The sequence below is a fragment of the Gallinula chloropus genome (genome assembly GCF_964237585.1).
Source record: "Gallinula chloropus genome assembly, chromosome: 17".
Classification (NCBI taxonomy): domain Eukaryota; kingdom Metazoa; phylum Chordata; class Aves; order Gruiformes; family Rallidae; genus Gallinula; species Gallinula chloropus.
The window spans coordinates 1,124,557-1,251,148 of NC_140102.1; the positions used below are offsets into that span (position 1 = coordinate 1,124,557).

General features: G+C 53.2%; 4 protein-coding genes across 5 annotated transcripts in view; all 4 read right to left on the minus strand.

Annotated features, from left to right (window-relative positions):
* LOC311198294 (G protein-coupled receptor kinase 3-like) overlaps positions 1 to 13,550 on the minus strand; it is a 17,989-nt gene extending 4,439 nt beyond the window's left edge. The window contains exon 1 of the mRNA XM_084272210.1: positions 13,313 to 13,550. Coding sequence (XP_084128336.1) covers positions 13,313 to 13,425 — 113 coding nt within the window. The 5' untranslated portion in view covers positions 13,426 to 13,550. The remainder of the gene's footprint in view (positions 1 to 13,312) is intronic.
* A 17,841-nt stretch (positions 13,551 to 31,391) lies between these two features.
* CRYBB2 (crystallin beta B2) lies at positions 31,392 to 34,388 on the minus strand (the record flags this gene model as incomplete). The annotated part of the gene is made up of 5 exons (XM_084272299.1): positions 31,392 to 31,643; positions 32,034 to 32,176; positions 32,593 to 32,725; positions 33,523 to 33,641; positions 34,332 to 34,388. The coding sequence occupies 5 exons, from the start codon at positions 34,386 to 34,388 to the stop codon at positions 31,475 to 31,477; spliced, it is 621 nt and encodes a 206-aa protein (XP_084128425.1). The 3' UTR covers positions 31,392 to 31,474.
* A 3,046-nt stretch (positions 34,389 to 37,434) lies between these two features.
* Positions 37,435 to 41,032, minus strand: CRYBB3 (crystallin beta B3). 2 transcript variants are annotated; one of them, XM_084272239.1, is made up of 6 exons: positions 40,753 to 41,032; positions 39,896 to 39,975; positions 38,619 to 38,737; positions 38,354 to 38,486; positions 38,097 to 38,239; positions 37,435 to 37,704 (listed from the first exon to the last, which is right to left on the minus strand). In XM_084272239.1, exons 2-6 carry the CDS (start codon positions 39,968 to 39,970, stop codon positions 37,539 to 37,541), a joined length of 636 nt encoding a protein of 211 aa, XP_084128365.1. In that variant the 5' UTR covers positions 39,971 to 39,975; positions 40,753 to 41,032; the 3' UTR covers positions 37,435 to 37,538. The 2 variants fall into 2 exon arrangements, with proteins under 2 accessions (XP_084128365.1, XP_084128364.1); XM_084272238.1 differs by having other exon boundaries at positions 38,097 to 38,486.
* A 1,352-nt stretch (positions 41,033 to 42,384) lies between these two features.
* KIAA1671 lies at positions 42,385 to 101,728 on the minus strand (the record flags this gene model as incomplete). The annotated part of the gene is made up of 11 exons (XM_084271806.1): positions 42,385 to 45,040; positions 45,612 to 45,694; positions 45,843 to 45,982; positions 46,771 to 46,898; positions 47,625 to 47,799; positions 48,918 to 49,173; positions 54,140 to 54,258; positions 93,494 to 93,616; positions 94,264 to 97,485; positions 98,905 to 98,998; positions 100,128 to 101,728. 10 exons carry the CDS (start codon positions 101,726 to 101,728, stop codon positions 45,616 to 45,618), a joined length of 5,937 nt encoding a protein of 1,978 aa, XP_084127932.1. The 3' UTR covers positions 42,385 to 45,040; positions 45,612 to 45,615.
* Positions 101,729 to 126,592: the final 24,864 nt, after the last annotated feature.

The following is a 126,592-nucleotide window of genomic DNA, read 5'->3' on the forward strand; positions in this document are numbered from 1 at the left end:
AACAGCACAGGTCGCTCTAACCTGGTTAGCCCCTCCACCTCCCCAGAACAGGGTTTGTTACAGGCCTGAGCTGCAGAATCGGCTAAAAAGGAGCTTTAAAACCACCAAACCACAGACTGGTTTGAGGTTGGAGGGACGTCTAAGCCCCCTCTGAGTGCCACCTCCCCAGCCCAGGGTGCCCCAAGCCCCATGCAACGTGGCCTTGAACCCTGTCCAGGGCCAGCCCCAGCTTCTCTGGGCACTGTATGCCAGGGCCTCCCCCCTCCCCGGGAAGGATTTCTGCTTCCCAGCCCCTCTCCATCACCCTCCTGCAGCTGAAGGCCATTCCTCTGGGCCTGGCCCTCCCTGCCCTGGGCACTAACCCCTCTCCAGCTCTCCTGGAGCCCCCAGCAATGGGAAGGGGCTTCGAGCTCTCCCAGAAGCAGCCTTCTCTTCTCCAGGCCACATCTTACATCTCTAGCCAGCACCCTGCACTCTCAGATGGGATCAAAGAAATCCACCACCAAACAGCCTTCGAGGTTAAATGCATTTGGGAACTGAGATGGCCTCGCTGCTACGAGCATGCACGGCGGGCGGCCTGACAGCAGGCAGACCACAGGCAGCTGCCGCACCGAGGGCGGGAAGCGTCTGCTTGAAACACATCTGAAAAGCTAAGAAGGAAACACAGCATTGTCCTTCTTAGGGCAGAAAAGGCGATGTGCATGGCAAGAGCATCACTCCCCCCACCATCCTCCTCCCTCCTCAGCAAACCCGGAGCTGCCCCCGAGCCAGGATCTGTCCTCAGTTGCAGCCAGAACCACACTCCAGCGCCGACCTGCCGTTCCCCCCCAACAGACCAGTGACGTTCTCCAAGGAAAAGCTTTACCTATCAGTAGAGATTCAGCTTCTGCTGGGTACATGACTATCAGCATCCACAGAGCCCTCAGGATGGCCACCGAAGCCCGAGGAACAGTCCTTCAGGCAGCCCTGGCCAGCACAGGCAGCCGGGAGCGTGGCTGCCTGCAGAAACAAGAAGTTATGGAGGAGAATAACACAAGCACCGTTTATTCTGACACTTCCGAAAAGTTCAGGTATTAATTTTGAAGACGCACAGGTTTTGGTATCCTAAATCCTTCAGGAGTTCTTTTGAAAGCACCTAGGAAACATGAAGGGGAAAGAAAGAAGCAATGGTTCGTATACGTATACATACTCTTACTACTGGAACGAGACCAAGAAGATACTTACTCCTGGCCTCCTTAATACTGTACCTTAAAAGAGCTTTTAATTATTTATCACAAAAGCACATTGTTTTTTCTTATAAATCAATAAGAGTTCAGATTTGTGGGGTAGTATCAGTTGGACACATGCACACCAGAGCTTTAAAAAAACAAACGTCTGGCCTTATCGCAAGCATTAAGGAATCATCCTACATTAAGAATGTGCAGTTACACTGGGTAATAAATTCACCTGTAAGCTGAAACAGAAAAAAGGACTGGAAAACAAAACAAGAATGAAATGGCAGCTTTCAGAGAGCAGCCCGAGGAGAGCAGAGTTCAGTATTTAACTGCACCAACATTTCCCATGTCAGCTCAGGGAAGTCATAAACATTATCTGCCTCAGGTCCCCAGCCTGTCAAATAAAGCTGCGTTTCTTCTTCCCCTGCCCTGGTCGTCAGGGTGGTACCATCCTTCTGTCACGCCAGGGACCATCTTCTGCCACACCTGCATCCACACCCAGCACACACAAACCTCCTCTTGCTCCTGGCACATCCATGAACTACTCAAATGCTCAGAATTACTTCAAGAAAACACTAGATATTCAGCAACTGAATCACCACTGCCTTTGACTGCCAGCCTCAGCACTGTCCCTCACCACCCTCTGAGCGTCCTGCTTCCACCCCAGTCCCCTTCCATTTATCCAGGTCTGCTTTCTCAGCCTGCTTGGTACCTCATCCCGTTCTCACCTTGCTTTCCACACTGTATTATCACATCCCCTCACCACATCCAGCTTTCAGCTCTACTTGCCTCTTTGCCACCGCATTCAGTGCAACAGACACAGACACAGGGAGGTCCCACAAAGCCGACAGAGCCCTGAGCTTGCCTGCAGACAGAAAATAACTAAGCCCACTCAGACCCAATCTCAAACGAGAAGAAAATCCAAAAGCCTGAATTCCAATCCTGCTATTGTGTCGTGAGCCAAGTGGCTTCTCCTTGGAAGTATTTTTCCTGAGGTTCTGAGGAGTAGGAAGGAAAACAAGTCACATAAGGGAAGACAACGGGGGGGGAAAGGAGAGAAACATCTCAACAGAAAGGGTAAATCTGTGTGTCAGCCTACTAACCACACCATCATTCCCCTGTAACATGCTCAGCACTGGCATGAATTACCTGCCCAGCCGAACAGACCTGCCCTTGACACAGACAGCAAACTGCGACCAGTCGCTGGATCTGGGGGGCATCAGGAGGAGTGTGGGCAGCAGGTCACAGGAGGGGATCCTCCCACTCTTGCTCTGCCCTGCTCAGGCCCCACCTGGAGTGTTGTGTCCAGTGCTGGGCTCCCTGGGATCAACCAGCCAGGGATCTCCTGGAGAGAGTCCAGAGGAGGGACAGAGATGCTGAAGGAGCTGGAACATCTCCCCTGTGAGGAAAGGCTGAGTGAGCTGGGACTGTTCAGCCTGGAGAGAAGAAGACTAACGGGGAACCTTATTAATGTTTATCAGTATCTTAAGTATTGGATGCAGGGGGAAACGGGCAGCCCCTTTTCAGTGTCTGTGGGGACAGGACAAGGGGCAATGGCTGCAAGTTAGAGCATAAGAAGAACTTTTACACAGTGAGGGTGAGGGAGCCGTGGGACAGGCTGCCCAGGGGGTGTGGAGTATCCTCTGGAGATATTCCAGCCCCCTCTGGACACCGACCTGTGCAATATGAGCTGGGGAGCTGCTTTGGCAGGGGGTTGGACACGATGAGCTTTCAAGGTCCCTTCCAACCCCTGTGATCGCAGCCCCCAGCTCAGCTTAAGGCTCCACTTTGGGGGTGAAAGCGAAGGACAGGCGCTGAATGCAACCCGAAAAGAAGAATTAGCTTCCCTCCTGCATGAGAGGTGGAAAATAGCCAACATAGCACAAACCAGCCGCTCCATCTCATCGTGCTTCCTCTCAGGCTTGAACCCAGCGCAGAGTTCAGCAGAAGTTAACACTTCTGCAAACCATTTCGTTCTGGGACGCTGGGAAAGGTTATTTTACACACTGCGACTGGTGCTGGAGCAATTAACAGGGCAAAGTCAATTCCCAGTGTGCAAAGCCAGAAAGGGCCACCACACCATCTCACCCCAGGTATTTATTGCTGGGAAAATTCCCTATTGGGAGAGAAAACAAATCGTTAGGGGACTGAAATCAGGGGGTTGGACAACAGTGGAATAACACAGGGAAAATATGTTCCTCTCCTCCCTCTGCTTAGGAGCATCCTGTAATGTTCCAGAACGCCCTGACAGCAATGCAGCATCCAACTGGCATCATGATAGAGAAACAGGAGCACGATGGGTGCTCTGTTAATCAGGGCACACGCTTGTCCTACTCTTTGTCTCAGGAGCCGAGGACAAAAGTCACAGGGAGCAGAAGGAAACCTCCCTGAGAGCAGCACCTCTGCTGCTGTTACTCTGCACAGCACCCAGGACAAGGACAGGGTTTGTCCATGCCAAGTTCATCCATTTACACCCCGTTTTCTGCCTTCCACACCCTCTGCATCGTGTGCCAACTGCCTGCCAAGGCACTGCAGGGAACGGATGCTCTTCTAATTGCCAGGGGTGATTAACAGCATGTTCCACCCAAGGCCCCTGTTTGGGATGGAAAGGATTAAAGCCCCTCACCACCTTCCCACAGCCCCTCTCCAGGGTGTGTGTCTCATCCCAGAGACCGAAGGGCTGCACTTATGCAAATTATATTAACAGAGAAAGTTTACAAGGAGGGAGCCAAAAGCACAGTAGCTCTTCAGCTGCGATTTCAAAACAGGCACTATCCTCATGTTCCTTGAGGATCATCTGCATTACCACTGCTGAAATCTGAAACTAATATAAAAGCTTCTAAGTACATGAATTTTTCAGGAATAATTACAGTGAATTGTAGTGTCAAGGACTTGCCCTTCCACCAGCACGCTGCTACTGAGAAATCACAAGAAAGAAATGAGCACAAAAATCACATCTCCTTGCTGCTGCTGCAGCAATTAAGTCATTTGTCAATCCAAGGCTGAGGGTTTTTAAAACAAATATAAAATCACTGCAGGCCTGCCAATTCTTTTTAATCTCTCCAGATCTATAAAATGTTTAGAACTTTCTTTAAAAGCAGCACCCAAGTATAAACACTAACTGAGCTACCAAGAACGACGGCCAACATTGACTGGAGCACACACACTGTGATTTATTTATTCATTTATAGTCTGGAGATGCAGTTTTACAGAGGCTTTAGTGTTTATTTGCACTATCCAAATCCATCGTAAAGTTGCTAAAAGTGGACCAAGGATCCTGGCCCAAAGGCCTTTGAACTGAAAGCACGACAGGGTCAACAAGTACAATTCAGAGCAAGAGCTGAATGGCACACGGCCACCACGGCCCCAGGCTGGGGCTTTCCGCCTTTATAAAGAGCAGACTTACAAGCTTTAGTGGTGCAAAACTCATCAAAAGTGAGAGCTATCAAGAAATATTTGGTCCAAGAACCAGATCTTCTCAGAACTCCTTTAAATAACAAGGTAAAGCTGACAGAAATGTTCCTGTGTCCTTTTTCCCCCCCTCTCTGAAGAGGCAAGCATCCCTCCAGAGCCTCGCGTCCCGAGCACTGCAGCACCGATTCTCCTCAAGCAAAGCAAAAGGAACCAAACCACAAGTGTAAAATTGATTTATTGACTTTTTTCCTCCTCGTTGAGTGTTTTAACCTGGCAGTTAGTTGAAGTCCCAGAAGTAAGGGAGATGGAAACAAAGCGATCGCTCGGACAATTTGGAAAGAAGACTGGGAAAATCTGGGGTGAAAAAGTGAAGTCAGATAAAATTTCAAAAACCAGAGGGGCTGAAGCACTGAGACAGAGGAACCCTTAACATGAAAACGACCAGGATGCAATGGGGAAGCCAGGATGGAGATGCAGAAGAACAGCAAACGATGAGGAGGCTTGGAAAGGGCAGTCCCCTCAGAGGCACCACCTCCCCATCCCTTACTGCCCACCACAGGCTCGGAACCCAAGCCCTAAAGCAGAGCCAGCAAACCCACACCCACCTGACCCAAACTCCTTCTGGAGTGGTTCTGTTCATGGCAGAGCCAGCCTTGTCTCACCATCATTTAACCAAGACCTGCACCTCGCAGAGCTCACTCTCCCCTCCGGAATGAAGGCAGAAATCACAGAATTGCAGGGGCTGGAAGGGACCTCCAGAGATCATCAGGTCCAACCCCCAAAGGTACCAAAAAGAACAGCAGCCAAGCAGCACCCAGAGCGCCGCATTCTGCGTGCAGACCCTGGGGAGAGCGGCATCTTCCTCTCAGGTCTGCAGCACTGAGCCTTTTATCGGGTTCCCCGGTGCTTTTTCATTTTCTGGGAGGATGCAGAAGCTGCTGGGAGCTCTTCCCTCCTCTGCGCCTCCGGCAGCAGCAGCAGCAGCGAGCGCTGGCGGGTGCCGAGCATCCCTCCGCTCCCGGCTCCGTGCTGCAAGGCGCGTCCCCCAAGGCTGCAGCCAAGTGCAGCTGGTGCTTGTCCGGTGCGGCGGATCGCAGACACGCTGCATCAGCTGCACTGGGTTTCTGTCAGCATTTAACACAGGCTCTGCCAGGCCCTGGGAAACCTGCCCTTTCCCCATCCCCTTCTCAACACGACACAGCACATGCCGACAGGACAAACTCCCGGTGCACTGGGAGGGGGCTGGGGGGAGGTTGTTTCTATGGGGACGCAGTTTCCCCTAACCCTCTCAGAAATGTGTATTTCCTTACAGGAGGCCTGTTTGTAGAGGTGTTTATTCTGTATTGGAACAATTTTCTTGGAGAAACTCCTAAGCACAGGGTGCAGCTCTCTCTGCAGCAAACAGCTAGAATTTCTAAAGCTAGAAACCACTGCTTTTACATCCACTTAGTCCAATTAAGGTCTGTTATTTGGTTTACAGACCTAGACCTGATGGCTCTGATAGGCTTTTTTCTAATTTTATTAATTAAAAAAAAAAGCGATTACCGATAAGAAGATTAAACCAGGGCATTCCACATGATTTCACCAGCACAGAAACCAAGAGCTCATACGCTCGTGTCCTGAGGTTACAGCTCCAGCACTGTGCTGGAAACATTCCTAGTGGGAAGGTCCGGGCACTGAAAAGCCATCCCACCTACAAAAGTCTGTGCTCCTCACACCTGCAGTGCAACAGCACCTTAGGGAAGCTCTCCCCAAAAACATCCCTCTGGTGTCAGCACCATAAGGGAAGGCTGCGTGCTGATCTCTTCCCAGATCACCCTCATTTACCTTTTTTCTTAATTAAGGTAATGACACCCAAGGGAAGGTCTGTGTTTTGAAACATAAGCTTCAGCCTCAGCGCATCCCCAGGGAACTAAGCTGAACACCTCCCCGACGGCTGGATCTGCCTCTCCTGAGCCCAGAGACACTCCAAGTAACCTCTGCTCCGGAGCAGAGACAGCCCTGGGGCTCCACTGCTGCTCTGTGGCTCAGAAAACCTCATTTTAACTCCAAAACATCCAAAGGCACATCACCAATTCCTCATCAGCTTGGCTCCAGATCTCTGCAGGTCGGGCTACAACAGCACCTTTCCTCCAAAGCCTCAGGTCTAGTCCAGTAAAGCCAAGAGAGCTTTGCAACAGGAGCCTGGTCTTCCCATGCACTTCCACACAGGCAGCAAGATAACAACATGAAGTCCCAAGTGAGACAACACCCAACCAGTGCAGCCAGCGGCAGCCCTCCCATACGGGCTCCTGTGCTGGCTCTCCATCCCCATCCTGGACGTCCCACAGCACAAAGCTAACCTGAGATGAGAAGCACACACATGATGTCAGCAGCCCTCACTGTCCCTTTGCTGACCTCTCTGGAGACAGCCATCCTTTCACTGCCTTCTCAGCCAACGCTTCCACCGACAGCACCGTGAGCCGGCTGAATTTCTAACCACCACCGAGGGTTTAAGTGCTCTGGCACGGTGCTCACGCTGAGCAGGGCTAAGCTACTCCCCAAGAAACGTTCAGTCTCTCTTGTAATGCTAGCTCAGCAAAGCCCAAGGGGCTTTTCCCCTCCTCGGCTGCTCTGTGAGTATCCAAGCACACCTTTCAACCCAAGAGACACGGTAAGACAGACAAGCTTCTGTCTACTCACTTCATCCTTCCTGAAGAAGGAAGCTGACCTTCAAAACATACCCATTTCTATGAACTGCACTAACCTAAACGAACCAGGGCTTTCTTCATCATCAGCAAGAGCAGTGTAATACCTGAAGTGAGGAAATAAAAGCCAGGGGGATACCCTAGGACACAAGAGAGGGATGAGTGGGCAGCACGGTGGGCTCCTGCTGCCCCTCATCCCCAGCTGAGCAGCAGAACAGCTCTGTCACTCAGGGGGCACGGGCTCAGGTGCCTCAGAAGGCACTTTGTTGCTTGAAAACTGGGCAGAGGATCTGCCCAGAAAAGAGGAGACATCCACCACCTCGGAAGCAGGAGTTGCACTAATGAGATGGCAAGGCTTTGGGAAGAGCAGCAACGTGGAGTGTGTCTGCACACGCAGCTTACAGCCTCTTTGAGAAGGCGCCTGGTGAACCATGAGATGCTCTGTTGAACGGGGACACGTTGACCCTGCACAGCACCTGCTGTGGGTTCACTGCCAGCACTTTGCCCAGTGCTCACAAGACCTGCCTGGCACACAGCACCCTTCAGCCAGCTTGAGCTCCCACCGAGCTTCAGCCCAGCCTTTACTCCTTGCTTAAACCTTCATCAAGATACATACAGTACAGCTGCAAAATAATAAATCAGTCTGCAAAAACATCTCATTTGGAAACCTTTTTCCTTCTGCAGCGCCACAGATTACAGGTCAATTAAGCCACTTTGGACAGTTCAAGCGTCCTGCACTCTGGGTTTCATTTCTTACTTCAAAATTTCCAAGTCAATATTTAGTAAGTACTGGAAATGGTACAAAAATGCCAAGGAATGGTCTTGCTTGACACTGAAAAAAACCCACATCAAACGAAACCCCTGACCTGTTCTGGAACTGCAGACAGGCAGGCGTAAGAAGTTCTGCTGAGATCCCTCTCCGCCGTCACTGCTGCGAGCTGATGGACAGGTAAAGCACCAGCACTTCACAGAGCTACAGATACCGTGACACAGATTCATCTGAGGGAACCACTAGATCCCTAATCCTCCCTATCATCTCCTATCTAACTCTGCGCTCAGCAGCACCGCTTCCGGGCAGCGCCCAGTGAACACATAAGCCTTTGCAAAGGCTGGGGCTACTTTCCCCCCAAAAAATAACAGCACAGCAGCACTTTAGAAGATTCCTACCCCTTTCAGGTAGTGAGGAAGAAGCATAATGCAGCACAAGGCTTCTTGTTTGCAGGCTGAACAAACCACACGGAGAGCAGGGTACAGCACCAGCACCCCCGAGCCCTGTGCCACGGGGTCTGAAACAAAACAAAAAGGCGTTGGGAATAAAAGAGCATTTCGGTGAGGGATTCAGGGAGGAGCTTTGTGGACAACACATGGGCCAAAGCGGGTACTGTCAGGAGCTGGGAGCAGCCACAGCAGTTCTCAATACCGTGACGCCGAGCAAGGGATGCTCAGCGAGTTGAGGTGCCACCTGCAGAAGCCCCGGACCCAACAGTACGCTGGAAGCAACAAAGCAGCACCTGGAAAGATGCAAAGGGATGATGGGAACATAACAGCAACGAATACCATTGCACAAACCCTCATCAGGAGGGGGTTTGTAGCAGCAGCACTCGAAAGCAATAGCCTATTTTTTACAGAAAGCTGGAGAAAATGCCACCAAAGTAACCGAGACTGACAGGGGTTTAGCCTGTACCTCAGAGATGCTACAGGAGATTCAAGAGGTACAAGAACACACTGAAGGTCACATCAAAGAAACAAATGAAATTCAGAGAAGGAAATGCCAGTAAAACCAGGAGAGCAACGCTGAGAAAGCAGAAGCAATGCAGGGTAACGACGCTCAGCCCCTAGCAGATGTCACCCAGGTTTCACCAATACTCGGCCCTGCCATGGGAAGAAAGCAAGTCACAGACAGCTCGGGATGGGACTGGAAGGAAAAGCAGCCTCTCTGCATTCAGCAGAGCTCACTCAGAGGTTTAGTAAGCACGTTGGTCTGAACACGGGGCTGGAAAGCACAGAGCACATCGCAGCCTGGAGCAGCTGGGTACCAGAGTGCTAGTCTTCAGCTCTGGAGGTGAAGAGGGGATGGGGTGAAAGGAAAACCAGCATGTTAAAACCGTGTGGTTTTTAAGAAAGAAGTGACTGCAGCGTGCCTTTTCTGCCCCAGGAGGGGCAGGATTCAGACGGAATCTGTTGGGAGAATAGTAAGAATTAGCTTGAGAGAATTACTGAAATAACCAGGTGAGAAAAGGCCAGATGAGATGAGCAACACCCTACAGCTGCAGCAAGAGGAGCCGGAGGGCAGCCTGACAGACACACACCACGCTTCCTTACCGTGCCCTTGGTATCTGTACACCAAAGACACACAGAGCTTTCAGGTGATGTTTACAGTGAGGGAGCTTTCACGTTACCTTTCCTGGGGATGCTGGGCACAGCCAGTGTGGGGACAAGCCCAGGGCACCTCCTGCACCCTCTTCCCATCCCTGTTAACCTGGTCTCCTGGACTAGTTTTTATTTTCCCCTCGACTTCACGTTACATAAACCCCTGGCTCAAAGCAGAAGGTGCTGCTGGCAAATAAAGTTCTTCCACTTCCTTTCACCAAAAATAAGGGAAATCTAAAATTCACCCAGAAAAGGGAAAACCTTCAGAAGCCTGCTGAGTCGCCTCAGAAATTAAGTGAGGTTTATTTACTCCTTTCCCTCCACCCCAAGCTCAAAACACTCGACTGCAATCCTGTAGAAAAAGATTAAGGTTTGACATCTGCTCGTGTTTCAGGCTGTAAGTCGCCTTTTCCATTCCAGGCCCCACTTCTGGCAGTCGTGTGGGTTTTGACAGCCCTCCTGCCCCCCTCCTACCCCGTGTTCCCCCCCTCCGTGTGAACCTGCCTGCAAAGCGGGCTCCTGGAGAACAACGTCAAACTGAAAGGCATCATCACAGCTTCCACAGTGCTTGGGAAGGCCCTTCCGAACGGAAGGAGGAAACAGCAGAAGGGAAGGAAAAGCAGATGACAGAGGATGGAAAAGGGGTTGTTTTGTTTTGGTGGTTTAAAAAACAAACCCAAAACAAAACCACACTAAGGCTCCTCCTGCAGCACTCCTGTCTCATTAGCATCTCCTGTCCTCTTTCTTCCCAAGCTGGGATTTTTAACGATTTCAGTACAGAACACTCCGGGGAGGATGCTTCATGTGAAGTCAGCAATAATCAGCCCCACGGCCAATAAACTCTTCACCCTCCGAGTTTATTTGCTGCTAAGCCTTGGCCTGCAGCCTTGGAATTCATTCTGCCGGCACTACAGCTATTTCCTTGTAAACAGGAAGCCCCCTCAAATTTGCATTACAGTAAACTCCCTGACTTGGGTTAGTATCAGGCTTATCTAGCAGATAAAACCTGCCTACAGGTGTACCAGCCTCCAGCAAAGGACTGCAAGGGGGGAGGAGGGAGGTAAAAACCTCCGTGATGTTTCTTGGGGAGATAAGAGCAGCAGCACAGGATGCTGGGCAGTGGTGTGTGTCATGTCCCCCTCCCCAGGAGATAAAGCACCACCCAAGGCATTCCTGCGAGAAGAGCACTGCAATAAGGCCGAGGCGTTTCTTCCCAAGCGTGGATGTGATATTCCAGTGACCTTCCTGGGATCCATCCCAGCGACGGCGCGACGCACGAGGACGGCTGCCCGCAGCCCGGCGTGACAGCGCCGCGCTCGCGCTCCTCCCAGGAGCTGCTTCTCACACATGGAGGAATGATAAAACAAAATAATGTAAAGAGATTGGGGGACATTGTTTGATTCCAAGCTCATGCAAGAGAGGGCTTGGTGTGTTATGTATTTTTTTTCACTGTTACTATACCAACCCGCATCCAACCAGCCCATTTATATAACTCCCAATGAATCACGTTGACAGCGGCACGGAGTGGTTAAGTGTACCCCACACACCGTGGCTGTGTTAATGAGAGGGTTCAGAGGGAAAAAAAACAGCACAACAACCCAACCAGAAGCCAGCACGGAGACATCTGACACCAGAATAACGGTCACAGTTTCCTAGTGCAGGAGGAAATCCCTGGTTTCAGTTAGCTGCTGAGAAGTTCAGTCATTTCGAGTCTTCTAGAGCCGTTTGTGGTCCCGGGCTTAGGTAAGTCTCTCTTCTCGTTTATGTCCACGCTTCCTCTCATCTGTCTGCCTTACACGTCCTGTGGCACCACAACACCCCTTACAGCTGCAAACCTGTCCCTCCCTTGAGGCTCCTCACCTTCTTCAGAGCATGACAGTCCCCAGGGGAGGGACGATAAGCAATCTTTTCCCCTTAATACAGCAGGTACCCTCCCAACAGGCAGCTCTAGGAGCTCGGCCTCCCAGCACCTAACCCTCCTCCTCGCCTCCTGCTCTGCAAAACTTCCTCTGGCTGCTGGTTCCCACCCTGAACGTGGAGCCGAACGCAGGCAGACATCCCCCTGAGCTCAGGGGAAGTACCAAACCTTGGCAAAGCCCAAACCCCGGAGCAGGAGAGCAGCACGCTGCAGGTTCTCCAGGCCTCCTGCTGAGCTACCAGCCTGCGCCTTGCACGAGGCGATGGGACCAGGGGCAGCGGCTTCCGAGCCTCCCCACAAGCACCACGAGTGGTTATTTCTCACGGCACTGGGGGGACTCCTCCCCTGCTCACCCTCTGCCCACATCCCCACTCTCACCTCTCCGTGGGGTCGTGTCCCCATTGAAAGCTGGGCCCACACATTAACCAGCCGTGGCTGAACGCAGAGGTACCATGAAGCACCCCATACCCCAGGTTCGACGGGTATTATGTTTACAAGCATTTACACATACCAGGAGAAAAATAACCCCCCACACCTTCATCTGTCCAGCAAGCCATCCTCAACTGGACCTTAAGAACGACTGCCAAACTTCTTCACCCACAGCTTCACTGCCTCTGCAAGGGGGATGAGCACACGCCGGGCACCCGGAGCCCCTCTCCTTCCCCCCCTCCCCGCTGCAGCCCTCCTGCACTACCCAGAATCCAGGCGTAGGGGCAGAAGGAGGAGGGAAGCAGCGAGGAGATGGCTTCGGTCCCCGCTGGCTCACGGCAGCAGCTCAGCTAGGCCACCAGCCCTGGCTTGCCAGCTGCCTACACGTTTTGCAGCCGGTTTTGCTTCACGTTTTGGGGTTTTCTCTGCCGTGGCAGCGTTCTGTTTGCTGGTTAAGTCTTCATTTACAACAGGTTTACACAGAGCCGTGGAGGGAGAGGGGACAGCTCGCTCTTAACGCCAGCAATGGGTAGGTAAGCGAGGCGCAGGTGCTTTTATAACACACACACACGACAAGAGGGGACTCTCGCTCAGAAGCAGCAGCTGCTTTTACCACCTAAACCCCAAGGAAACGACCTCAGCCGTGTCACGGCGCCCGGCCCCTCTCTCCGCGACGCCGACACCTGCACCAGCCCAGCGCCGTACGGCTCCCCGAGCCGCCGCGCCAGGAGGGAGCATCCCTCCCTCGCCCCAGCCCGTCCTCCCTCCCCGCATCTCCCCGCTCGGCTGTCACACCTCACCGAGCATCATCGGGGGATGGGGGGGGGGGGGGATAGCGGATAGATAGATAAATAAATAGACGCATAGCTCCGCAGAATAACCCACGGCTCGCCTCGGCTTGGCCATCTTATTCAGCTCGCCGGCTCGAGCATTTCCCTCGCCCGCGGGGTGAAGAAGCGTCAAGTTTAGGACCGATTTAGAGCCCCGAGCCGCGGGGCTGGGGGTTGTTTCCCCTTCCCCGGGAGGAAGCGGCATCCCCACCGGCATCCCCCCGCATCCCCACCTGCCCGGCAACGCCTGCAGAAGTTGTTCCCAATAACCGCGCCCGCCCCGACCCTGCTGCCGACGACCCGCCCCGAGGCCGCGGGGGGCCCGGGCACGGCGGGAGGGCCGCCGCCGCCGCCAGACCGTTATGCTGGGCTCCGCGGTGCCGGCGCGGGGGGGACGGGGAGGCCGCCGGGCAGCGGCCGCGGCCGGGCGAGGGCCGGGACGGGCGGTACCTGGGCTCGGGCAGGGTGATCTTCTTGCTGGCCCTGGCCGCCGGGGTGCTCTTGCTCTTCTCCATCGCCATCAGGTAGCTGACATCGGCCAGCACCGCCTCCAGGTCCGCCATGTTCCCGCTCCCGCCGCCGGGCTGCAGATGGAGGCTCCGCCGGGGGCAGCCGCCCCCGAGGCGGCGTGAGGCGGGGAAGGGGGGGGGAGGTGTCGGCGGCGGCGGGCGGGCTGGCGAGGCGGACGGCGGCGGCTCCCCCTCCGCCGGTGCCGCCGAGCGCCTCCCGGCTGCGCGTGTGCGAGAGCGCGGGGCGGGGGGACAGGGAGGGGAGTTGGGGGGGGACGGGACGGCGGCCGCCTCCCCGCCCTCCGCGCCCGGGGCTCGCCGCCGGCCCTGCGCGCCCTCAGCCCGCGGCCGCCGCGGCGGGCGGGCGGGCGGGCGGGAAACCCCCCCTCCCCCGCCGCTCTCCGCGGCCGTGCGCCGCCCCCGCCGGGCCGGGCCGGGCCGCAGCGCCCCCCGCCCGCGCGGCTCCTCAGCGCTCGGCAGCCCCCGCCGGGCCCATGGCGGCGGCGCAGCCCGGCGAGGCCCCCGCGGCGCCGGGCGGGCAGGGCCGGGTGCAGCCGCGGGGCTCGGCGGCCATGGGCGGGAGGGCGGCGCGGCCGCAGGGGCTGCCCGGCGGCGGCTTTAGGGGCTGCGGCGCGGCGGCTCCCGCAAAAATCTGGACCTGGATTCCGCGCCGGCCGCCGGAGCGGGGGGAGCTGCCGGGGACCCCCGCGGGGATCCGGGGGAGGGGGCGGCCCCGCGGGGCTTCCGCGTCCCAGCCGCGGGGAGCCCGGGGCCGGCTCCCGCTGCCCGGGGGGAGGAGGGGGGGTAGACAGGGATTTAAAGCCCCCGGCGCCGCGAGCGTGGACCCCCTGGGCGGGGGGCAGGATGCAGTGGGAGCTCCCCGGGTCCCCCCCGGTGCGGCGGCTCGGATGCTCCCGGGGACACCCACACGCCCCTCGGCCCCGCAGGCAGCGGGGGAAGCCCGGAGCCGGAGCGGTGGCCTGGCAGCTCCTCAGCCCCCGCCTCTCCTGCGTGGTTTTCACACCAATCCCCTCGCCCTGTGCTGAGACACGGCGGGCACCAGAGAAGCAGGGTGCGGGGAGAGGCACCCAGGAGAAACAGCCTCCCCGGGCAGCCGGCGCTGAAGGCCGAGGGCTGCCCACGCCGGGCTCGGGGCTCCACTCCCCATCCTCCTCCTGAGAGATGTAGTAGTATCTGTGCTGCAGCCAGGCAGATATGCAGATTTCAACTTCTCCCTTCTCCTGCATTTCGTCAAATATGTCATAAATAATTGGCTCAATGAAAGGCTAAGTCAATGACAAGTCTGAAGTTTGAAACTCGGCTTGTTTTGAGCTCTTTTCAAGCGCCGCCACTCCCCCTTCCTACATCTTGATGGAAGTTAATGATCTGATTAAAGCTAGGTAGGGCACACAGCTGGGAGGATTACCAGCCGTCTGAGAACCCACTTTTTTTTTTTCCTGTGGAAAACGCTAATTTAAGCCAACTCTGTTCACCAAACAGATCTGCCAGGGAAGGTTTCTCCTCCACCAGTGAAACTCCTGCTCATCCTGCCAGAGCTGAGGCTGGGGAGCATCAGAGGAGAACCTGGGGCATGTCCCTCTTGGAAGCTCGGTGTGAGGATTCCCACCAGCCCCGTTTGAAGGGGTGTTTTTATTCCCACAACTCTGCGGTGCAGGCAGCAAACGCTGGGTCTGACACATGGGCTGGGCCATGCCCTGGTTCCCAGCCTCCTCCAGCTTGGTCCAGACCAAAGGCTCCTGCTCCATAGCCTGTGCCAGTGCCTCTGCATGGGCTGTCACGTTGCAGGGGCTGTGATGGGAGCCACGTCCCACGCAGGTGCCATGACTTTGGATGCTTCAGTGGTACCTGGAATATCAGGTGCAGTGCTGGACCCCTCAGTTCAACAAGTACCCCACTCCAGTGTCTGTGCAAAGCACACATCCCAGCTCCATCCTGCACACCGGCTCACACGTGCTGTGTTGGCTTGTGTCCAGTGCTCATAACCAGTGTCCACAGTCCCACAGGTGAGGGAATCCCCGACTCAATCGATGCTGGGGCTAGCAGAGGTCAGAGTATGCACACTTGGAATGCCTTGAGGGATCTCCTGACATTTCTCTGCACGCCGATTGATGCTGCTCCATCGATTGAAACACGTCTCCAGGCCTGTCTGGGCTCGAGCGTGGGGCTTGCGTGCCTCCGCTGCGGAGCCAAGCCGGCCTGCCGCCTCCTGCCTGCCTCCCCCCTCCCAGGAGCGGCTTTCTCCTGCCATCTGTGAGAGATTTCAGTGCTCCGCTCTGCTTCACAGGGCGACAGATGATGCTGCAGAGAGTAACGAGCCTGGAGGAGACGTCTTGGTGCACCCTGTGCTCAGCCCGTCCCCTCGGGATAGGGGTGCAGAGTGGTACCCCAGGTTGGAGGCTTGTTCGTCCCGCTGCCCACTTGTCACCTGTGCTGGTAACAAGTCAGATCTCTCTCTCCCTTGGGAAGGGAATGTTCACACAGCAGGTTGGGGTTTTCAGTATCACAGAATCCTAAAATGGTCTGGGTTGGGAGGGACCCCAAGGGTCACAGAGCTCCAACCCCCTGCCACAGGCAGGGACACCAACCTCCAGGCCTGGAGCTACACAAGGTTGCCCAGGGCCCCAGCCAACCTGGCACTGAACACCCCCAGGGATGGGGCACCCACCCCCTCTCTGGGCAGCCCCTTCCAGCCCCTCACCACTCTCTCTGCAAAGAACTTCCCCCTAATATCTCATCTCACCCTTCCCTCCTTCAGCTTCACTCCATCCCCCTTGTCCTGCCAGTCTCTGCCCTTTAACAAGCTGATTCCCCTCCTGTTCCTCTGCTCCCTTCAGGGACTGGAAGGCTGCAGTGAGGTCCCCCCACAGCCTTCTCTTCTCCAGGCTGACCCAGCCCAGCTCCCTCAGCCTGTCTCCATAGGGGAGCTGCTCCAGCCCTCTGAGCATCTCTGTGGCTCCTCTGACCCCTCTCCAACAGTCCCACATCTCTCTTGTGGGGCCCCAGCTCTGGCCACAGGACTCCAGCTGGCGCCTCCTGAGGGCAGAGCAGAGAGGGACAGTCCCCTCCCTGTAACCCATCTCCCATACCTTCCTGGAAACACACAGTTTTGAGATGAAGAGCATCATGGAGCAGCATTCACCACCCTTCTCTCCATGGGATGCTGCTGTCCACAGAGAGCGAGCTGAGGGCCAGAAATCCACCGTGTTCCCTGCTCCTCCTCAGCAGCGCTGGCAGCAGGGAACACACTAGCTGGTGCTGGATCCCAAGGGGCTCTGACTCTCCATGGCCTGCCTGTGTTACAGCAGAGAGGGCACGTTCCCTCAGCTGAGAGGGAGAGGGCAGAAATCCCTTCCCTGCACCACCTGCACCCAGCTCCTCTTGCTGAGCTGTTCCGCACTGACCGTGGGGTTACCTGGGGGTGAAGCACAGGAGCTTAATGAGGTTGTGTGAGGACTCGTTGGGAAGCAGCAGTACAGTGCCTGGAGGAGAATGAGAGCTAAATAAATCCAAACTATTCTTAGCAAAAAACCAGGCAGCGTAAGCCCAGTGTGCTGCCTTCTCCTGGTCCCACCCTGCAGCAGAGACAAGGTGGTGCAGAGAGTCACCCATCCCACACCCAGCCGTGCAGGATGGGGAAGGGAGGGATGTTTGTAGCCCAGCATCCCAAGGAAACAGCCTGATGCCTGCCAGGCTTCTCGGATTCGCTGGGCTCCAGGGTGGTTTGGGCTCCTCTCCCAACCACTCAGTGTGGAGCAGGACCAGAGGCACATCCAGGCATTCCTCTGCAGCAGCCTCACCGAGGCTGGAGTGGCATCCCATCTCCTTAATGCTAGGCTAATAAGCAGCGAGCAGCAATGTGGAAAACAGAGAGTAATTAATGGCCATTGCTGCTGCTGCCGTTACTCACTGACTGTTCCAGAAGGAGCAGTTTGACAGGAGACAGCCCCTGCCTTCATGCTGCCATTGCATTAGGCATCCCAGAGCTCAGGAGGGGAGCAGGCAGAGACACACACAGAATCACAGAGCTTTAGGGACTGGAAGGAACCTCCAATCTCATCTAGTCCAACCCCACTGCTAGAGCAGGGTCACCCAGACTAAATCACCCAGGAACACCCCCAGGCATCCAGCTCATCAAGTGAAGGAGACTCCCCAGCCTCTCTGGGCAGTCCCAGCGCTCCGTCACCCTCACAGGGAAAAAGTTCCTCCTCCTTCCCACCAAGCAGGCTGCTCCTGTGGCAAAGAGCTGGAGGTATTTGCACAAACACTTGACCTGTCCCAGTGCTCCACCACCCTCACAGGGAAACAGTTCCTCCTTAAATTCATGGAGCATGATGGCTCCTCTGCATCTCTCCAGGCTCATACAGCTTTTTCCCCTGAATGCTTTTAAAGATACTTTAGCCACCTCTGATGGGTAAAGCTCTTGGTGTAGTTTATCGTCAGCACATCCCTCTTTGTCTCCAGCTGATGTGAGGAGAAGGCTCAGCTTTCATTAGGGCAGTTCAATTCTCAAAAATATTAATCACCATCCAACATATGTCCTGGCAAGGCCAGGGTTGGACGTCACACAATGTCCCAAGTCTAAGAGGAGCAGAGGCACAGCGGTCAGGCTCAGGCCCCTGCAGCCCACAGGTGCATCCCATCCTTCAGACATCCCCCTCTCCACATTTTCTTAAGCCAATGTGCCACATCCAAGTGTCCCATTTGCTCCTGGTCCCTTACCTGATGCTGCCCGAGAGCCAGGCAGATGTGCCCAGCTGTGCTCAGGGTCTCCTGCCATCACCCCAGCCACGTTTTAAACCTCAAAGGGCCGGTTTGGAGAGCCTCACGGCCCATCGCGGGTGGGAGGTCAGGGAGGCTGCGCCAGGGGCAGCAGGAAATCTCATCCTCTGCTCTGTGCCCTGGCAGCGCCTGGCTGGACTCCTGGCCTGGCTTAATACTCCAGGAGGAAATATGTGCTCCTTGGAAATTGCCTGAAATGATTTTAGCAGTAGTTTTTATCAAAATAAATCGTGAAGAAATAACGAATCTAATTCAGATGCTGCCGACATCAGAGCGCATTCTTCTGGCCCCTTGCTAATTCGATTGCCCACAACACAGGACATTCTCCAGGACAGATCAGCTCATCAAGACCGGGGCCCAAATCCCAGCCAGATGTTGCTTTGTGTGGCTACAGCAGCTTCAGGGGCACCCCAGACATCTGGCCCCTGGTGAACCTCCTGCCACACTGCTCTGACCGGTGATCACCAGCTGGGGAGGCTCCTCATGTACCTGGAGCCTCACAGACCCTTTAACGTTCTGTGGGTGCCAGGCAAGGCTGTGAGGCAACCCAAAAACTGAGAGGCATCCCAGTTGGTTCCAGCCTGTCCCCAGTCTCTCCCAGTTTGATAGAAGCCAGCTGAGACCCTGCCCACGAGCCCCAAGTTACACACACAAGGAGTCTCTTCATTTTGAGGGATAAAACTCTTCCAACCCCAGTGCCAGGTAGTGGGAAGCGTGGGGCTGGTGAGAGGGCAGAGATGTGAGCTGGTTCCAGCTGCCTTTTCCAGCCTGTTTCAAAGGGATCCTTCAGGAGGGGATGCTCTGAGAAACAGCCACGCTTGCACAGCTCAAACTCAGACATTTGAAAGGAAAAAGGGCAGTGAGCAGCTCCAGTGAGACACAGAGCAAAGCCACAACAGCAGGGACACGCCACGGGAGGTGGGAGTGTGGGGGGAGCCCCAGCACGCTTTGGTTCTGTCCTACAGCTAAAGGGGAAGCACCAGGTGAGGGTCTCTGCTGCCCCTTCCCCAGGGCACAGTGCTGGGGGGGAGGCAGTTTGGTGTGAAGCTGCCAAGGAACAGGGTCACAGTGGGGCTGAGGACCCAAGGGGTCTGGGTCCTGGGGACTGGCCACAGGGCCACAACCACAGCAGTCCCTGCAGCAGACACTCCCCAGCAGGTCACACTCGCTGCTTATGTCGAGATCCAGAGGTGGTTTGAGTGGCTGAAAATCCAAACCCGATGGGCTGAGCCAGACCAGTTACTGGGAGGAATGGTTAGTGAGGACCATGCACTGCTTTGCTTATAGCTGAGCTGCAAGGGGAGGGCTAGGGGGGGCATTGGTGTGCCCCCTCCCCTGAGCCCACCCACCCAGGGCAAAGTAAAGCCCCTCTGAGTGCCTGACCAGCCATCACCAGCCCCACAGGCACGGCACAAAACCTTCACTTCCCCCTGGAAACACGAGTGCCCCGAGTGCTGACACTGAGCACAGTGTCCCTGCTCCACAGCCACCCCAGCACCCACCCGGGGCAGCCAGCTGGAGCCCAGGAGTGATGCTGGTGGTGGGGCTGCAGCCCCCACTGCTGCAGGGGAAGGGCAGAGCAGGCACCCCAGCTAACCCCCAGCCCTGTAAGCAGCATCACCCAGTGCTGCTTGCACCCAGCCTGTGTTCCTCTGCCACAGGGGCTGCCCTGCACAGGTTGTCACAGGGTAGGAGGGGGCCAAAGAGACATTCAAGCCCCTCTCACACCCAAAACAATTCAGCTTACAGCTCAGTCACAATGCAGACAGAGCATCTTGCTCAGGCCTTACTGGAGGGGCTCACTGCAGCCCCAAACAGCAGCTGAGCATCACTTGCTCCCTCCCAGAGGGGAGACAGGCAGAGCCTCCATGGGGTGGGATAGGGACAGTTACTGACAACAGCACCATGAGCATAGAACAACAACAGCCAACTACACACACACAGGGACAACACAGAGCAGCTTACCCACCTGATGACTACAGAGTGCTGCACAGTGCAAGGACAGACAGATGGACGGCTGGCCCCAACACCCCAACCACACTCAGACTGCTCTGGAGGCACCAAACCCTTACCCCTCCCCTCCCAGCCCCTTTTATGGGGGAGTGATGCCAGGTGCTGTGGGAACATCCCAGGGTAACTCAGCTCACCTGGCCTGGCCAGAACCAGGACAAGCCTCTCCATGGGGTTAGAGATGCCTGGAGAGAGCCAGGGCAGGTGGGGCAGTGACCCCCACATCCCCCCTGCCCTATCCTAGGGACACCCCTGAGGTTCCTCCACTCGTGCCCAGCTCAGAGCTGACTTTCCAGCCCAGAGGTTTAAAGCCCCCCGAGCGTGATGCTACAGTTTAAAGCAGAGGAAGCTGGTGAGGACTGTGACAGTGAATGTCTCAGAGCCCCAGAGGAGCCCCCCACCTCCCCCTGTCACCCCCTTATGTGAGGACCATTAAAGCAGCATTTTCCCTGCAGGGAGCGATCGGATGAGCAGATGTCAGGAGGGAACCACTGAGCACTCACTGCCCCATGGTCTGGCTCCTGGGGGACATGATAAAGGGGAAAAAAATTAAAAATCAATATTTGACTGATTTAGCTATAAATTTTGAGGGACAGAAGGATAAAACCCAACACCTGTCCCAGTACTGAACTGGCAGGAGTTAATTCAGATGCTGTCACGACGTCTTGCAGAAGGTAAATCACATCGTGCTGAGGATAAAAGCCCCCATCTCCAGGGTGGGTTTGCTGCCCGTGGCAGGAGCACGTCAGAAGGACACAGACACCTCTGGCAGGCAGGGCTGGGGGCTCGCTCAGGACGGTGGCAGCCCCAGGGCCATGCCCAGTGCCCCTGGTGCAGTGGGAGTGGGTTTCCCCACCAGCGAGGCTGCCCAGGAGGAGCCAGCCAAGCCAGCCAGCTCCAAAACCTGTGGGATCCGCTCCTTGGAAGCAGCCCCCGTTCTGTGGGGATGGCTCTCTAGTTATTTCTCCTCCCTGGCTTTTTGTCCACAGTCTGTTTGCTCACAGATGGACATTCGCTGCCCTGGCTGATCATTCACCCGAATCCAATATCCCCACCTCTGGTCTCTGAGCTGGCCTTGAGCTCCTGATGTCACAGCATCACAAGGCTGGAAAAGACCTTGGAAGATCATCAAGTCCAACCAATCCCATCCTGAGCTAAACCACAGCCCTGAGCACCTCATCTCCCCTTTTTTAAACACACCCAGGGAAGGTGACTCAGCCACATCCCTGGGCAGCCTGTGCCAGGCCCTGCCAACTCTTTCAGTGAAACAGGTGACAGCAGTGGTGGCTGGAAGCTGCACGGTGGCAGAAGCCAAAGCCATGGTCCCCTGTGACCGGTCCCCCCCCATCCCTGTGCCAGTGCATCCCCAGTGAGCACAGGACAGCTCTGCCACACCGGCACCAAGAGCATCAGCATCACACCCAGGACCAGGGGGAGGAACAAACCCCAGGGGAAAGCCAGGCTGCCTAGCCCCCTGCCCCTCACCACCCCTGTCCCAGCCCTCCTCTCCTCCTACCTGGGCGTTGTGGTTAAAACCCACACAGGAAAATTCCCCCCTCTGAGGCTGCTCAGGAGACAGAAGGGAAACCACGTCCTGCTGCCAGAGCCAGCCATCACACTGCTAATTTTTCTACTTGGCTGCATCACTCTGTATTTCAATGAGGGAAAAAAACATCCCTCCCTGCAAAACAGAACCAAGCTGGTGCTTTCCACAGCCCGTGGCAGCACGGTGGTGCCACAGGCAGCTCCTCCACCTCAGCTGCCCTGCTCCTGGCGCTGCAGACCGAGCCCTCCCGCAGCCAAACCCCTCCAGAAACACAGGGTGAAGCCTCAGGAATCCACTGCCAGCTTGGGAACCAAACGGCGTGGAGTTTATTTGCACTTCCATCACATCAAAGGGGCCCTTGTCTGGATTCTTCTCCCTGTAGCCCCGAGGAGAAGAAAGGGAAAGATTGGTTCCTATTAATAGCCTCACATCCCACAAGATCCCAGCGGTGGGAGAAGCCATGGGAGACTGGAGCATCTGATTCCCTGAGTAAATGAGGTAATTGGGGAAGAAATGTGTGCTCAGCAGTGTTAATTACTGCCTTCTCCTGTTGGGGAGGAGATGAGAGCGGTGACACCTCGGTGTGGGCAGTGCCCAGGTCCCAGGGGAGCTGCCATGGTGCCCAGAGAGCCACCAGCATGGGACAAGCCTGCTGCCCCCCCCAAACCCACCAGGCTTTGTGGCAAAGGTCCCCAGGACCCACACAGAGCCAGGGGAAGGAGCACGGCAGTGAGGTGGGGGTGCCTGGCTCACCTCACCCCAGGGGTGGTGAGCGAATGGTGCTGGTGGCGGGGCCAGGGGACGCTGGGGACATCATCCATACTGGGAAGGAGCCAGCACCCGAGTCCATGGCATCGGGAGTGACACACAGGAAGGGTCTGTGGGGATGAGGAGCTCAGGACGTGGGGGTGAAGCTGTGCTCCTGCTGCATGGTGCCTGACAACGAAGCAGAAGGATCCACAGGATCATAACCCGTCCTGTCTGCCGTCCCCAGGTGCCAAACAATTCACCTGTCCTCTCAGCACCCCAGCAAAGCAGAGGCTTCCTCCCCTGGGGAGCCTATGGCTGGGTGGGATCCATCCCACATCCCAGCAGAGAGATGCAGCATCCCAAAGACATCCTGCCCAGGGAAGAAGGGACAATTGGCAGAGCGATGTGCATGTTGGGAAAGCACAGCACGTAACCCACCAGTGACCTCAGGAGCATCTTTCTGCTGAGCTGCAGCCACGTGGGGTCAGCATCTTTGGCTCTGTGTGAGCTGTGGTGGGGTGAGAAGCACCTCAGGGTGCTGTGGTGTGTCCCCTGAGAGACCCAGCCCTTACCCAGCGCTGCTGAGAGCAGATCACACCCTGATGGGGTGAAGAGAAGATCCTGGCTTCAGTGAAACTGGCTTCAATTCCCCTTCAGGCAGGGCAGGGAAGGACTAAACACCCCTGGGCTGCATGCAGGGAAGCGCAGGCTATTGGCAGCCGTGGCTGCAGAGGCTGGTGATCCCTCAAGGTCCCTTCCAACCCCTACAGTTCTGTGACTCTGGGCCTCAGCAAGTGGCCCTTTCCATGGCAGCTGCTGGGAGAGCTGCAGGGTGGCAGGCACGGTGCACCCAAGGGTGTGCAAAGGGCCCCAGCCGAGCGCTGCCATCGTGCGTGCCCCGTTCCCCACCCAGCCAGGCTGTTAGGAGGCCATCAGGACTGGCTCAGGCCCAAAGGAGCAAGGGAAAGGCAGCCTGTGGACCTGTGCTGGTGTCCTTGCAGCAGCCACCATCCCCATGGCTGTGGCCCTTGTGTACAGGTCGGTGTGGGAAGGGGCATCAACAGTTAAAGCATCCTGCTTCCCCATTCAGCACGGCCTCTGCCTCTTCCTTTGGAGCTCCTCTCAGCAGATAATGGACTTTGCTCTCTGACTTAATCTTCTGTAAATCTCTCTCCCCTAATTGCTTATCTTCCTGAAACCTCAGAGTGAGCCAGGACCGAAGCTCCCCCCATGTGATACAGCCCTGCTCTCCTTCCCTGCAGCCACCCCGCTGCCAGTGTGTGCCCAGAGTGCCCAGAGCACCCTGCACACCCAGAGCAGCCTCATACCCAGAGCATCCACACAACCAGAGCACCCTGCACACCCAGAGCATCCTCACACCCAGAGCATCTGCACACCCAGAGCACCCTGCACACCCAGAGCATCCTCAAACCCACAGCATCCACACACCCAGAGCACCCCGCACACACCTGTGCCTCTCACCTCCACATGTGGCACATGGCAGCCCAAGCCTGGCTGGTGCAGGGGCTGTTTTCCAATCTGCTTCCAGGGACAAGACGATGCTTTTCATGAACAAGGTGCCAGGAGGGGTTTGCAGCTGCTCTTGCCCTCAGCAGGGACACCCTGACAGCTCAGCAGCTCTTAGGGGAACTGAGATTGCAGCTCTCCCCCTCAGTCCCCAACCTGAAAGGGCTCCATCCCCTCCCCACCATGCCCCAGCTCCTTTCCACCCCGGGAAGGGCAGAGGAAGCCCTGAGGAATGTGCTGGGGCACATCAACAGGCAGCAGGACCTGAACCACCCTCGTGGCACAGAGGCTGCCCGGGGTCCAACACAAGGCACAACCCCACAACCCGAATTAGACGTGATGGGAGCTGGTGTGTCCTTCAGTTAACTGCCCCCCCCCCCCCCCCGCCCCTCTTGTGGCAGCTGCCAGCAGCATCTTGCTCTCCTGGCTGAGGCAGGAGCAATCCTGCGCTGCGCAGGGAAGACGTCAGGCGACGGGAAGGTTGCTAAGCGAGCGGTTCCCTCCTCACGCCGCACGCCTTCATTACCGGCTCCCTAAATGGATGTTACATATCAATGACATTTGCCTTGGAGCGTGTGAGCATCCCAGAATAGCGGGCGCGTCCCTGTGCCGTTTGCAGGGCTTGCTGAGGAATGTCCCCACTGTCTGCAGGGCTCCCGCCGCTGGCGCCCGGGGACCACCCTGGGGGGATGGCTGTGGTGCTGGAGGGATGGGGAGCCCCGAATCAGCTGAGCTGGGCTCCCCCCAGCTGTGGGGGAGCCCTGTGCGCAGGATGGGGCGGGGGGACCGGGCGCTGTGAGCTGGGGGGGGTGCAGGACACATGGGATCCCCCTTCTCTCCCTGCCCTGAGCTTCCTAACGCGTTGCTCTGTGTTTTTCCAGAGGCCAAACGTCGAGCAGAGGATACAGCCAAGGGGAACAGCCTCTGGTGCTGCACCCCAGGGGTGTTTGGCCCCACTCCTGCAGCAGCTGGACCCCCGACTCTCACCCAAGGGACCTCATTCTGCTCACACAGCACCAGCCTGACCTGCCAGCCAGTGCAGAGGCGGCAGAGGGGACGGCCACCCCTTCCTACTCCTGGGCACCCAGGAAGAGCCAGCTCTGAGGGGTGCACCCCTGGCTGAGACACGGCTCCAGGAGGAACCAGCTGCCCACATGGCTGTTTGGTCCCAAATTGCTTAAACTCACCTCAGCACGAGCTGCCTCCTTGTGTGAGCTGAACCGTGCGGAGAGCAGGTGGGCACCAGCTCCAGCACAGTACCCAGGGTGCAAAGGGAGGAATTCTAGTACATAAAGCAAGGATACAGCCACCCCAATGAGAGAAATGTGATCTTTGGTTTCCCCCTGGTTCCCTAAGCGCATCCCCAGCAGCTGCTCTGTGCAGCACTAACATAACCCTGTGATACGTGTTAATCCCATTAGGTTGCCATGCGCTCGCCTGGGCCGTGCGGAGCCGCGGTGTCCGAGCAGGCTGCCCAGGAGCTGCCATCACTGGGACAGTTTCTGTGCCCTTCATGCTGATGCTGAGCCCACCACTGGCTTGTGTGGCCTCCAGTGATACCATGGTGTTGGCTGATCCTGTTCACAGAAAGTTCCACAGAATCACAAGGTTGGAAAATACCTTTAAGATCATCAGGTCCAACCAATCCCATCCTGAGCTAAACCACATCCCTGAGCCCCTCATCCCCCCCTTTTTTAAACACACCCAGGGGCGGTGACTCAGCCCCTCCCTGGGCAGCCTGTTCCAATGCCCCCCCTCCAGCCTCTGCTCCCCACATGAAGACCAGTGCCCAGCCAGGTTGGGGCACGTGGGCACAAGGGACAGGTCCATGCTGCTTTTGCTGCCAATCACTGGGGTTTAATTGCCGGCTGTGGAGAGGTGAGGAAGGGAGGAAGCCATGGGGGCTGCCCTGGCCACTCTCCCAGAGGGAAAGAGGGCGTTTCCTTTTTGTTTTCCAGATGTGTCTGGGTACAGCCACTCAATGCCAACGGCAGAGTCACGGCACGAAGGTGCCAGCAGCCCCTGCACTGGGCAGGGGGACGTGGGATGCTCCTCACCCCTGGCTGCAGCCCACCTGGTGTTTCCCGGTGTGCACCATCGGCTCTTCAGATTATTAAAGCATTTGGGGGTTGTCCTGAGTGTTTCATAATCCAGCACCAGGAAAAACACACCGAGGGAGGGAGGGCCCGTGGTGGAGCAGCCTCTCCGTGTCCTCCCCGCTGCTGTAATCCCCTGATGCATTTTAATCCCATTATGTCTCCATGTGGCTGTTTCCAATCCTGGCCTTTGAAGAAGGGATGCTTCTTAATTAGCATTTCCACTGGCCGGGGCTGTACTTGCTGACAGAAGCCCAGGAAGGGGCAGAGCTTGTCAGGCCGATGGCAGGAGCCAGAGCAAGCAGGAGGGATGGGAGAGGGGGGGATCCTGACATTCGGGACAAGAGCATCCGCCCGCTCCCAGCACAGTGCAGAGCTCTGGGTACCACGAGGTGATCAGGATGCGTCTGTCTCACGGGATGCTGGGCGGGACCTGGTGTCACCTATAAATACAGACCATCTCCTCTGCTGACCTGTGCAGCCCTGGTGAGACAGGAGGAGCCGTCCTGGGGTCCAGCAGTCCCAGCTTAGTTCCTTCCCACTTTGAATCCCATGTTGTGGCTGCAGTGTTCAGAGCCTGTGATGGGAAAATAATTACATGGCACCCCCACACACCCCCACAACCCCCACACACCCCCACAAACCCCTCGTACCCCCAGCCCCCCAGCCAGCAAGGTGCCAGGACCCACCATGAAGCAGGTCCCCTCGTTCACAGCAGCTGCTTTTCTCCCCAGACGTTTTCCCTAAGGAGAAGAGGAGGAAAACCAAGGCAGCAGCAGCCCTTGGGAGCAGCACCCAGCCCTGCTGCTCCCCATCACCCCGGGGCAGCATCCCATCACCTCGCCTCCCTCAGCCAGCCGGGGAGATGCTCCTCTCTCAGCTGGAAGAATCACAGTGGGTAATTCAGCTCCTGTCCCAGCTTTCACATTAATCAGAGGTGAGATGACTTTTCCACAGGCTGAGTGCTGATAAATCCCCAACCTGCCTGAGACCCGCAAGGCTTCATCACTGGGCTGATCTTCTCTTCCTCCTCCCAGTGTCCGTGCTGGGTCTGTGTGTGCACAAGCACGAGCTGAGGGGCTCAATCTAATTCAAATAAGCAAAAATAAAGCTCAGAATCTCCTGCAATCGTCTGGCTCCAGCAGCTGGAGAATCAAACGGAGCAATAGTGACAATTTTCAAAGGCCAAAGCCCCCTGAGCCCCCCCCAAGCCCCCAGCACTCGGCACGGCGCGTTCGGTGCCGACGCACCCCGGCTGCAGAGGGATGGAGCTCCTCCCCCCCTGACGCCGCAGCAGAGGCAGAGGCAGCAGCATTCCATCGTGTGTCAAGACTAACGGGTTTCAGCTGATGATTCCCCCAACCTTGGTGCTTCTCAGCACCCTGCACGTGATGGGGGGGATTCACCCAGCTGCCGGCGCTGGGTGGGCACACAGAGGTGGCAGAGGGACACGGGTGTGAGCACAGGGACACGTCTCCATCTCTTCCTCGTGTCTGCTTCCTCCCTGCCAGGCAGCAGGCACACACCAGGCACAGCCCCCCCCTCCACACATCCCATCCCACACCAGGCACAGCCCCCCCCTCCACACATCCCATCCCACACCAGGCACGGCCCCCCCCTCACACACATCCCATCCCACACCAGGCACGGCCCCCCCCTCACACACATCCCATCCCACACTGAGCACAGACCCCCCATCACACACATCCCATCACACACCAGGCACAGCCCCCCCATCACACACATCCCATCACACACATCCCATCCCACACCAGGCACGGCCCCCCCATCACACACATCCCATCCCACACCAGGCACAGCCCCCCCATCACCCACATCCCATCCCACACCAGGCACAGACCCCATCACACACATCCCATCCCACACCAGGCACAGACCCCCCCATCACACACATCCCAAGGACAGACAGCAGCTGATGCTCAACCTGGAACAGGAAAGAAAAGGCCCCTGGGTCTGGGATGTGATTTAGCCAGGGGGGGTGGGGGTGTTGCATTATTTGTGCTGTCTCTATTGGTGCATTAATTACCCCATGCAAATTGCTGCTGTGTTTTCCTCTGCAGGCAGCAGGTCCTGCACCTGGGGGGGATTAACCTGCAGAGGGTCCTGGGGATCCTCCCCTACCCCATTGAGCACCGAATGCACCACAAGCATGGGAGGAAAGGGCCATGGGAGGGGGCTGATGGTGGCAGTGGGCTTTGAGCCCTCCCCCCACACTCTCCCCAGTATTTCCTGGGTGGGAGAAACCCGCTTTGCCAGCCTGGAGAACAGCTTTAGCTCTGCTGCCTATTGGCATGACGGCAAAACCACCCACCCGCCGGCAGCGCCGTGGGGCCGCTGAAATATCACCAGCTCCCGCTGCTGACGGCACCCACCGCCCCCCCCTCCCCGCAGCCAGGCTGGTGGGCAGCACCGGGGCTGGGGTGGGGAGAGGGGCCAAGAGACAGAGCTCGGGGTGCCCGGGGGCCCCGCAGTGCTGTGGCCATGCCGGGGAAGGCGGGCGGCAGGAGAGCGCGGGGCCAGATGGCACCTCGGCAGCGTGGGGGGGTGGGGTGGGGTGAGCTTGTGCTTGGGGATAGAACGGCAAAAAGATACAAATCCTTCGGAGAAAATTCCAACTGACAAAAGCAAAACTCCCCCTGAGCCAGAGACTGCGCCTGCCTGGGGGTGCCGAGGGGCCTTTCGGGTGGCCACGGCCCCCGAAACACGCAGGGCGGTGGTGGCAGTGAACCCCCCCCCTCAAAGCCAGGGGTGCTTCTGTGGGGTTCGGGGGTCCTCACCCCCAAACCCCTGGCTCCCCAGCTCTGTCTGTTCAGCTTCAAGCGCCAGGCAGCAGCTCTCAGCATGGTGCCACTGCTGAGCTGGACAGGATCCCTGTCTCACTGTCCTGCCCCCGCCCCGGGTCCCACCGTGCCCACAGTTTACCCCACGGGAGTGGGGAGCTGGAAGGATGAAGCACCCCTGAGGAGCCCACGCTGCCTCCCCCAGCCCCACACACCCGGCTCCAAACGCCGGGGAAGATGCAGGGGGCTGGGATGTGGAGAACCAGGGCGGCTCCGTGCCGCTTGGGCATCGCTCCCCTGAGAGCTGAACCTGGCTTTCCCCACTCCCATGGGGCAGCCACCCCTCAGCCGGGGCAGGGACCATCAGGGGTCCCTCTCTGCCCCCCTCCACCAGCCCTGGGGCTGGGGACCACCGCAGAGAGTATGTGACCTTCCAAGTGCTGGGTAAGCTGGGTGGGAGTCAGACCCCCCACTGTGTCCTGACAGCCCCTGGCACAGGGTGACACTCCTCTGGAGACCCAGCGCTGCCCGGGGGTCTCAGGGACGGGCTGTCACCACGCCACGAGCCTCCTCTCTCCTTCCCCGGACCAGACCCAGCTTGTTGCCTCTCCGGGCCAAGACCACGCCTGGGGGAGGACTGGGAGATCTGCCCACCCTGCCGGGGCCGCCTGCACTGCCAGGCAGATGGTCCGGGCTTGTTATCTGCCTCCTGCATGGAAACGCAGCCAAGCTGGGGAAGCGGAGCCATCCCTGCCCTCAGCAGCCGGGACCAGCGGGGATGCTGGCAGCCCGACCAGGGCAAAATGCTGCTCCCACCTCAGAGGGCAGCTGGGACCTGCCAGCAGCACGGCCAAGCTCCTTCCCAGCCACCCACCCTGGTGCCCGGTGGCACTGGGAGAGGTGGAGCAGCCGCCAGCTGCCACCCCCCAGCTGGGGGTCCCTCCGTGGGCAGCCTGGTGCTCTGTCCTAGCACAGCCCCTCGGATGGCACCTGGCAGCATCCCTGGCAGGGCGGGATGCAGCTTCCTCCAGTGAGGGCAGGTTTTGGGGCTGGGGTTACTGGTGAATAACTGGTGAGAGCGGGAGCTGCTGCTGTGCATCACAGGCCCTTGCTTGATCAGGAAAACACATTTCCTCCTCCACAAACCCTGCAGAAACCACCTGCCCGACGTGCTACCATCACCCCAGGGTACAAGCAGGATCCAGCCCACCCACCAGAGCAAGGTGCCCAGCTGGGGGGTCAGGTCCTGCCCCTCTCTTCCCCCCCAATCCCCCCAAACTCGGGGCCAGCAGCGAGGAGCAGCATCCTGGGGACGTGATGCCCCCAGCCAGCACCCAAAGGGGAGGTGGGGGCATCACTGTGTCCCTTTGCTGCAGGAAGGGCAGAGTGGGTGGGAAAACCCACCCCAAAGCTGCACCAAGGTGACCGAGGGCACCCCCAGAGCCCCCCCAGTAGAGGAAATTCCCCCGACAAGTCCCAGCCCAGCCACCTCTGGGCTCACTCACATTTTCCTCTTCTGCTTTCGGTGCTTTCCCACCCACCCCCCCCCCCCAGGCTCCCCTCTGCTCACAGCCGGCTCTGTGGCTGCTGGGGGCTGCCCCGTGCCCAGCCACAGGCACCACAGGGCTCTGCTCCCCGACTCGGTGCTGCTTGGGATCTCTGCACCCGCTGAAGATGCTGATTCCCACTGACAGTTCACAGCCAAATGCCCCGGTGAGGCCGTGCCCACCCACCAGCAGCACGGGCTGAGGGTGGGGGTGTCACTACTTCCACGAAAACCCCAATTTCCATGAGAAATTCCCAGGTCTGGGACCATCCTGAGTGTGGCACAGAGTTTGTCACGCTGGGGCAGCGCTGCCAAAGCACCACTGGCCTTGGGCTCGGAATATCACCCTGCAGAGCCAGGCTGTGCCAAAGCTCTGAGTCCTGACCCACCCAGGAGCTGGGTGGCCAGGGGAGGGCTGAGCAGCCCCTCTCCCTGTGAGCCCCGGCTCTCTTTAGCATTATTGATGCTAAATCAAAGCAGCGTGGCTAATCAAAGCTCACAGTGCCTAATGATTAAAGGAATGACTTGGCTTAGAAGTGCCCAGGTCGAGAGGGCAAAGCCACCAGCACCATGGTGCTTTGGGGACACCTTTGCTGGCCACAGAGGAGCCGCTCGCCCTTGGCCAGGCACTCCAAGACAGGGCTGAGCCCCACAGGCCGGATCCCCCATCTCCCATCCCTCCTCCGAGCCCCCCAGCTCACCTCCCTCCAGGCAGCTGGGTCTATCAGCACCCACTGGTGAGCACAGCGATGCCACCGGCAGACCACTGAGGGCATTGGGGGTGCAGCATCAGACCCCCCCCATCCCTACCCAGGAGCGCAGGGTCAGGATGGGCATCCCACCAGGATGCCCCCCAGGAAGGAGGGAGCCCAGAGCCAGGACGTTGAAACTCCAAGCTTTATTCAGTTGCTGCGGCAGCAGCGTGAATCACACGGGGGGAGGCGGGAGGCGAGGCCGCGGGGGCACAGCGGCGGCCGGGGAGGAGCTGGCTCCCCTCCCCACACCCCGGCACGGGGGGCCGGGGGCTCTAGTTGGTGGGGTGGTAGGCGCCACGCTGGTGCCACTGCATGTCCCGGATGCGCCTGACCGACTGGATCTGGGGGTGCTGAGCGCCGAAATCTGAGCTGTCCTTGTAGTCCCCCTTCTCAAACAGGTACTGGTAGCCCCTGTAGCCGGGGTACTGGTATCCCACCCACCTGCCAAGGCAAACGGGGGGGGGGGGGTCACACACTGGCACCGCGGCCGAGGCTGCTCCCCCACACGAAGCCCTGGCAGGACAAGGGGGAACAGACTAAAGCTAAAGGAGGGAAGGGTTAGATGAGATATTAGGGGGAAGTATTTTACAGAAAGAGTGGTGAGGGGCTGGAAGGGGCTGCCCAGAGAGGGGGTGGATTCCCCGACCCTGGAGGTGTTCAAGGCCGGGTTGGCTGGGGCCCTGGGCAACCTTGTGTAGCTCCAGGCCTGGAGGTTGGTGTCCCTGCCTGTGGCGGGGTGTTGGAGCTCTGTGACCCTTGGGGTCCCTTCCAACCCAGCCCATTCTATGATTCTATGACCCCACGGGTCCCACCAGCCCCCAGGGTACTCACGTGCCGCTCTGGACCCGCACGGACGAGACCTTCTCCTGGTAGCCGTGCGCGTGGAAGCTGGGCACGTCGTCGTCGATGATTTCGATCTTCTTGCCGGTGAAGCTGGGGTTCTCGTACAGAACAATCTTGTGCTCCTGGCTGTCCTGCAGCGGGCAGAGCAGAAACGGGGCATCAGCACCCACCGGCGCCCAGGGGGTTGGGTAAGAGGGGGGGCAAAGCCCAGGGCTGTGGGGGGGAACCCAGCCGAGGGGGCAGCACCCTGTGCCGCCGCTCCCGGCGATGCCCAGGGGTGCTCCGCATCCCGCCGGCACTGCCAGGCTGAACCGGCGGGCAGCCACGGCTCAGGGTGGGTGGGGGGGGGTCTGCCGCTGCCCCCCGTTCCCCACGCTCCCTCCGACCCCCCCACCGGCTCCCCGGGCCCCCGGGGCTGGGGCGAGGGTGCGCAGGAGGGGGTGCCCCTCCGCCCGCGGGGCTGGGGAGGGCGGGGGAAGGCTGGGGAAGACTTCTGGCTGCAGACCTTGGTCTGGCGGGTGGGTAGTGGCTGTCTGGGTGCTCTCACCACTTTGATGGGTCTCAGGGAAGTGATGCTGTCGCTTCTCCGGCTGTTGGTCCAGGAGTCCCAGCGGGGGTACTCCCCCTTCTCAAACACAAACTGCTCCCCCTTGCAGCTTGCCTGCTCGTAGCCCACCCAGCTGGAAGAGAGCGGGGAAGGGGCTTCAGAGGGGGCCGAGCCCCCGGCTGTGCCCTGGGGCAGAGCACAGGTCCCTCTGCTCCCCTGGGAACACGGGAGGAGTGCGGGGTGCTGCTGAGGTGCTGGCAGCCCCGCTCCATCCCTCACCCGTGCCTGGCCCAGCCCGTCCCGGGGCTCTGCTGGCTCTCTGGAGCACCAGCGTGGCCGGATGGATGCTCAGACGTGGAGGCTGCCCAGCCCTGATCCCCGGGGACCCACAGGGTGGGTGCACCCGCACATCCCAGACAGGATTTGGTGCTGCAGGGGTGCTCTGCAGCAGCCCTGTGGCCATGGGGCACAGGCAGGGAACCTGCCTGGAGCTTCCCCAGGTGCTTTTCAGGGGCTCCCCATTGCCTGGAGCCCCACAGCCCCCTCTGCCAGCACACACAGGGGTCAGCAGCTGGACAGGGGGAGTGGGAGATGCTGCCAGCAGCACCGCACACCCCAGGGGGATGGTGCCATTCCCACCCATCCCTGTGCCTGAAAGGAAGGAAACCAAACCATGGGCACCACTGTCATCCATGCCATCCATGCACCCCCCAGCATCCCCCCGCTGAGCCACCTTGGGGGACACCAGCTGGCCCTGGGGACACTGGCACCCCCTGCTCACCCACTGGCACCGGGCACCCAATGGGATAAGGGGGAGAGGTGGGCAAACATCCCAGCAGCGCTGGCCAGACGAAACCCACAGCGTGGTACTGGTGCTGACACCCCCTCCACACCCCAGCACCCCCCCCCCCAGCCCTCCCCAGTACGTACGGTCCAGAGTGCACGAGGATGGAGCCCACTTTGTCCACACCAGCTTCCTTCAGGTTGGGACAGGCACCACTGAGCTCATGGCAGCGGCCCTGGAAGTTCTCCTGCTCGAAGATGGCAATCTGGAAGAGAGCAGGAGCCTCAGAGCAGGGGCCTGGTGCCATGGGAACACACACAGTGTGCCCAGCCACCACACTGCTGCAGCCTAAACCTCTCCCTGCCCCCCAGACCCTGCACTTCAGTGGGTTTTAACGAGCCTTCTAGCACGATCCAGTGTTTCCATCGCTCCTGGGTGTCTCCCTGTGCCTGTGGAGCCAGCCCAGCGCCTGGGTGCTGCTGGCAGAGGGATGCCTGAGCTCACCAAAGGGCTGAGCAGCCCAGGCTTCAGCTGGAGCCCCATGGCTGCCAGCAGGACACAGTGAGCGGGGCGCCCAGCACACATGGGGAAGGCAGCCAGGCAGCCCCAGGGCTGAGCACTGCCAGCTCAGCACACGTTTCACGGGTCAGCAGAGCTGCTGGGTCTGCAGAGATGGTGGGAGATTCGGGACTGATCTGATCCCACCCTCTCTGTCTGCACTGGGGCTGTGGGATGCCAGTGATATCCCACACAGCTCCCACCCCGTTCCCCATCCCTTCATCCCTCTGCAAGCAGCTCAGTGATGCTCAGCACCAGCCGGGAGCGTTGTGGGGCGCTGGCAAGGGGCTGCATGGTGCCAGCTCAGCTGATCCCAGCCTGGGGGGGGCCCCAAGACATCCCAGGGGGAAGATTTGGGTGCCCAACAAGGTTAAGGGTGCCCCAGCCCCACACTGACCTTGGAGCTGGCTGGCTGCTGCTTGGAGGCTGGCATCTGGTGCTCGGAAGCCATCATCAGCTGGGATGTCCACTGCCTTGGGAGGAAACCAGCAGGTTAAAAGCTGCCACCAAGGGTCTGCGCTCATGGCCCCGTGTCTGTGCCCCCCACCCGTACCCCACAGCCTGCCCAGCACTGGCTGCTCCCCAGTCACACGGAAAGGGGAAGGGGAGGCTGGGAGTAGGGCAGGCACAGGCTAGGTTCACTGGAACCAGTGACTCCAGACTTGGGGCTGCTCAGCACCACAAACCTCCCCAAGCTCATGGTCCCAGCACAGCATCACCCCTGATGGGAGCTGTGAAGGGTGTCCAGCGCAGAGCAGGGGCACCTGTGAGCTCAGGGCATTCCCAAGTGGTTCCCAGCCCTGGGTCCTGCTGTCCCTGCCCCACAAGTGACACCTGAGGAGTCCCCCTCCCCAAAGGGTGCCCAAACAGAGCGACGAGGAAACGCACCAGGGCTGCTGCCAGCCATACGTGTGTGTGTAGGTCACTGGTGCTGAGCCCCCTGCTCCACCTGGCACAGCTGCCCCTACAAAGGGCCCCCATCCCATCCCATCCCATCCCATCCCATCCCATCCCATCCCATCCCATCCCATCCCATCCCATCCCATCCCCAGCAGGACCCCCGAGCAGGCTCCAAACTGGCTGGAAACGGGTCATTCCCAATACAACAACCACCAATCCATGGCTGGGCAGCAAGGCTCCAGCTCCAGGCTGCAGGGACAGAACCACCCCTGTGGCTCAGCCCCAGCGTGCCCACATCCCACTGCCACCCCACTCCTCTGCCCGGCGCTGCGGGGTGAAGCTCCAGCTCCGGGGCCAGGAGGAGGAACGACAAATAGAAGGAGGACGATACACAGAACAGCCTTACCAGTTATACCAGTACCTGCTCGAGCCAGTGCAGGGCTGGGGCCGAGGGGCAGAATTTATACCGAGCCGCGGAAGAGCGGTGCCAAAGCCACGGAGGGACTGGCTGAGGGGTGACTCACAGCGAGAATGCCGGATTAAAGCCCAATGAAAACCCAGGTCAGCTGATGGGCCGCGGCCTTTGTCTCCCCAAACGCCAAGCCGGGGAGTTATTTCATGAGCTTTCACATCCCAGCCGCCCGCTTTGTTGGGTCTGTTGGCAAGGAGCTTTGGACTTTGCATGCATCAGCCCAACGCGTGCCAAGACCCCGGCGAACAAAGCGCCCGCCAGCCCTGCTTCAGGAGTTTTGGAGCCAGGGACTTGATCCCTCCAACAAACCACCGGGCCGCCCCGCCGCTGGGACCCCCGAAATCTGCTGAGGTGGGCTCTTCCCATGCGTGATGGAACGAGCCTTCAAATCCCTGCGGGGCGGCTGGCTCGGCCCCGCTGCCGCCGCCGCCGGGAGGGACCCCGCCGGCTCCTGAGCCTGGGGGCACCGAGGGAGCCCCTTCCCACCGCTGACTTCCCTGTCCGACCCAGGGCTTTGGGAAGGGGCAAGGCCTGGTCCCTGGGGAGTGATGCTGTGGGGCAGCACCCTCAGCACGAGCATGGGGACACCCTGGCTCCTTCACCGCTACCCCCTGCGCCCTTTTGGGGTCCCTGAGAGGGGTCCCAGGCCCACAGGGGCAGCAGCATGAGGAGCCCCTCTGCTGCAGCAGGACAAAGCTGAGGGCAGAGGCAGCTCCCAGCCTGGGCTGCGTGCCTGTAGCCAGGCTGTGCCTGGAGGGCTGGGGGCCATGGGCAGCAGCAAGGTCCTGGTGCTGCCAGCTGGCCTGGGGACACACAGGGCTGTGGGCTCGTGCTGGCCACGGCAAAGTGAGCTTCACATCGGGGAGACAACAGAGCTGTGGGACATGCTGGGTGCTGTGCAGCACCCCCAGTCCCTCTCACCCTCAGAGCAGCCGCATCCATCTCCCTGTCAGCCCAGCAAGTGGCACAGGGTGTTAACAAAGCTCAGACCAGTGATCTTCTGCCCCTGACCTACAGATGTGCCCCACACCCCCCACCCACAGCACCTCTGGCCGCTCCTTCAGCCCTGGGATGGCCACACAGGGTCATTACCAGCCCTGGCAGGGACACACAGAGGGGTCGGTTCCCATGGCCTGCCACTGCCGCCCTGGGGGCAACAGGGGCCACAGCTGTGCCCTGGACAGGTTTGGGGGTTCAGGTTTGTGAACAAGTGCTTACAACACTGCTGGCCCTGCCATCATCCTCCTCCATCCCCTGTACCTCCAGCCATGGCACAGCCCAGGGGCCCTGCCGCTGCCCCCCATCTTCCCAGCCTAATTCAGAGGGGTCCCAGCTCAGGACCCTCACAGTCCTGCCCCAGGCCCCAGCACAGGGCACACACACGTCCCCACAGCTGCCATCCGCACGTCCCGTCCCCCCCACGCCTCAGTGAGCAGCAGACACGGTGCTCAGGCTGGGACACCCTCCCTGTGCCAGGCCAGGGCGGTTTTCCCTCCTTCCATGGGCAGCAGTGATGCCAGAGGCACCTGCAGCCCCACAGACTGTCCCAGCAGCAGCATTTGCCACGCAGGGCCCCCCACTCACCTTCAACAGCTGCAGACCCCGGCCTAAAAGCAAAGCAGGGACCGGCTGGTGGGGGACGGGCACCAAGCGCTCAGGCAGCCTTGAGCCCCTTGCCCACCCCCGGCCTCCAGCCCCCACCTTCGCCACCCCAACAGCTGCCCCATGCCAGAGAGATCATCCCCAGGGAGCACAGCCCCCGGTGTGGCTGGGGTACACCAGCAGCCCCCACCAAGCCCCTGGGGCTGCCCACTGGGCTGCAGGATGTGGGGAAGGAATGGAGCCCCCCCAAACCCAGGGAGAGGCTTTGGGAAGGGGGAGAGTCGGGGGAAACCCCCCAGCAAGCACTCCGTGACCACCCCCAGGCTGGGGTGTCCCCAGCACTCAGCACCCCGACTGCACACCATGCCACAACACCCCAGGGGGGTTGGAAAGCCACCGCTGTCACGCAGCGCTGCGTAGACTTGCTCTGCACAGGAGCTACTGGGGGCACTGCCACAGCCCCCAGCACATCCCACCACCCCCACGTCACAGCCCCCCCCCCGGACAAGGCAGGGCCCTGGCAGCCTCCAGCTCAGAGCTTTATTGAGGTTTTTGCACAAAAAAACCACCACGGTCACGGCATCTGTGAGGGGCATCAGGTCAGCGGCCCCTGGCCCGGGCAGCAGCCCCTCAGCTGTTCTCGAAGCAGCCCCGCTGGTGCCACTGCTGGTCCCGCACGCGGCGCACGGACTGGATGAGGGGCTGGTTGGCGTCCCACTCGTTCCAGTGCCGGTACTCGCCCTTCTCAAAGACGTGCTGGCGGCCCCGGTACCCGGGGTACTCGTAGCCCACCCACCTGCGGGGATGGAGGCAGCGCTCAGCAGGGCTGGGGGCAGCCCCAGCTGCAGCCCCCCCCCCCCACCCAGCAGGCATCTATCTTCCCAGGGAGGGCAGCATCTCTGTACGGCAGCCCGAGAAGGGAATACCAGGGTGGCAGAGGGGTTGGACAGCCCAGGGCAGAGAGGAGGGCCAGGGCAAGGAGCCATCACGCAGCCCAAGTGCTGCTGCCTCTGTCCCCCTCACTCCCTGCGGGCCAGGAAAAGGGGGGGCAGCTGGGGGGGACGACCAAGGGACATGATGGGCAGGGGCATCGTGGTGCAGAGAGCATCCCTGCGCCCACCCTGGGGGATGTACCACAGTGCCACGGGATGGGACCTCATGGGGTGCCCCCGGTGCCCCCATCCTTACGTTCCGTTCAGGGCCCTGACGCTGGCCACACGGTCCTGGAAGCCGTGGGCCCAGAGGCTGGGCACGTCGTCGTCCACGATCTCCATCTTGCGGCCGGTGTAACCCGCGTTCTCAAAGAGGTGGATCTTGTGGTCAGGGCTGTCCTGGGGGAAAACCCGCATCAGGGGCTGCCCGCCCCGTGTGCCCCCAGCACGGGGGTCCCCTCGGTCTGGCCCGTCCCTGGGGGCGCAGAGCCCCCCGAAGCAGCTGCTACTCACTATCTGGAGGGGGCGGATGGACATGAGGCTGTCGCTGTTGTGGCTGTTGGACCAGGAGTCCCAGCGTGGGTAGTCACCCTTCTCCAGCACAAACTGCTCCCCGGCGAAGCCTTGCCGCTCGAAGCCCAGCCACCTGCGGGACCCGACCAGGGCGTTGGGGACCCCTGCGCCGGGGGAGCACCCCCAGACTCCAAGGGGACCAGGGGATGTTCTCCCAGCCCATCCCCACCCCGGGGCTCACGTGTGCTCTGCACCCCAGACTTACGGACCAGACTCCACCTGGATGGAGCCCACCTTCTCCAGCTCTTTCTCGGCGATGTTGGGGAGCTCCTCTGTCAGCTCACACTTCTTCCCCTGGAAATTCTCCAGCTCGTAGATTGTGATCTAGGGAAGGGGGGGGCAAAATGCCATCAGCTGCCACTGCAGCAGTGCTGGGAGGGGGCGAAGGATGTGCCACACACCAGTGCAGGACCCCCCTTGGCAAACACAAGGGCTGCAGAGCGAAGCGCTCCAGCTGTGCCCCCTCCATCCCAGCAGCCCCACACAGAGCTGGGGGCTGCCACGTGCCCCTGCCCCAACGGCTCCCAGGCTTTGCCCCACAGCTGGGCACTGGCCAAAGGCGTTTGCTGGGCAAAGCACAGGCTGACGTTTCACCTGTGATGGGCTCAAAACACGGCATTGAAAACAGGTGCCTGGCGTGGGGGCTGTGGTCCTCTGCCCCTAGCTCAGGCATGGCCTGTCCTTCCCTTCTCGCTGCTCCCTCCAGATCCATCCATTCCCCTGGCCTGGAACGAGCTCAGTTTTCAGTGTTTTCCCCTAAACGGTGCCAGGAGCAGGATGTTATCGCTTCCCCAGGCCCCCCGCTCCTGGCAGGGCTTCGAGGCTGAGCTGCAGGAGCTCAGGGGCCAGAGCAGGGTGGGGAGTGGAGCCCGGGATGCCTGACACGCTTCAGGGACCGGCAGGCTCCGCACAGCAGCCGGGCTGCACAGCCCCAGACACCGAGCGATGGGCGCAGCAAGGGCGGGAGGTGGTACCAGCCTGCGGGTCAGCAGCTCCCGGCCCCGCTTTGCCCCCCGCCGGACACGGCTCTGCCCGGCCCTCCCGAGCCGCGCCACACCCGCAGCCGAGCCACCCCGGTCCCCAGCGATGCGCATGAGAAATACCACCTAAAAACAACCCCCCAGCCCGCCCGGGAAGTTTCCCCGCTCGCACCTACAGCCCCGCTGTGACAGGGGATTGTATCTCCCGGCCCAGAGCGCTCGGCAGCTGCAGAGCGGAGCGGCAGGGTGGCCCCGGCAGCCTCAAACGCGGCGAGCAGCGTCTCCTCCTGCCAGGCAGCCGCAAATCCTCCCATCCCAGCAGCCGATTCATCCCAGCGGCGACACTACCGCGCTGCCGCACGAGGAGAGCCAGAGGCCACACGCTTCCCAGTACAACCAGCAGCGCTTTGACACGGGTACCAGCCCGCTGCACGCGCACTGCAGCGCAGAGTCACCCACAGCATCACCCGCGGCCCGCCCGTAACCAGTTGCCCCAGTATACCTTGTAATTGCCGCCTCGCTCGCCAGCGCCCTCCCCAGTCGCCATCTGCTCGGGAGGACTTTGCTGCTCGGTCATTGTGCCTGGAAAACCCAAATTGCAGGAGGTTAACGTGGCTCTTAGGGGAGGGTTCAGCCCTTAAATGACAGGGTGTGTAATGAACCCCCAAAGCCGAAGCTGGCAGGGGGACAGGTAGCAAATGTCCACGAAGCTGCCCCCGAGCTGTAAGTCCCCAGGGATGGCCAGGCATAGGGATGCACTCCGGTATCCAGCCTCCTCTCCCTGCTGCATCCTCACCCAGGCAGCACCGTGGGGCCAGGGTGCCCGTGCCCGAACCAATCCATCTTCCAAGTGACACCGGATCCCTCTCTGACCCGGGGCAGCCGGCCCAGCTGCTCATTACACTCAAGTCTAAAGCCTGTCCTTTGCATCCAGCAGGAATTCACCAGGTTCCAGCTTCCAGCTGCTGACATCTTTCCCCACTAACGTAAATCTGACAGCTCTCCCACAGCCCAGCATCCTGCAGGGCATCCGGCCCCAGCAGCTGGGGGGGGGGGGGGGGGGGTAGGACAGCAGCGAGACCCTTTCCTCGCTCTCCAGGAACATCACACAAAGCTCCTGCTCGAATAGGAAACCCCCAATATCTGAACACGCCTCCCCTGCCTGCTCTTGCCACGCTTGGCAGGAGGTTAAGAGGAGAGGAATAAAAGAACCAGAGTTTGGCTGGCATCCTTAACCAAAGCCCCGCAGCATCACTCCTTGCCAAGCCTTAGCACAACATCTGCTCTAGTGAGACCTCGACTCAGACACACCAACTCCTTTTTTAAAGCCCCTTCCAGTCCAAGCAATGCCACCACTACCTCTCCTGGCGTGGTCCCGCTCTGCCGGCCGGCGCAGGCGGCCCTGCTATTTATGGGTCGCTTCTGACCAGGACAGCACATTATTTGGATGCTGATACAGCAGCTGCGTCCACTGAATTCCATCCATGAGACCTCATCTCAATAGCGGGGGCTCGCGGGGCGCTGTGGGAGCGGCGTTCAGATTTCTCCCGGCTCTCCCTTGGAAATGTGCCGCTCGATGGGCAGAAGATTAACGGGGAAAATCCACATCAGCACGTTCCCCCCCCGCTTCTTGCCAGGTTCTCTGGAAAACTCTCCCATCAGCAGTTGGTGGGAGGGTTCAGCCCAGAAGCCCAGCACAGCGCAAAGCAAAAAGCCCAGGAACAATATTTACAGCTGGACTGGGCTTGGACGCAGGATGCGAGGATGGTGTTGGCACCCAGGGGCTCTGCTGGGACCTTGTTGGGGAGCAGGGCTGGTGCAGGTTGGGGTTCTGGCTTTGGGAATGTTACCTCCATTGAGCCCCATCTGTCTCCCTGCCTCAAGGAGAGTAATAAGTGCTTGGGAGCCAGGCACCCTGCACAGGGGCTGAGCCCCCTTTACGATCTAACGGTGGGCAGGGGCAGCCCCTCTGCACCAGATGTCAAGCTGAGTGTTTCACTCCCCCTGCTCCAGGGAACACAAAGCCACATTCAGTTGCACCCACCTCCAGCTACTAGTGCTCTGGCAGGGTCTTCTACCCACTCTTAGAGCATCTCATCTCAAAAACCAGAACTACATCGAAACATTTACCAAAATTGCCCAAAAGCTGCTCCCCAGGGACAGGTCAGAGTTTGGCTGGCCCGTCCATGGCAGCTCCCAGATGGAGCCATCTGCCACACTTGGCCGTATTGTACCCCACCAGAGCCACTCCTGAAGGGCTCCTCCTCCCCATCCCGTTCCAGCTCAGCCACAGCACCACAGGACGATGCACCAGCCAGGGAGGATGGTGGACCCATGGGCTCTGCTGCAGCACCAACAGACATTGTTGGTGACGTCAAATCCAACTATTGGACTTTAAAAGGTGGATCCACAAACAGAATAGAAAGGAAGAAACCCAGAGCAGGGGGTGTGAGAGCAGGAACAGAGGGGCTGTGCCAATCCCCGAAGGATGAGCTCGAAGGGGAGGAGGAATTAGGGTACCTACCACAGTGTGACCCAAAGGGATGGCTGAATTCCACAAGCTGTGTGCTCCCACTTCCAGACATCGTCATTCCGCTGGGGAGGGCTTCTCAGGAACAACAGGAGGTGAGTGAGCAGCTGCTGGGGGCAGGAGGGCACTGCTCTGCGGGGGGGCCAGGGTCTCCATCCACCATGGCTCCCGCTGCTCCAACACCCCAGGACAAAGTCGAAGCCCCAAGGCTGGCTCCAGGAAAAGCTTCCCTGAAGCCAAGAGCTCGCTTCCATCTCGTACCAACAGCAGAATAAAAGAGGCAATGGACATGGTAGAACTTCAATGAACATCACTTGGAATTCAAACAGAATTAGGTAACACCCATTACAGCCCTCTCCTTGCTGGAGGAGCAACGTCCCCCAGTAACCCAATGAGTAGTTATTTCATCCATGTACAACATAAAGAAGCAACAGAGCAGAAAAAACACTTTCCCATTCAACAACGTTCTAAAGATACTTTTTAATTAGACATTTAAGCATTAAACATCTCTCAGTAGTAGGTTAAACTACCAAATACAGTAAGTTTCAGTGCATTGTCCAAGCAGACGTGGAAATGCTTACACATTCAAAGGGCTTTGTGGAAACCCAGTGGTAATCCCCCCTCAGCTTCCTCGACCACAGAGCGAACACCACAGCGACACAACTCCTGGGATGCTGAAACCCAGTAAACCCTCCAACTCTGGGGAACACAACACTGTCAACCCGCTGGGTGTGAGCAGGGGGGAGCTACCCAGCTTGTAGCTCACACACTCAGAGCAAGCCCTGCTTCACCCGAGCAGCAGCAGGGAAAGCAACACCCGTTCTCCTCCTGCTGCGCAGGGCTGGTCCCACCAGCATCCAGCCGACAGCACCTGAGGGCTGCTGAGAAAAACCCATCCCAAAAGACACAGGAGCAAAGCTTATCTGAAAGGGTCGCCTTTTCCACCGGCATCTGAAGGAAAGGGAAGAAGAAATTATGTGCAACATCTTGAAATTAGCTAAGAGGAGCTCGTTAACAGTCCAGCAACAGCCTTCCAGAGGAAGTCTGTTGCCCAGGGGGGAAAAGCCACCAGAATGAACACCTGGAAGAGATCCAGAAAGGGGCTCTAAGATTGGGAAGCAGAAGGGGCTCTAAGATTGGGAACAGCTCTGATGTGAAACAGGGCAAAGCAGCAAGTACAGGGTTTTTTATAGATATATATATTATCTTTTTTTTTAAACAGAAGAGAAACGGATTCATCTCATCTCTGTAAAGTGCAGGGAACTGCTATCGGAACTGAATCCGGGAGAGAGAGAGAGATGTGCAGATGGGACCTGTCTCCTGACATGCTGCTGTTCTCTCCTACCAGCAGACTGAGACTAAGAATCACCTGGCTGGGACTCCTCTGCGAGAAATATTGGCACATGGTTTTGGCAGCTACAAGCTTGAGTGGCAGCGGGCCGGGCACTCTGCTGGAGTCTGCGGGTGCACCGCTGCGGGAACCCCACGTCCATCAAGCTTTCCCAAAGCTGATCATAAAAAAACATCAAGAAAAAGGAGAATGAGTTCAAGTGCTGGTGCTTTATCTTTAATATCTAGAGAAGCCGGTCAGCAGGACCTGGGAAGCACAACACGAGGAGTGGAATCCACTCCAGCCCCCTGCCATGCTGTCCAACCTGGGTGCTGGCGCTGCGGGAGGGCACCAGGCAGCACCCCGGGGGGGCACTGGGCAGTATCCCAGGGGGGCACCGGGGCAGCACCCCAGGGGGGCACCAGGCAGTATCCTGGGGGGGCACCGGTGCAGCACCCCAGGGGGGCACCGGGGCAGCACCCTGGTTTTCCACGTCGCTACTTTCTAGGCGAGTCGCAAGGAATACTGACCCAACAGAACATCCTCCCTCATCGGGCTACGTCCGTGAGGGTTCACTGGAAAGAGCACTTAATTGGGGAAGGACTGAAGGATGCCTTACATGGACGGACAGACAGACACCCTGCTCAAGCTTTCAGCCTGCACCCGAAGGTACAGATGTGCTGGAGGAGCCCGTGCTACTCACCACGCCCGTGCCGTGCGTGAGCAGGTGCCTCCGCAGCGCCATCCCGACACTGCCCTTCCCAACAGAAGCAAAGCAAACCATGGGAGACCCTGCAGAGGGTGTTATGTCACCCCACAACATCAGCATAAAAATAAAAACTCAAACCTGGTATTTACAGATCAAGGGATAAAAATCTGAAGTGGGACTATCCCAGCTGCTAGGAAAGTGACATTCAACGATTAACTGGAACCCTGATATGAGTGTAACGTCCTCCCTCTTCCCTTCCTTTTTTTTTGTTATAAAAACAGTATTTACATAGGTTTTATTTGTTTTTAAAGAGAACTGGTTGACATTATTGCTTGATCCTTTTTTAGGAAAGACATTCCAATGAAGCAATTATTCCACATGCTGACAAAACACAGAATATACCATTTCAAGAGTGACAAAAAGTTAACGTTTTGTTCATCTAAAAATTCTACCCATCTGCCAGGTCAGCAGATCAGGGGTAAATATAAGCCAATCAAAAATACATTTTACAAAAAAATAATCAAGTTTCCTTTTTTCAGTATGGCAGTAAACATCATTTGTTCTTCCACTCTCACCTTCCACAAAGGTCATTCTCAAGAGGAGCTCACTATTTCTTAACAACACCGACAACAACAAAAAAAAAAGAGATAAATCTGATTTAGATTGTTATTTTCATAACCAAACACAAAGGCTGGTCTTACACCCATCCAACACCCTTGGGAGCCACTGAGCACCCACACAGGGACGTGGTCTTTGTTCAATGGCAAGGGGACGTCCCTGGGGCACAGCATTCCGACTGGAATTCTTACAATCCACTGGGACTCTCTGAAACACCAACTGGGAACCAGCAGCTCTTCCTCGGGCAGGTCTGAAGCGACGGCCCTGCAGTGCCTGAGCAGGTTCAGCTTTGTATTTGAGTATGAAGACGAAGCAGCTTTCTCCACGGACAGGAAGGCACCATGCACAGAGCAGTTGAGGCAGGAAGCGAACAGCAGCAACATGACGTGTGAGTTTTAGGTTCGGATGAGTTAAGGCTTCTGTTAAAACTTCTTTATCTTCTCCTGGTTAGAATCGTTATCTGGACAGGAACAGAGAGAGGCAACTGGAGTTACCACACGGGCAAGCAGTGAGGCTCTTGGCAGGGTGTGCTGCAGGAGAACCCCCACACGTCTATTCCAGGTGTCAGGTTTAATGTGCTAAATGGTGAAGGGTACCCCAACGGCGTGACACCCCGACAGTGTTCCCAAACATGTGCTACCCTTGCAAGGCTCAGTGACATGGTGGCATGCTTGCCTATCCTGATGGAAGTGCTGTGAAATCACAGCACAAACAGGCACAGGGACATTAAGACACCCATGCCTGTGGAGAATTGGTAAAACCACCCCCTGGGGTGTCAGCCTCCCCAAAAGAGGCCCAGAGAACTGGAGGGGTTGGAAGGGACCTCTGGAGATCATTGGGTCCAACCCCCCTGCCAAAGCAGGGTCCCTAGGACAGGGTGCACAGGTACCACCAGTGTGACCCAGCATGGCTTTCTATTCCCAGTGAGCCTGGGTGGGTGTTTGTGCTGACAGAGTCATGCTGACACACAGAGGAAACCTTTCCCCTGTGTGTTTCTGCCACCTCCAAGCCCCTGCACGGTGGGAAGGTACCTTTTCAAACCTGATTCTCGTGATGGCTCTGTCTCTTCTTTGATTTCAGCTCCTTCAGCCACTGAGGAGATTTTTCTTCTGACCTAAGATATAAAAAGACCCACTCTCTTTATTCCCTAATTATGGAAACTCATTACAGAAACAAGCCCCAGAAATACACCCGCTCCCCTGCAGCCTCACGCCCGCTCCCAGTGGGTTTTCCCCCCAAAAAGGGATGCCGGCATCTCTCACCTGTCCTCCTTCTCCACGCTGGAGGGCAGCACTCGGCTACCAGGAGCTCCGAGCTGCAGCTGTGGCTTGGGGGGTCTGAACAGCTGAGCAGAACTCACTTCTCCGGGACTCTCGGCTTCCTGTCGTTTCCGCAGTTGGGCCTGAACACAAACCAAAGAGGAGAGCTGCTTTCAGAGGTGCTTCCTGGGACACAAACCAACTCGCTCAGAGTCATAAGAACAAGAACAGCCGTGTCTGAAGCGTGTGAAGGGAATGTGAAGGGATTCCTCCTGGGCCTCAGCAGCTTTGGAAGCACATTTGCTATTGCAAAGCTGATTCTTATTCCAGATCACTTAATTCCTAGCCAAGAGTTACAAGTCAGAATGACAGTGGAATCACAGCATCACCAGGCTGGGAAAGCCCTTTAAGATCACCGAGTCCAACTGTCCCTGTCCTGTGCTGCCCCAGATCCCTGAGCACCTCATCTCCCCTCTGTTAAACACCCCCAGGGGTGGGGACTCAGCCCCTCCCTGGGCAGCCTGTGCCACAGCCCCACAGCTCTGCCAGGGAAGAATTTTCCCTCCCAGCTGAGCTGACCCTGCCCTGGGGCAGCTTGAGCCCATTGCCCCTTGTCCCAGCTCCTGTCCCCTGGCTGCAGAGACCATCGCCCACCTCTCTGCACCCTCCTGGCAGGGCAGGGGAGGTGGGGAGAAGGTCTCCCCTCAGCCTCCTCTTCTCCAGGCTCAACACCCCCAGCTCCCTCAGCCGCTCCTCAGAGGATTTGCCCTCCAGCCCCTTCCCCAGCCCTTCAACAGCACAGTTTTTCCTACCCATCACACCCACCCTTCCCCAGACAATATGGGCATCTTCAGCAAAATCTCCTGGCTCTGTCCCTCAAGAGCCCAGAGCTACTAGTGGGCTCAGCACTGGCCTGCTGTGTCCTGCTCACCTTGAGAACAGAGGGGTCCATTCCTGGAAAGATGGGAAGTCTCTGGGCTGGTACAGAAGATGATCTCACAGGAGGCTGTATCTTTTCTTCCTCATCAGAATCTTCCTCTTGCATAGTTTTCTTCTCTTCTAAATGTTTAAATAAAGGGGGGGGGGGGCACCCCAGATTAGTCAGCAGGTATCTCTGCCTTGTTTAGATCTCTCCTTCCATTCAAATATGTATGCAGAGCAACATTAAAACACCACAGGGTGTAACCAGTGTGTGCATCACACCCCAGACACAGCTCTGTAACGAGCGTGTGCATCACACCCCTTCCCTGACTAAGGACTTCCAGCACCCAAAGCGTTTCCTTATTGCATCCTAAGAACAGGCCAGGCCAGGAAGGGCACATCTCTAGCAGCAAAGATTTGAAGGAGCTGATTGACCCTAACTAGGTCTCTCTAGTCCTGTAGCACTTACAGATGCTAGAAAGGATATTTATGAGTACCTATAGAATACGAGCAATTAAGAGTTACTCTGATCAACAGCACATGCTTAATACAAAGCAGGTGCCTGAGAACACATCCAGCAGCAGCAGTTACTAAATCCAGTATTTTCTCTTTGAACAAAATGCTCTCAACTCAGCAGCCAGAAATGAAAGGAAATTGCCTCAAAGCTCTCCTTTGCCCAGCTCTGCTGTAGGTCTGGTTGCTGCCCTCACTCCACAGAAGGAGGGGAGCACGTCACTTAGAGGATGACCCAGAGCTGGGAGAAGGAAGCTGCTGTTAAACCCTGACACAACTTCAAGGATGTTCTGAGTTCAGAAATCCCTGTCACAGGATGACAGCTAATTATTTCAGGCAGTGGAGGGGTACCTGTGGAATCTTTAAACATCCAGGTATTATCTGGTTCTTCTGTCAAGGAAAATCTGTTCTCAAACTCCAGCCCCCTGCTTCTCCTGAGGGAGTGGGAAGCAGGAGCCCGGCGGCGTCTCTTCTTGCTGAGCTGCACGCGGGTTTTCAGAGCACTGGAGTCCAGAGTCGCTGTTTGCTGTGAGAAGAAACAAAGCCTTTGCCTCAGCCAGCCTGGAAATAAAAGTCATCTCCATAACGACTTCCCAACCTGCTTTGATCACAGAATCACAGAGGTGGGAAGGGACCCCCAGAGCTCATCAGGTCCAACCCCCTGCCCAAGCAGGGTCCCTGGGACAGGGCACACAGGTTGGTGTCCAGACAGGGCTGGAATCTCTCCAGAGAAGGAGACTCCACACCCCCTGGGCAGCCTGTCCCAGGGCTCCCTCACCCTCACTGGGAAGAAGTTCTTCCCCACATTTGGGGGAACTCCCTGTGCTCCAACTTGAGCCCATCGCCCCTTGTCCTGTCCCCACAGACACTGAGCAGAGGCTGCCCATGTCCCCCTGTGTCCCACCCTTCAGACATTGATCCTCATTGATCAGATCCCCTCTCAGGCTTCTTCTCTGCAGGCTGAACAGCCCCAGCTCCCTCAGCCTTTCCTCACAGGGGAGATGCTCCAGGGCTTTAATCCCCTTTGTAGTCTCCACTGGGCTCTTTCCAGGAGATCCCTCTGTCTCCAGGAAATCCACATTAACCCATTCAGTTTAATCCAACTATCTCTATATATATACATATTTGCCTGATTATTATTCTTGTAGTTCCTTATGGCTATATTAAAGAGAATTTATGATGAGGATATGCCACACTGTGGCTAACTGGGTGCAATGCTGGTTCTTTGATCTCTCTTGGCTGTGGATCTCTCATCTGCATGAATTATTTTCACTAAAATAATAAAAAAATAACTGTGATTCCCAGAGTGTTCTAAGAATGCCAACCCTGCTAGCTAGAAGCAGCTGAAGGCCAATAAGATGACTGGGACCCAAAAAGAGCAACCACACATGATTCTCTTGCTGCTGGTGACATTATCTGAGGCCAAGAGCTTTTGGGAATCCCCTGAACCCAAAGAGTTACAGGTACCAGAACAACATCACAGCTTTGACCTTAAACTTTCCAGGTGGGAATGTTGAATGTGATGAAGAAAAGGCAGAGGAAGATTGAGCACAGCATCTGAAGATGCTGCTTTGCTGTGATTAGTGCAGGTAACAGCAGAGTTGTCACAGAGGAGACCTGCTGCTGCCCATGCCAGTAACTTACGTCGATGAATGAGAAATCAGTGGTCTGTCCATCAGGACAAGTGTCCCCTGGAGGAGGCAAATCAGTCCCATCAGTAGAGTCCATGTCAGTGCTGGAACGGTCCAGGCTTGTGCTCCTTTGGTCTTTTGAGAAGTCATGGTGGTCAGCCAGGGAGGCCGGCTCTGCCTGCGAGGACAGCGAGGACGGGCGGCTGCTTGCAGGCTGCTTTCTCGACGAGATGACGTCATTTTCTGAGGAGGGGGATTCGGGCACGAAGCTGCAAATGAAGATGCAATCCGTGAGACTCCAGGGTGAACACACCCAAGCATTGTTTGGGTCACACACTCAGCAGATAAACAGAGGTAGCACCAAAAGTACAGCTCCGAGTGACAGAGGCGTCTTCGGAGGCAGCAGGACCCGCAGGGAGGGTGTGAATCCCTCCATTGTCATGGGTTTATGGGGTACTGAACAATGCACTCTGCTGATAATTGCAATAATTTGATTGTAATATGCTTTTACTACCTGGGTTTTGTTTCTTTTACCCCAGCACGAAGCCCCTTCAGCTGCAGACACACAAACAAGACAAAGGGACATAACAGGCTGCCGAAAAGCTTCCCCATCTGACAGGGAACAGCAGCACACCCTGTGCTTTGCCACTTGAAAACACCATGAGGGGCAATACCTTGTTTGCAGTGCTCAGGCAGACAGAAGCTGCTCAAAGATTCTTCTCCTTGCTCACCCAAAACAAACCTACATACATATGAACTACGTGTAGTGTACAGACAAAGCAGCACACAGCCTTTACAAGCAGCAAATTCCCCTGCAGCCCTTTCAGGGGCAAAAATTACAAACACTTCTGTGGCTTATGCTCCCACCTTTTCCCTAGGAGGGCATGGGGGAGGCTTTTTTAGATATATATATTAAAATATATCTGTATAAATATACATAATGTATAGTTTGTGTGTATTTTTATATGATATATGCATATATCTATAGTATATATCATGTGTATGTACATTAATATACCAATTTAATTATTTCACACCCCCCATGAGCCATTTCCATTTCACACGACTCCAGGGATACTGAGGCACCTTCAGTGCTGCAGAGGATTTGAAACTTTTTGGGATGTGACAGAGATGGGATTAAACCCACCTGCACCCTTTGTGTCCTGAGGGAGGGAAGTGTCTCTGTCGGTGCTACTGGAGATCCCCCCTCCTCTGCTGGACCCGTATTAGATTTGATCCTCTCCCTGTCCTGGTCTGTGCCAGGGAGGGAACACAAACACCCCAGTGACTGATGGCTGAGATGTGAGAGGAGAGCAGCCTGGGTGGCTGGGATGCTGCTGGGAGCTGGGTGGCTCTGGAGCACACAGCCACACAGAGGTGCTGCGGGGCCAGGCAGAGCCGCTGGCTTCCCACACACCTTAATCCCTGCAAAGAGCAACTGGGCAGGGAAGGGAACTGGGAAGGGCCAAGAGAGGACTGGGAACCACCACAGAAAATTCCACTGGCTGGGCTGGTGCCCCTGGATTGGGGTGGGTGTAGGGATGAGCCATGGTCCCCCCACGCTCAAGCCAACCTTCCCATGCAGCTGTGGGATGGGATCTCAGAACCAACCCCTTCCTTGTGAGCTCTGAGTTTGGGGTGTGTTTCAGGGAGTGCTGCCCACCAGGTGCCATCCAGTGATGCTGGGAGGAACTGCAGGGAGAGGAGGGCAGCAGGTTGTACCCAAGCAGGGCTCTAGGAGCTCCTAGCTGCAGGAGTTTCTAGTTTAAAAAATAAATCATAGAATCATAGAATGGCATGGGTTGGAAGAGACCCCAAGGGTCACAGAGCTCCAACCCCCTGCCACAGGCAGGGACACCAACCTCCAGGCCTGGAGCTACACAAGGTTGCCCAGGGCCCCATCCAACCTGGCCCTGAACACCCCCAGGGATGGGGCACTCACCCCTTCTCTGGGCAGCCTGTTCCAGCCCCTCACCACTCTCTCTGTAAAGAGCTTCCCCCTAATATCTAATCTAAACCTTCCTTCCTTTAGTTTTAATCCATTTCCCCTTGTCCTGCCATTGTCTACCCTGTTAAAAGCATCTACAGTAATTCAAGTATCTAAAGTATTTGAGGAGTTTGAGGTTTTTTTTCTCTGCTTAACAAGGGTCTTTTTTTACCAAGCACCTTTTCCTGAGCAAATATCTAGGAAAACTGTTTAAAACAACAACAACAGAATAATCAAGGGTGTATGTTTGAACAAACACACATTTTTTTAAACAAAAAACCTCACTATTTGGCAGAGTCCACAGTGATAGCAGCCTTGGGAGGACAACACTCAGGGCTCTGCTGCTGAGTAACCACTTTCTATCAAGCAGCAGCACACGATATAATTTCCAGGCTGCAGAGGGAACACTGCAGTCAGGGTTCCCAGCACACAAGGATAGCAAATGCCTCTTCCCTCCTTCAGCAGCAGGCCCCAGGATAATTAAGAAATGGTACTAATGAGCTCCAGGGGGAAGGCTTTGTACCAGCAGAATGGTTATCACAAGTATCCCATAAACTGAGACCAACCTCCACTTTCAATTGCAATGGATTTGGATTGGTTTTAGCAGGACAGTGTGAAGAGGCCACAAAGAATGTCCTGCTCCATCACAGGAAATCAGAAGTCAAAAAGCAAAGGAACCCACGTTTTTACAGCATCACTGCTGAGGACTCTGAACCAAAGGCTGCTCTTGCTGCTTGCCTAGAGCTTCACACCCAAATACCATCCATTTAACAACACCCTTTTATATTCTGTAAGGGCAGAGTCCCGTCTTTTACAGGAGGGATTTCCTTTCCAAGACTTTGTTGCAGTCTAGCTTCAAGGTGGCAACAAACTGTGGAAGCCTAATGAGCTGCAGAGATCCAGCATTGGAACCCAGCCCCTCCTCGGTAGGAGAGAATCCTTTGTCTCTGTCAAAACTGTCCTGAACTAAAAGGAAGAATCTTCTATGATGCCAACTTGGAAAAGCTTCCTAAAGCACTCCAGAAAAATAAGTAATATCTTTTAAATAAGCTAAGAAACAGCTAATTAATGCCTCCAAATTAAAGCACCTCCTTCCATCCTAAGGAGCTACCACAACCTGCCAAGAGCATCCCTTACGCTTCTTCCAATGGTGATTAAGTTTGGATTGAAAATGATCCTTCCTCCTTTTGCTTATCCAGCCAAAGGGCCATGCTCATCCCATTCCCATGCAGTCATGGGGATGGATTCCCAAATTCCCCTCCTCTCTTAGAAAATATTAATTCCTTCACAGATGCAGGAACAGAACACAGCTAAAGGGGCTAAAATAATCCCCTCATGACTCAATACTGGGAAATGCCTGGCACTGGGAATTGCTGCCACACAGCAGCAGCAGATTGGTGATGCTGGTTCCCCGTTTGCTCCCTGGGCACCCCCATGTCATGGTTCTGGGTGCCTGGTGCTCTCAGAGCCGTGGGTCCAGCTTATGGCCAAACCCCAGCTGTGAGGGCACGTGGGGGACGTGAGGGATGCAACACCACAGGCCTACAGCTGGTGAGATAAGGACTGGAGGGGAAGCAGGCCAGGCAAAACAGGAAAGCTGAGTTATCCCAGTCTCCTGGAGGTTCCTGCCTCAGGCCGAGCAGTGGCAGCGGAGATGTGCCTGGGTCACCCCTGGCAAGAGGGGGAGAATGGCTGTGCTTGGCCTGGCTTTGAATTCAAAGAGAAAATAGCAGCCAAAATGCAGATTCAGTATGTTCCAGGAAGACTTCCATTCTAAACCCTGGCACTCAGAAGTAGATGCTCTCACTCCTCTCCAGGTGCCTGAATCGATACACCAGTAATTGCCCCGCGATGACCGTAAGTCAAGCTAAAGCAGAGCAAGAGGGTGACAAAGGGATGAACAGTCCCTGTAAGTCATCACACACAGTAACTAAAGCCATCATTTTCCTGTAAAGAAGGGAAAACCTGGACATTTTTACAGCGGAAACAAGACTCCATCCAGGCCACAGGGGCTGAGCTCAACGCTGGCTTAATAAACCAGAATTTTTAAGTGGAGCTTTTCTAACCAAGAAGAATCCTCCAGGTCTGCAATAGCCCTCAAAAGCTGCCTGTTTGGAGCAGAAAGAAGCACCTTTGTTAAGAAACCGGTTTCAGAAAATGCCCTTAAGGTGCTGAAATCAAAGTTGATTTTGCAGAAGCCCTGGGTGCCACCGTTGGCACGTTGTGTGGCTCACTGAACTCCGAGCTGAAAGCTTCCTGGGTTTCATAAGCAATAAAACATTTATAAGGCAGAGTTCTGGTGTGTAGAACACACCAGCATAATTGACACTAATGCCTGCTGCAGGATCTCTGCAAGCACAGCATTAACAACCAAGCAGCTAAAAGGCTCTTTGCCTAGGACAGGGAACAGCCACACCACCAGCACCCACAGCACAGAGCAGGCTCTGGTTTACACAGTGGGTGTGAATTACAGACCTCACACTGGAATGCTCCAGCTGTACTTCATTAACACTTTTAATAATGAAAAGCAGGGGGAAGAGGTGCAGCAGCACCCCTTGGAGCAGCATGCACCCCTGTGCAAGGGGTTTGCTATTCAGCCTGCCCACAGCACAGCTCTGGGGAGGGGAGGGAGCAAGCTCATGAGAAAATAAACTGATCCCAGGACTGTTAGGGACCCCTGAACAACCACAATCAGAGGCTTCCTTACCTACCTGAGAGGGAACACATCAGACAATCTTAGCAAAACCTTCCCAGAACCCCAGTTCTAGCTGGAGAACGTAGCACACAACCCCTCTTCTGAATGTGAAAACACACATCTCTAATTATAATTACAAACACAGAAAGGCAAAGCATAAAAAAGCCTGGTTTACTGCCTAAGTTAAATCTAGTCAAAGCCATTTGGTGTATTTATTGACCAAAACCATGCTTCTCCCATATCTTCCACCTGAAATACACCACCTAACTCGAGTCTCCCATAGCAGTGGACTTGCTGAATCCACTCCAGTCCAAGAAGGTTTTGTCATGGCTGTGGTTCTGCATTCTCTCTGGATGCTGGAGTTGAAATCCCATCCCTTCCTCTGATTCGTGCCCAATAAACACCTATTTCTTTACTCCTAAAGAAACTGAGCAGCACTGACACTGAGCACACACACCACACACCCCCTCCCCTGCCCCAAACCCACAGCCTCTCCTCTTTGCCAGGGTAAGGAAAGGCTCCCTGGCTGGCAGAGGAGACCTGCCCCCCTTACCTGTCCCCGCTGTGCCGCTGCTCGTTCCAGGTGCCGTACTGGCTGTCGGGCTCCTGCACCAGTGTGTCCGTGTCCTTCGCCTCCGGCGGCTGCCTGGAGAAGCACTGCTTCAGCTGGTCCTGCAACACAGCAATGCAAAGCCTTCCTTCAGCTCCAGGAGTGAGACTTCATTTGAAGGATCAGTTTGGAACCCACCAGTGAAACCTGGCCAACACAGAACTGGGAGCGAATGTGAAGATGGAAATGGGCTCTGAGCTCGATCAGCGATTCTCCATAAACCCAGCACTGCTTTCCCATGGGAATAACCAGCTCTAGAGGCCAGAATTGACTCCCTGCTTTTAGGAACTCTGTGTTGCTCCAAGATTATTCTGCTTTTGTGGCACTCAGTGCTCTCAGAAGCGCCGCAGGGGATTTCATCCCCCCGAGCGTACAGGACGAGCATCCTCCTTTGCTGCTCTTTTCCTGGGATTGATACAAGGACTTCATGGGGGTTTTCTGCCCCTCAGCTCTTTCTTTGGAAGAAATTTGGAATAGAACATGTGAATAAAGGAACAAGCAGAGACCCTAGAAAGCCTCTGACAAACCCATGTGCATTAATGGGAAGTTCTAGCACTAGGTGCAGTGTAGGACAGACTGTGGTGGTTCTTCTGTGTCCATTTCCCAAGTGTTTTTATTTCATCAACCTGCTCCTCCCCAAAGAGGGGAGCAGTGCCTCCAGGGACCATTCCAGGGACTTCCAGTGCCTCCAGGGACCCTTCCAGGGACTTCCAGTGCCTCCAGGGACCCTTCCCTCTGTGGGGAAGCGGGTCTGCACCCCACCTTTGGAGCAGACCAAGGACTGTGGCACTGCAGCACCGTCCATTCTGCAGCGGTACCCAGTTACACACTGAAGTTCCAGCCTTACTGACACAATACATTGTGTGTAGATAATTAATTGTTGGGCCCTTCCACATTCATTATCCTGAACAAACACAAGCACAGCTTTCTGTGCCACAGCAGCTTCACTTATGAAGATGTCATCTGCCAGCAGATGACATCGTTTCCCACTTGTTCTTAAGAGTTTTCTCTCTTTAAAAACAATTTTAAAAATCCCCCCCCAAACAAACAGCCCCAACCATCACCTGCACCCCTCCAAACCCAACCTAGGACCCGCCAATGGAAGCTCCCACCACCCATTTCACTTCAGGAAGGAAACGATCTTGGATTTCTTAGAAACCACGTGGCATTTCCTCCTACTCGACTCAGGAGAAACAGTTTGGGTTCCTCAAATTCCCTGCACAGCTTCAGCAGCTCAGAGCTGGCTTGCAGTGGGGCGATGCTGACACTCCTGGGCTCAGCCTCCTGCAGACACTCAGCCACATAACCCTTGCCAAGCAGAGTCACTGCTGGGAAAGGCACCAACTGAGGCAAATCCTGATTTGTGTTTTTGTTTTCACAGAATCCCAGACTCACCAGATTGGAAAAGCCCTTTAAGATCATCGAGTCCAACCGCTCCCATCCTGTGCTGACCCAGATCCCTGAGCACCTCATCTCCCCGGCTGTTAAACACACCCAGGGGTGGGGACTCAGCCCCCTCCCTGGGCAGCCTGTGCCACAGCCCCACAACTCTGCCAGGGAAGAATTTTCCCTCCCATCTGAGCTGACCCTGCCCTGGGGCAGCTTGAGCCTATTGCCCCTTGTCCCATCTCCTGTCCCCTGGCTGCAGAGACCATCGCCCACCTCTCTGCACCCTCCTGGCAGGGCAGGGGAGGTGGGGAGAAGGGCTCCCCTCAGAAGGTCTCCCCTCAGCCTCCTCTTCTCCAGGCTCAGCACCCCCAGCTCCCTCAGCTGGTCCTCAGAGGATTTGCCCTCCAGCCCCTTCCCCAGCCTGGTTGCCCTTCTCTGGATTCGCTCCAGGACCTCAGAGTCCTTCTGATGCTGAGGAGCCCACAACTGGACCCAGCACTCGAGGTGTGGCCTCACCAGTGCCCAGTACAGGGGCCACACTAGGTCAGTGCTATGAGGGTTTGTTTTCTAACTTGACACTCATTCTGAATTTGTTTCAATCCCAGTCTCACATTACAAACTATCATCAGACCTTGCCACTTTCCAGACAGCACAGTTGGCTCTGTGGGCACAGCATGGGGAGCAGCTGGCTCCACAGCCCTGCCCATACCCGGGGCCACATACCGCTCCTGCAGAAGACAACCCCACAGCCAGAACCACGTTACCCCTGAAGCACATCATCTCCAGGCAGAGCATGTACCACACTACTTGCAATCACTCACATTATTTCCAGCTAAAAACCCCTCTAAAAATCCTGGGAACGGGGCTGGGAGCAGCAGAGGAGCCGCTTTTCATCAACAACATCTTCTCAATGCAGTTAAAAAGCAGCGTTATCAGGACAGTGATGGCTGCAGGGAGAAAACATGCACAGCCCAGATAAGCCCAGCATGGCAGCGAGGGGAAAGACAAACAGACACACACAGTGCTCCAGACAGACAGCCTGGTAACTCCTCTTGACTGCTTCCACTGCCGCCAAGCCGACCAGCGGCCATTCCAGCGCTTCAGGCAGCACTTCACCGGATGTTAGATACGTAATTTGAACTTTGAGATGCTCTTTTATAACTGTAATGACACAATTAACACCCTGAGTGACTTTCTGTGCTAAAACCGAAACAGGCCTGAAAAAGAAAGAGTATTTCTAAGCCTGTAGACATTGTGAACTCACATTTGGCCTTCCTGTCCCTGAGGGGAGCAGAGGAACAGGAGGGGAATGGGCTTGTTAAAGGGCAGAGACTGGCAGGACAAGGGGGGTGGAGTGAAGCTGAAGGAGGGAAGGGTTAAATAATGGGGAAATTCTTTACAGAGAGAGTGATGAGGGGTTGGAACAGGCTGCCCAGAGAGGGGGTGGGTGCCCCATCCCTGGGGGTGTTCAAGGCCAGGTTGGATGGGGCCCTGGGCAACCTTGTGTAGCTCCAGGCCTGGAGGTTGGGCTGGAGCTCTGTGACCCTTGGGGTCCCTTCCAACCCAGACCAGTCTGCGACTCTATGAAAGCCCACTAAAACCTCCACTCATAAGCAACCAGAAGCTCCAGATTCTAGGAAACCACTTTCCCATAATGTTATCACATTTTCCTTCTGGAGGAAGCGGCTCATGTCGGAAGAGGCCTGTGGGGCTCTCCCCGATGACCTCTTGGACCTGTGCCTTCCAACAGGCCAAACGATTCACTGGGAAAAATAAACACGCTGTTGGGTCTACAAATTGCTCCTCAGCCCTGAGCTGTACAAAGACTCTGGCTGCAGAGAAGGAAACTAGGGGGTGATAAACTGGTCAGCAAGCAGAGAGGGAAAAGGATCCAAGTGCGATGGAAATAGGGAGCAGGCAGAGGTGGAGGAGATGCTCTCCCCAGCTTGAGGAAGAGGTGTCACCTGGGGGGACTGAGGGTGATGCTGAAGGAGGAAGTGACAGCAAACCAGAACAATTATTCTTTCCAGTATGGGGTTATTAGCAGGCATAGGGATGATGAGTTTTAGCTTTGTAAACCTCTTCAGGATCATCTTTGTGCACTTGAGAAAGACCTGAGGCAATGAGATAATGCCAGGCAGCAGGACCCTGGAGGGGCTGGGGAACAATCCATCCCTTCCCTTCCTTCTCAAAGCATTTACTCTGAGGAACTACAAACTTACTTCAAACAAACAGAACAGTAGAAAAGTCAGAAAAAAAAAAAGGGAGGGTTGGAAAGAGGGGGAGGAGGGGTGATTTTTTCCACTTCCATCCCCTTCCAGCCTCGGTGCTCTCTGGGTAGTGCTTGCTATGAACCCTGCTACAGAGCTGTTATTAAACTTTGGGGGGTTTCTAAACACCAGCGAGAATCACAGCCATTCTCTGAGAGCTCTGCACACACACGACTGTGCTTTATGGCTGAGATGCTTTTACACACGAGCATCCCAGAGGAGACCACGCAGACACATCTGCGTTACTCCGGCACTAACATGTTACTCAGAACCACTCAGCAAGTCGAGAGGAGAATGAAGATGGAGCTGGGAGTACAAACCCAAAGCTTTAACACACACACAGGCTGGGAAAGGGGCACTGGAGGCACTCAAGTGATGATTCCAGGACTGCTGCAAGCCCATTAGATCACACAGTGCCCCAACATCACCTCTGAAAGGCAGGAGACAGCACCCTTCCCATCGCCTGGCAGTGCTTGCGGCACGGTAAAGCACCCCAAAGCCAGGCTTTACTTGCACCCCGAGGCCAGACTTTATCCACTTGCTGGGAGGAGAAAGGCAGAAACACCTTCCCACAGATCCTGCTCCCAAACAGCCCTAACTTAAAGCTCACTTCTTCGGATGGATGGGAATTATATATTCAACATATGAGCTCCCCAGGACAGCAGATCCTGTGAGAGGAAGAACTGACAGGCCTGGCTTTGGCTCTCATTGCTCTTCAGGACAGAGATGCTCTGAATAGAAACCTCCTCTTCTGTAAGAGACAGCTCACCTTACCACCTACCCATCAACAACTCACCAGACCTGTGCTAGGATCTGTGATCCATCCCTCCCTCCCAAGAAGAAACCAGAGCTGCAAGGTGTACAACACGTGAACCCAGGCCAGATCCAGCCATTCCCTCAATAAACAGAATACTCATGATACATTAAGAGAGACATTTTGGAGGAAAAGTCAATAAAAAGGGGGGGGTCTGGTGTCTTCTTAGTGCTCAAGATAAATCCAAATTAGGAATTTTATCTATAATCACAGAAAAATCTCATCAATCAAATAAATACTAGTCAGGATCCAGTATTGAAACACTGCAGTTCTCCATGCTTTGATCTTTAACTTTGCAATTCTTACAACCGTAGCCAGGAAAAAAGAAAATCAACTTAATTTTTATATAGAATAAAGCAGCCAAGTTAGATCCTGATTTGCCTCCAGCTCTTCTGAAATGAGACATTATGATTATGCCTCTCAGTGCTCCCTTGGAATTAAGCTGGATCTGGCAATAATCCAGGGCTGATTACTCCTGCAATTTCCCGTTCCTGAAAGTGATGCACACACAGTATTGGTCCTACCAGTGCAAAAATTGACCGTAACTAAGAATGAGTGCACGCCTTGATGTGAAAAACCCTTTTGCACCGATGTGAGATACAGACCTGGCATCTGAGGAACACCAGGGGAAAGAGATCTCATGAGTCAGACTCTGCACAGACAGTCTCAAAAATATCTCTGTTTGCAAGAGACGGAGCCACCAGCCAGCCAGAATGACACTCCACAGCTTGAAGTGCAAAAATTCAAAGTTAAAATCTGCTGGCATGAAATGAGCCTGAAGAGGTAATTGCAGAGTGGAGCGAAGCTTTGAACCATCCACTTTGGTAATACAAAGCTCAGAGAGAAAAATACCTGCCAATTTCTTGAAGAACTTCTTTTTTTTTTTTTCCCCCTCCTTATTCTCTCTTTGTCCTCTCCTTATTTAAGGAAGAGGAGTCAGCACCCTGGTGACAATGCCCCTGTCACCAGAGAGAGGGGTTGGGCTGAGGGAGAGCTTACCCATCCAGAAATAATCCCTGCTGTCTGTACTGCATAGGAAGAGGGGATGAGGGCAATACACCTTGTCCCACTACAGTTTCATTCTGCTGTCTCACAGCTGGCTCTGCTCTGAGCAGGATGCTGGGCTAAGCTGACTCCAGAGGTTCCTTCGAACCTGAATGATTCTACAATTACCCTAATGAGCTGAGGGATTATTACTAAAAGGTAAACTTTACATTTTGGACCACGAGCAGAATTATCAAGGAGATAACACCACATGAAACCAACCAACCAACAAAACCCACCACGGGGACGGGACCTCAGGAACTCAAGATCTCACGGCCCACATACATTTCCCTTGGTGGCTCTCCAAACACCAAAGCAAGCACAAAGCCTACCTCAGTGGACTTAGCACCCCAGGATTGCCATAGGTACTTACTATACGGCGAATTAGTGCTGCCCACAACGAGTAAGTCATGGTTCAGAGCTCTAGTGAACTCCCAGCAGCCAGGCGAGAGGATTCACCAACTCAGTCCTTAATGAGCTGGTGAAAGGAGCGATGTGCCAGGGAGAAGGCAGCACCTCCTGCCTCCCCCCCACCGCTCCTCCGTGCTGCAGTGACAGATAAACAGTTCCAGGAATTGGACATTTTCTTTCTGACCTCACTGATGAGGAAAGTTAAGAGGCCTCCAGCATGGGCTCCACCCACGGGCATCGATACGGGCGGGTGCCTTGCCCAGTCCTGTCAAACACCCCGTGCAGCACGGTAAATCCTTCCATCCAAGGAAGAGCTCAGCAAACACTGGAGACCAAGTCTAAGAGCGGTGATGAAAGCAATGACCTCATACCCTCATGGTCGTTACATTATCACACAGGCCACCGCTGCCCATGGGTGAGGAACCTCTCAGGGTCTGCCCAGAGGAAGGTGCCACCGGCCCCAGCACCCTCCTGGATGGGGCTGGAGAGGACAGGGGGGGTTAATGCTGGGGGCTGCTGCAGGGCTGGACGAGCCCACGCGCAGAGAGACACCAGGGTGCCCTGACTGCCCCAGCCAGGGTCCATCAGAGCTCCAACGGCCTCGTGTGCCACATCACAGCACCATTACAGCCTCAGGACCTGCTCTGCTCTGCTCAGAGGGGCCTTTAGATCATCAACGCTTCACTTTCCATGAGCGGCAGAGTACGTACCGAGTCCCAGGGTATGAAATACCCTCGCAAACGGTACCAGACACCACATCCTCACTGTTGCTATGCAACCCAGGCCTGCCTCAGCCATATGTGTTTTCTCTGCCTCTTCCACCGGGATATGATAAGCAACAGCCAATTATATCCCCAACGTTAAGAGCTGAGAGCGTTTACCTTACGAAACACGGGCTGGTTTTAGAGGTCACTGATTTAACTCTCCACCTTTCCACAGCTTGATGCAGGGCCCAATTGCCAAGCCCTTCCCCTGGAAAGGCACAGCAACTGCAGAAAAGCAGAACTCCCTCTGCAGAAACAAGGGGAAGAGCCTGCAGAAATAAAGGGAAGGGTTATTGCCCCTTCCAGCTCCTAAGCTGAAGGAGCAAATGCTGAGAGTTAAGTTGGGGCCAGCTGGTGCCCGAGAGGAACTGGACAGAGAGGGCAGAGAACATCCCACACTGCTCTGACCTGTGGGCACTGTTAGCTCAGAGCTCTCCTCTAAAGCTCTATGATACACCCACAGCAGATCTGATAGCTGGTCTAGGCTGATAGGAAACCCAGCCTGAATTGTTGAAGGAAAACCCTGCTTCAGCACTGCATCTTAATTGCATTGAAGCAAAACAAAATCAGTTGTATTTAACACATATCCCACTGAAATGCACTCACACCCCATGCTACAGTAGAAATGCTTTCACCTTAATCCATCAGAAGGCCCAAAGCACCCAGACACTACAGATGAGAGGGGATGTGGAGCAGCGTGGAGCTGAGGGGCATCCTGCTGGCCACGCCAGCACAAAACCTCCCCTGTGAACAGCCAGAGCCAGAGGAAACCACTGCCAGCAAGTTCAATCATTTACTCGACTTCAAACAGCCTGTTCCCAGCAACACCTCTGCAGCCTAAACCTGAACTCCCAGGAGCCTGAATGCTATCGCAGCACCCAAACCTTGGCATTCTCCACACCTTTTGAGCATACACAATTACTTCCCCTGCTTGCCAGTCTCTATAGTTAATTGCTTCTCCACTGTTAATGGATCTCTCTCTCCTAACCCCAAGCTACGTGGTGCTCCCAGGAGCTGGGTCCAGCTGAGATGCTCATGATTTGAAAGGCAGCAGCACCAATTCAGACCCAAAGTCTGTTGAAACCAGAGTCAGCTCTGGACAGAGAACATGGCCCAATTAATCCAGCTTTAGCTCGTTTTGCCAGAGAGCTGGTTGGCATCATGCAATGAAATCGGTTTCAGCGCAGTTCAGCTCCTCGCTCCATTCAGGATCTCATAGGCACCGTGCAACCTGCCATAGTTTATACCCTGAAAATAGAGCTGCTCTGAATCGCTCTCACCTCTCACCACGCAGGCATCATGTGGTTTCAGCACAAGGCTCCAGATAGAGCAAGAGGTTGACTTGATGTGTAAAACAGCAGACAGGAACCACATTCTAAATATACCCCTTGCTGGGGCTGAGCGAGGCACAGCAGCGCTGCCTCGCAGGGTGGGAAAGCACAAACCCAAGTACAAGAGTTGGGAGCACCTTCAAATTCTCTCCTGTATCAACACATCACGTTTTCTTTTCAGCCTTAACGAAATTAATTGCCCAGACACCAACAGCAATGGGATGGGAGGCAGAGGCAGGTTGGGCTGCCGGCCCGAGGACTCTGAGCGGAACTCGCACTGCTCAGCAGCACTAATGTGAGTGGGCCCTGGGAGTCGAACAGGATCCCTCCTCGTCTTCAACACAAGCCACAACAAGCCAATTTTATCCCCTTGTGCTGGGAAGTGAATCTATTTGCTTTTTTTGAAGAGCTCCACGCTTGACATCAACACCTCCTACCAGAGACGCCGCATTTCACAGCTCTCCTGCGCAGTCAACGTTCTTCCACATGAGACAGAAGTGAAACTTTAAACAAACATTCCTGGGGGAAAAAAAGGGCTCTTTAGTTTAAAGTCTAGACTTCGAGATGGACAGGAAGTGCTAGGCTTGCGTGGTGACACGTGAATAACACACAGGCAGGCAGGGAGACTGCGCAGCGCCCGTGGAAACAAAACCCTCCGATGGCTTCGCTATTTTACGTAAGAGCTGCCAAAACACATCCCCCTCTTCCCCCCCAGTGCACCACCACAGCATTTCCTGGAACTGTCCGGACTGAAAATGTCAATAACAAAGGGACTGCCTGTGTGGAGCTGTGTTCAGCCAGGGGTTTGTTTAAGGTGAGTTATTCCCCTCTGAAGGCTCACCGCTATCGCTCTTAGAAAGAGAGGTGAGTGAGCACAAAATGACCAGCTCTAAACATGTATTTATGTTCTTTTCTTACACTCTAACAACATGGTTAAAAAAACCCAACTCCTTGCAGCCACAGCCGAAGTAAAATCAGAGAGTGAAGTTGTCCAAGTGATTACTCCTGTCAAAATAACAAGGGAGCAACAAAGGCAGCCTACTAAACACCCATCGCTACAGTTTTATGGCCCCGATTTATGCTGCCAGCGACGTTCATGGCCCGTTAAACCCCAGAAAAGTTATTAAGAATGAAAAAGCATGAACTCTTCCAGCATTGGCCCTTGGATCTCCATTAATTAAACTGAACAGCTTTACTCCTCCCGCCCCCCCTGCCCCGAAACAAGGACAAACAACTCCTTTTTGAAAGGCTGCTTTCTGCAAACACGCTTCACGCTACCGCGACAGCTCGCTGGAAATGTAAAGATAAAATCCCATTCACTGATGGCACAAAGGAAGGAAAGTTTCTGAGAGCAGTTCTTTGTGCTTTCGGTGAGTGTTAGGGCAAAACAGTTCAGCAACTATTTGCTGTGGGGTCTGTATCCAAAGAGCCAAGTGCAGAATCCAACCACCAGCTTGTTACTACCTTCTCGTTGCGAGCAAGTTGTTGCAGGATGTTCACCATAAAGGACAAACACTGGCAGACAGACCTGGGGTAAAATCAGAACAGACTGCACAGATCAACGCCCCAGGTGATGGGGAGGGGAAGGGCACGTGTGTAACTCAAGCCAGGGTCCACAAACACTCCTCGGTCCCTCGCCTCTGGAGAAGGATCCTGCTCCAAAGGACACCAGCCCTTCCAAAGCAGGGGCTGCCTGCACAAGCCTGTACTTAGACAGAAACTTGTGTGAAGATGTGAAAACACAAGGTGGAATTTCAGCCTCTCGCAGAGGACGGTAGCACAAGGGCTGTGGGATGCAATAAAACCCCTTGGAAGGACCAAGTACCCTCCCAGCACACCTGGGATGAGTTTCCTTCTTTACTCTGGATCTATAATCAAAGGGAATCCCAACTGAGATTGGTATTGAGAGCAAGCTTGAATGAGAAGACCTTTTTCCTCAAGTAACAGGCACAGCAGAAGACAAAACACAATGGAACGCAGGTCGGTGGGATTTCAGCACGTGTGAGGAGGACTGAGGCAAACCTCATGTTAACCCAGCACGAGTCATTTCCCTTCTATTCCCACAGGCTCCAAAACACCTCTGAGGTTTCCCACAGCCTGGCTGCCCATGGTCGTGGTCGGGAAGTAGTTAACATTTAGGAAGAAGCCAGCTGCCATGAGTTTTTAGCAGGGCAAGGGGATAGCTAAGGAGTGGAGGGTGTTAAACAACTACCCCAGTATTATTGTACAGCGACAACCTGACGGCGTGGGCAGTGAAACCAGACACCATAACAGAACATGACTGACACCACCATGACTACAACAGTCAACGCCAAGCGTAAGTATCCCCACTCCTCCTGCAACAAAGGCTCCGAGCTGATGACACGAGCTGGAAAACAGGGGGAAAAAAAAGCCTCAATAAAAAAGCCTGGGAGAAAAATCAACTTCTATTCAACGGGTTTCATTTAAAGTACAAACTGCTGCGAGCTCAGCTGCAGATTCCCAGATCTGATATTAACAAGCCTGAATATTGATGCAGCTAAAATCGGTCCCGTGCCATCGCGTGCGGACGGTGTTCAGCGCAGGGACCGGCAGCAGAAGGGCCCTGCTGGTCCTGGGTGCAGCAGCAGTGTTTCTTCAGTCCATGGTGACGCCTTTTTTCCCTGATTTAAAGTATGAGAACACTTTCTTTGTGGAAAACACAGTCTCAGGCCAATTAAATTCAGCTTCAGTTGAAACAAAAAGGACAGATGAGGAGTGGTGAGGACACGGGGACACGACTGGGCTGCCACACGGCAAGAGAGGAAGGAAAAGCTCGCTGGGAAACAACTACTGATGAGAAAACCAGTGCTCAGGGGCTTGTGCTGGGGATGTGGGCAGGCCAAGCGATGGGGTGTTGCACTTAATGAAGAAAGCTATATGAAAAAGAGTAATAATAATAAAAAAACCCCAAATCTTTTGTTCCCAACAGCCTGTTGTCAAATATACCCAAGAACAGATTTGAAATAGAAGTTGTTCCTGCACTCCTGTTAGTGATCTGCAGATCTGCATATATATAAATCCTGAGTGATCAGGGTTGGTTTGAGGGCAGAGAGATGAATTTTTTAGCTCATTTTATCCCTTGACTGCCCTAGCTGTTAAGGTTCTGAAAAAAATGGCTGTGCTTTCCCTGTGTTAGGTGTTTATGGAGCTAGGTTTAACATACAGACATGTGGATTAAAAAAACCCACAACAAAGTGGAGGTTAGAAGAGATTTTATATGGCACAAATTAAACTCACACAGTTCCGTGTCCAAAGCCTGGCTCCCTGGTAAAAGCTAGAGAGGTAGAGAGCACTGCCTTTTACACAGGGTGTATCCTCCGAGTAGAACCTCCTCTGGGCAGCTCCGGAGGCAGAGCTGGGGCAGACAGCCCCCCTGCCAGGGACAGGACAGGACTCCATAACCCCTGAGCGGGTAAGGAGAAGTGCCTGAAAAGAGGATGATTTCCTCTCCCTCACAGCCCGATTCCTACTTTTACGACCTCCCACAAGGAAATAACCAATTACGTCAAATCCTCTCGCTCCAACCCTCCAGCTCCTCTGCAGAGGATACAAATCTCTCCCGCAGCCCAGGAACCAACACAACATCGATGAGCCCTTTCCCTGCCCCACTGCTTGCAGCAGCTACCAGCCAGACCTGCTGCAGGGAGTTATGAAGGTGTTGACCTGCTGGTTGCCCCACATTTAGTGAGGTTGGGACCCCACCTATGTCAGAACAGGGGGAGAGGCCCTGGTTTTCCCCTTGGATCCAGCAGACAGCATCACCCCTTTGCTATCAGAGCAGCTGCACACATCAGAGGGCACCTGGAGTACAGAACTAAACAGAAAACAAGGTGATTTCTGAGCCCCAGCATTTTCTAAAAGTCACAGATACCCGAATAAATGGATGACTACTTTAAATATAATACTCCTGTTTCCCCTAGAAGACATCTGAAGCAGCGACAGGAGATCTGTACAGACTCTAACCTATTCTTCCCCTTGGCAATATAATCTGAAAGCCCAAAGTCACGAGAGGGGACAGACAGACAGCTGCATCCATGCAGCAGAACCCGCTCCCACATCTCCACTATTTTCAACCTCAGCAGAGAGTCGACTCACAGTATCTTGAACTGGGCTGTTTGACTGGTCCCTCGGCCTCACACCACGCCAAGTTCACAGCCAGCAGCCACCGACAGCAGAGACAGGAGCTGAACACCACCAGCACTGGTTCCCAAACCAGCGGGATCGGCCGCTCCCTGTCTGAAAACTGCCTCAGCATGGAGCCACTACTCTGTGGTACAGCCCCAGACCTACCAACAACTCAGCTCCTGAGGAATCATGTGCTTTAAACTAATTCCATAGGGATTTGGTAGGAAAGTGTTCATAGGTGCAAGGACTGAGTAAAGTCAGGACCCTGCTCTGGCCAGATAAAACAGTTCCTCATGGTCCCTGTTCACGAGCTGTTCTGGGGAAGATGCGACAGCACAAACAGACTTCCACAGGTGCCAAAGTGTTAAGCTGGAGCACAAGTTTACCCAAACTCATACACAAAGCCAAGCACATGAAAAATTAGTGCTGAAACAGAGGGGTAGTGTCTCCAGTGCCATCACCAGGGAATTAACTGGAAAGGCCACCCTGCATCCCACCCCACATCACACAGCCCCTGCTCTGTGAGCAGCGTGCTGCAAGGGAAGCGGTGCCGCTGCACTCTGTGGGTTCCACGTTTCCATTTTCCAGCCTTTACTTCTTTCAAACGAGTTTTTTAATTGGGATGACTCTAATAAATCTAAAGCATCAGCTCCAAGGAACCAGCGGACCTTCACCGCGCCAACATTGTAACAGTGGTTACCAAATATTTTCCTCTTCATTCTTTCACACTCACTTGTCAATATTTCCCTTTCCAAGCAGGAGGTGAATGGCAAGCCAGGGCAGAACCGCTCCAGCCGTACCTGATATCGTGGCAGGAACGCCACGCCTGCCCCAGGAATGCAACTTCCCCTCGACCCAGGAGCGAACCTCCGCCAGGCCACATCAGAACCTCATGTGTTTACACTTTACAATGAATAACTGCTTTGTTTTACAAGAAACAAACCAGCACAGAACCCAAACCCAAGGCTTTTTAGCCACGTCAGAACCAGCTGTTTGGGTGCATCCCCACCCCGGGACCCAGCAGTGGTCCCAATCCCACCCACACTGCTTCAAGCATCAGTCTTAAATTAACAGTTTCAGGTACAATGCAAATCACCAGTTTAGGCTCCTCTCCATGAAATAAACCAGAAGAAATTGGGTTAATCTACCTCTCAACACACTGTAAACATAAATCACTGCTGCTCTGCAGCGTTTGCTGGAACGGGACACTGGGGGTGTTGAATTTTGCCAGCACAGAGCACAGCAGAGCCCAGCCCAGCAACAAGAGCCTGCACCCCTTCCACCTGGCCAGGGCTTCCAGCTATGCCACCAGCACCTCTCCACCACTCTGTGTGCCACTGCATCCAGAGCATCCTGCCCAAAACCAGCAGAGGTACCGAACTGAAGCGGGATGGGGTCTGCGTGGCACCCGCTGAGGGAAGCTGGGGGCTCTTCCCCACCGCTCTGGTCCCATGGAATTACACCCACCCCACTGCAGCCCTCACACTGGTCCTGCGACTTCTGTTCCATGGGAAACACGATTACACTGAGGAAAAGCACCTCTTGTTCAGTAACAGAGGAGCAGCCACTTACCCTGGCTGCAGAGCAACAGCACTGAGGTCTCTTCAGACCTTGTACCAAAACCCACCCGCACTGACTGCCCCATGGTGCTCAAACTGACTGAGGCAGTTTCAGACTAACCTTCTGTTTCTAATTTCAGACAACTATTTGCCCTACCTTACTGTGTTTCTATTTAAAAATATATCTCAGCAACACTTTTTCCCCATTCCCCAAGCCCCACTAACTGTTCCCTGGCTAACGGAACCATCCGCCTGTGCTGCAGAAGGGAACCAGCCAGGAGCAGGCAGACACACACGGCTACCTGGAAGTGTTTGGGGGCTATTTTTAAACAGAAAAGCAGACATGATGTAGGTTTTGCTACTAGATAAAACCCTGCGACAAGGCAAAGCCTTTGGCACTGCATTATCTACCTCAGGGTCTCAAAAAGGTGCATAGCTTACAAGCTCAGGTGGCTCTGAACTGGTCTGCCTCTTCCTCAAAGAGGAAAACCTCTGCTGACTCCGCACGGAAAACCTTCGGAAGGACTCTCTGCTCCGGGATGCAAAGTGCCTGAAGGAGGAGGTTCTCTTGAAGGGAGTCCTGCTTCCACCGTCCCCGCTACTCCGTTCGTGAGCCACCGCAGTAGTGACTAAATTTAGTGCTTCCTGCAAGGATCTCCGCACTGTACCCATCCACTGGGTCATGTGAGTTTGTGCCACCGTCAGTTTGTCTCCGAGGTAATCCATTCTTCCAGCAGAGAAATCAATATTCAGTAGCAGTTACTGTAAAATATATTCTCCTTAACAACCCTGATTTTGTTTTGCAAAAAAAAAAGAAAAACCAACCCCAAAACCCCAACGTTTCCCCTTAGAAAATCTTCTCGGCTTCGGTGACCGGCACTAGGCTACAGCCATCAGCATGTGCCTGTATTTAAATAGCAAGAGACACTGTGAGGTTGGAGATTGGTATTTGGAAGTAGGAAAAAAAATAAAAGACTTTTCCTACTTACAATCAGATTTCCAGAGTTCCATCAAACCACATTTAATTCAGCCATGTTAGAGAGAGAGAAATCAAGGCTTAAATCCTGACCTGACACGCTCGCTTGGAATGAGTCCGTTTGCAAGCACAGGATTAGTCTCTCACTGTCTCATTTCAGAGATGGAAAATAAACTCCCTCCTGAAGCCAAGTTTTTCCTTTGCTGTAAATATCAGAAGGATAGACCCCCCCGTATTCTCCTGGCTCGGCAGCTTCCCAGGTAACAGTACGTGAAACAAACTTCTGATGCTTCCATACAATCCATTTAGCAGCAACACAACCAGCTCTTCCAAGCAGTAAATCCAAATTGTTTTCTCCCCCAAAAAAACTCTGCAGGAAGGTGTCAGCGTCAGCAGAACCCCCCTCTCACCAGCCTTCCCATCTTCAGAGCCAGGCTGCGAGATTTTTCACTTCCAGAAACGCAGCTCCCCAGCTCCCGAGGCACCGCGAGGCTGAAGGGGAACCGTGTCACGCCGCTGCCTTCAAGACCGGACTTGCCGGCTGCCCAGAGCCTGCCAAAAGATCTTCTCTGGATGACATCAGCTCCTCTGCTTCCAAGGGGGCTTCGTAAGAGAGCAACGTGGCTGGGAACGGTACGGCGCTGTGCCGGCAGCCAGCACAGAAGACTTTCCCCACGCCTATTAAAGCCGCCGCACACGCCAGCTCCTCTCTCCTCACACAACCTGGGGACGGGCTCTGAAGATGCTGCTGGACGTCACGAGCCCGTGTGGGTCCCACGAGCCAGGCAAGCCATGCTCCGAACGCTCCCTGGACCAGGTTCCACGCAGGGGAGAGCTGCCGCTGCCTCTGGGATCCTGTTCCTCTCAGTCCCTGCCTCGCCTCTCCTCCGGAGAGGAAACAATGAGCTAGGTGAAACCGCCGCAGAGGTCTGCCTAAGGAAGGATCTGGGCTGGGCTTTATTATAGTACAGGCAGGGTTACCATGGCGACCGAGGGAACAGCATCTGCTTGCTGCCTAAGCAGGCAGGAGTTGCACAGATCTATTGGAATGATTCATAGTTTGCATATGTCACGTGGACTCGCTGATTTTAACCCTTCCTTGGGAAAAAACAAGGGCACCGTCTCTGCTGGGGAATGTCTTACACCCTGCTGGGACAGCAGGTTTAGGACAAAGCCTGCACCCTGAGCCCTGTCCCACAGGGAACTCAGGCAGTGCCAGCACTGTGACAGGCAATAAACCAGCTGCCCAACTCCAACACAGCACTTTGACGTTGGCAACTGTGGCATCAGGGCAAGAGAACCATTAATCCAGGAACACAAAACACAGCTGAATGGGTCTGACTACTTGGAGAGGGATTTGGGGTTCCCCTCACCCCTACGTTTAGGCACGTTATTACAAGCAAGAGCTCGCTGTCTGTCCCCAGCTCTGCTCCTGCTCCAGCAGCCCAGGGACCACAGGGTTGGTGCTGTCACTGCAAAGCCTGAAACATGCTGGGGAGGATGAGAGGACCCCATGGACAAGAGCAGGTAAGCCTGAGCTATCAGATATCTCCAGCCATGGGGTTTCTGGGAGCAGCCCCTTTGGGAGGGCAGCAGAAATACAAGCTACAGTTTTCAATCCCTAAATGTAAGTGGTGTCCAAAGTCACAACGTGGCTGGATTAGAGCTGAGGGCAAGAGAAATACAGGTATGAAGGTAAGAAAGGCATTTGGAAAGCTACCCGCTCTCCTGTTTATTCAAGGGGGGGTGTTGCTGTTGCTTAATTCACAATACAAAGTACCACAGTCTTGCATCATGCTCTCCTCCCCATAAGCTTTCAGGAAGAGATTAAATGGAATGAACATTTTCTAGATAATATTCTATGCCAGGGCCCTCACTAAACTTTTATCGCATCAGAAATCCTAGTGGGAGGCACGCGAGCGTAGAGCGCTCTGGGGCGATGGGGTGCCTTGCTTTAAACACCAGCTTCAGGAGCTGAACTCCTCCAACCTGCAATTTATCCCCCAGAAAAAACTTCAGCGACAAAACGCTGCGTTCCACATCTTGCCCTTCCTTTCTGAATACATTAGATTTGTTCTGAGCACTCTCAAATTAGCAGCCTAACAAAACCCCTCCTCGGTGTTCCAAGGGAATCCAGCCCAAAGAGAAGAACCTCTTTGCCTTCACGTAGCTTGCCCTTTTGCAGAGCTACAGAGGTGGCTTTGCAGGGCAATGAAGCGATCCTTCAGGCCAGAGGCCCCAAGGGCTGACCTTTCCTGGGCTTTTCAGGGCACAGAAAGCTTTTTCAAAGTTATTCTGACACACTTAAGCATAACACTTCTTGGATGATGGAGATCCTGCACCCAAGGTTGAATTTTGAGACTTGCTGCCCATTTTCACACTGTTTAAGCTCTGTGTTTCAGACCTCTGTGTGTTTGCAAGGGCAGCTCTGTGCTTCCTGCACATGGGGATTCCTCATGAGCTGCTCTGCTATTTCTGATGCTTTCAGCCTCTCTGAAATAGCAATGGGAGAGCTCCAGGCTGCAGCTGCCATGTAAGTTAGTCAGCAGTCCCTTCACCTAACCAGGAGGGGTACAGCAGAACGGGAACTTAACCCAAATTCTCACATATGGCCCATCACAGAGCAGGAGGAGATGCAGGGCCAGAAAGCCACAGAGGCAATGCTCTAACCACTTCCTGCAAGAACTTGCGTCCATAGACGGGGCTTGAAGGATCTGGAAAGTCACTACTGAGCATATTCTGCTTTCCACTCCCCTGAAGAGTGAGATGTTAGCCCCAATTCACCATTTTCCCCCTCGGAAGAGTGTAAAAGTGCTGATTTGAGCCCACCAGCAGTACTGAATGCAGAATCTCCTGTACCATCTGAAAACACCGCTTGGTCTTTACGCATCCTCAGCACCCAAGTTCCTGCTTAGATTAACACTTCAATTAACATCATGCAACATGCTGGCACCATCCAACTCAAAGGGTGGAAGCCTTTTCCACCCCTCACCCTGAAGTGCAGTGACTCCATGTGCTCCTTCCCCGGGCCCACGCCAAAACCAGCCGAGCTCAGCAGCTGCCAGGAGACCGACAGACTACACAGCCAAACTTAGTTTCCTTAGAAAACCCATCTAAAAATAACTGAGGCCTGAAAAACCCCACACGTTATGTTTTAAGAACGTGTGCTGGGATATTGCTTCATTAAAACACATCTGCACAGGGATTACAGGGAAGAAAGATCCTCAAAAACACCTCTCCCTGGACATGGCGAGGGCCGAGTTCATTATGTCATGAGCACGTCAACCTGTCCTCTTCCTCCTCAAAGCCTCCAGAACATGATGCTCTGTAGGACTCCACACAAACCTCCCAGCTCACAAGTGTATTTTGATTAAAAAACAGCATGTGGGTTACACACGGGCTCAATTTACTACTTCTCTGGTGAACCCACCTCTTCTCACAGCCACCAGCATACAGATCACAGCTCAGGACCAGGCTGATGCCCTGTAATTCTCTCCTGGCCACTTGAGTCCAGCAGACTTTGGAGCAGAGCACGGGTTTGTTTCTGAGCCAGGCCAGTACAATGTTCTCAGGAAACACCAGTTACCTCCCACGGCAGCCCCCTGGGTCTCTCAAGGGCCCCAAAAACAGACCCCGCATTGCTAACCAGTACTGCACACCTAATTGCCAGAGTAGCAAATGGGGCCTCGTTATTCCAACCTCACTGGGTACTTTTATAAACAGCATCTGTTCCACCTACAACTCAAACACACAACCCTGCACAAAGGGGTAATGATCCCTATTTTCCCCCCTTGTTCAGTAGGAAACAAAATTCAATGGTGACACATTCTCCAAAAGCTTCTCTTGGGTCCTTTTGAGCTTCACCTGCTCTCAAATACCTACAATTAGGCTAATGACTACCTAGGGCTGGCAGGTCCCAGTCAGAGCAGGCCTGCCTGCAGCACAGCACCCCGGGCAGAGGCAGGTGGCTCTTGCAGCACAGCATGAGCTGGTCGAGCCCACAGGGTCTTTGGCAATGGCTGGGTTCCCCCGGTCACCACCTCCCTTCTGGCAGCACCAGCAGGCAGGGAGCTGGGAAGGCAGCTGCAAGAGGTTACTGGATCGGTTCTCACCTCCACTGGATGCCCAAGCAAGGCAGACAGGGCAGGGAGGGATGGGCAGCAGTGGCCTCATCCTGTGCAAACAACCCACGGCCCTGATGCTCCCCTGCCCCACCACCCAGTGCTCCAAAGTCAGGAGTTATTAATACTCCACAAGTGTTTCCTGCTGGTCATCATCCCACACACAAACAAGCACCACGTCCCAGGGATCACAAAGATCCCAACAGCTTCAACTCCTCCTCAGGCCTCCCAGTCTGCCCACCTCCCTCAGGCACAGGCTTCAGCGGCGCCGCGGAGCAGACCTGCCCTTGTAAGGCTGTCCTGGCCCCGCGTTCCACACTGGCTCTTTCTGCTTCATTACTAAGAGAACTTAATTTAACCTCTTGTGTTTGACATTATGGACTATTTAAAGACGCAGCACTGCGCTGAGCTCGGTTGCGTGGCTCCAGACTCAATGACTCCTTGGGTTCCTCAGACACTACAAAACAACTCACATCTCTCACACGCTCCCTGCTTTTCCCTCCACATTCTCTGTTTTGCCATCTGAATGGTCATGCTCAAAGGAGAGCAGCAAGCATTCCAGCTCAGTTTCTCACATGTAACATCCTACTACGGAAGTGTTTACTGTGTCACCTTCAAATCCTCATTTAAAGTAAAAAAGAAAGGCTTTAAAAGCACTCTGAAATGCCAGGAAGCATTCCCAAGGCTTCCCAATGACCCATCCAGCTCCCACCTCACCCCCCAGCCAGGCCCTGGCTGCACATCTGGCAGAGACACAAGAGCCCAACAGCTGGAGCAAGAGGCTTTCCTCTTTCATTCCACACCAAGACCAACTGCATGGCCTTAACCCAGGACAACATGGAGCTTGCAAAGAGCTGGGGCAGACACAGTACATTTCCCTTCCTACCTACAAAGAACAAAGCTGTTTGTGCATCCAGATGGTTTCTTTACAACACCCCTGTGCCAGTTCTCACCACCCTTTCTCTTCAAGCTGACTTGCAGCTCCACAAAGCAGAAGCACAGATTCCCTTGGGTTAATTCTGTAGCACATCTGGATTTGGGGAAATCTGAAAAAAGCGCACAATTCCTATTAGATTTCTGGGTAAAAACTGTCTGAGTCTGTCTGCCAGGTTAGCTCTCACTTCGGTGGTGAGAAGTCAGAGAATTAAAGCACTTCCTCTGTTACTGTCAGCACGCTGTCACAACTGTTCATGCAACAGTCTCACTGCACAAAGCCTTTAATTTTCATCGCTGTTCATAGCACAACCTTTTCCTTTTAAGCTTCAAGAAGAAAATTAACACAATTAACTTAAGCTCAAGTTCAACAAAAGGCTTGTGTTCAGGTCCATCAGCAGGAGCCTGGGACTGCGCAGGCTCCTGACAGCTCCAAACACAGCAGCATCTCAGGACCAGAGCAGCTGCTTGGTGCATGGGTGCAGAAGATGCTGCGACACACGTCGCCTAAGGGGAACAGGGGAAAAAATAAACCAAGGTCTGCTGAGGAAAAGAGATGATGGGATTCTCTGCACAGTGTCCATCCACCTCAGAGGCAGGGCTCAGACACCCAGCTTGGATGCTGGGTACCCTGTGCACAGCACATCAGCCTTCAGGCTGCTTCCAACACCTGGAGCAATCATGGGCTTGGGTGCAGGTACCTGTACCACGGCCGTTTTACCAAGCCTGCCTTGATGCACAGGGACTCTTCTCCCCTCTGATTTTCACACAGAATCACATGTACCTTCACAAAATAATTGACACCACGTGGACTCATTGAGGTACATTTGCTCCTCTCTCCACCCCTTCCCCTGTTTGCTGTGCCTAGCTTTCCCAGCCCTCCAACCCAAGATTCCCCATGAAACTTAAAAGGACTCAGCCCTTTCATCTTTGGATGTGTTATCTGGGGGCAGCTGGGTGGGTTTTGTTCTGGGTTTGTGGGTTTTGCCTTCTCCATAGTGGCACGAGTTACCCAGACACCTGCTTCACCTGCCACAATAACCATAACTCTGACCCTGTGGTCAGAGGAACAAGAACAGGGAAAAACCAGCAAAGAGAGTGGCAGGGATGGAACACTTTAGCACAAGGACTTTGTACAGTGTCTACACAGAGGAACATCTCTCCTGTGACCTGAAACACCGGGTATCTCAATATTTACACTCAATATTTGTTTCTATTCCTCCTTTCATTTTCTACCAAACCCACACAAATCAAGCTCACGAGGTTTTCACTCAGGCTTACTCAGAACTGAAGACAGCTTGCACAGAACTTGACTTTGAAGGCACCCCCCTCACACACAGCCAACTACAAAAGAGGCTGAATTCCCATTTCCAGGCTTTTTCTGTACATTCATAAGTTGTAAGAGCCCCCGGGGGCCTCACAAACCAGCGGGTGGGGAAGGACTGCAGCTGTGACAGGTTCTGGATCAACCTTTGGGAAGTCAACACCAGCACACAGTAATAGGAGAGGCTTTTAAAGAAAGGTGCTGAAGTACTTCAGAAAGTATCTGTGTGGTTCAGGGCTATTTTGAAATCTTTATTTTAAACAGAGATAACAACCACCTCAGCATCATCCTGATTTCCTAGAGCAGCAACGTGTTTCCATCAGGGGAGGGAACGATGTCCTGAAATTCAGCACTTTGCAGGCAAATCCTCTTAATTTATTCATTTAGCTTTTCAGCCTGGGGGAAATTTCTTAACACTTACACCCCACAACAGCAAAAGGCCTGTGTAATGAGGCTCAGATTCCAGAGCTGAACCTTTGCAGTTTGGCTCCAGATTCCGAGCCTCATCTGATCTGGGACAGGACATGGGAATTCTTTATCACCCAGTCAGTTTGCTTCAGGACAGCCATCACTAAGGAACCAGCCTGGTGCCTCTGGAGCCACAGCACTCCCTGGCAGACCGGTGTCCACACAGACCACATCACTCCAGGACAGACCCTCAGCTCCCACCCCATGGTGTACGTGGACAGCGGCACCACACGCTCGCCAGGACCGAATCACACCGACAGCAGAAAGCCAGTGATGCCACCACAGGCTGCACATCCCTATTCCATGGCTGCCTTATTCCTGAAGTTCAGCCATGGTGCTACTGCTTTTATCTGGTAAACAAGAGCTGAACCCTGGGCTGCCATCATACTATCCTGCCTGCTCCAGCTGAACCACCCAGAGTGAAGACAATACAAGCCAGAGCAGCCCAATTCCCAGGCACAGGAGGCAGGGCAAGGCTCTGTCCCACACACTAACCCCACAATCCTCTCCAAGCACAAAAAAAGGCTTATAAACCCAGTCATGTTCTCTGGGAAGCACACCATGTCTCCTTGCACAGGGGCACAACAGCAGCAAGACTGTTCCCTGCCACAGCAGTGACTTCAGGAAGGAATCCAGCCACGTCCCTGCAGACCCACAGCACAGCTTCTCCCACTTCCCTGACACAAATGAGTGTGCTCTGATGAGGTTTCACAACCAGCCACCCAGCTCAAGAGTCACTGTCTGTTATCTCCCTCAATACCAGCTGAAAAAGGACAACGAAAAGGAACCAGGAAGGGCAAAACAAGAGCAATGAACCCTTTCTGCAGGTCTCGCCCAGGGACTGGGTTAGATGACAGGGGCAGTGAAATAAAGAGCAAAGAAAGCAGCAGCCTCCCCTCCCTAGGTACCAGCCAGTGTCATACAACAGGTAAAGGAACAAGCAGGAACCATTCCCAGACCGCAGTGCCCTGTTCCCTGGGCATGGCACTGCCCTGAGCTGACACTCGGTGCTGATAAAAGCAGAGCTGACATCAGGCAGGGCCTCCCTTCCCACAGGCCCACCAACTCTTCTCTCCCTGGTTCCCAAGGGGAAACCACCCTCACATGCTGCTGAGATGTGTGCAAGGAGCACATCCCCTGTCTGGGGAGAAGGAAGGAAGGGTTTTGTCACCCTAATCTGCAGGCACACCAACCTTGTCACTCCAAACAGCTCCATCCATAAGGGTGGCCTGGAGTTAGAAGCATGGAAACAAGCAGAAGGACACCTCTGGTGCTCAGGAAGTAAGTGTGGCCAGAGGAGTCAGAGTGGTCCTTGATGCTCTATAGCCCCAACAAGGTGGCAGGAACATCAAAGGGATAAACATCTCCTACATACCCAGAGATGATTTAGCAAAGCTGAAGCTTATGCCCAAACAGGGATTCCCTCTCCATCCCTTCCCATCCTCAGGCACATAAAACTCTCTGTGCAGCCCACAACAAGAACTGTCCAACATGACTCTGAAAAGCAGCAAAAAGCTGCTCCAGTGTGCAGCTGATTAAACTTCTGCAAGTGAGGATCTCCAGCCAGCTGCATGTACAGAGTGCTGCCACCTCTAACAGCTCCTTTTCTTCCATCCTTTTAAAAAGCCACCCAGCCTGACCACTGCATCTGAAGCACACAGTGAGACATCCACACACTTCAACAAGGCAAGGAAAAAGCAATCAGAGCTTTGCTGGGGCGTCATCTTCTCCCCTCTCACGCACGCAGCACGTTGGCACATGTGAAATGAAGCCTTTTATCACAGAGGAATGTTTTGCAATGTTTGCTGAAGAAGGTCAGCTCCTGAACCGTGTCATCTGCCTGCCAGCCCACCCCAGAGCCTGGCCCCTGGCAGCAGGAACAGCTGTCCCAGCTGTGCGCTCCCCCTGCCCACATCCTTGGCTCCCATCTGTATCCCCTTTCCCCTCCCCTTCCCAGTGTTTCATGGTATCAGGCATCCAGGCTTCAGATTGGAATTTAGATTTGTCTGACTGTTTGTGTAAAGACACAGAATCACAGATTCACAGGGGTGGGAAGGGACCCCCAGAGCCCATGGGGTCCCACCCCCTGCCAAAGCAGCTCCCTGGGACAGGGCACACAGGTCGGTGTCCAGACAGGGCTGGAATCTCTCCAGAGAAGGAGACTCCACACCCCCTGGGCAGCCTGTCCCAGGGCTCCCTCACCCTCACTGGGAAACGTAACACTCACATAACACTCATGGACAGGGCAACAACAAAACTAACTAAATAATAATCTTTTGTTTTAAATCTCAGCACTGTCAGTCACCTCAGTGGGATAAAATTCCGTTCCTTATGTTCCCATTCCAGAAAAGTCCCGTTTAAGCACAATACTCACACTTCTTATGGATTCACAGCAAAAAACTGATAACCAAGAGCAGGGGAAAGCAGAGACACAGCGACTCAGCTCCACTTGAGAGCTGCGCTCCCCTCCAGCTGAGCCAGCGTTACAGCCCCCAGACACACAGAAAAGACCCCCTCCTTTTGCAATGTTTTCCTCGCACAAGTACACTTGTGATAGAAGAAAACACTGTATTTCATGACTGAACGGGCAATGTACTTGTTTGTATCTGCCAAAGTACTTTTCTAATTCTAGTGCCAGGGTCACCCCGATGGGAGCTGCAGTTTCCAGTTTCACTGGTACCCAGAGCAGGAAGCCAGCCATCCTTCTCCTCCAAGGCTGTGCACCGTTACAGCAGCATGCAATCAACCCAAGGTTAATAAAAATCTGTTTATAAGGGTAATTGTAAAGAACAACTGTTAATCTAAGCTGTGTAACAATTTAAGTAAGATTACTGCAGTAACTGGAGTGCCAAGACAACCCTTTGGAAGGCATCAGCCCTTCTGTCCCCCAAGCCAGGCTTGCCCTGAGCGTAAGAAAGGCCGGTTCAACATCCTGGACATGCATAGGTTTGTCCCTTGGATTGTTCCAGTGTGAAACAAAGCTATCAACGTTAAGGCTGAGGGAAGGAGCTAAAAATACACCGTGCTGTTTGAAAGCCCATGTCCATACCCATTGAGCACTTCCCTTCCATCTCAATGGAGGGGGAAAGACTGAAAAACAGGACAGAACCAGGAAATTCCTACAGCGCAGAACGTTCTGGAAAGGACTGAAAACATTTTCTTTACGTCTGTTTCTGAGGAAAGGATCAAGCCAAGCAAAGGACAGCCACATTGTCTCCATTTCAGAACAAGCAAACAAGAACCCCAGGCTGAAGAAAGCTTTTTGTGGATGAACCTTACCACACTGATATTAGACATTCCCTCCGCTGTGGGTGAAAGACAAACACTGAGCTACACGCTGAGCGATCGCGACACGCTTTTGTGTCACCCAGGCAAGATGCTAGGGAAAAGCAGCAGCCAGCTCACCCAAGGGCAGATATCTAACAGGGCAGATACCCACCCTCAGCAAGAAACACAAGGTGGAACCCTGCTGGAAGAAGAGGAAGCTGCTTGCAAAGCGAAATGAAAGTCTGAGCCCATCCACACACACTGAGCTCTGCTGAGCACCGTGTGCTCCCTGCAAACCCACCCCCCAGCCTTCACAAGCAGTTCTGCTCTTTGGATCAAACACACAGAATCCCACATGGGATGGGTTCTGTTTCCTCCAAGGTCCCAGTCTTTGCTTAGGCCATAGAATCATAGAATGGTATGGGTTGGAAAGGAGCTTCCCCCTAATATCTAATGTAAACCTTCCTTTAGTTTTAATCCATCCCCCTTGCCCTGCCATTATCCACCCTTTTAACAAGCTGATTCCCCTCCTGTTCCTTTGCTCCCTTCAGGGACTGGGAGGCTGCGATGAGATCCCCACACAGCCTTCTCTTATCCAGGGTGACCCAACCCAGCTCCCTCAGCCTCTCTCCATAGGGGAGCTGCTCCAGCCCTCTGATCATCCCCATGGCTCCTCTGACCCCTCTCCAACAGTCCCACATCTTCCTTGTGTTGGGCCCCAGCTCTGGACACAGGACTCCAGCTGGGGAGGGCAGAGCAGAGAGGGACAGTCCCCTCCCTGTCCCTGCTGCCACCCCTCTGCTGATGGAGCCCGGGATACCATTGGCCTTGCAAGCTGCAAGAGCATCTCCCCTGCATGCCCAGCCCAGTGCCCAGCCAGGGCTCTTACGGTAGATCCAAAGTGGGAAGAGTTACTGCTCCATTGCTTGATCCAAGGGACTCCCATATGTTAAGGCACAGGTAACTGCAAACCCTCTCGAGCAGCCTTCCCCAGGCCAGGAGGCAGTCTGCACTCCTGCCAGCCACTCCACTTTTCTCTCCAGGAGAAGAAGGGAAGGGAAGGAAGTGAAAGAAAATGAGCATGGGAACGGGTCACTTCTGCCCAAGATGGTAATGGGAAGAAGAGTTGGGACATCTCTTGTTCCTGTATGAGGGAGTGAGGTCATATGCAAACCAGAAAGGTCAATGCGACACGAAGGGACAGTCAAAGCGTTTCCTTCCCTGTGAGAGGCCCTGCTGGCAGTCCAGGCCTGCACACAGTCACTCACAGCCCTCCCCACCAGCACCCTTCCACAACAGCATCAGAACCTGACCCCAAGCCTCGTGCCTGATTCACCAATTTCATTCCAGCTCCTTAAAATTTCACCACAAAATTCAGGCTGATCTCACGAGGGGCAGCACGAGGGGCTTTGCCCCACCCTGGCCCAGCCAGCACCTCCCTTCCCAGCAGTTGGGCCGGACGGGGCTTGGCTCCCCCACCCCGTAACAGCAGGAACCCCCTTAGGCCCAAAGAGCTTTTTTTGTGGGCAGCTGAGCTTTTGGGGAAGCAGGATTGGGCCCCATGCACTACATTCGTTACACAGGTTGTAGGAGTCAGGAACGGCCTCCTCAAAGCTCCCAAGTTCCAGTGTTGCTCAGCAGCACCATGCCTAAAAATCAGGCTCCACGTCGGTGTGTGCCTGAGCCCCACAGCTGAGACACACAGACCAGCGTTAAGGAGTGACAGACAGACAGACAGACTGCAGGATCTACAGGGGAGCAGCGTGCTCTCTGCAGAGTGAGAGCTGGTGCAAGGCATGCTGTGCTGAAGTGGGTCAGTGAATGCCAAGTGTGCTATTTATCAGGGCGTTTCTGGCCTCCTTTGCAAAGGGATCAAATACTGAACCTTTTCTTTTCTGCCTAAAGAAACACCCCCAGATTCCTCCTCCTCCCTGGGGCTCAGGAACCTCCGAGCACTGAGGGTTCAGCTGAGGCTTTCAGTGCTCCCCTAACACTCTGAAGAAAGAGCATGCTTTCTGCAAGGCATTTATTTCCTTCCTGAAAGAGGAGCAGCCAGAAGCTGCAAGGTAAATTCACCTTAAATCAGCTCTTCCAGCATAACCCTGTGCTGCCTGACAACTGTGTGAGCCCTGTGCCACCACACGGGTCCGTTTCTCCCTACAAAACACTGCTCCATGCCCCGTACTGCTGTGGAAGGTGCTATCTAACGTCGCTTATCAGGGTCACAGGCGTGGCCTTCGCTGATGGGTTTTAGATGAGGTGTGTTATTTCCTGCTTGGTCTGGAATTCGAAAGGTTCATTTGCTGAAATTCCTTCCACCTCCTCGACTAGGTTTGCTGTACTGCCCCTGCCTGGACCCGTGAAATACTGCTGTGTCCCCAGGTCATAGAATCACAGAATCCCAGACTGGTCTGGGTTGGGAGGGACCCCAAGGGTCACAGAGCTCCAACCCCCTGCCACAGGCAGGGACACCAACCTCCAGGCCTGGAGCTACACAAGGTTGCCCAGGGCCCCATCCAACCTGGCCTTGAACACCCCCAGGGATGGGGCACCCACTCCCTCTCTGGGCAGCCCATTCCAGCACCTAGCTTCATCTGACACCAGCAGTCTCCATCCTTGGCCACCACACCGTGCCTACGTGCTGCGGTTAGCGCTCAGGCCATACTCCCTTCCCAAGCGCCGCAGGTGTTCATCGCCTCAACCCCGAACCACTACACCAAATGCTGCGTTTTTATCAGGCTTCATTCAGGTGTCAGATTTACCTTCCAGTTACTTTTTAAGAGCAGCTCTGCCCAGCAGGACAGAGTCCTGTGCTGCCCGCGGACAGGCCGGTACGGAGCACCCCTCCCCGTGCCCGAGCGGCTCCCAAAAACGCCGTTTCCTTTCGGTACAGTAAACACACGCTGGCTGGCTGAACAGCTCACAACTGCCCCACCACAGAACAATAGTGGGAACTTGGCCATCTCCCAGCGCGAGCGACGCGGACAACAGCATGGGAAAGCAGGAACTGAGTCAAAACAACTTCAGATCAAAACATTAGTAGGCAGGCAGCAACGTTACCTCTTCTTTGGACGGGTAAGCGAGGTTTAGCAGTTCCTCTCAGCCTCGTAGCAGGATCACAGACTGGTTGGGGCTGAAAGTGACCCCAAGGATCACACAGTTGCAACCCATCTGCCACAGGCAGGGCCACCAACCTCCAGGCCTGGAGCTACACAAGGTTGCCCAGGGCCCCATCCAACCTGGTCTTGAACACCCCCAGGGATGGGGCACCCACCCCCTCTCTGGGCAGCCTGTTCCAGCCCCTCATCACTCTCTCTGCAAAGAACTTCCCCCTAATATCTAATTTAAACCTTCCCTCCTTTAGCTTTAATCCACCCCCCTTGTCCTGCCATATCTACTCTTTTATAAAGCTGATTCCCCTCCTGTTCCTCTGCTCCCTTCAGGGACTGGGAGGCTGCAATGAGGTCCCCCCACAGCCTTCTCTTCTCCAGGCTGACCCAGCCCAGCTCCCTCAGCCTCTCTCCATAGGGGAGCTGCTCCAGCCCTCTGAGCATCTTTGTGGCTCTGAAGATTCCCTTCCATCAGAAGCACCCTTGCTACATCAGGCTCCAGGAGGAGCAGGGCAGGGGCAGCCTGTCCCCCCTTCCAGCTGCCAGGAGCCTGGAACGACACGCACATTGCCACATGATTCCCAGGTGTCTGAAGGGAACTGAATGCAGAACGTGTTGCCCTGAGGTCAACTCGAACTCGCTATTTCATAAAAGCATTTGATGGTAAATTAAACTTAATACCACACCTAATTATAACAAACTGGCCTGGATCTGCCAGCGTTTCCCTTGAGGGCGAGTGGCCTTGGGCCAGCACACCAGCCTCCCGTGGCTGAACAGCACTCTCTCGCGTTCCAGAGGGGAACCAGCTTCCTTGGCTGGGTTCCTTTCGTCTGTCTGCCCTTCACAGTGACACAGAAGTCATGACTCCTCTTCTACAGCAGAATTTTCCCTGCAATGGGGCTTTGCTTGCTCGGATTACCTGCAAGGAAGGTTTAGCTGCTGAGAGCAGCACAGCAGAGCTCTCTGACACGCCTGGGGTGAGGGATTGTTAACTCATTGGGAAACACATGTGCCTGGAACGCGATTGCCCCATCACCAAAGGGTAACGCTGCAAGAGGCCAGGAGCAGACACCATCCACAGAAACACAACGGGAAGGCATGTGGTAAAAAAGCCTTCCCTCTGTGACACAGGGACAGCCGCTGCACGTGGCAGGCAGAGCTGTGATTAGGGTTTCCTTCCATCCCCATCCCGATGCTGCCGCAGCGGCGTAGTTATTATCAGGCAGCCACTTCCTCTGGAATCACCGGATAAGGAGGTACCAGAACTGCCCGTAAAAACCTGGCAAAACCAATTTAGATCTTACTTCAACACCCCAGTGTTCTTTTGATTTTGTAATTATTGTTTAATGACTGCCAATAAAGAGTAAGATGGTCTTTTTAAACCACAGAGCTACAGGATAGCGTTTGATATAAGCCAGGCTTTTGCTCTGGAACGCTTTCAAGATGCAGCAGCAGTTTGTTTGCTGTTTGAGCAGAGAGCAGTGCCAGACTGAGAAGAAACACCTCGCCAGGAACAGCACCTCGCACGCTCAGGAGGCTCGCTGCCATCATCCACACCAGAAGGCCGACACTGAGCCACAAACTGGGAGCCCACTCTGATCCCATGGTGTATCCCAGCACCACACACACATACCAGAGCAACGAGCCTTAGGAGAGCAGCTCTGCTGCTCACAGGACACTGGTCTGCCACAGGCCTTTTGGAAGTTCGTTTGGCTAAGGTGGGGCCAAGGCCACTCTTCAACTTGTAGTTTCAGGGCACCTTCAGCCACTCACCTGCCCCAGATGGTTTCACATCACACTCAGCTCAAGCTACTGAAACCATCCACTTCACAGGGATTTACTGACCCACCATGCGTGCTGTGGGTGATCCAGGGCAGGCCAACAGCTAGCTGCAAGGGGAAGGCCACACCTTCATAGCCCACCGTGCTCCCTCATGCAGGGTGGTGCACTGGTCCCTGCTCTCAGCTCTCCCAGCTGCCCCCTCTCACCTACTGACGTTACCTGGGTCAAGCTGCACTCACGTAGCTCTCCACTGAGCCCCAAGGTTTGGATTGCAGGTTGTCTCTCAGCCAGCACCCCGAGCCAGGTCCCTCACTGACCATCAAACCAGCCAGGACCATTCTGAAGGTGGCTGTGACCAAAGCCGCAGCTGGCTCCTACCCAGGGCACCCAAACCTGCAGCCAGGGCAGCTCGCACCCTGACACCAACCCTCCCCTCCCCACAAGTACTGTGGTGCCTGTTCAAAAATCAGCCAGGGCTCCTGTTTCTTTCCCTTCAGCACCTGTTCTGGAACACATCCAGAGCCTTCCGAGCTACTGACACTGCAAGGAGCCTGGGCTCTGCTCCCTGAGCCGGCTTATGTTACCCGGCCCCACTTGCGACACGGATCCTTGCTCAGCAGCGTGCTCCTACCACAGCCTCAGATACACCAAAAGAGAGATTACATCAGCAAAACTGGAGCACCCATAAAACACCCCGGGGCAGAGCGAGAATCGCTGCCAGCTTTGAGATGGCCAAGGACAGGCAGGGAACCCACAGAGGGTGCTCCACGAGCGGCTGTGTCTCCACGAGCCTGCCAAAAGAACTGGTTACTGGGCAGAGGGCATCTCGTGGAGCAGGAGGCTCCTTGCTGTGGCTGCATCCCTGGCATGCTGAGCAGCTCAGCTGTGACACTGAGGCAAGCAGCAGGACAACAGACTGATGAGCTGCACTTAATGGACATCTTATGCAAGACCTAAAGGTGTGTTGTATCTGCTGCAAAGCTCCTCACCACCTGGAAAGGGATGATGAACACCCCACGTACCCTGGAGGATACTCAAATACAACCAAGGTAACGCATGGTCACCAAAAGACTAGCACTTGCATATGTAATTACAATAATTAACCAATTAAAGATGATGAAGAGATGACAGACAGGAGGAAGGTACATGGCAGAGCAGAGAAGGAAGTGATGACGTGGAACAGGACTATGATTCAGTCTCAGTTTCAGCTGCTGAGCTGCAGGCGACCACAACAGGCCTGGTGCTTAGTGTGCAGCACTGTGCTCACCAGAGCATCTGACAGGAGGGACCCAAGTACAGACACAGGCTGGAACTGGACATCACTTGACAGGAGGGTGCAGAGAGGTGGGCAATGGTCTCTGCAGCCAGGGGACAGGAGATGGGACAAGGGGCAATGGGCTCAAGCTGCCCCAGGGCAGGGTCAGCTCAGCTGGGAGGGCAAAGTTCTTCCCTGGCAGAGTTGTGGGGCTGTGGCACAGGCTGCCCAGGGAGGGGGCTGAGTCCCCACCCCTGGGGGTGTTTCACAGAGGGGAGATGAGGTGCTCAGGGATCTGGGTCAGCACAGGACAGGGACGGTTGGACTCGATGATCCCAAAGGGCTTTTCCAGCCTGGTGACTCTGATACTCCTGAAAGCAACCCGGGCAGCTCAGATTCCAGGTCAATGGAAAAGGCAGCAAGAGGAACCAGTGCTGCTGTAAAGAGGAAGAGAGCACCACCAGCAGCCTGGAGGAAAGCAGGGACTGAGGCCTGTCCTACCAAGGGCTGCAGACAGACCCAGGAGCAGCCTGGGCCCTTTCCTCCTGCCTCTTACCAGCAGAGGCCCGGCTGTGTGCCATGCAGGTGGGATCTATGGTCTGAATGGCCAGAATGAGAGAAGGATCGATAGACTGCTGGAGTCCCAAACCCACAAGCTTCCAAGAAATCTCTCCCAACAACAGGAAGCGTATTATAGTATGAAAAGCCAAACTACTGTGAGTGAACCAAACCAGAGTGGTGCTTAAGAGTCCTGGCTCTTCCCCAGCTCCGAGAAGCATCCACTGATTTGACCAAAACCAGGCTGTTATCACACCAGCCAGGAATTTCTGGCTTCCTGAACAGCCATCCTGAAGACTCATGAAAATCACAGCCCCATCATCCAGCAATCCACAAGGCTCCACCAGCACTCCTGACATTCCTCTTTTATCACTTGGAGTTTGTCAGTGAGTTGGTAGAGCTGCATCAGTAGCTCTCAGTAGTTCACCTCCTGCCATCAGCCAATGCACTGCTCAGGCTTCCTTAGGACCCTGCTTCTCAGCACCCCCATCTCAGCATTACCCATCACTGTAGCCACAGGGTATCTCGTTAGGAGTGCAAACAATCCCGGTTTGATAAGCTTGCTGTTCTCATCATTCCACCTGGAACCAGAAAGGGAGCTCAAGGTTGGATCGCTGGAAGGAGCTCTACCTGCAGCTCACACAACCTGCTCAGCAGAACACTTTGCCTGGACACAAGAACTACTCACTGGATGCTCAGAGCTGTTGCTCAACACCCCTGACTACAGGTCACACACCTCCTGGTGACCCGTCATCATTCCGCATGTACTCAGGCCAACCGCAAACTGTGCCGTGATCAAAACACACTGAGAAGATCTCTCCTGACAACCTGCCCACCAGTGACAGTAACAAACATCCTATTTAGAGATCAGAAGAGGAAGGCAGCAAATAATCAGCAGGCAGCCAGCACCGATCAGGTCCTCTGCTATCCCACAGCTCCATCCCTGCGTAGGAGCAACAAGTACACGGCAGGAGAGATGCAACCTATTGAGAACTGAAAGCAGCAGCTTGAAAAGGGGGATATTCCTTATAACATGCTTTTAATTAAGAGTTACAGCCTCTTCAGGTACATCTGCCTAATGAATAAAGTACCTTAGCTCCCCCAGAGAGATTAAATAACTCGCCACAAAGCTTGACAACCAACCCCACATCTCTGGTTACTCCTGCTTATAAATAGAGAGAGCTGATAAACATCTCCTTAGGAGCCTTCTGCTGCAACACCAACACTGAAAGGACAAGAGGTGCAGCCACGCTTTTCCCTTCCCTTCACTTTTATGTCCCTTCCCATATTTTCCTGCAACATTGCAGAAGGGAGCACACCAAGTGCCCATGGAATGCTCCAGGGCCTCTGAAAGAGCACAGAGACACACACAGCAAGTCAGACATCCCCGTCCTGCTGCAGCCTAAAACCTCACAGCACAAGATAGCAGCCCAGTGGTCTTCTGCACTGATCAAGGCGATTGTTTGGTTTGTTTTTTTCTGGCCTTACAGAAAATCACCAGCTCTACATGAAAGCAAAAGCAGCCAGAGCCCACCCTGACTTCACACACCAACAAACCACCAAGAGCTTCCGCCCACTCACTGTACCAAAGTCTGGTACATCACGCCAGTTCTTTAAAGGAAGCTCACCTCTTAACAACCCAGCTAATCCAATACAAGAAAGAAAGAAAAAAAAGGCTGCAGAAATGTCTGAAGACTTCCACGATTTCCAGTACTGCAGTGTCCAACAGAAAGATACTCCTAAGAAAATGCCCAGTACTCTTTTCTCTCCCAGCTGCAAAAAGCATCCAGTAGGTGATCTCACCTCAGAGGGATCAAAGCACAGATGGGGCAAGGACTGTCAGATTAAACTCAAAATGAGGGGTGCCAACTCCTGGCTCCTGGCTGAAAACACACTAACCATCAGCTCACGTTTGGTGGCTTGAAGTGCCAGTCTTGCCCACAAGAGTTTACAGCTGAGTAAAGCAGTCAACTGAGTTTACAGCTGGAAAGATTACAAGCTTAGCACAGCCAACACCGAAACGAATGAAACGTGGGGTCTCACCAGTACTGAGGAAATTAAAACAGGGAGTAATTAGGTTCAAATATCGTATCTACTCGTAAGGGCTTTAATAATCAAATTAATCCTTTAACTGTGGAGATGCCAGAGAAGCAGCAGTGCCAGTGCAGAGGCAGCCCTGCCGAGCCCACAGCCAGCGCAGCACAACCGTCTGTCCCAGGATTTCCACCCAGGAAGCCCTAAGGATGGTCTGAGGGGGAAGTGCTCCCTGGGAGGGGCAAAGCCTATGGAAGCAGTCAAGTTAGAGCTCAGCAAGGAACTGTAAAAACACACACATGTAAAGCTGTTAGCTCTGGCCATTTCACTCCGATCACAGGCAGTGGGGAAGGAGAAGCGTCCCCAGAAGCAGCAGGCTCCAGAGCCTGAGGAACAGCTTTTCAACAGCTGGGGAAGAACACTTCCCAGGGTGCAAAACCACAACTCCTACAGTTAGCCAGAAACAAGGGGGGAAATCCGGCTCCTGGGAGGGTTTTCTGAGGCGTGTTCAAGTAGTCGGCACCCTCTTTGTTTTAAGTGAGTATTAGAGACCAGACAGCCCCTCTCACCCAAAGTAAATCCCAAGTTGTGTGTTACTATTCCACAACGTGAGAAAGAAACTGCAGAGCAAAGCCATCGCTGCCTATGAACGGTCTCAGGAGGTTTGGAAACAGCCTAAAACATCCACCCTTGGCAAGCACAGCTAGGCTAGCGAGTCAACTCACCCACAGATACTGCAGGAACTTCAGCAAGCGGGGACAGTAGTAATACTCCATCTTCCCAAGCACCCAGCTAGCGCAGAACCATCCTCAGCAGACACAGCCTCCTCGCTCTTCCCCGCCTCCAGCAGCAGTGAGGAGCGGAGCGATTCAAAGCCACATGAATAATGTAGGGTGTCTGTCTGTCTGTCTGCCTGGCCCACGTCACCACGCTGAGCTCTGCGCCTTTAACAGATGCTGTGGCTACTTATAAGCAGCCGCTGAGCTCCAGCGCCATGTGACTTAACCACTTGTTATTGAGCATCTAACTGCTCGGGCTTCTCCCCTCTCAGTAATCCCTAAGGCGTTAGGCTCCATTTAATAATAGCACTTGGGGTTTCACACTAAAACAGCCCTTCAGCTGGGAGGAAAGAGAAGCTTCTAAACCCACTCTGCTCGGCAGGCAGGGTTATGAAATGCTGGTAATGCTGTTGGGGTTGGGAGCTGACCTTATTTTTCCAGAACGTAGGAGAAAAGGGGAAAACCACACGCAAAAGAGCTCCTGCTGCCAGTGTACAAACATCATCTGCGAAGGAGAAGGAACAGGCACAACAAAGGGTCTTTGGCTGTCCCACCAGAACGCTCCCAGCACACGAATGCTACCAAAAAAGGAAGAAAGCCTGGGCAAAGGAGTTCTTAACCAACAACACGGGGCGGCCTCCCCGGCTGCCGTCACAAATAGGAAGCGAGTGGCCAAACGATGGTGAGTATGTTGTGAAGAGCAAACACAGGACTCATGACATTCCTACCCCATCCCCCTTTTTTGACATACATCCTGGGGTTTTTTGGATTGGGAAAAGGAAAGGTGAATGGCAGGGGCCAGTCCAGGGAGGGCTCTGACTGCCTTTCCCCATCCCAGCACTCCTCACCTCTCCCAGGGAAGGACATCGTGGAGGTGGCACAAACCAGCTCCAGGACCCCACAATCTCTGCTGTTTGAAATTTTGGTTCTGGGGGGGTTAAGAAAAACACACCTCACTTTTCCAACCGCCGCCTGTAAGAGCTGACAAACATCTGACAGCTGTAAGAGCTGACAAATTCCTTCCCTGTGCTTCCAGGCTGATGCCATTTTAGGCTAAAAGGAACAATTCCTACATGACCATTTCTTAGTACATCTGTTTCCACCTGGGAAGGAGCAAAGCCACCGTTTCAGAGGCTTTATACAGTCAGGAGATGAGAACACTTGGTTTCCAAGGGGCAGGAGAGGTGCCAGTCCTGGCATTGGTGATGCGTGACAAGCCAAACCATAAACTCATTTGAGCGTGTTTATAAAATATTTATCTTCTCTCCCTTGCAGTTCGTTTCCAAATTATTTTTAAGAGGCAGCTCATGGTTTTCTTCTCCACCCACACATCAGTCTCAAGTGAGTGTGTCTTTATATGGATACCATTATGGGTACTGGATTTTCCTCACCAAAGGAGAAGACCAAAGTTAACTATAAAACAGATACATATGCTGTATAACCAGAAGCTTCAAAATAATTCATGCCCAGGCCAGTTCCAGTACCAGAGCGCTCTGTTTTAACTACAGCAATTCTGGCTATAAACCACAGCTGTGCTAAAGCTGCTCTCTTTCTGGAGGAGGGAGCAATCCCCTCAGCACTCCTTCTGTCTGAGGGTGAGTGGCACAGCACATTCCTCAGCTTCTAGCTCATAAGGCTCCTATCAGTGTTGATGACTTAATCGGGGCCTGAGGTTTGTGACCGAACGTCAGAGGATCCCGTGTCAGCAGTGATGGCATCACGACAGCCCTCAACATCCTCTCCTGGAACCCAGGCAGTGTGACTGGAGTGTATCCTCTCCTGGAACCCAGGCAGTGTGACTGTAGTGTCACAGCCGTGCAGCCTTCCAGGGCAGCAGCGTGCTGAATCCAGGCTGCACACACAGGGCACTGTCACTGTACAGGCACTCACAGCAGAGGCTCAGAACAGACTCCTATGGAAACCCAAGGTACTCAGCTTTGTCTGCTCCCAGAGACTCACAGCCACTTCTCTGAGCTGAAATCCCAGGTTTTCAGGGCAAACAGGACAACAGCTTTATTTTTATACCTGTGCTGTCATGCAGGCTCAGGGTGAAGCACAACATGATGTGTTGGGCTTCACGAAGGAGTACATGTGTTGAAGTGGGCAGAGAAAAGTTCAGCCTGCTCACGGCTGTGAGCTCTAGAGATGCAAACAGGAGACTAATTATTCATCACATTCTATTCTTTCCCTTAATTCCACATTAGATTGAACTAGTTTCTTTCTTTAGTAGAATCAGATATATCAAATGGTGCAAAGGAGGGAAGTGTGTTGCAATAGAATGTTAAAGCAGGGAAACAAGAATGTTAAAGCACTAAGCTACAACTAGCAGTAATATTTATAACAGTCACTCATTAAGAAAATACTGCCAACAATGCTTACAGTCATTAACCTAGATTCTGTGCTCCCAGAAACAGAAAGAAAGGCTGACATATTCCCACAGAAATCACAAATGAGAAGAATTTACCTTGCTGATCACCACAGGAGTCCCTCTCTGTCCTTACCCCAAGGACATGGACACAGCTGACTCCTGCCAAAGTCACTTTCTGAACATCTCAAGAGGTAGCCAGGAGAACACTAAAACATCCACTGTGCAGTAGCAGGAATGGATAACAGATAACAACACATTCTCCAGTCCAAGACACGTAATGCTACTGACCTCAGAGAAAAACAGACCAAGAAATCCATCAGTCTTTAAAGATCTTCTCAGCTGGCAGGTTTTAAACCATGAAACCTCAGCAGTCCCACAGCCCATCACATTGAAATGCAGATTTCAGTATCCTCGAGGCTGGTACAGCCCAAATAAACAAGGGGGCAGTGCCAAACTGTGGTATTTCCATTACCCATGGGGAGGGAACCCATCTTTACAGGTAGCAGAACACGATGCTATGATATCACGTTGTAGGATATGCTCATGGTCAATAACCCACACAGTCTCTTCGAAGGTGGTGAAGTCTGGAATCTACTGCCACAGGTACAGAAACCTTTCCTCCTTCCCACTGGGAACATCAGCTCCAAGCACTGTGATGCTCTACCAGCCTTGGGAACTTACAGCACTGATTTTCTTTGTAGGAGATGGACAGAGAAAAGTACCACCCCTAGTGAAAACACAGAGCACGAGCCTGGCACCTTTATAAAAGTGTTATTAAATAACACAAACAGGGGCTAAAAAAAAATACAATGCAGATGGGTGCTAAATCTCAGGAGTATCAACCTGTGCAATTCCAACCACCAATTGCTGGTTATCAATTATAAACCATGAAACCAAGCCATGGCAGTGTAAGTCCTATATAACCTTTCAAAAAGTAACCTCATTGGAATCATAGAATTGAAGTAGATTCCCATCAAGTCACAAAGAAGTTACTTCTCCAGAAGTAAAGTAAAATTGTAGTACCACACCTTGCTTCATTCACTGTCCTCATCCACAGGAATCTACCTCATCAGCTGTCTTGGAAAATTTCATCCAAGCAGCTGTTTCTCCTCACAGACCGATGGGAAATGATGCAATAAATGTGGATTAACCCAAGTTGGGTTGTTAAATACCAAAGAATACAGGACAGGTCGTGACACTGTATCAGGAGACTACTTCTGCTCAGTTTGAGCTGTGTTATCCAGATCCTGTTTTAAAAGGAAAGCATCAACACCCTTGGGTGCCTTCCAGGAAGTTTCAAGACCAGAACTGGAACAACATGAGCCTCCTTCAAAGCTCCTGTTAGGAAATTAGTTTACAAAGTCCTTCTCGCTTTGGGCTTTTTTCCATTTTCTTCACTTAAAGAGAAAAAGCAGCCCAGCCCCTTTCCTGCCTCCCTTTCTTCCTGCTTCCCTTTCTTCCTGCCTCTTCTCCATCAAAGGGCTGAGAACCCGGCACCAGGGATCCCAAAGCCCGTCTCTGCTGAGCGTGATGCAGGCAGTCGCCACACGAGTGTGCTAGCGGACTGGGAGGACAGAGCAGCTTTGCCCTGGGACCAGTGAGCTGGTAACACCTTCCAGTCGCCCCTTTCCCCGCAAGTGCGAGTTCTGACAAGACGTGGGACATCCGGATGCTCAAAGACTGCAAATATCTACGTGCAGAGTTCCACCAGCGTGCACTCTGAAGTGACTGCAGCATTATCACAGGGAATCAGACCTGCTGCCACACACAAGGGCTTTTTTTATGTTAAAGGGGGGAAAAAAAAGGCAAACCCCCCCCAGCACAGCACCTGCAGTGGTTCAAACCCTCCAGTAAGGATGGCTTCAGAGGCAGCAGCAAAGTATCCCAAAGTTGCCAAGTTCTGTGCTGTTGATGTTTTAAAATCCTTTGTTTCCCATGATAAATGTTGGTATTTCTTTCCTTACGTAACTTTTGGAAGAGTCAGATCTTTACTCTGTATCTTGGAACAAGGGCATAGGATGCCAACTATTTCCCACCGCAAAATCCATCTGTGGACTGAAGTCAGGAAACCACTCTGCAACTTCCAGGGAACATCCCCTGAGAGCTTTAAGCAGGGACCCACCCCCAAGCATGCATGGCAGAGGCATCAGACTACCAAAAAAAGCCAGCCCTGATGCTTCACATGCCCACAGAATGAAAGTTAAACCCATCGTTTTTCAGGCCATGACACGGTTCTGTTTGTCCACATGATTTTCCAGAAAGGCTTTTCTGGAACCCAACCAGCTGATACAAACAAGCAGCACAACGATCTAGACCCAGGGTGGAAATCCTTTCCTTAGAAGGCAAAAACTGAGCATGCCTCATGGATGATGCTCTGTGTTTGCAGATATGGCACAAAGCAGCGTGGTGGAGCCCCAGAGCAGCGTGGTGGAGCCCCAGGGAGAAGCATCCTCTGCCAGCCAGAGGCCATGGAAAGCATCCCTGCTCCTTCTGCAGGAACACACATAGCTCCTTCCACAGCTATTCACAGAAAGGGAAGCAGCACTGAACAGTAAACCCAGCTGCACCCCCCTTCTCTCCCTAGAACCACCTACCGTCCCGTAATCCGCCCTCCTCTCCTTGTAAAAGCTGTGCCGGCTTCTCTGAGTAGAGGCCAAGGAGACGTCTGTTCCGTCTGGTTTGTCCAACCTCTGCTTGGTCCACTCTTTCCTAGGAGCCTGTAAGATACAGAGGTCGTTACATGTACAGGCACAGACCTATGTGTATAAAAGGCCCTTCTGAAGAAGAAAACCAGAGGAAATTCAAAGGTGAAAATGCAAAATGGAAAAACATCATCACCACCAGCGGCCACATCGTTCAGCTGCCGCTCACCACAGCCAGCAGCAGCAGTGAAGCTTCACACAAAGCTGGGGCCATTCACCCAACTGAAAACAACTACTTCTTCCTTCAGAGAAAATCCCCCACAACTCCAAAAAGATATCTCCTGACAACTTATAAAATACACCTAAATGGCTACTTTACAAGTAACTATAGAACTGCAGAGTTCACAATTTAATATCCTAATTAATTAGCAGTAATAAAGTAAATTTTAAAGTAATAGAAGTAAATCTAAAGCGCTTGCATACTCTCCATGGAAACATCAATAAATATCTACACACTTGAACCCAAAATCTAGCCATGTCTTACAATACAAACTCCTCAAGAAATACAACCCAAGGGGAAATGGCCCCTACTGAGAATTACCCATCTGCTCACTCGCTGCAGGCACAGCAAACGCTGAGGCACAGCAGCAGAGACAGAATAAAAGCTTCTCCTGGCTTTCAATTTCAGGTACAGGAGACACTTAAAAACCATCTGGCAGTACCTTTTTCTCCTCCTGGAAGAAGGACTCTGACTGAGATGCCACCGTCTGTTTCCAGCTGCTGTCTGCCCTGTCCAGCGGGAAGCTCTGCCGGGGCCGGTACAGGTCCTTCCTTCCCCTCGCCTCCGGCACAAGTGGCACACTGTCCTTCCCTTGGCGGCTCTTTTCCAAATAGGATCGCCTTAAATCTGGGGGTGCACCTCCTAAACTGGCCGGAGGGGTCTTCCAATCAGTTTTGCTGTTCACATGGGAGGAGTCGTTCTCACACACTGCCTTACTCCCATCGTCTTTGTTCCTCATTACAGAGGTCCTCACCACATTTTTGCTCCAGTCTCCCTCCGGAGACACCTCCAGGAACTGTTCTTTTACCACCAACTTCTTCTGTAAGACACCATCATCCCCCTTTATGGACAACTTGGAAGCAACATTAACATCTGGCTTTTGGTCCGTACTGATGGTGTTTATGGGCTGGACCTTCTCCATTACGAATTTTGAGCTCTGACTCCTGGAAGTTAAGTTCACTTCTTCATCCTCATCAACAATAAAAGTCTTCTTCCTAGTGAAGTCCACAGGGGAATTTAAAAACTTCTCTGAAAAGAAGCAGCTGGGATTTCCCCAGTAGGGAGGGCTGAACTTTCTGTCTTTGCACTTTGGTTTATCAAATTCAGGGCTACACAAATCTACTTTCTCTTTGCTCTTTTCATGTAGGATTAGTTTCTCTGGAGCGTGGTACTCTTCCACACCATCACCTTGTTTGGTATTAATGGAATAGTGCCCCGACCCCTTCCACTCTTTCCAGCTATAGGAAGAACTCACCCTCTCTGACACGTTTCTTTTGTTCTTTGATTTCTCCCTGCTAGATGAACCATGGTCTTCAGAGACCTTGTCTTGAGTGTTACTGGCCTTCGCTGATTCCTCTTTATATTCTGCCATGAGTGCATCAATATCAAGGATTTGGGATCTGTACCCATCCTCAGCCTTCCTTTCTGAGACATCATAACGATTTTCAGTCCTGTTCTGGGAGACCAGTTCACTGTCTTTATGTGCCTGTGCAAAACGCAGCGGGGACTTGGGCTCGTGGTAAGAGGAGACTCTTCTTCTGCTACTTCTGAGTTCAGTTTGAGCTGTATTATCCAGATCCTGTTTTACAAGGAAAGCATCAACATCTATAATTTTCTCTTTAGAATGATCCAGGCCTCTTTCATAATGCTGTTGGTTATCTTTCCTAGATATATGAAAACTACCAAATCCAATGGGTTTGGAAAAAATCTCCCCTTTGTCATCATCTTTGAGCCAGTCCTTGTTGAGCTGGACTTCCCGTGAGTGCTCTCTGCAATTCGTACTTGTCAAGTTTTTATGTGGTTGCTGCAAGAAAGACTTGGACCTTCCAGGGAAAACAGGGTCCAGGTTAACTGTTGCTCCCTCACTCGAGCTAGAAGTTGCCTTAGTTTCATGGGCACTGGGAGAGCCAACAAAGCTCTTCTCTGCTTTGTTACCAGGAATCTGGTAAGTCACTGCAAAGTAAGTTGCTTTTGGCTCAAAGGGAGAGCTCTGATTTTTCAAGTAATCATCAGGACTGCCAAGAACAGCTTGGTTTGCCTCGCTCCCCTCCATCCCCTCTTTGCTTTTTTTGCTCCTCTTTTTAACTGAGCCTTCATCCAACTGTAATGAATCTGTCTGGCTCAGCCTTTTGATGTTCTCTGGGGTGAGCCAGATGGCTTCTTCTGCCTTGACAGAATCCTGAGGCAAGGTTCTCCTCCTCCACCTTTCAGAAATCTTCAAGTCAGAGACGCTACTTCTGGTTCTCCTGACTTTTTCTTCATGGTCTGTTGCTCTGAGCTTCTCACTGTTCCCACGAGCTGTATTATCCAAGGTAAAGCCCTGTTCTTTGCAGTTGAAGTCTAAGCTTTTCCTTAAGCCAAAGGCCCTCGAGTCCTCTTTATTAATGGGTAGAACATTCACATCAGGGTGCTGGCTACTGGAAGATTTACAAAATTGCCCACTTGAAAGCACTGAAGACGACTGGACCCCGTGTTTATTTACACTTGCTGACGTCATTTCATAATCAAAATTGCTTCTGAACTCAAAGCTGTTGGTCCCACCTGATCTAAAACTCCTTTTCTCAGAAGAGCCTTTCACCACATGAGACCTCTCTGGTTTATCCACGGAGGAGACTTCACTCTTAAAAGGTTTATTTTCAGAGAGATGTGTGTTTCCTTTATCATCCATTCCCAAATATTTACTTTTGGTTATGGAATAAGGTGCTTTCTCACCCATTAAGGTCCGATCAGTTTCAAATTTCCCTGCATCTTTTTTCTGCTCAGGTGAAGTGCTCTCACTGGAGAAGAGATCCATAGGCTCTCTCAACACAGACTTGCTCACAAAGTCTCCTGCGTCTCTAGCTTCTGAAACACTGTTATCTTCTTTCAAGTAGAGAGTTTTACTGCTTGTCCTAGCCAGCTGACCAGCAGGTAGAACATCCTCATCTGTTTTACTCTCTTTCAGAGATGATTTTCTAGCTCTGAGTGTCATGGCCTTTTTTTCAGGAGCCATGGCAATGGCTTCACTAAGAACCCTTTCCCCACACGTCTGAAAGATCTCATACCTCGGCTCTATCCTCTGGTAAAAGACAGAGTCGTCTGTGTATTTAGGAGTGGGTCTGTCACTTTTCTCAACCAAAGATTTTTCTAAGAGAATCCCTGGAGTCACTTTCTTGTCTTCACTTGAACAAGCCGGTTTCCCACCTTTCTCTCCATCAGCTGTATGTTTGGATGAATCAGGCTGCTTGTGATACTCCTGCTTTAGACCAAAGGTTTCATCCACTTCTCCCATTCCCATCCAGGACCGTCTGTTGTGCCCCCAGGTTGCTGCCTCATGCTTTCCCTCTGGCTCACTGCTCATTTTCAGTGCAGAATCTGTCCCAGGGTGATCAGCAGCAACATTATGCCTCTGAACGTTATGGTCGAACATGGTGGCCCGCACAGTTTTGATGTAGGTCTTCTCCATCAGCGTGGTTGGTTTTAATTTCTTTTCCAAGCTGCTCGTGAAGGAGACAGAGTTTTCACTCTGCTGAGAACAGTGCTGGCTGTCTCCAAGGAAGCTCCCTTTCCTCTCTACCTGCTCTGGTTTGTTTGTTAGCTTCACAACCTGCCGAGGTTTCCAGGTGTTCCCAGCAGCGTGTGCTTCAGTGGGATCCGTGCCACGTGCGAGCTTCAGCTCCTGAGTCTGGAAGGAGAAAACCCAACGGTTCAGAGAGTTAGTTTAAAATGAACTTTGTGGCAGATGTATTAAATAAACCGACTTGGACCTACTCTGAACACAAATCCACTCAGGTAATCTAAGCAAATGTTCACCTCCAGCTCCTGGATCTTGATTATAACACAATTATTTCATAGCTTGGTTTTTAGGGGGGGGGGATTAAACAGTGAAGTGCTGATACACATGATCCTGTGAGTTCCCAAGCTCAGATTTCCCAAGGTGTTTTAACTGGCAGTGAATTTATATTCACATCTTACTCCAGAGAAGGCAACACACAGAGAAATAGTTCAAACCTTGAGAAGGTTCATAACCCCAGCTGCTACAGAAACACCTCTGAACCTTTATGTGGCGAGCCCTACAGAAATTCAAGCTCAAAAGCAAAGCGTGGAGCAGCACTGCAGGGATGCCAGTACCTTCAGAGGAAGGCTGAGCTCCTGGGAGACACCAAGCTTTCCCTGCACTTTGTCAAAGTGTCTTTCCAAACCTCACTGTTCACTAAGTAATTACACAATCCAGAACATGAAGCTCCGAGTAAACTCCACAGCTGGAGCTGCTCAGCTCAGAACAACGTTAGGGCAGAGCTGAAGTAAAATCTCACCAACCCCAATCCTGGCAGGTTCTGAAAACAGCCTTTCTATGAATGAAACCTTTTCATTTTAAAACAAGTCGGTATTACTTAAAGTGACATTAAGCTATAGCAGCTGTGTACCTAGCTGCTAGTTTCCTTACCAAATACACCTGTCTTAAACCTCCACAGGCAAAAAGCACAGCCGTGGGAACTCACAAGAACTACCCTTAAAATGGCACTAAATCTCCAGTACTAACAAGTGGCAGCTGGGAAATTGTGTTTTGCAACACCCAAGTGTTGCTTAGAGACAAAGGCAGCCTACCAGCTCCCACAGCACATCAGGGCTTGCTGTGGGATACTTCGTCTGTCAAAACTTCTCACTTAAACGTTAATTAGGAGAGGTGTACAGCAGGTATTTAATAAAGAGCTGTGACTTGTATGTAGAAATGCATTGCCTAGCCATGCTGGGGGAAAACAAAGGACATTCAGTGCAGAAAACCACTGCAGCCCAGGTTGATTCACAATGGTCTTTCATGCATCTAAAGTCCCTTTAAAATAGTATACAGAATACACTTCCCTCAGTAGCACTGCTCACATTTAACAGCCTGAAGACTTAGCTTTTAGCAACTAAACAGTGCTGGTACTCCCATACTTTATCAGTATGTCATAAAGACAGATTTACACAAGTAACCTACTTATCTCCTTCTTAATAAATGCCCACCTTAGAGCTGCTGCCTGATCCAGGCACAGGACTGTGCTCCCTGCCATCCGAGCACAAACCTTACCCCAGGCCGCCCCAGCTGATGCCATCTCCTTACCCTCTGGGTTTCTTGCATTCCATCGCTGGAGTCGGTTCTGGTTTCAGCAGGTTTCTCAGGCTTCGCTTCGCTGGCCGATGCTGGACTTGAAAACCTAAGAGGAAAAGACTCCTGTTACTCCTTGTAGTCCGTGGAGTTAGGAGGTACACATCCTGCCCAAGCAGGCTGGTAGAAATTAGCCACTAAATTGCATTTTGTAAAGCAGAACCATCACAATTTCATAGTGAGTAACTGTATGTGGTGGATTGTTTCCAGGCTGAAGGGTTGTTGCTTCCCAAACAAAGGTTTGTTGGGCATGTTACTGTACAAGACTTGTGAGGTATGTGACGAGGCTCAGTTACATAGAGATGCTAATACTCTCATGCCTCAGTTATATTTGTTCTGATCATGCTGTTAAAAGACCAAGGATTGGTGAAAAACGGTGCTATTCCCCTGTTCACAGAGCCAGCCCTGTTAGCCCAACGTCTGCTGCGTTGGTCATGCAAAGCTCGCTTCCTCTACACTGCCAAAAAACATGATTCTTCTTTCCTTACACTACCAAAAACCATGAGTCTCCCTTCTTTACCCCTCTGCCATCAGCAGAGGAACGACCCAGAGTAGGAGCAGGCCCTCAGAGAGCACAAAGCACCATCTCAGTCACGTCACAAATCATTGTAACTTCAAAAGAATCAATTAAACAACTCTGTACTGAGAGAACACATTTTATCTTGGGCTGAATCTCCTTACTGGAGAAGATTTTTATTGGCTTGCTTTGGTTTGCTACGGAAAAATCAGCAGAGCTCCTATGACCCTAATGACATTGCCCATTGCCTCAGGTTAGGCAGGGGAGACAGCACAGATATTTAGTCTTTAATATGATGGCAAAATAACATTCCTGCCTGGCTGAAAACCTGACACTCTGTACCACTGACAAAGGCATTACTGCAGCTGTTCTTGGGCTTCCTCACAAATACATGAGCTTCCAGTCTGTAACACTCACCTCAAGGCTGCAAAACACCTGACATTTTAGATATGCAGTTACAATGACATGCAGAGGCCACAACATTGACAGGTTTTGGGTTGGGGGTTTTTTTGGGGGGTAGAAAAAGGTGGGATAAAGGGCTAAAGAACAACAGTATAAAAATAATTCCATTGAGTGGAACCGGTTATTCTACTGCACTGAGAAAACAAGTTCTGCTGAATGAGGAGTTAAGAGGATTAAACAGAATTTCTCTGCAACCTACATCTTTGTGAAGTCTGCAGAAAGTGGCCGTGATGGGAGCGACCTGCGCAGGCTGCCCGGCTTCGGCTCAGCACCCTCCGTTGTCAGCTCCCGGATCCTCTGCTGGATGCTCACACATCTGTTTTCCCTCTCAGCTGACTGGAGAAGCTCCACATCCACTGAGGTACCGGGGTTTTCTGGAGTAAACAAGTTAATGTGCTTTTTAACACTACCTCTCACAATACTGTTCTCTTTGTCCGAGGATGCCGCAGGGCTCTCACAGCCTGCAAACAGATACGTTTCCTTTTGATCCATCCTTTTCCCCCCCTTGGTAGTTCTGCTTTCACTCGTGGCTTCAAGGCTCCTCTCAGGACCGTGCAAGTTAGTCACTATTTCTGGTTTTGTCTCAATTTGTTCACTTTTAGATTTAAGCTTCGTTTCCCACGTGTATTTTCCATTACTGAGGATGCCAATGTCCTGACTGCTGCACTTCAAGTTTGTTTTAGAAGAACTACCTTTATTAAATTCGGTTTCTTCAGTTTTTGGCCCCATTTCAGACTGACCATGACAGTCCACGTCAGTAAAAGAAATTATTGATACAGTCTCCTTGCTTTCATGAGATGAGGAAGTCTTCTTGCAGGAGGAAAGGTCCTTCTGTTCAAACTTAGCTGTCAGGTCCATGGACAACGGCCGTGGTTTTCTAACCCAGGATTTCTCTGTAGGAGATTTGTCCTCAGCAGTTTCCACGGTGCGATGCCTTTGATCCCGTAATGATTCCAGAAAAATAGCAGATACTGGTCTATGTTTTGGCCTCTGCTGCACATCAGAGAACTCAGCTTTACTGCTGATATTATTTGCATCATCATTGGTTTTCTCCCCTGGGTGAACTTCACACGCATCTTTCTTTTCCCCAGTTTTGAGGGAGTTCCAAGTGACTGGTCTAAGACTGGAAGAAAGCGATATCTGCCGATGAAGAGACCCTTCCGGACTCCTGGAGGTCTCAGGGGGCTGAGAAGGTTTCTCCAGCTTCGTGCTGCATTGAAGCTCTTTGGTTTGCATAGTACTGAACACTCTGCGCTCCTCAGCAGCCCTTTTCTCTGGGGCCAGACTTACCTTTGACTGCTCCGTGCCCGCTGCCTCGAAAAGAATGACAGTGTTGGCACTGGGACCAGTGAAGAAAGTCATGTTTGTGACCACTTCACTGCCAGCCTTACTTTCATTTTCAATTGCTTTCTGATCTACCAACGGAGGAATGTTCCCACTGAATGCCTTAGCAGATGAGGTTTCATCGGTGGTCCTTCTAATAAGACTACTCGATCTGAAAGCTGGAACAGGTGGTTTTACATTTGTGAAATTATCCGAAGATTTGTCCTTAGAAAAAGGCTTTGGGAAAAGTCTTGGCCTTGATCCTAGTGATGGCATCGTTGCAGATCTCAAAGTACTCCCAAACTTGTTCTTGTCTTCAGGAGTCAGCGATGCTGAAGCCTCCTTTGTCTTGTTGCTCGCATCTGAAAGCACACTCACATACACACGCTGCGATTTATCCTCATTTCTGATCTCAGTTAAGTCAGGTACTGCCGTCAAAGACGCCAAAGTAGAATTTATTTCTACCCTTGTTGCCATAGCTGTAATTACACATCCAACAGAACTGAAGAAATCCAACGAGGGAAAAGAATCTAGGGGGAAAAAAGGAAGAATAAAGAAAACACAAGTATTGATGTAGAGTCAGCATGAACATCAAACAGCAGCATGCTAATTTAAATTCATAAGGTAGCTAAACTCAGATTAAGGTGCCTTTCAGATATGTCATGTACCCCATAACGAGAGACATACTGTTCTTCCCCCTCTAAAAACAACATCATAGTACCTCGATTAGGCCCAACCACCAGAGAATACATCACAAAACCTACAAGAGCATCTGCACAAAACTAAGTTCCCATCAGCCCAGTAAGTTTCAAGGGTTGAGATATTTAAAAGTAACTTCTGGTTTAAAGCAGACACCTGGATGCTGATGGGCAAACACCAACTCTTTGTGATATGAACAGCTGGCCAGATGCTCTGAGCACGTGCTTCCAAACCAAGAGTGCCAAGATGGGTGTGACTGAAAGCGTTATTGATCACCCCTCAGTGAAGGGACAACTAATCAATGGAAATAACAGCATATTCTGCAGCAAGCTTTGCCCCTGCTTACCATGCTGTGCGTTCTCTGCCGCAGCCGGTGCACGCAGCCCGGCTCCCTGGGCATAGCGAGCACAGGACCCCGGTCACCAGGCTCACATCAAACACGGGGAAAGCGATCCCTTCAGCAGCGCTGCTCAGAGCCCTCCTGTGAGCAAACAAAGAGCGCTCAGATCCAGGCATGGCACGGACCCAGACCCACACAGGTAATACCACCACACAAGGCAAGAATCCCAAGCATTTTAAGAGGAAAAAAAAAGAGCTGGGTTCCATTTGGAGGTACAAAGCCCCCCAATTTAACTGCATGTAAAGAGCAGGAATGTTCCGTTTTCAGGCAGTTACTGGAGAACCAACAAAAATTACCCCCTAAATCCCAGAGGTGTAAGTGAAGGGCAAAGGGTAAAGAACCCAGTCTGCAGAGCAGCCAGCCCGCATCAGAACCCAGTTAAAGCCACATCTCAATCAGCACTCCATACCAGTTGCAGCACCGTCAGTCACTGGTTAAACACAGGGCTCTGCATTGCTGTAATCTCAATCACTGTAATTTACTTTCTATTGTAAATCTCCTTTCTGTGACAGCACTCTGCGAGGTGCTACCTGAGAGGCTGACCTTCAAACGGCTGATTTCCCATCAAAATATGGCTTTTACCATGACAAGGCAGTTTTTCCAGTATCTCGAGGACAAAGGCAGGAGATTAGCTTTGGCTTTAATTACATTCTTACTGCAGAGATGAGGGAACACCAGCAGTAATTAGAATTTCAGCAACAAGAAGTAACCTGAATTTTTCCTAATTAAAAAAAGAATGTACTTAAACTTTGTAACAGAGCAGGAGGCTATGTAAGGTCAAATGGTTTGTTCTGGGGTTGTTTTTCCCCCTTTAAAAGCTGTCATACTCCATTTTTAAGGAAATGCATACCATAATTCACGGTCAGGTGCCTGATTTTGTGCTGCCACCCTCTTGCCTAGTGTTGGGCAGTCCCTGAGAAGGACTCTCGGTCCTCACCTGATGTATTTCGGGGTGTGCTTACCCTAAAAATACACCTGTTTGTATATTCTGGGAATACGGAGCTGCACAAGAACATGAAACCATCACCAAAGGAATATTGCCTCCCTGAGTCCACAGCCTCAGGAATGGTTATTTCACCACCACTTCCCTTGAGCAGAGAAACACCACGCTGGCACATCGACTGCTGACTTATCATCTCCCCCGCCCTGATGCCCTCCTCTCCTCAGCAGGCTCGGAGCCCTGGGCACCTTGCCCATTCCCTTTCATCTTTCAATCCACGCCGAGCCCTGTCCCAGCCCACTGTGCCATTCCCCTTGGAGTCTTGACCTCTCCTTTCCAAAATAGTCACTAACCCAATCAGCTTATCGGAATCAATCCGCCCCTCCCACAATCTCAGTGATCTTAAGGAGACCTTCCTCCCTCTCCCCATCCTGAGAAACACCACTGAAATCCGATTAAAAGGCTCTTGCATTCCAAGGATGCGGAGGCTTTGCGAGGAGCGGTGATGCTGTCGAACAGTAACACCAAGACAAGGGTGATGCTAGCAGGAATACCACTGGGCAGAGACTAAGCTGCTAAGGCAGCATCAGCCTCACAGCACTTGTGAAACTACAGGATGACAGGAGCAAACACATTCTTTTTCTTCAGAAAAGGAGAGGGCACAGAGCTTCTTAAATGGAATAAAACTTGATCCTCAGCGGAACGCAAGGCAGGGAGTATACAATGCAGGATGTAATCCTGGCTAACAGCATACAGCTCCTTTCTGCAGCCAACATTCCTAAACCCCAGTTTGCCCACTCCAATGATATTCGGTCCTTAGTTTTATTGCACTACACTTCACCTTTGCAGGACCCCTTTTTCCTCTTCTACATCATGTAGCAAAGTCAGTCTTCAGGTTTAAGTTCTAATTGCTCAGATAATCCTACCTGTCCCCAAGCAGAAAAGCATTTAATAAAAGAACAGAATATTGGGAGGAAAAAACCCATCACCCAACTTTGGAAACTATAAAGCTGCTGTAACTTCATCAACTGTACATTTATGAAAGGAATTGTGTTATTGATGCCACATACTGGAGGGCAAATCATCTGAGATGCGGCTGAGGGAGCTGGGGGTGTTCAGCCTGGAGAAGAGAAGGCTGAGTGGAGACCTTACCATCGCCTACAATGACCTGACAGGAGGGTGAAGAGAGGTGGGCGATGGTCTCTTCAGCCAGGGGACAGGAGATGGGACAAGGGGAAATGGCTGAGTCCCCACCCCTGTGTGTGTTTAACAGATGTGTAGATGAGGTGCTCAGGGATCTGGGTCAGCACAGGACAGGGACAGTTGGACTCGGTGATCTTAAAGGACTTTTCCAACCCAGTGACTGTGTGATATAACATACACCCAACGTCGGGTGTCAGTTTTGAAATACACACCTTGGTTTTCTTGATGCTTCCCTAACGAACTGGAATCTGGCCGAGCTGGCAATGAGCAAAGCTGTGGGCAAAAACAGATCAACTGCAAACTAACTGCATGAGAATTTTAAGATGCCATTAGTACTTAGGGTCACTACTGTGATGGCACTACTGCGGCTGTCAGTCTCTCATCGTCACCTATGGGAAGTCGTGCCCCACTCTGGGACAGGCAGCCAGGTGCCCTCTGCATGTCCCTGCTCCCTCCAGCAAAGCCCCAAACCACATTATCCCTCCTCGTGCTCCTCACTCATGCTGAAACCACTTCCCGAGTTCTTCCCACTTGCAATGGAAGGAAGAGTGTGGGAAGGCCTGGCTCTTCCCACTGCTCCTCTTAGAATCATAGAATGGTCTGGGTTGGAAGGGACCCCAAGGGTCACAGAGCTCCAACCCCCTGCCACAGGCAGGGACACCAACCTCCGGCCCTGGAGCTACACAAGGTTGCCCAGGGCCCCAGCCAACCTGGCCTTGAACACCCCCAGGGACGGGGCATCCACCCCCTCTCTGGGCAGCCTGTTCCAGCCCCTCACCACTCTTTCTGTAAAAAACTTCCCCCTAATATCTAATCTAACCCTTCCCTCCTTTAGCTTTAGTCCATTCCCCCTTGTCCTGCCATTATCTGCTCTTTTAAAAAGTTGAATCCCCTTCTGCTTTTAAGCTCCCTTCAGGCACTGGAAGGCTGCAATGAGGTCCCCCCACAGCCTTCTCTTCTCCAGGCTGAACAAGCACAGCTCCCTCAGCCTTTCTTTGTAGGGGAGCTGCTCCAGCCCTCTGAGCATCCTTGTGGCTCCTCTGAACCCTCTACAACAGTCCCACATCCTTCTTGTATTGGGGGCCCCAGCTCTGGCCACAGGACTCCAGCTGGGGCCTCACGAGGGCAGAGTAAGTTCCTCAGCTTCAGAGCAACGAGATTTCCCTGGGCCAGGCCAGGGCCTGACGGGGTGTTCGAGACACACAACCACCAGCCCAGGCTCAGAGCCTTCGATTCTCAACATCTGGAGGTGGCGTTTGGCTTTTTAATTACCAACTGTCTACCATCAGAAAGATTCTTAGGGCTGCTCATTAGAAATCAAAACGGATTATTCACTTCAGTGTTGTTTTCTGTGAGAAATCCCCAGGGAAGGGCTTTACCCAAAACACAGCCCGTATGTCTAGGGCGGCCTGCCCTGCCCACCGGCGGCACGCAGGCCTGAGTCTTACATCAGCACTCTAATTCCTCTAAGCCCATTAGGACAAGAGAGGCAGCAGCCTGCAGATAATTTTTCCGCCGTGACTCACGTGATAGGTGCCGACTTCCTCACTCACACCTCAGAATGTTTGAAATGACACCCAGCAAAATGAACCTGTAAGCTGTCCCCGAGCCTCGCAGCAGACTAACTAGTCCGTCTGTCTTTCGGAAGGGTGGAAAGCACGCACATTCCACAGAGAAAAGAATCACTCTGCTATTAAAAGGCAAACAAAAAACAAACCCAAAAATCCAGTTTATAAGATTGAAGGCCAGCAGAAGGCCCAGCTCGGCCAGCGAACATCCCTGTCTGTTTATACCACACACACTCCAGCAGAAAACTACCAAATAAACCCGAGGTTTTCCTGCTTCAGACACAACTTTCCCAGCAAATCTGCTGCCAGTACAATGGAATTACTCCCTCAGTGTGTAAATACAGGAAGGGATTTGTGTAACTACGTGTAGCGGCAGCTTCTGAGCATGCAGCTTTGCCCATGACTATACACATACATATACAACCACACACACACACATATATATATTTTTAATTAACATTTCTTTTTCTCCAGCAGTCCTGCAGGTTGTCACTGGTACCACAAACCACAGGAGCTACTGAAAACAAAGGCAATGGCCACACAGGCTGCACAGGCACGGGACAATGCGAGATGTACTCCATCCCCTCTACAAAAGGCTTCCCTGCTGTCTTAAATGTTTGGATCAAGTTTTTTCTTCTTCTTTTCCTTTGTTCCTTCCTCTCCTCCCTGGCCATATACCCGCATCAGTCTACAGCGCTTCACATCAGCAAGCCTAGGAAATCATCCTCCCGCTGCTCCCTGCGGTGCCTGGAGAGGGGCTGATGGGATCTGCTCTGCTAATTCTTATTTAATCCAATCACTCACCATGCACATATGAAGAAAAGAAAATAACTTAACCATGTGTGTAAATACTGCCAAGACTATAGGACTTACTACAGCACAGTCAAAACACAAAGAACACCACAAAACTTTTCTGTGACTTTTATAACTAAGTGGATCGAGCAACTAAATCAGTGCAAAAAGGCTTTTTCTATTCTTGGATTTAAGCCTGATTCACGTTATTAGTTCCGTCACTGGCTGAAATGGGATCCATCAGTTGTATTTAAGAGGACACACAGGGTCTCTTCAAGAGGAAGATTAACAGAAATACTGGCGTACCAGCTCCCATTTTTAAAAATATCCCTGGGCAAAATTTATCACAAAGTAAGAACAGGTCACGAAACACGTTCAATTTCTCTTTTCTGAGATTCACAATGAGGAGTTCAGGAGAACCAGGCGCTTGCCCTGCTTCAGCATAATCAAAAACAGCAGGCTGGGGGCTAAATCTCTGTATTCCAAAACTCACAGGACAGGTACCTTACGACCTGCAAAGCCCCACAGACCTTTAACACCCATACTCCAAAGCACTGCCAAACTGAAAATACTCTTTCTCCACCCCCCATCCTCAAGCACAGTTCAAGCTGCTGGGCTTCGGGGTGGGGTTTTTAAAAAGGACCAAGTGCTGTTCTGTTGGATGCTACAGTCCATCCCAAGGATCACATTCTCTGACATTTTCTCCCACTGCAGAGATTAGTGTTTGGTTAAATAAAGTGCCCATCCTATAAATAGCAGCATTTACAAGCACTTGTAAATCTCTAATTGCCATTGCCAGAACTATTGTGTAACTATCATCACTCGTTAGAGCCTCACCAAGATCTAGACACATACTAAAGAACAGAAATGCTTTCAACCACCCTTCTGATTGTGCTAGTAGCATCTCAGTACCCCAGCAAAAGCTTTACACCTCCCATTAATTTATTAATTTAAATATTCTAACCCACGTCACAAGGGAAGGCAGTTAAATGGCTAACAAATTATAAAGCAAATTATAAGGCCACCATTATAAAGTGGCTTCAGTAATTCAAACTGTCCCCACACAGGGAGTAACATTGATTCTGAACCAAAAATTGATGTTGAATGTGCTGATGTGTCCATGTAACGTGCAACATTAATCACTGCCAACATTCTTACCCTAACAGGACAACTGCCTGAGACCACCATTCAGGGAAACACAGCATTTTACATTCAAATAGGATTCCAGGCAAGACACAAGTGTGGTAACAGAGGCGGAACACGCTGTGACAGCTGGGGTACAGGGAGTCATCCTCCAAATTCCCTGGAACTGGTGAGACAGAGACTGGTTTGGAGGGAATGACTGGTGAAAAAAATCCTATGTAATTGGCTGCTTCCGCTGCCACGAGTCCTGCAGAGAGTGCTCATCCCAGCATCGTGTCATGGGTAAACAGCCACCAAACAGGATTCATCTACAAAACCTGCCAGCAGTAGTGTCCCTGGCCCTTGTCTGAACACTGAGGTCAGAAAGAAAAGCTGCTTTCTAGAGAAACGTTTCAGGATTTGACCCTTTGATTCTGGATTCCCAGCCTGCTCTGATGGGTTCCGGATTCACTCCCTTGCCTGCTCCTAGCAGCTCTGATGGACCCAGAGCCCAGCACCCCTCCTGCCCAGGCACACATTCTCCTCTGTCCTGCCCCGTGGCTTTGAAGGAAGCATCTGTGATTCTTCCCAGCAAAGAGAGATCAGTTATCACCCATTTTCAGCTCTGGAAAGATCTCAGAAAAATTCTGCACTGCAAGTTTTGAGAGCAATTACCATCATTCTACAGATGCTGAGGGGTGGTTAATTCTCTGTCAAGGCACACCTCACTGAAGACAGACTCTTGGCTAGAGCGTTTCCTCCCTGAGCATCCCTACCAGCGTGTTCTCCTCAAGACAGGTCCACCAAGAGCCCGCAGGCTGAGAGAGCACGTCAGGCATTTCCTCCAGCCTGTGTAACTACCCCATTACATCTCACACTCCCATCGTTTCATCCTCCACCACCCTCTCATCACCAGTTTCAGAGGAAACTCTTTTTTGCTTTCCAAGTTTTGTAGAGGGTCTAATTTGTTTGGGAAGTCTCACGAGACCTCTCTAGCACAAACCCTAACCAAAGGAAAAATGCTTTGAAATGCTGGTGAATCATCAGGTTTTGGGACCAGATGCGTCCTCGCCCTCCTGAGTGACTCATCTGTTCTTTGCACCTACACTTCAGCATGAGGGGTTCCTCCTGGCTCATTAGCAGGTGGGTATTTTCAGAAAGTCCTATTCTTTTGGCAGAAATAAAGAACAAAAAGCAAAATTGGGATTCCTGCCAACATGGGATGACATCCAGCAAGAACACCATGGGTTCCTGGGTCAGGCTAAGAGCACGTCTGTGCACAAGGTCGGTATTCCCAGCAGCCCCAAAGTGCTGGTTTGTTTGCTTCTGTCATCAAATGTTTGTTTTTGTGGTCAGCTTCGACTCCTCTTAATATTCTTTCAGGTTTCATCCTCCTAAATGCGTTTCACCCACAAACAAGGTCTGCAAATAACTTCCCCCCATTAAATGCAGCTCAGCACAAAGAAAATAAGACATTCCAGAAACAACTGCACTGCACGTCTGCTGAAATATTAATGAGCAGGTTTGGCTACAAGCAAGAAGAATGGATTATGGAACCCAAAAAAGAAAAAGAAGTCAAACCAAGACTCTCAGTCGGTTCAGGCAGAACTCTGTCCTGTCTGCAGATCCCAAAGGTCAGCGGGGTTTTACATCCCTGGCACCATGGAGGTGGTGGCTTTGCAATCCAGCAGACTTCTTTTCAGAATAATCATAAAGCTTCCTCCTGGTTAGCCTGGAGAACACCACGGTCTTCTTATGGCAGGAAGCTTAACTTGATTTTTAACTCTATTTTAATCTTTTATTAGAATAAGGGCTTTTTGCACAGATTCTGTGGAACAGGGCTATAAATCCCTGGCTGTGTCTTTTTCATACCCTTATGCTGGTCATCAAGAATACGATGAAATTAATCACATACTGATTTATTTATACCTCCTTTGGGCACACAACCTTGCTTTACAAGAGGTGAAGTTGGTTTCATCGTTGTTTCAGAAATACATCAGGCAGGTACCAATCCCTGTGACGCCGAGCATCCCTTTCCAGCCAAAGCCCATGGAGACGAGGCAGGGCTGTGCTGGCTCCAGGGACCCTGGCTTCAAGGGGGAACACTCACCTGGCAGGCTGGAGGAGAGGAAGGGGGATGGACGAGCCAGCTGTGAGCAGCACAGCGAGAAACACCAGGCTGAGAACACCCAACGCTGGTGTCCTTCCATTTGATAGTCCCTACAGAACACCACGCGCCACAGCAGGTTTAAAAGGAGCTCAATGACCGCCCACACCTGAAAGTATTTACTGCAGTTGTGTGGACTTCTCACCCTCCCACAGCAAGGGAAGACAGAGGATGACTGTCTCCAACCTCAGAGCTGATGGGACACGGATGCCACGCTGGATTTTGCATTTCCTTCACCGTGCTTGCTGCCTTCAGAGCCACCAGCTGCTGCAGGCGCTTTGGAAGCACCACTGGTGTTGCAGGAACAGTTTCCTCCCCAAACACTGGTGGGAACTACACGGATGCTGACTATGGAACTGTTTACTTCACGGAGCAAAGTGAAGTTAAAATGCTGCTCAGAAATCCCTTCAGTGCCTTGCTAAGCTTGGCAGCCAGCACGGAGACAAGCCAAGCTGGGGGGAACAGGGAAAGGTGCAAAGCTCCCACTGCTCACAGGGCAGGGGTCTGCTCCTGACCCAACGTGGCACGCAAGCCAAAGTGCTGAGCAAAACAGATCTGCAGGCTTTGGTTTATTAAAAATATATATATATCTCCACCTACTTGTTACAGAAATAGGCAAGTGCCTTTGCAGAACTACTGCTTGGGAGCAAAGGCTATGACACCTTCAGAAATAAACCCGACACATCACCCTCTGCCCCCAGGAAGGAATCAGAGGGAACTGCTCATTTCATACACCCCAAGCTTCCGAGGTCACTCTAGCACAGAAATAGCATGATGCAGGAAGGCGTTTCCTGCCTGCCCTTATGTGTGGCAGGTGCTTTTGTGTCAGAAGGGCCCGTAAGAAAGGGCAAAGCCAATAATCCTCTGATCTTCCTCTTCAAATTCTAACAGGATTTCCAGCACTGGAAAACACATTTGTGACCTTCAGAAAGTGTAACCAGCTTGCACTGACTTGGAAGCTGTGTACTGATGTGCAAACGGTACAGCTTTTGTACGTTCATCTGGCTGCTGAAAAAGAGATTTAAGGCATTACCACATGGAGGAAAAAAAAACAGAGAAATTCCTTCAAGACTTGAAGAAAACCTGAGGCCATTGGCCTTGGAGCACCACCTTTAAATGGTACGAGATCACTTCAACAATTTAATCATCTGAAGAAAACCTGACCCCATAGAATAGGGGACAAAGGAAACAGTCCCCAGCCCAGCACGTGTACAAGGGCAGGGAGGTGGATAACATCTTTACTTGAGGTCTGAGCATTAAGGTTCCTTTGCAAAAAGAAAGAGGATTCCTGCTGTATTGGTTTTACACCTGTCTAAGGATGGATCCTGAGGCTGGGCAATCACCAGCTAAAAGACTAATTCACAAAAAGCACGTGCCACCTACAGACAGAATACTCAGAGCAAAGATGCTACAGCAGATGCTGCTGCTTCTAAGCTTTCACCTAGCTGAAAAGAGATTTGTCCTTGAGTATTCTTGGTACAAATGTTTATGTTCTGCTTCAGCTCAGAGCAGTACCATTTGATGACTTCACTGGCTGACCTTGCAGTTGCTCTCTTATTAAAAAAAATAATTAAAAGAAAAAATTGCCACCTAAAAAGCTGTGTGTTCAACAGCTTTGGATCTTGCTGCGAATGACATTTTCTTTCAGTACAATACTGTCTAGCAGCAATTTCCCCATTCGTTCCACCATCCACCTTTCAAATACGCGTGTTACTCATAACAGAAGCACGCAGTCCAGCCCGGTCAACAAGCAACTATACCCCAGCCCAAAACACTTATCCCAGGCACTACCCTGGGGGTGAACTGCACCTAACTGGGAGCCAGTCTCCAAACCAGCCCTGCTCTAAACACTGGGGCAGACCAGATGATGCCCAGGAACAGATTATCCTGTTCCACGAACAACTCCTAAGGCTGCTACTCTAAGTTGCAGCAACCTTTGTTTTAAAGGTCAGGCACGCCACAAATCTGCCCCGATCCATCAGAAGAGGACAATTGCTGCGAGGAAAGGACAAACGCCATGACAACAGAGTTGGCGTGACCAAACACCACAAGTCCATCGCTTCCCCCCACGGGCAGGCCAAGGCAGGCTGTGCCATGGAGCCGCTTTAAAGGCTCCACAGCGGAGACGCGAGTACTGCTGCTGCTCCACCACCGCCTTGCACCAAGCTCTGCTTCTCCAACCTTCAGCTCAGAATCGCTGCAACCCGGTGTAAAAGCCACCACAGGTGGTATTTAGCAAGTTCTGATCAGTGCCACTGCCAGACGCCAGCAGCAGCACACCTAACGCTGGCCTGCTGAGAAGGGGGAGGCACCGCCATCCCGGGCCCTGGGCCCTGCTGGCCTAGCGCTGCCCAGCCAAACCTCAGCTTCCCCCATGGGTGAATCACAGAACCGTAGGGGTTGGAAGGGACCTCAAGAGATCATCCAATCCAGGGGAGTTTTTATGAATAACGCCTTTTTAAGCGTGGTCCCCACAGCCTACACATATTTACAGCAAGGTAGAGGGAGCGGTAGAACTGAGACTGGACTGGGGTTTACATGTCATTGGCACCAGAACCAGGAGAAGTTTTCCGTTGTGCTCAGCAATGGCCTGGCTGTGTTTAAAGTCCAATTTTAGCACTGGTTCTGGTAGGCCAGCACTGCACAGCACAGGAAACACTGGCCTCGGCTGTTTCATACCATGCAGGGGGGGTTACCCGATAGAAACCCTATCGTGCCCGAGCTGTTGCTCCTCTGGCAGTAATTTAAATGCTTTACATAAAAGATCGCCTAATTTTGACCAAGCTAATTATTAACAGTCCTCAACCAGACTCATTTTACTCTAGCTATGCCTTTCACAGAATCACAGAGTGTTAGGGGTCGGAAGGGGCCTCGAAAGCTCATCTAGTCCAATCCCCCTGCCAGAGCAGGGTCACCCAGACTAATTCACATAGGAACACACCCAGGCATCCATCTCATCCAGAGAAGGAGGCTCGCCAACCTCTCCGGACAGCCTGTCCCAGCGCTCCATCATCCTCACAGGGAAAAAGTTTCTCATTATATTCCCAGGGAACTTCCTATACTCCAAGTCGCACCCACTGCCCTTTGTCCTATCACTGACCATCACTGAGAAATAGATATTTCAGTATACAGATGGAGCCACTAAAACTCGCTCAAATTCAAATGCATGCAGCCATCAGATTTACAGTTTCCACTCACATCCCATAAATGTTGAAATAATTATTAGACTAGCCAGAGATCAGTGGATCTCTTTTTTGTTAAATAAAGCCTTGTTAGAAAAGCAAAACACTTGGTGGCATTTATCGTTCACTGGCCCAAAATCCTTTATGTCATCCTTGCTCTACAAAACAATTACATACTCTGAAATTAATCTGTTTGCCTCTCATGTTAACAATTTCCAGGCAGCGCTTTGATGCCTCCCTTGTAGGCTAATCTGGGGATGTTACTGCAGCAGGGCGCTGCCTCCCGTCAGGCATCAATAACCTGCCCCAAGCTGCATGCCCGTAAAAAAGCTGCTATGCCAGGAATGTTTGATGTGCCAGAGGAGCTACTGCTGCTACCTTGATGATAAGGCTCCTGGTTTTCCTTCAGCGATGGTGTCTGGGCTTTCACATGTGCAGGATACAGCTGGTACCCTCCCCACACCCCCACAACTACCCCTCTCAGAAGCTCTGGCTGGTGCTGCTCATTCATCCCCGGGTTCCCTGTGTGCCCTGCCAGCAGGTTATTGCTACCAGCAACACACAGAGCAGTTTCCTCTTACTCCAAAAGCCAGACAAATCCAACACAGCATCAGCACCCTGCATGACTATGAGGAAGGAAAGCAGTAACACTACCTTTGGTCCAGAAATGGGAAGAAAGTGTGACTAACTGAGCCTGGCTTCAGCTTCACCACTGAAGCTGGTGAGCACATCTCATGCTTCCAGAGGTATCCAGCAGTATTAAGAGGTTTGGGAAGTCCTGCAGCTCCTGGGAAGATGCTGCACTCCCTTCCTCACTCGCCTTTTTGTTGTGGAGCTGCAAGTTCAAACAGGGACAGATGCTCTCCTGGGAGCAACAGGTAACTGACACTGGACCAGCAGTTTCTGCAGGAGGAATCCCATCTGAATCACACTGTTACAGGGCAGGAGCTGGATGTACTGGCCCAATATATCCTAGGCTTCCTTGAGTCAGTGGCAAGCTTGGCAAATGGACTCAAAGATCCACACATCCCAGCATCTTGCATGAGAGAGCAGCCAGGGGGAGGATGAGCAAAGCAAAGAAAAAAGTCAGGGTGAACAAAGGAGAGTTTTACAGGACAGGAGCAGAGCTCTGCCTGACCAAAACCACCCGAGGTTCAGGCAGTGCGTGGCCTCTTTGTTTCGCAGTGGAATGATAAACGCCACAGATTCTGACGCCTAACAAAAGCCAGTCCAACTTACTATAAACACCGTCTCGCACACTGGTTTGGAGCCAATATTGGTTAAACAGTTATAAACAGCCTTCTGTTAATCACGCCATTTAAAATCCAGGCTCATGCCTCACCAAGCTTCACACTCCAGCCTCCTCGCCAGCACGGGCTCCAGACGTAGCCCAGCACAGAGCCACCGAGCCTGCCTGGCAGCTCCCCTCCAGCCCCCCTTGCAGCCAAGCCTCCCTGCTTCATTCCCAGTTACCTCCCCGGATGCAGAGGGGTCTGACGGCTCCCCAGCCTGAGCCCACCAAAGCCACCAATGCTCACAGCAATGCCAGCAGCTCAGAGTGACCCCCCCATGCTGCAGCAGCTGAGCAGGAGGTGGCCAAATGTCCAAATGGCATCCTTTGCCTTCCAGTTCTGTGCTGCCATCAGTTTTAAAGCTTTCCGGATGATAACCTGCCATCTGCTCCATCACCTCCTTTCTCCACGCCCCTGAGGATGTTCTCAAAGCACCGAGTCGAGGTGCCACCCCCATATTCACAGTAGCTCCCATCAGCAACCAGGGTAGTTAGCAGGGTGCTGAGAGGGGGATCTCTGCTCGAGAGTTGCCTCGCGGTATCCGAAGGAGCCGACGTAAGCAGAAAATGAAGCAGGACACAGTTAATAAAGGCTTTAAAGCAATAAAGAATTCCAGAGCGCAGCAGCCCCAAGCAGGGGCAGGAAAGCAGAAGTGGCCCTGCCCTGAGAACCTCTGGGAAAGTCCCAACTGTCCCCAGGTATAACGATGCTTCTAATTCCTCAGGAGCGATACTGCCAAGGGCAGCTTGCTGGTGTTATTAGAAAGGACATGACCGCCATAGGGACGCAATCATTTGTGGAGTCAAGCCGAACAGAAAAGATGGTAAGATCTTTAACCTCAAAGCAATCATTTTCAGCATCTTGAAAGTGGCCTGATCTGAAATTAAAGCTGCTAAATTAAACAAACACACACAGAAAATCCCAGAAAACTAGAAAATGAAACTCAGTGGAGCTGAGACAATGTGCAACATCTAATAACCTACTTCTTACAGAGCCAAGCTCGTGAAAAACTGTCTTAGTCAACTGTACATCTGCAGCATGGAGAACCTGGAGTCAGAGTTACCTACTTTCTGCATCGCACAGAGCAGCCCAGTACCAACATGGGATCGTTACATCACGTCTCTCTCATACGCTTTAGGGCATCACAGAGGATCCCTAGAGACACTGCACATGCTGGTTAGGAAACAATGCTAAGACATGTTCCTAATTTGAGGTCAGATACAAGAGAAGAGGCTTTGTGTGGTTTGTTAGAGGTGTCAGTGATGGGACCCGAGTTACACATCTGGTTCCACACACTTTGTTTCTGCCCCACACACGGACAATGAATCCAGCTGCTGGTCTACCTGGCCTTTCACCCCAAAATAAAGTGCCTTTGGAGGAGGAAAATATGTATTTCATCTTAAACAAGGCTTCAGCCTCTCCATCACGTTACCACCCCTTACAGTTCACCCTTGAGCACAAGCACACCACATCAGGGACAGTGTTTGTGCGAGTGTTCAGCGTAAGGAGCGGGATTGGTACAGAGCCACAGGCGTGTGTCACACCTGCGATTACGACGCCCAAGAAAGCTGCTCCCTGCCCAGGACGAGCCCTCTGCACTCCGAGCACGGAGCAAAGGCTCCCATGGAATCTGCAAGCGCTGCAGAAGCCAAAGGACGCCCGATTCCAATACGTTTCACAGCTGAATTAGCATAATGCTCACCAGGCAGAAACCAGCTTCCCCTGGCCGCCTTGAAACGCTGTCTGTAGCTATCGATGAGTCCCTCCTGTGCCGGCCCCGAGTCAGCCCCACGGAGGAAGAGCTTCAGACACACCATTCCTTGCCCTGTCAAGCTGGGTGAAGGTGGCCACGCAGAAGCCTCCCCTGCCACCTCTCACATCCACGCAGCAGCAGCGAGCATCTCGTTCCTACCTGGGAAAACTGTCTCTAGGAGAGTAACGAGATCTGAAGCTGCACTAGAAACTCCTCCTGTAATCAAATCAATTCATTTAATTCTCCTTCACAAGCTGTAACCACGGAGAGCTGCAGTGATTTATTCTGTTAAAAACATTCATTCTGTGAAGAACCTGAACTGAACGTTAGGGCAGAATTGGTAAGCAAGAATTACAAGATACATAAATTCAAATGGGCTTTAGAAACGCTTCATATTAATGTGTGTGAATATCTGTTTTCTTGGACATAACTCTTATTGTAGGTTCAAACATGCAAAGGAAAACCTCGTACCATTAGCACGTGCCCACTGCAAGAACACACAGCACATGCTGCAAGAAGAGGATGGTAGTTTGGTAAGTCCGCAGCTATTACATTGCTTAAAGCATTCTAAGGGCAGATTGTACTAATATCCCACACTTAATAGGGCTGATAGAGCATGAGCACCGTTTGACAACAACTAATAACGCTGATATTGCTGGTGGGGTCTCTCTGAGCTGCACAACTTCAGCACGGATGCTGGTTTTAGAAAGGCATCTGTGCTCGTTTTGCTCAATGAAGAATTGTGAGTGTTCTCATGAAAAAAAAAAAGCAAACAATTATGGTGGCCAAAATTCCAGCCCTGCTTAAAACACAGCATGCCTCGCTGGGCTGAATGCTTCCATTTCGGATGAGACAGCTTTGTCCATCCAAAGCCTTGTATGGTTGAACGTACCCGCAGCAGATAAACATCCCTCCTCAAGTTCTGGCACAACTCGCTCCCTGCCCAGAGGTACCGATACTACAGCTGAAGGGAGAAAGCAGCCAGGCTGAATCCGAGCTGAAGCCTGAGCTCATTAAAAGAGCAGAATAAAGGCCAACTTCAACGCTGTTCCTATTTATGTCTTTCAAATTCCCATCAAGATCGGACAATAAAGTTTTACCACAGGAGGAACAGCAAGACCTGGAGCTTCACGTTTATTAATAGCACTTGTGGAGAGGCACAGAAAGCTCAGAGCAGAAGAAACAGTCGCTATGAAACATAAGCAGCAGGGGCTGATGTGTACAGCAACAACATTGTTTGCATCAGCAACAGCACACACAAGCATCTGTATTTTCATGCATTTGACTAAAATGCTGGCAGCTTTTTACCCTTAGGAAGCACCAAGGCTAAAGTTGGGTTTAAGCACCAGAACTAAAGAAACAACTAACTGAACTAACTTGCCATCTTCAGCTCTGGGCATTTCAGACTGAAACAACAAAATGCAGCTTATCAGGAGGGGTTTCATTATCATTTTATTGGTTTTGCCATCCATCTTCTTTGCATCCAAGTGTGGGTCCTGCAGCAAAGCGAACGCTGCCCATTCCTGGGCCGGTCTGGCTCAGAGCACACACTCTCCTTCCCAGCCGTGCCGGAGCTTTGCTGCCCAGCTCTAACTGGGTCAAGCTTGTTGCTGGAGTTAACTGACCACTCAGCTCCTGACAATGCTCTCCCCAGCCCCCAACCGAATTTAAGGGGTATTTTGAGCCCAGGGGCAAAAAGAAAAATTAAAGGGGAAAAAAAAAAAAAAAAAAGACAACTTTAAATCTTCCTCCCCCAATTAAAGGTTGGGGTAATTCTGCAAGATAAGACAAATAAAGTCTACATTAAAGATGCAGACATTCATACACAGTGCACATCCCCTCCCCAAAGAAGCTGCTGGAGCCACACACACGCTTTCCCCTCTAAGTGAAAGCTGTGTAGATAACCGAACCTTCAGCAGTGGAATCCTTATCTTCCCCTGCTTGTTACAGCAGGCTAATGACCATCCTGACTCACGCTTACTACAATAATAAGCAGCTTTCAGCCCTCACACTGCTCCAAGTCCAACCTTATCTCCTTTCAGGCACGCAAGAGCTTTAGTGGAGCCCAAACCTGAAAGTTTTGGCACTTAATTCCGATAAGAACTTTTAACAAAGGGCTCTGTTGGCAGCTTTAGAGGAGTCCAGATTCCCCCTCCACTCCCAGCGTTTCCGTGCCTGGTCCTAGGACACGACTCCAAACAAAACCAAGTGATGTCACAGATAAATGGTCCTCTGTAGCCCCAGCCCGCTCAGATTGCATCCCTGCCACCACACAAGCCCCAGAAGAAACCCATTTCCTCTCCTCCAGCACAGTTTGTAGACACGGGAGAGTAGGAAAGGAAAATTCAACTCCCATTGTCTCAGCGTAACCGTGAGGTATCCAGGAACTGTGAGAAGATGTATTAACAACCTGCTATTTATACAGATGTATTCAAAAATAACCCCGGAGAGCCTGGAAAGCTGTCTGAAGGCTTTCCTGCCTGTGGAGTGATGTTACTGCTGGAACGAAGCAAAGGGAGGGAAGCAAGAAAATAAGCCGCCTTGACTTGAGAAAAGAACCTAAAGATTAAGCTCTTTAAGGAAGGTTACTGCTTTTGAGAGTCTAGATTATGTAAACCTAGACCTGAGGAGAATATCCAGCACACCTACATATCCCTTCCCTGTGAGATGTTCAGGTCTCACTCTTGTGAGCTGACACACAGTGATGGAGGGGAAGGAAGCAGGGGGAACATTGCTCTTTATTCTTTTTCTTCACCCAACAGCTGCAAAAAGATAGACCAGTCATCACGCTAAACCTAGTGTGTGCTTTGCCAATACTCAATACCCAGGTTTTCCTGAGAATTTGGGGTTCCTGCCACTTGGGGAAGCTGAGGCACAGAAAGTCCACTGTGCATAAGCCACCTCGTCCACAGAAGCCCATCCAAGGCAAACAGCAATCAGCTTGCTAGGACTGTGATGTGTTACTGGGACACAGCTTCAGAAGAAAGGCTGGAGAGAAAGATGTTTATGCACACTCTTCAAACTTACTGAAAATCAGTCGTGGGGAAGACACAGACAACTCCCTTCCCCTCTTCCAACCCAGCAAGCGGAGGATCAGCTCAGAGTGGCTCCTTACCCTCACGTCTCACCAGCAGGATGCCATGGGCAGCCCAACACCAAATCCCTGTATGTGTTCTCCTGTATCCAGAAGAACTTCTTCCTGGTGAGGGAGCCCTGGGACAGGCTGCCCAGGGGGTGTGGAGTCTCCTTCTCTGGAGAGATTCCAGACCCATCTGGACACCGCCCTGTGTGACCTGTCCTAGGGACCCTGCTTGGGCAGGGGGTTGGACCCCATGGGCTCTGGGGGTCCCTTCCAACCCCTACAATCCTGTGGATCTGTTGGGAAGAGCCGGTACCCACAGGTGCTTCCCGAGTGGCTCAAGCACAGCATCTTCCATTCAACTGTTAGATCTGCCAGGCCTGATGCTCCTGGGCTGTGCTCAGGGCTCAAGCCCAGCTTGCTGCTGAGGGACTCCCCCAGCTCCCCTGGCCATGAACTCAACACGACCATGGGGTGGTTTGCAGTGCAGAGTCTGTTACTGCAACCAGGGAGCCCTCGTTTCAACAGATTTCAGAGGAAAAGCACAAAGGTTGGGGGTTTTTCTGTATGATGTCTGTGAGTGATTCCTATGCACGAAGCAAAACACACCCCTGAAGCATTGCAACACGCTCGGGTTCCAGTCACCCCCATGCCTCAAACACGAGGTGATACAGCCTGTGCTCACAGCATCACTGCAAGCTTCGTGCCCAGGCTTGCAGGATTAAGCAGTTCACTTCGGTCTCACATTTACAAACAGCCCACTGAAGGCAGCATGATCTCCCAGCCCGCAAACGTGTCTCTGAGGTACCGAACAGACACAGCACTGTCCTCCCAAAAGCTGCCTGCTACTTAAGAACTGAGCATAGAGCCCCAAAAGGCTGTGCCTGCATTAAGAAATATATTAATAACACCAATTAGTCAAAAAGCTAAGGCCTTGGCTACCTCCCCATAACCCAGAGCATCGTGTAAATTCACAACGCTATGAGAGAGGAACAGAATTCCAACCAGCATTAACCATATCCCTGTGCAGGAAAACATCCTAGAAAAAGAAGCAGCTTGAAGGTAAGAAAGGAGCGAGGACCTGACACGTAACTGAATGCTGAGCATCCAGACCTTGCATTCGGGCACGCACACACCCTGTTTACTAATCAAATCTCTAACTATCTACACAGCACATAACCCAGTGGGACCAACCCAGCAGGACCAACCCACCTGCCAAAGGGAACTTGCCCTGGCTAGCCAGTGGCACTGAGTTACCCGTTTCTAGGGAGCACTGGCTCCAGACAATAAAGTTTTAGGGAAAAGTCTCACTCTGTGATGCTCTTCAAGAGGAAACCAGCCCAGTTTTTAAGCACACGAGCAGCCAAAGCTACGAGAGGTCATTTTCTCCAGCTAGGACCATACAGTGTCCCTGACATCCTTGGGGTAATCCCCCTGAGTGTGATCCCTGGTCCTGTGTCCCTGATCCACAGAGCATTTCCCACAAGCATCCCCACACTGAAATGGCCAAGACTATGGCAAGTCCTCTTACTGCTGTTTAAAAACTCAAGGACAGGAGAAGAAAAACCTCAAGGACAGGAGGAAAACAAACCAAACCAACCAACCAACTCACGAGGAGGTCTAGCAACTCGATTCTGATTATACCTGAAGAAGCTACCAGAAGAGAGACAGCTCCATGACAAACTTCAACCCAAACCCTTCTACGAGCAGGCAGCAAACACAGCGACACGTTCTTCACCAAGGGGAGAGTTTGGGTTTTACTTTACAACATCCAAGCACGTGTGAAAGAAAAGGGAAGAGACAGGACCATTTTCAAAGCCGTCCAGCAGCCAGAGAACCAGGAGCCCTGAATGGAGTGGAGCCTGGGAAGCCCCCAGAGCCCTGAGGTGAACCCCAAGATCCGAGCTCCCCATCTACCTTCCACCTGGGACCTGCCACCAGGACCCACGGGGTCTGTTTTATTTTCAGCCCCCAGAGCAGTACGGGCTGGCACAGATCTCAGAGGCTGAAATCCTTGCCTGCTTGCTTTCAGCAGTATCTATCTCCAAGTCACAGCTGATTTATTTTGCTCCCCTTCAGGAGAACCCAGCCAGCCAGGAAGCCTGTGAGCACCCTCAGAAGAGGCTGCAGACACCCCAGGGGCTCAGCCAGCATCCGAGGTAACAGTGCCACACGTTTGGGAAGGGCATTAGGAAGTAATACCAAGCCATCGCTACACTCAGCCTTCAGAGCTGTATCAGAGATAATAAACTGCTTAATCATCAGACATGAACACTCTCCTAACACACCAGTATCCAGCCAGCCACAGGCCAGGCCAGGCGGGCCGTAGGTGGGTGCTGTGCCCTTTCTCCCCAGCCTGAAGATCGGCAGCCGCAGAACTGCCGCGCGAGCACCAACCTCAGCCACACTCACCGCCATACACAGGCATTCCAAGACATGGGAATCAGAAATCAGCCCTCATTTATTCACTCCTTTTAGGGACTTTCCAAACTACAACACTCTGGGCACTCTGTTCTATGGCAGAAAAGAAGCATTAAGCTTGAAATTCCTCCTGCTGCCAGGGAGAAAACAGACTGGAGGATGCTTCCAGCCAACTGCACACCTACCAAAAGCGAATTGCAGGCTGCCTCTTCTGTTTCAACAGCATTCCTGCCACTTTAATTCCTCTAAAGCAGGAAGGCTTTCTAGATTTACTTGCTAACAAATATCCTTGGTGATTTTTGCAGGAAAGAGGCGTAGCGTACGGTGAGGAAAATCCAAGAGGGGGGGAAAAGGCAAAGGAAGTGTTTATAAATTCTTAAAAGGGGTGGGTTTTTTTAAAAATCTTAAACTGGATTAAGCTGCCAGGCAACTTTATTAGCATTTCTGCCATACATCTTCTGCTTCCCACCACACCCTACAACTGTCACGGGAAGACAAAGAAAAACCAATAGGTTTACGGGGTCGTTAAAAAGATGCGAAGCTTTCTGCTTCACGGAAGGGAAAGAGAACACCAACAACCTTCACTTCTGGCCAAAAAAACACAACGAAGTGCCTCTGGAGCAGCTGAAGAACTTCGTGGTTACCCAGGAAACATAGTTCAGCTCCTCAGCCTCCCATGGAAATGACTGCAATTACCAGCGCCGGGGAAAGCGGCAGTTTTGACACACCACCAATTGCTACGAGCTGCCGTCCCCGCCACGGGCGCTCCATCGCTGGGGATACTTCACCTCCAGCGCCCATTAGACTGCTGAACTCTGGCGAATCGAGCCCGTGGGTATAATAAAAGGCTGTGCTATCTCCTCATGGCAGAGCAGAGCCACGCTGCCATCTGCCAAGGGTGATTTCCCTGCATCCCCTCCCTCGCCCGCAAATCAGAACCGCGCGGATTACGCCACGGAAATAGAAGTCAAGTCGATACAAGATTAATCTGCTGCTCTGGGACGGGAGGAAGGGGAACAATGCAGCAGGCAGGCTCTGGAAGGCAAAGCCTTCCACACCACCCTGCACACAAAGTGAGCGCAGGGATCAGCTTCCCCCGCGCCCCATCCCGGCTTCGCTCCCTGCCGAGCGCAGGGCTCCACGCAGGGAACTGGGAACCCACCTCCACGGGCTCTCGCTCTCCCGTTTCCCCCCCACCACAGGGAGAACTCCCCATCTCCTACAGCCAGGTGTAAATCACTTATGGTCAGTGTTGTCAGGAAGAAAAAGGGACCAGGGAGTTGCGTAACGTGAGGGAGCAATATAAACCCACAAATCCAGCCATCCCAACGCCAGCCACGCTCGCTTCCAAACCAACCCGTGGGCTGGGGAAGCGGAGGTGTGTGTACCCACAGCTCCAGGCAGCCACACGACCACCTTAAAGCAGGACTTGGAACTAACTTGAGGGAGCAAATAAGGTTTTCCTCAAGTCCAAGGAAGATACACAGCACACTCCTCAATGCCTGCATCCCTTCCTGCAGACCACTGATAGCCCTCGGCACGGCTGGATGCTCTCGGTGGGGGGGTGAAGCAGGGGGGTGGAGGGGGGGGAATGGGGGGGGGGGGGGGGGGGGGGTGAGGAGAGCATCTTTATTTGTACCTTTAAGAAGCCCAAGCACATTACCATGGCTAATCCCGAGGGGAAACAGATAATTGCGGCGCTTACAAAAGTCATCTTGGATTACAAAATAAGGCTCTAATCCGCCGGGCTCGCCAACGTTATACCCGTGAGCCACCAAAATCACGGCGAGACTCCCTCCCCACCCCACACTACCCCCCCCAACCCCCAGGTGAAGCCCATGGAGGGCTTCTCCTTGTTAATTCGGGGCACACCCACACCCCCCACACCCCCCCCAACACGCTACACACACACAAGGAGCCAATTTCTCCCCTCGCCCTTGGCTCTGACGCAGTGAAAAACAAGCAGCAACGCGGTCCCAACCCCACCGAGACATCCCCCCCCCTCCCCTCCTCCACAAGCACAACGAGACACGGTGCTCACAGGGTCACCAACCGGGAGCAGCACGGGGAAAGCCACCCCGGTGCCCACCCCCCCCTCTACCCCCTCCCCGCCGCCCCGGGGCGGCGGGGAGGGGGTAGAGGGGGGGGTGGGGACCGGGGTGGCTTTCCCCGCAGGGTGAAAGAACCGGAGCCGCCCCGCTGCCTCACCGGGCCGGGCCGCCTTTGTCCCACCGCCCGCAACCCGCTCCGTGGCCCCTTCAACCGGGAGCATCCCTACTTACCCCGCCGCGGTACCGGCTCGTCCTTTCTACTTGCACCCGCCGCTAACGTAGAAGTTCCTAACTAAGTTTTAAGAGCCCGGCGGAACCCAGCGGCCTGCCCGCCGGAGGTAAACGGCGGCCGGGCACTACCCGACACCCCCACCCGGGAGGCGGAGCGGGGAAAGGAGGGACGGGACGGGGGCGGAGCGGGGGCCGCCCTCGCCGCTCTCCTCCGCTTCGAGGGGCTGCCGGGGGCAACGGGAGGGCCCGCGGGAAGGGAGGAGCGGCGGGGGGGGGGGAAGCTGAGGCGGGGTGCCGTGCCGTGCCGTGCCGTGCTCCGCCCCGGCCCTCGCCGCGTCCCGGCTGGCGGTACCGCCCGGCCCCTTGGTCCCGACGCCAGGAATCGCCGCGCAGCCCGGCCCGGCCCCGCGGGAAGGAAGCGGCCGCTGTTGCCATGGCGACCGCGCGGCTCCCTCCAGCCGGGTGGGCGGGGGCCGGCGCCCTATCGCAGGTGACTCCGCCCCCTCCACCTGCCCCTCGCTGCCCCCGGGGCGCGGCGCCGGCTGAGGGGAAGGCGGCGGGTTCGCGTCCCGCCTCCGACAACGCCCGGCCGGCGTCTGCCGCGCCCTTCCCCGCACCGGCCTCCTCCGAGGGAGAGGGCAGCCAGCTTCCTCCCCGAAACAAAGCACAGCCCCGCGCCCCTCGGCCCAGCCTCCCGCAGGGCCCCCGGGCAGGTGTGGCCCTTCCCAGCGAGTGCCCTGCCAGCCTTGCTCATCCCTCTGCTTTGGGATGTGGACTGGGACCTGGGGAGAGCTTCCCGGGGAGACCCTCCCTGTGAGACCCTCCTGGAGGGACCCTCCTGGAAAGAGCCACCCCACTACCCCAGCCAGGGCACTCACATGGCAGCCCGTGAGACCTCACCACCCAGTCCAGGGAGCGCATCCCCTCCGAGGGGAGCACGTCCCCTCAGCCAGGCAGCTCTCCCCCTCCCTGGGGAATGGCACCCGAGTCACTGCACATGTCTGCGGGCACCTGGATGGCCCCTCTGCCAGCTCCAAGGCGGTGCCACGGGTGCAATTCACATGCCCCAGACGCTGCTTTCTGTCATTACGGAAGGTGTGGTGCCGCTGAGGGAGGAGGAGGAGGCCAAAGTCGGCTCCTGAGGCAGGGCGGAGGAGGCTGGTGACTCAGGGCAGGCGGGCAGTGCCTGGAGGGAAGGGGGGTGGCAGGGCCAGTGCTGGGGCAGGAGGGAGAGAGCAGCTCTGCACCTTTGCCCCAGCTCCCCGCGGGGCCTGGAACACTCAGGCAGTGGGTCCCAGGTCCCTGTGGCTGGTGGGGAACTCACTGGTCTGCCATTAGCCAGCCCTGAGGGAGCCGGTGGAACCTCACCCCTTCTGCAGGCACTGGGGGTTCTGAGCAGGTCAAGCTGCCTGATCTCCCCAGGAGCCATCCCCAACCTGCACGAGGGAGGTGGCCCTGCCTCAGCACACCGTGGCTGTGCGGGTGTGAGGGAGCTGGATGGGGCCAGTGGAGAGGCTGGAGCAGCAAAAGCACAGAGGTCTGCAGCAGCTGCATGAATAAAGGAGCATGCTGCTCCTCCTCTGTCCCCACCCTGAATGTGTACACCCACATCCCATTCAAATCCAGATCCCTTTCCCACAGCCCCCCCCCCCCCGCTCCCAAATCAGGATAATATATGTGTTTTCCCCACCTTAGCAATCCTTTTATCTTCACCACACAGGCAAACACAAAGTGATCCCACTTCCATGACTCATTTGCCTTTCGCTTTTCCAGAAACCAAGACATAACCCATCCCCTCACCCACCTATCCCCCCCCAGCACCCCTCCCTGGCAGCCTGGCAGCAGTCACCCCTGTGCCAGCACCCACTGTGCAGCTCGGGCTGTTGCTGGTGACTGGTACCTGCTTGTAGGGAAGAGGCTGATCCATGGCTTGGACCTGCAGACAAGTTGTTACTGCTTCTTACGCCTCTTTGAAGTGGTTCTTGTTCCACCCATGGCTTGGGAACCCCTGCTGTACCACACGGGGCTTTCAGCATGGGATGGGAAACCATGGAATCGTCTGATCAGTTATTCAGGAGCCACCCTAATGGCAGCACCCTCCACTGCAACACCTACATGCGGCGCTGCAGCCAGAGAGGAGAGAACTGGCCGAGCCAGGCTCGGGATGCTACGTAGCCTTGGGGAGGCTGCATTCAAATGGACGACTTCAAGGGGAGCAGACCCGTTCCCAAGGAGCTGCTGCCTTGTTTCCCAGTTCCCAAGGAGCCGCTGCCTCCTTTCCCACTGTCTGCAGAGGAACCTCAGTGTGTGCCTCTGCAAACGCCCCGGGAGACGAGACCTGGGAGCTTCAAAGTAGCCACAGAAGCTCCCAATGCTTCAAGCCCCGGCAGGCCGGAGGCAGCAGCTGCGCCGGCGGGAGGGCAGCGCTGCGGGGTAGATGC

Excerpts from the sequence above, each read along its gene's own strand:
- CRYBB3 (XM_084272238.1), bottom strand. The coding sequence starts at position 39,970 with ATGACCGAGCAGCAAAGTCCTCCCGAGCAGATGGCGACTGGGGAGGGC. Across the intron at positions 38,487-38,618 it reads ATCCAGGTGGAGTCTGGTCC|GTGGCTGGGCTTCGAGCGGC; the intron begins GTAAGTCTGGGG and ends CGGGTCCCGCAG. Across the intron at positions 37,705-38,096 it reads GTCAGGGCCCTGAACGGAAC|GTGGGTGGGCTACGAGTACC; the intron begins GTAAGGATGGGG and ends CCATCCCCGCAG.